The sequence below is a fragment of the Tetrao urogallus genome (genome assembly GCF_951394365.1).
Source record: "Tetrao urogallus genome assembly, chromosome: 1".
In the NCBI taxonomy this organism is placed as follows: Eukaryota; Metazoa; Chordata; class Aves; order Galliformes; family Phasianidae; genus Tetrao; species Tetrao urogallus.
Genome location: NC_136813.1, coordinates 137,466,036 through 137,575,840, shown reverse-complemented (window position 1 = coordinate 137,575,840; position 109,805 = coordinate 137,466,036). Strand labels below are relative to the sequence as shown.

General features: G+C 40.8%; 3 protein-coding genes across 6 annotated transcripts in view; 2 read left to right on the top strand and 1 right to left on the bottom strand.

Moving 5' to 3' along the window:
* The window catches only part of ADCK2 (aarF domain containing kinase 2), a gene marked incomplete at both ends in the record, with an annotated part of 10,162 nt that extends 4,485 nt beyond the window's left edge, over window positions 1–5,677 (top strand). The window contains 4 exons of the mRNA XM_079549220.1: window positions 756–1,007; window positions 4,220–4,348; window positions 4,969–5,022; window positions 5,534–5,677. Of these exons, the coding sequence (XP_079405346.1) occupies window positions 756–1,007; window positions 4,220–4,348; window positions 4,969–5,022; window positions 5,534–5,677 (579 nt within the window). The remainder of the gene's footprint in view (window positions 1–755; window positions 1,008–4,219; window positions 4,349–4,968; window positions 5,023–5,533) is intronic.
* A 17,443-nt stretch (window positions 5,678–23,120) lies between these two features.
* NDUFB2 (NADH:ubiquinone oxidoreductase subunit B2) lies at window positions 23,121–23,840 on the top strand. 2 transcript variants are annotated; one of them, XM_079544987.1, is made up of 4 exons: window positions 23,121–23,197; window positions 23,291–23,435; window positions 23,510–23,607; window positions 23,763–23,840. In XM_079544987.1, exons 1-3 carry the CDS (start codon window positions 23,127–23,129, stop codon window positions 23,582–23,584), a joined length of 291 nt encoding a protein of 96 aa, XP_079401113.1. In that variant the 5' UTR covers window positions 23,121–23,126; the 3' UTR covers window positions 23,585–23,607; window positions 23,763–23,840. The 2 variants fall into 2 exon arrangements, with proteins under 2 accessions (XP_079401113.1, XP_079401114.1); XM_079544988.1 differs by having other exon boundaries at window positions 23,744–23,786.
* Window positions 23,841–37,690: 13,850 nt separating this feature from the next.
* On the bottom strand, window positions 37,691–106,175 carry BRAF (B-Raf proto-oncogene, serine/threonine kinase; the record flags this gene model as incomplete). Of its 3 annotated transcripts, XM_079549520.1 has the most annotated exons (19): window positions 37,691–37,864; window positions 38,693–38,827; window positions 41,190–41,321; window positions 41,839–41,957; window positions 43,001–43,047; window positions 44,047–44,223; window positions 46,348–46,432; window positions 47,542–47,659; window positions 48,382–48,518; window positions 51,165–51,284; window positions 52,683–52,719; window positions 54,295–54,454; window positions 62,488–62,607; window positions 63,679–63,827; window positions 65,009–65,111; window positions 65,774–65,877; window positions 80,649–80,912; window positions 91,280–91,381; window positions 106,038–106,175. In XM_079549520.1, 19 exons carry the CDS (start codon window positions 106,173–106,175, stop codon window positions 37,691–37,693), a joined length of 2,421 nt encoding a protein of 806 aa, XP_079405646.1. The 3 variants fall into 3 exon arrangements, with proteins under 3 accessions (XP_079405646.1, XP_079405647.1, XP_079405648.1); XM_079549521.1 differs by lacking the exon at window positions 51,165–51,284; XM_079549522.1 differs by lacking the exon at window positions 51,165–51,284 and having other exon boundaries at window positions 48,382–48,452; window positions 106,038–106,052.
* Window positions 106,176–109,805: the final 3,630 nt, after the last annotated feature.

Here is a 109,805-nt window from a genome sequence, read left to right as displayed (position 1 = left end):
GAGCATTGTTTAGCAAACCCATTGATCCATTTAATGAATATTCACAGATTGCCCAAGTGCTGTAAAGTACCACATAATTAGTAGATGCCACGTTCTCTGCAGAGGGCTGTGGATGCAAATCACAGGGAAAAGAGAGAAATTATTCAGTTATTCACTCCTATCCCAAAACTGTCTTTTTATAGGGAAGAACTAAATATGAAGTAAAGAAAAAAACCTGTCCAGATATAGCTTTGAATTCAGCTTCTGGCTATTTAGTTCTTTCATGGCCAAGACAATAAAAAAACGAGCTGGAAGTGCATGCCTAAAATTAATTTGCTTGTGAGAAGCCATGAGAAGGAGCAGGGAAGAGCTGCAAATAACCTCAGTGCTGAGCAAGTGAGCAGTGGATGTCAGGTAAAGTTCAGCTGGTTCTTGTAATATTGTGCTAAGGCAATATTGTGTGTAGGGAGGCTTGCAGTTATAACTTCATATAGCGTGGTACCCTCAAATAGCTTTTACCATTCAGAAGAGCGGTGGTAGAACTGCAGTAGATAGTTTTATGCTAATGTTAGATTTAATTAGCTCTGAAAAGCAGAGAAATTACAGCATCTTCTGATAAAGATGTATAGAGTCATGAGTATAGGACTGTAAATATGAACCTATTGTTTGTAGTTCCTTAAAACAATGAAATGGACATAAAATTATCAGAGGTTGTTTTTTAAGGTGTGGGCACGTTTGGCTGGAATCAACTGCTCTAAGCCTTGCTCATCTTCTAGGTCTTTGTTGACAACTTTGTCCATGCTGACCTGCACCCTGGGAACATCCTGGTGCAAGGCAGAGCCTGCGTCAGCAGCAGCTGCAAAGAGCAGACGGCCATCGTGGATGTGTGTGACACCCTCGTGCTGGAAGTGCAGCCGCCCTTCAGACCGCTCTGCCTGGTGCTGCTGGATGCAGGGATCGTGGCGGAGCTGCAGAGCGCTGACATGCAGAACTTCAGAGCAGTTTTCACAGCTGTGGTGCAGGGCCAGGTGAGGCCTCTGTCGTGGCAGTTGTAGTTGATGTGGTAGTTGAGGTTGGGGAATGGAGACAGCTGGAGAGCCTGGTGGCCAAACTGTAGTTCTCTTTCTGTTTTCCTTTACAGTCCTCCCCAGGGGTGCAGAGCTAGCACCCCTTGCTAGCTTGGAAAGCCTACCAGACAAAGATGCACGCCTAAAGCAGCAGGCTACTGAAATGGAGTGAGTTCAGTTGCCCAGGAGACTGAATGTGTTTGATAGAAAGCAGCCACTGCCCCTCCTTGGTTTAGAGTGCTTCTGGTGCCACTTACAGCCGCTTGGGGGTTGCTCATAGAATCATTTGAGTTTTGTGATGCCTCCTGTAGCTGGAAGAAGGCTTCATCAACAGGCTCCACTTGATTGGGCAGCCAGTAGCAGACCCTATCCACAAGGCTCCCTTTGTTATTGTCCTTGTTCTAACTCTCACCCATAACTTTTGATTTGCTCATGGCTATTCTCCAAGGACAGGTCTCCACACTCTACGCCTTTCTTGATAAAGAGGACAATGCTTCCTCCCTTCCTTCATTACCTGTCTCTACTGAACAACTCATAGCCATCAATAGCCACACTCCAGTCATGGGAATCATCCCACCAGGTTCCAGTGACAGTAACTACATCATGATTTTCTAGTAGTTTTCCAGCTCCTCCTGTTTGTTTCCCAAGCTGTGTGCATTGGTTTAGAGGCACTTCAGCTGGGCAGCTGGTCTTGTTGCCTTCTTGGAGGATAATTCCTTAATTCCTTTAAGTATTTCCCTTGAGTTTCCCTGTTGCCTTTTCCTATTGTCTCAGTGGTCCCTGGCTTGTTAAGATTTCAGTTGTTCTGCAGTGGTGCCAGTACATCTCAGGGCAGCAGGTTGAGGGCCCTACTAGCACTGTGTTCCTCTAACCTAGCTATCCTATCCCATGCTTTATTGCAGGTAGGCTCACTATCATCCCCATGCTCCCTTCAAACCTACTTTAACACCCTGCAAATGAGCCCAGCTAGCTTTTCCCCATAAACTGTCTTGCACCTCTGAGAGAGGTGAACCTCAACTGGTTCCTGCAAGCCTGGTGTCATCTGGGCCATCCCACTGTCAAAATACCCCAAGTTTTTGTAGCAGCACCAGCCAGGAAGCCAGGTTTTATGGATTGGATTGCTGCAGTTCTTTTAATGTCCTTACCCAGTACAGGAAGCAGAGGAGATGATCTGTGCCCTCAATTCATTTAGCTGATGTCCCAAGGCCCTGAAGTCCCTTTTGATGGCTTTGAACTGTGTGTAGCTGCTTCATTGCCCCCCACATGGAAAAGCAGTAGTGCATAATGATCTGTTGGCAGTACCAGGCTAGGGAGTTTCCTGGTGATGTCTGTCCTTTACCTGAGCTCCAGGGAGACCCTCTTCTCTAAGAGGGTTTGCCTGAAATATTGGGCATTCAGTTCCCTGCAGGGAGGAGTCACCTACAACTAATACATGTCTCTTTTCTGAGGATGTAGCCTTGATACTGGGGGAAGGCAGGCTTTTCTAGTTTTGGTTTTGTTGGTTCCTTTAGTGTAGGTGGGCTGTTATCGTTCACAGACAGGCATTCCACCCCCACAGCCTCATACCTATTGTATGAAGGCACCTGGGGGAGCAGAGTGGGCATGGACTTGCTTCCATTCTCTCTTCTCATTTAAGTTCTTGTCTTCAGGCTGGCAGTGAGGGGATACATGCTGCCACAAATCTTGTGCTTTCTTCTGCAGTAAAACTTTTTTTTTTTTTTTCCTGCCCTCAAAACACACTTTAACCTATGTATTTCATCTTGCAGCCTTGCTGTGAGGCTGAGCAGATCGTTCACACGCATCTCACACAACCGTTTTCACCTCTGCCACATGGTGCCAGAGAAAGGCTCAGGTACTCTGTGCAGCTGGAAGACTGGAGGGCTGAACGTTTGCCTCGGAGTTCAGCCTGGGTTTTGACATCCTTTTTGATGAGTGCAGATAGTCTGTCTCTCTGTCAGGTGGATACCATGACTGGGCTCTCTATTCTCAGTAGGTGCTAATCCTGCACTTAGACCATGAAACCACCTACAGACCTTACCTCTGCAGCCTACAGAGTGCTTGCCCTCCCTGCTCACCCTGCCTGTGTGAACTGATGTGCAAATTGCTGCATCATGCCGTTTGTCCATCCTGGGCACAATGTTCCTGGTTGCTTGCGCTCCTTAAGGGCTGCCTTTGTACTTGTGGTTGGATTTCACCATCCTTCCTGGCTCTACCTGTGCTGTATCAGAGCTGCCTCTCATTGGGGCACTGCACTTCTGACTGGGATTTTAACTGGGATCTGTCTCACTTATTTGAAATACACTCTCAGATGGGCTAGAGAATCCAGTGCTGATGTGTCCTGTTCATTTTGTAATAAAGCATAATGGCATACTGCTGTTTCTCAGCTCTGGGTTGGATGGCTTACCAGTGGATAGGAGAGACAGGTTTTACCTCAGTTTATTTATCTACAGAGGCATAGCCAGGAGCTGGTGCTAGAACCCAAGCATTCATGCCCATCCTGTGCTGCCAGACTTCTCAGCCACTAAGCCGAAGCTGTGATCATTTAATTACCCATCCCTTGTGCCTCACGTTTGATGTATTAAACAATATGCAGGTGAAAAAACTTGTACACCAAATCTCATTGCCAAACCTGGGGCCTCTGGCTCTGTCCACTGCTATGAGACAACTCATCCAAGAAGAACTGTAATTTCTCTCACAAGTGAAGGCTGGGTACTGCTCTTGCCACGCCTTTCTCACCAAATGTGCTGGCATCATCACTTTCCTCCAAAGTGTGTAAATGGAAGGCTGAACTTGGCCCTTAGGGAAAGGTTAGAGGATGCTCTTCATTACACCGTTATCTCCACCTGTAGTCCTGCTGGCTTTCTTTTTCTCCTTGAAACTTCTGACTGAGAGATGATCTTTGTTATATCTTCCCCTACAAGAAAAATAGAGCAAGGTTCTGCCAGATATTCATTAAAAATTTTGGCCCAATTCTGCTCTTTCTGCACCTGGCTTCTGTTGGTTGCTTGGGTGTCTTGCTGGAATGGGAGAGCGTAGCCCTGGGAGTTCTCCCTGCAAAATGCCTCCTCCAGGAACCTTTGCAGCAGATGTCTTTCAGGTATGATTTCCAGCTCCAGACCTGCTGGTAACAGTGATCTAGTTCCACTGATTCTTCTTTTCCATTTGTTTCACAGGGGGAGAAAGTGGCAGAACTGATTCTTCACCATGCTCGGGCCAACCAGTGCCAGGATATTGAGCGATTCAAAGCTGAAATGGCAGAACTAGTGACCAAAGTTCGAAGGAACACCATTGCCCTAGGAAAGGCAAGTCCACAAACCATATCCCGCCCTCCTGTAGCTGTACTTCAGTGCAGCTTGGCTTTTAAAGTGGTCCAGGTGGAAAGGCCAGCTGTGATCCCATCAGCGCCATGCACTACTTGGAGCTTTTAGTGTCTCAGATGAAGTTAAGTCTCTAAAATCTCTTCCTAATTCCCTCTAACTAAGAATGAAACCATGTGTGTTTAATTCTGTTCTTTAGATCTCTAACATCTGCAGTCCTCTGTGAGGAGTCACTAAACTGTGTGTGATTCTGTGTAAACCTGATGTTACAGCTTGTATCCTTTCAGTAAAGGCCAGCCTGGCACTTCATAGAATGTAGTACAGAGGTATTGAGAAAATTAATGCTAACCGTGTATTGCTGTAAGGTTTTCAGCCTTACTGGGCTGGCAAATAAACACACAGGTCCACAGGTCAGAGCTGAACTCCTTATCCTGGGCAGGGTGGAAAAGATCACATCTTGTTGGCCATCTTCAGCCCAGTAGTCTTGTCCCACCACTAGCAGTAAGGGCTAACAACACTTTGAATCCTACCAGTCATGGATGTGGCTCAGTTGTCTTGAACAGGGGTACTCTGAACAGCCGTTAATTTTTCCTTTTGTATTCCAGCTCCAGGTGGCAAATCTCCTCTCCAGTGTCTTTAAATTACTGATGACACATAAGGTGAGGAGCTGTCACAGTCTGCTTTCAACAGCTGGAAGTTCCCTGGGGAGGGAGAAGTACTGGGATTGCAAAGGACTGATGAGGAGGGGGACTGTGACTATAATTTCTTTCTGCCCTGGTGTACCTTCATGCAGTGGTAGCACCTGGCTGGGAACTGTTTGTATACAGGCAGAGCAGGGGGCTGTTTCCTCTCTAGTATCTAGAGCTCTTTTGTGGCCCTTCAAAAGGTGAGCTGCCCCTTACCTAACTGCTTGTGTTCAAGCAGGTTGGATACTGCCATGGTTTAAAGCCCCATTAGCAGTAGTGAGTAATCCTAACCTTCTGCTGCTCTAGTATGGAAAATTACACGGAAACGAGAAATAAATTTTTGGGTTGTCTGAGAGTGCTTCCCCTGAAACTATGTTCTTGTTTTTGTACCTGCTTAAACTCTGCCCCGCTTCTCTCCCACTTTGCCAGAGCTCGTACCTGTGTGAAATGAGCTCAGAAGGTCTGCTGTCTCTTGTGCTTCTAGGTGAAGCTTGAGAGCAATTTTGCTTCCATCATCTTTGCCATCATGGTTCTGGAAGGTCTTGGTCGTTCACTGGACCCTGAACTGGACATTCTAGAGGCAGCTAAACCACTGCTCATCAGAACTGCAGCTTCTGTCCTGGAATAGACACTCGTGGCTGCTGCCCTCTCATGGTGCAGGGTTACCTGTGGTGCCTGTGAGCTGACAGGAGGAAGCTGAAGGTGAGAGCAGTTCCACGTGTCATGGAGGAATGCCACGTGGTGGTAACCCTCCATACTCTGCCTGGAACCCTGTCAGCTAAGCAGCAGGCATGGGATCTTCGTGAGGTCTGAAAAGGTCTGTTTCAGAAGCCTTTCTTTTCCAGGAAGATTTTGCACAGATGGAGAGTTCTGACTCTTACAATTATGTGGTTCTATGAGCTAATATGCTCTGGTAGTTTTTAACTGACATGTCATGTAGCCTGTGTGTAAAAGATCACTGTGGGCTGATGAGGAAACCAGTCTTAATTGTCTAGAAGTCTTTAATAAGATGTTCAGTGATCAAATTTGTTTTGAAATGAATTGGGTGAAATATTAATTTGCTGGCTGATCTCTCAATATGGTATAAAAAAATGACGTTCTGATGCCACCTAAGCAAGTAATTCAGGCTGAAAAAAGCCAGGAAGCCTTTTTGTCTTTTGTACTTCTACTCTGATTGTAGAATTGCCCTGAGTTCCTGTTCTTGGTCATTTTGGATGATAAAAACAGACCAGTATATTGATTTTTTTTTTTTTAAACTATACTGTACAATCATGTATGTATGGCAGAAAAACTAATTCCGTAATAAAAACAACTTTTGGGAATACTCGTACTGGTCTCAGTTTTCGTTGAAGCTTTAGAAAAGGCTTAGGAAGGCTTTCTCCTTGCTGTGCTGTCCTTCCCTGCCTCCCAGCCCTCACCCTATGCAACTCCCAGCCTTAACTCATCCATAGAGGTGTGGTTTTTCTCCTTGGGCAGCTTGCAAAACAAGGAGTCCAAATATTTTCCTAAAGGATGGAAAACACTGTGAATGTTTAAATCAAATTTAAGCCAACAAATGAGCTACATCATATAGCTTTTACAGTCCGTTATTTTAATAAAACTCTTAATGTTATTTTATGGCCTTATTTTTATGGTAAGATACGTAGCCTATGAATGACTGGAAATATTGTCATGCTAAATGTATTTCCAGATAGGCTTCATGTGCAATTGCAGCCACACACGGCTCTGTGCAGTTGCCCGTTCTCAGCTGGTTAAGCAATGAAGAGAAAGCACATATGCAGATGATCTGTTTAATGGTGATTATAAAACGATGATTAATGATACATAAATGAAGTCTGAAAAATTAATTTAGAGTTCTGCTCAGTGTATTTCATGCGCTTCCATCATGAAATACTCCATTTCCAAATGTTTGAGGATAAAAAGCAGCAGCAGAGTTTAATGGTAGCTTTCAAACTCTCTGCTTGAGTCTAAGCAGGCTCAGACTCAAAACTAAGTATGTTATTGTCCTAAATAGTGCATGATTTTGAGTAAATAACTCTGTCTATATTAAAAAAAAGCAGAGCAAGCAACCTCTGAACTTTACACTGAAGATAATCTCCATGTGCTGCCAGCACCCAGTAGTGTGTGTGCCCTACTGTGTGTCTGTACCCAGTGGGTGCCACGCACAGCACTGCAGCCTGGGCTCAATCCCCATCTGTTATGTAGCTCGTAGGCACAACCACCCACATTTGCACCAACAGCAAATATCAGCCAACTTTATCCTGAGGTGAAATAGAGCTTAAACCAAATGGTTTAACAACTTAATTAAAAAAAAAAAATAACAGAAAGTCAAAACCTTTACCTTATATTTAGGTTTATCTTTGTTTCCTGCTGCATTTTTTAAACATGTAAACCTCATGCTTATTATGGATCCTGAAGTAACAAATACTCCTTTTAGCTATGAAGACCTCAGAATAGTTTGTAACCACCTGGATGCCTTAGCCTTCATTCTGTGGGGGAAAGCAAAGCACATACCCCTCAGTTAGCTCTGCAGGAACACAGTCCAAAACTTAATGCTAAGAAACTGTTGGCCGTGCAACAGATTAAGCAGAATTTCAGAAAAGAACTCGCAAAGGGGACTTCTTAACCTTTTTATTTTTAGAAACTACTATAACTGAAAATGTATTCCTGTAACAGGGATGAATTTTTCTAATACCTGTGCTCTTGGCTGAGTGATATTCCAGAAAGTGCGTTACGTGTTTCCAAGCTGCAGCACCTCAGTTTTGTATCCACTTTGGCTCTGGGTGCTACATAAAACAAGGTATCTCACGTATTTTATTCCCATTACTTTATATCTTAGCACACCTTTATGAAAAATAAGAAGTCCCTTCATTGTAGTTCTGGACGTGGTACAGTTTGCTGGGGCACTCATTCTCATTTCCTAAATACCCGTTTTAATTAAATCATTTCACTGCCCAAAGCTGATGATAATGGCATTCTGTGACACCTGTATTTGACACCTGCATTTTATATGGTGACAACTGTAACTTCCTCATCCCTTTTGTGAATGAAGGCGCTGCTATTGATCAGAGCACAATCATTAAACTCATCTCCTAACAACCTTAACGCTGTGTAACAGCATCTCTTGGTGTGCCTTATTTTTTCTATCCTGGAGAAGGAAAAAGATGGCAGCTTATCCATGGGAGCATCTGACACCACATGCCTCACTATCAGAAGTGAGCAATGCACTTGAACAGGGGCCAACAGGAGCAAGTTACATTTTGGGCTCCAGGTGGTAACTCTGTTTTACCCTGCAGTGGGAATGGGGAAACTTGTGTAATGCTGCTGGCTATCCTGGTTTCTTACACGATTTGTTCACTCATTTTTCAATTTACCATTTTGTAGCATCCTTCTCACTTATTTGTGGTGTAGCCTATTTATTCTGATCGTGTGCCTTACCTGCACAGATATGCCTATCTTTCTGACATAAGATTTCTAGCTTTTGGAGACAAGCAGACCAAAAAATGAGATAATAGCAAAATAGAATCCCTTGCCCACCACTGGGTTTGGTGATTCTCCAAAGACAGGTATTTCAGAAAATTAACATTTTTGTCACTATAATGCATAGAAACTGTGTCTTCTCTCCTATACACACACACACACACACACACACACACACACACACTCTAAGTCACTCTTCCTCTGGGGAAGTGACCTACATTTTCTGAAGAATACTGACAGTGGAAGGATCTACACTCACTTGCAGCCCAAGCTGGATGGTTCCAAGCTGCCTTACCAGGTTTTTGGGAGCAGATCTCACATTACTGGATTCCTGCCCTGCCTCCTACAGCAGTTCTGGACCTACAGCAGTTGCTGGACGTAACCCAACTTCATCATATGTATGGACCTCTTTCCTATGGATCTCTGCAAATCAGATGCAGGGGGACACTTGCAAGTGTCAGCTGCAATAATGGAACTAGCAATGGACAACTGATGCTGTATTTCAGCATGTACATTTACGTTGCTGCACTTTTTTTTTTTTCCCAACCAACCGGTCTCCAAGTTCTCCTTCCCTGCAGGTCACGTAACACTACGATTGCAAGGTAAGTCACATGACAGCATCACATGGCTTTACTTACTATTTGATGTTGTCCTTGACCTTTAAGAAACGTGCTCTCCTGGTCCTGTTCTGGAAGAAACACAGAAGGGCAAAAAGTGTCCAGAAGTCAGCAGTGGAAGCCTCTCCACGCTTGTATTTAATTCCCCTGCAAGCTGCTATAGCAGGACATAACCTGTATCTGTGTTTTCTACCACTTGAGAGACTCATTCCCAGGGAGATCCTTCTGACCTTTGTGTTTTTCACTTAGTAAATTGTGTGGCCTGTGCTCTCACTAGAGAAATTCCTTTCTCTGTCATTTGCATCTTGAAAGCAGTTACAACCCGACATCCCTCTGCCAACTTCCAGCTCTTTCGTAGCTCTACTCTGTATTGTCCCATGACACTGTCATCAGTCCTGGACTACAAAACTAAACAGTACAGATGCTGACTCTGTGGGCTCCTACAAAGCTGGCCCTTTTCAGATGCCTTTAGGGCAGGATGGCAGCACTCTAGCTATTAAATACCACCATGGCTTTTGGTTGCAGAGATAAGACGTCAGTGGTGTTGTTGCCTATGCCTAAAACTGAACAACAGTCTGACCAAGATGAGAGCCTATGCCACAGGCAGCTGGACCAGAGCAGTTACTCCAGGAAGAAAGACTGGTAAGGGACAGAGCAGCAAAAACACATGCTGGCTGCAATGGAAGGGAGATACATGATTTCTCCAAGAGTTGTATTTGTCACAACTGCATTCTTGCACCCAAAGTGCAGCACACTGACACACACACACTTGTGAACTGATCAAGTGCCTGCTTACCCACTGCAGTTTCCTTACTCTAGTAGTGATGCTCGGAACATCAAAAGATTCTGTTCTCTGAGGTATTGCTGGAGGTCACAGTGTCTTTGGTCTTCTTTTTGCATCTTCTCATGTAAACGATCTCTGTTCTGGAACACTTTCCTTTTGGCAGCCTGGTGATGCTTTTGTTGCCTGTCCTGCTCCTCTAAGTCTTGTGTCAGCACTGCCTGCCGTGACTGCATTCTGTTCCTCAAAAAATCCTACATTAAAAAAAATGACACTTGCAATTGCGCAGCCAGCTTTAAGTCTGAATTTCACCCCCAGTTATCACTGGAATAATGGCATAATTGATTCATTTCTATTTATGAATGACATAGGGGGTCAGCAAGTCTGTGGATGAAATCAAGCTGATTGGTCAGCTGATACTTCAGAGGGATCTGGATGGGCTCAGAAGGTAGGCTGATGTGCACCTCATGAAGTTCAAGTCCAAATACAAGGTGCTGCACTTGTGTCAGGGCAGTCCCATAAGTAGAAACTGAAGGCTGAACAGACTGACAGCAGCTCTACAGAGGACTTGGCAACACCGATGGAATAAAAATTGGGCGTGAGCCAGCGCTGCCTGATTGCAGCCTGGAAAGCCAACTGTGTCATGGGCTGCATCAAAAGATGGGTGGCAGCAGGGGGAGGGAGGTGATTGTCCTTATCTACACTGCCCTCGTGAGGCCCAATCTGCAGCACTGCATCCAGGCCTGGGGACAGTGGCACAGGCTGCCCAGAGAAATTGTGGATTCCCCATCTTTAGAATTAATGAAGGTAGGGTTGGATGTTGCTTTGAGCAACCTGATCTAGTAAGAGACGTCTCTGCCATAGCAGGAAGTTGATCTAGATGATTTTTAAAAGTCCTTTCCAACCAAAACCATTCCATGATAATTCTTTGCATGCAGGAAGGCTACTCCCAGCACAGATACAGATTAAATTCCTATCTTTAATCTTTATACACGTTAAAGAAATAATAATTTTCATGTACATATCTCCAAATGGTACAATTATACTGGATATACAGGAGAGAAAGATAAATACTCAGTGCTACTGCTGGAAATACAGTACATGTAAAACTTCCTTGAAATTTCCCTTACCAGCCTTTCTTTTTCTTGTTTAAAGCTCCGCTCATTGAGTTCTGCAAGAAAATTCTCTCTCTGCAGTCGCTGTGCATGTAGGAACTGCAGCCTCTGACTTAACTTTCTGTTATCCTCCTCTGCCAAGAAGGATTCCTTCTTGCTCCTCTCTGATTGAGCAGCTTGCAGCAGCGCCATGTGCTGCAAAGCTCTGTTTTTGTGCTCCAGCTGTTTCTCCAGCCCTTGCAAAGTTCTCTGATACAATCGCTGCCTGTTTACAAAACAAAATTTCTCAGAAAATAAAAGCAACTAAAGAAAAAGTGCATAAGATGTTAAGCAGACATTCTGGCCAGTAGAGAGAAGTAATCGTGTTCTCCCCCCCCCCCTTTCTCTGCCTTGGTAGGCCCAATCTGAAGCACCCAGCACTAGAAGGACATGGAGCCACTGGAGCAGGTCCAGAGGAGGACCATGAAGATGTTCAGAGGGCTGAAGCACTTCTCTTATGGAGAAAGTTGAAGGAATTGGACTTATTCAGACTGGAGAAGAAGAAGGTCTCAGGAGACCTCATTGCAGCCTTCCAGTACGTGAAGGGAGATTGTAAGTAGGAGTGGACCAATTTTTTTTTTATACAGTCTGATATTGATAGGACAAAGGCATTCCTGAAAGAGGGGAGAGTTAGGTTAGATGGTAGGAAGAAATTTTTACTAAGAGGGTGGTGAAGTGTTGGCACAGCTGCCCAGAGAAACTGCGGTGTCCCATCCCTGGAGGTGCTCATGGCCAGTTTGGATAGGGCCCTGGGCAGCCTGAACTGCTGGGTGTAGCCCTGCCCATGGCAGGGAATTGGAACTAGATAAGCTTTAAAGTTTTCTCCAACCTCAACTATTCTATGATTTAAATATGCCAGGACTCTTTGTTAAGTTATGAAGGTTAAACCTGTATCCTAAACAGAGGCAGCAAACTCCCCAAATGGGCTGGTGCCTGATGTTATCAGCTAACTGCAGTCACATTCACATGAATGCATGACCTGGTAGGGATGTGCGGTCTTGGCCCTGAAGATCAGGAGTGAAGGAAACAGGCTGTAGGGACCAAACTGTAGGCAAAAGCCAGGCAGCTAGGTAGCTTTATGTATTGCTGGTGGTGCTGCAGGAGCAACAAAAGAGACGGAAAGAAATAGGCCACGGGGCAAGGACCTGCTAAGCGTAAGGGCAGGGGGTAGAGGAGGCAAAAGGACTCCAGCTCTGAGGATGAGACCAACGGGAATTTGCCCTCAAGGTAATGCTAAAGGCTACAGCTGGTTTGCACCTACTCACTCATGCACCAATTCATTCCCATTAATGAATCTCCCTGAGCACTCTGCAGGGACTAGCATAACATGCCATGTTCGGAGACTGAATGAGAATGCAAGGAGTGGGCACTGTCAACCATTTGATATTTATTTCCAAAAAAAACCAAACCAGTTGGCTGTGGTTTATTACCTCTGGTTGTTCCTGCGCAGCTGACGTCGGACAGCATCTGCCTCTTGCTGCTGCTGCCTCTTCAACTGCCTCTCTTCCTCTTGGTGCCTTTTGTGCTCAATCTTGGCCTTGTTGAGGTCCATCTCTTCCCATCTCTCCTGAGATGCACTGTTACGCACAGATTTCTAAGAAAAAAAAATATATTACAGATTCCTTATCAGATATTGTTAGAAAGAGAAATATCTGCCTCCCTCTGAGCAAACACAAATCCTCCTGCAGCTCTAACTCTCTGTTGCCCAAGATTTCTGCCCATAGTCAAGAAGTCTTACTATTTTCTTTAGTAGTAGCCACATTTCTGGGCAGTGTTCCTAATTTGAATTTTGAAATACACTGTGCTGTGTGAAGGAACACTCACAAGGCTTCTCTTCACAGATACAGTACAATATTTACTTCTGTTATCCTTATAATGCCCTACCTGAGGTAAACAGCAAGGAGACCATCAAAACTCAAACGTGCTCTGATTTCCATTTCTACGTGCAATGCTACAATGTGATGGAAAGTACAGCAGTAATAGCAGAGTGGGCAGGGATCTCCAGCAAGATCCCCTTACCTCCACTGCCAACCCTTACATGAGGTCTGGGAAGTGGTAGATTCTGGCTCCAGCCCTTCTGGTCACTTAGGTACATTACATGCACCTGAGCTCCCCTGGGTTGGCCCTGCCTTCCCACCACTGTCTCAAGCCATGACTTAGCATTTCTGCTACTACACCATGGCTGCTAAAAGCTAAAATAAAGTTTAGACGAAATACTTACTCTCTCAAATGCTTTCTCCCTTCTACTCCCAGCAGCAATTGGCATGTTCCTGCCATTAGCCACTCTTCTGCAAACCAAACGTTCTCCAGAAAGAACTGGAGGGAGATATCTCCAATACCGTGGGCTGGGAAATGCCACAAGACCTTCAAATCATGTCCACTGCCTCCCTATTATTACTGTCCCTGCCAGTCTCATTATTATTATAGGAGAGGCTCGCAGAAATGCTGAGCACAAATAGCAGAAGTGCCCAGTTCCTGTACACCACTGAATGGAAACCTTACCCTTCCACTTATGCATAAACATTATTCTACATGTGCATGTTTTTTGTTGCAGCAAAAATCTTTGGGAAAGAGATCAAATGGGAGTATAATCTCACTTGACATAAACAAATCACCCAGTCCTAATAGCTAAAAGCTACTGGATCAAATACTTACTGAAATGCTTCTGTCTTTTAGAAGACTTAGATTTGTGAATCTCCCAGCTTGTGCACTGGAGGTACTGCGTGGTCTCTGTACATGCAGGGCTGATTCAATGGCCAGGCTGTCTTTCTTTAGTGACTGATGCACTTGGTCAAAGAAGCTCTGTCGCTGGAAAGGACACAAGGCACTGGCTCCTTTGGGAGAAGTGATCCTTTGGGAAGGTTGAATTGGAGCATCTGCCACTCTGAACTCAAAAAGACCTTTTAAATAAATTAAGCAGGGACATAGCAAGTAGGCAGCTTATAAAAAGAAAAAAGATTTTAAAAGTCTTTTCACATGAGATATGTTCAAGCAAGACTTTTATAACAAGTATCAATGTTTTCCTCTGACAAAATGAGATGTTTCTTAGTCTCCACAGAACAGGTCCCAGTGCTCCAAAAAACAAGCTTACCATTGCAGTCAAGCATGTTTTTTACAGGATCACTTTAATACAAGATAATTGACTACACTTACAGCTACTCAGTTTAAGGGTTTATTTACATGTTATTTTGTGGATAGGCACGAGATTCTTCTGCCAGTGCTCTGAAATAGCCAAAAATGATAAATATCTTGATACTGCAAAGCCTGAGCTATGAATCCTACTGAGAGACAGGAGAAATCAGCATGTGCACAACACTGCTAGCACAGTTCCCTAGCTTTTGGGTAACTGAGAACATGGGCAGAGTTTGCTTGAATCTTCCTGATAAAGACAGTGTAGATTGAGAGAGCAGTTACTGCATGGAACAATGCAGGAACATCAGCTGGGAGGAAATACACCCTTATATTTGACTGCATTCTCCTTCCACCAGCACTGCAACTGAGCACTGCAAAAGCTGTAGTACTTGGAAAAAGCTTTAAGCCTTCAGAAACCTTAGTGAAATGCTTGCACTTATCCCAAAAGTAGCTTAAATGAGAACAGTACCAACTCGATTGAAATCACGATCCAAAACCTTTTGAATGATAAGGGAACAACAGAGACATTGCAAAGCAAAAATTTTCAGCACAAATAAGAAAAGGGGTGTTTCCTGTAGAATGACTCTGGTGAAATAATTTTGCTAACACTACAGATGACTTTTTAAAGCAAGAAATTTTTTTGAATTAATAATATTTGTAGTAAGTGTTACAATAAAAGTTAAGAAAACCCCAAAGCTGCTACTGTAATAGCTTTAAAGGCAAAAAAACATGAAAATCAAACCCAAATCACTCCAACTTCCATCTGGAAATAGTTTCACCCTGAGAAAAAAAAAGCACATCTCAAGCCAAACTACCATTATATCTAGGGTGGCACTGACATTTTTGTTTGACACACTGGGAACTACGGCAGTAGAACACTGTGGCCCTCCACAATGATTCTGTGTGGAAAGCCTTATGCCTGGATAAAATAGCTACAATTTCACTACCATGTTTATGTTTAAAATGAGCCTCTGTTCCAGCATCCTGCTGTCTGCTGCCTGCTTCTTCCTTGTGGACTGACTCCATCAAGCAACTGTCTGTGTTGACAGCAGTATCAACCATTGTAGCATGAGCCACCTCCCTCTGAGGACTCTAGAAATACGAAGAAATGCAATCATAATCTGACCTGATGAGGAATAAGTTAGCTTTGTGAACTTAGAGTGACAGATCTTATGTTGCAATCAAAGTTTGGGAAGAATTAAAACAAGTGGGGTAGAGTTCTTCACTAAAGAAACAAAGAACCCTTAAATAGATTAATTTCTCATCATGTTTCTGTTTTCCCCACATCTTCAAACGACCTAGAAAGTGGCCTGGAATTGTCTGGAGGGGCACAAAAAAGATCAGGCCAGAGAAGCTCTGACTGGAAGGCAGCTGCATTCCAGCTCTCACAGAGCAATGGGGCAAAGCTTGGCAGCAGTTGGTGCACATCAGCCTCCTCCTTCCTGATCCCCACCAGTGCTCCGTTCACACACACCAAATCAGCCACTAACATCACAAAATTCACTTTTGATCTCTGATTCACAGAAGTGATACCTGCACCCTGGGCGATGAAATATTTTCATATAATTATGCCAACGACTGCCCTGGTATGGAGGAATCCTTACTATAATCCTTATCTGGTATGAAGTTTTTCATCTGACACTTTTTTGTGCCTCTTTCACGCAGAGGCAGAATGTGGAAGAACTGGGCTAGACACCCACATCCAGTGACAAAGAACAGCAGCTTTTAGCTCCTTCCCAGGTCAAAGGAGTAGGAATACAACTACAAATAAAGTCAGAGTCTCCATTCTTTAGGAGGCATACATAAGGGCCACATCCAAAGCCATCAGTAATTTTCTGATACCAAGAACAGAAAATGTAAGCTAACAAAAAAGAAATCATGCAGATAGCAGACTATGTGTTAAGAGATAGTATGAAATACCTTTTACCTTCTTAGGGCCTAAAACCTCACTGTCCTCTTCCGAGCAAGACTGAGCATCTTTTGGAAGATTTTCTGTCATCAAGCTCTTCTCTTCATTTTCCTCTTCCTGTTTGGAAATGCTTCCTGAAGGGGAAATCCTCACTTCAGACAGTTGCTCTTCTATTTTCTTGCTGAGCTCTTCTTTACTCAAGGATGCTCCTGGGATGACGAAATTTTCTTGCTGCACTTTGTGCTCTGTAGGCTGTGGGCTTTTGCAGGCTGCAAGGCAGCAGTGGGGAACTAAGGTACACCTACAGCTGCACTTAGTGCATGGCTGAACTGAACACAGCCACCCTGGCCAGCAGTCCAGCCCTGAGTGGCCCCGTCTGTAACGGCCTGAAGCTCTGTAACCTGGTGCCACTATGTATGGGTAGTCCAAGCTTGACTCCACCACCATCTCCCTGGCTGCCAATGGCATCTGCAGTTCTAGGATGACGCGCTCACTTAAGGGCAGAGGGATCCACAGAGCTTGGTCAGAAGATACCTCCTTAGTTTGCCCATTCCAGAAATTCACAAGCACTCCTTTTCTATTGTGTGCTGAGCACATTAAAAAAAGAAATAGAAAGAAAAAACAAAGAACATATTAGAAACATATCAACCTGCGTGATGTCTCTCTTAGAAACCAGATGATCAAAATGACTGCTTGTGTTACACACAATTTTGTTACAACTTATATGAGTTTTTTACTTAGAGGTTTAGAATTCAACCTTTTGAATTTCCTATGATACACAACAGCAAAACTCCCACTAGTCACAGTGAGCCAGGAGCTTACTCCATAAAAGCTGGAAACCAGACTAATAGCTTATTAGGTGAAACTCATAAGGGCCAGGAATATTTTTCTCCTTGTGTTGGCAGGACCCCCCTCTCCCAGCAAAAACCCTCAGTTTAGGTTTCCATTCACAGAAGAAAGCAAAGGCTGGTGCTGGGAGCTGAAAAAGTTTGCCACTGAGAAAAAATACCCACAAACCAACCAGGAAGAGAAACCAAGAAGCAGTTGGAGAATTTTTCACAGTCGAGACTGTTCCATCTTTTCAACATAGCGGCCATCAACTGCGGCAAGACTAGAGCTAGAAAGGAAGGCAGTACCCCATACCTAAAGGTGTCTCCTTGTTTTCCATAACCTTGAGCACAGTGCCCGGGCCAAAGCGTTCGGTGTTAGCCTCCCATGGGGCCAAGACTCTGTCTCCTGGAGCGAGGCACCGCTGCGAGGCACCTTCGTAGTGCAGAATGTCGTAGAGAGGTGTTTCCTGCATACGAAGCTGCACCTTGCCTTTCAGTGTGCAACTTTTGTCAAATTCAATTAAAAAACATTCCCTGGAGCCCTACAAGAGTAAAACATGCAGTTTGCAAGACAGACATCTGGGTCCAATTAACGGCCAAACACAAGTGCTAAAAGGAAAATGGCAGAAATCCCAGGAAGCAGAATGTGATCTGTGAATGTAGTTGTCCTCTACCACCAGGTTTTTCACCATACTGTATCCATACTGGATTTTAAAAGTAATTAAAAAGCTGTGGCTTAAGGGGCTTGACAGCCTTTCCCTTCCTTTCTTTTGGGACTTAGATTTTAGTAGGTTAACCTGGCTCAGAAGAACACAGTTGGCACTCTGAGAAAGAAGCTCACCAGGAAAATCATCCATCAGAAGAGCAGCCAAAATGAAGTACTAGGTATGATGCAGCTAGAGACAAGCAAAGCAAAAGGATAAGAGATGAGGGAAGTGTCACAGCTACCATGAATTTGAATGCCTTCACTTAAGCTTCCAGCAATGGGTGTGGGGCAGATTCTACTGCCAAAATCTCAGCCTTCTCTGCAGATCTGGGTGCATTTACATGCTGATGGCCAACAGCTATTCCATCCCTCTACTAGGATCACTATTTATTCAACTAAACTGTGAACTGGAAAAACGAATTGGATTTTTAAAGGAAGACTGCAGGGGACATTTTCTATCTGGTATCCTAAATCATGTCACAGAAACACAGAAGGAAGAGATCGATGAAAGCCCTCAGTTCAGTCAGGAGAAAGCAGCTTCTGGAGGTGGATGTTTTCAATTACTATTACTAGCAGACAGTTGGGAAATGAAGGACTTGTTTGGTTTGACTGTTTCATAACCAAGGAAATTGACTGATTTCCAGACTGCTTCTGCTTGCAGAACTCTTCCCAGTAAATATCCCATCATCATCAGAAGAAAAGGAAAAAAAAAAAGATGAAAATAAGATACGGGGAGAGAACTGTGCTGTATCACAGGAGAGCAACTCTGCACCAGAGCTGTGGGACTGGCAAGCCATGGCAAGGGCAAGATAAAAGACTCACTGAACAATAAATAACTACCTTCACTTGTCGTGCGATGTGGCCCAGGTAGTAATAGCCATCAGCTTTCCTCCTTGCCAGCACACGAGCCCCCCTTATAAAACTGGAAGCCTCTGGGGATGAGTGAATGAAGTTCCATCTTGCTGAGGATATCAAGGACGTACAAATGGAGTCTGGGTTCCATGCACAAACAGGAAGGCTGTAGAAAGCAAATACCAGGAGACCCCAGTAACAGTACTTCTGCAGCTTGCTGTAATGAAAACAAACCAAACCCATATGGGATCTCTCCAGCCCCCATCCCTCATAGCTGCCTTTGTTTCCTAGCTTTTTTCCTTCTCTGCATGTGATTCATCGACAGCTTTTGAACTTACTGTGTTAATGGACATCCTGGCAGCACAGAGCCATAGAGAGCTTTACTGGCTGTGTGACAACACGGGACATGGGAGGTGTGCATGGAGATTATCTGGAGGTGGGAAGAAGATGGAAGCACAATATGAGCAACACGAGGCTTTTGAACACTTAAATCTTTAAGCAGCAATGTTATTTATAAAATGGAAATTGCTTTCCAGTGTGGTACTTCGCTCTGATTTATCACATCATTTCTTTTGCCACACAATGCTGTTTAGCTGTACCCTCATCACAAACAGTCTTGATCTTAAGTAGCTGAGCTTGGGGAGGAGGATGGCACGTGAAATGTTTGAGAATGATGACAAAGGTAACAAAGTGCCAGGGACAACGAGAGGAGTGAAAGACAAAATAGAAGGAAGTAGGGAAGTTGTGAGGACAACCAAACTATGAGCTCCGTATTACAGCATTCAGTTTTTGTGAAAAAGAAATGAAACAAAATGTAACAAACTTACATTGCATTAATCAAGTGTTCAATAAAAACAGCAGTTCAGTAGTTTGCCACTATTCCCTGTGAAGCGTTGCTGAAATTAAATTGTCTGTAACAAAACTGATGAGCAGGGAAGTTAAAATCCCAGTAACTACACATATCTTAAATCTTTGTGAGGATGGACATGTAAACTCATGTTACGTCAGTTGAGGACTGTTAGATGCAGCAGCTTGGGATGTTAGAAACTTAGAGCTCATTTAGAAAAATATTATCCATATATTATCTTTATATTTAATTAAAAGATGGTATTCTGCCACTCTGCCTATAGGTAAAACAATATCAAAGTCTATGAATGAGAGGTAGGCAAAGGAGGCACAGGAGGTAGGCAAAGCTGTCAAGTCACCCAGAAAAGAAAGCATACAATCAAGGCATGGCACCTGTGCTTTCCTCTGGCACCTCCAGCTGCCAGTGACAACTCCTTGCATGTGCTGGTTGGCAGAGTTCCCTGGAGCCACGTGACAGCCCTGCAGAAGCAAGTACTGCTAGGCCAAATGAAACCTGGATTTGACCCCAAGTGTCTGTGACAACGCCTTTTGCTTAGAAGCTATGGGGAATGTTCCCTTTCCTTTCAGACAAAGACTTCAGGTACAAGTAGCGTACAATTAGAAGGGTGGCTATGCCAACATATTGCCTTAGGCCACCACAGAGAAGCCAGATTTACTTAGTTCATAAATTACCAGGCAAAATAAGGCCACCGGAGCTCTCCTCCAGTTCTGAGGGATGAAAAGCCATCCAATAAAGGTTCAGGAGGGATAAGCAGTATGCACTGTACCTTTGCAGGAGCAGCAGGGCAGGCTTTGATCACTTGAGTGGACCCCCCACTTTGTCTGGCAACTTCCTCCATGACTTGTTGCTTGCCTCCTTCACAGGCAGAATCTCCCAGTGAGCACTCTGTGGGTACCTGTTGTCCACAAGAAATTGATTTCCTCCTACTCTGCAAGTACGACGGTGAACAGCTACACAGACTGGTGGGCTGTGACTCCAAACACTGCAGGTAAGCCATATCTGCTCAGGGTAATGCAGGTATACAAGGAATCCATTCTGCAGAAGTTCCTTAGGCAACATTAGGAGTTGGCAACACTGTGGAGCTGGATATGCTGACTCACAGAAACAGCAAGGAAGGTGGATGAGCGATATTTAAGTGGAAAAACAGGGATTTCTCAGAAAATGAGCGATATTTAAGGGGAAAAACAGGGATTTCTCAGAAAATAAGCGATATTTCAGGGGAAAAACAGGGATTTCTATGAAAATAAGCGATATTTAAGGGGAAAAACAGGGATTTCTATGAAAATAAGCGATATTTAAGGGGAAAAACAGGGATTTCTATGAAAATGAGCGATATTTAAGGGGAAAAACAGGGATTTCTATGAAAATAAGCGATATTTAAGGGGAAAAACAGGGATTTCTATGAAAATAAGCGATATTTAAGGGGAAAAACAGGGATTTCTCAGAAAATGAGCGATATTTAAGGGGAAAAACAGGGATTTCTATGAAAATAAGCGATATTTAAGGGGAAAAACAGGGATTTCTAAGAAAATGAGCGATATTTAAGGGGAAAAACAGGGATTTCTAAGAAAATGAGCGATATTTAAGGGGAAAAACAGGGATTTCTCAGAAAATGAGCAATATTTAAGGGGAAAAACAGGGATTTCCATGAATATCTGCGATATTTAAGGGGGGAAACGGATTTCTATGAAAATAAGCGATAATTAAGGGGAAAAACAGGGATTTCTGTGAAAATAAGCGATATTTAAGGGGAAAAACAGGGATTTCTATGAAAATAAGCGATATTTAAGTTGAAAAACATGGATTTCTATGAAAATAAGCGATATTTAAGGGGAAAAACAGAGATTTCTATGAAAATAAGCGAAATTAATGTGGAAAAACAGGGATTTCCATGAATATCAGCGATATTTAAGGGGGGAAACGGATTTCTATGAATATAAGCGATAATTAAGGGGAAAAACAGGGATTTCTGTGAAAATAAGCGATATTTAAGGGGAAAAACAGGGATTTCTATGAAAATAAGCGATATTTAAGGGGAAAAACAGGGATTTCTATGAAAATCAGCGATATTAAAGGGGAAAAACAGGGATTTCTATGAAAATAAGCGATATTTAAGGAGAAAAACGGGGATTTCTATGAAAATAAGCTATATTTAAAAGGAAAAACAGGGATTTCTTTGAAAATAAGCGATATTTAAGGGGAAAAACAGGGATATCTATGAAAATTAGCGATATTTAAGGGGAAAAACAGGGATTTCTGTGAAAATAAGCGATATTTAAGGGGAAAAACAGGGATTACTAAGAAAATGAGCGATATTTAAGGGGAAAAACAGGGATTTCTATGAAAATAAGCGATATTAAATGGGAAAAACAGGGATTTCTATGAAAATAAGCGATATTTCAGGGGAAAAACAGGGATTTCTATGAAAATAAGCGATATTTAAGGGGAAAAACAGGGATTTCTATGAAAATAAGCGAAATTAAAGTGGAAAAACAGGGATTTCTATGAAAATAAGCGATATTAAAGGGGAAAAACATTGTGGAGTGAAGACACTGAGGCCAGGCTCTACGATACCATAATCAGGATGGGAACTTGATGTTAATATGGAACTAATAGGCCTCACTTTTGCCACCCTGAGCCAACAGCGTGCCGTTCTTTGACAAAACACCATCCTCTGGGTGAACTATTGTTCATTGTACCCTCTTTATGAAACCAAACCATGCCTCCACCCTAAAAGCAACCTGCCTCCAAGGTGCAACCACCTCTCACTGAGCTCATGCTCCGAATTTCTCTGTAACTTTAAAAGCGAGGCAAGAGAATTTTACAGCATTCATAAACAAAGGCACGTATAAGTGGAGTCATTTAAACTCCACGTGAAAAATAAAGGAATAGTAGTACAGAGACGGCTTAAGAGAGGGAGGACACGGTTGTATAGGTCTGGGATCAGCTGATGGGCTGAGGGTTCTCTTCCCTCCACAAGGACACGTGATGGCACTTCACCAGGAAACTTAGAAATCTCTGTAGAGTTGCTTTTACAACTTCACGTGAAAGCGCTCACCTGGGCGAGATGTGAACTCCCTGACAGGGCATTTCCGTATTTGGCCAGGTCACAGCAAGGAACTCCCTGCAGCCGAGGCGGGACTCAGCAGCACAGCAGAAGCCCTGCCGCTCACCTCCGCACTGCACAGCGCTGCTGCCTCTGTCCGCACACCTCGCTACGCCGTGCTGGGAGCGCCCCAGGCCGCCTAGCAGGCGGGAAGCCCCGCAAGATGCAGCTGAGGGCCGCCGGGACTGCGGCCGGCACCCGGGCGGACCCGCACCGGAGCGTCCTCTCCCCGTTGCTGCGCGACCAGACGCCGTGGGCTGCACCAACTGCGTCGCCTGGAGGGGGAAAGGAGCGAGCTTTTTCTTCACCTCCCTTCTCAAACCGCCTCCTCCTCGGGTGAAACGCTCGCTGCAGAGCCCGGAAGGTCCCTTCGCTCCTTCCCACGTATCCCCTGTGGGAGATGCCAGCTCTGCACAGCCGACTGCCGCACCCGTGAGCGAGACGCCACCACCCGCCGCTCGGCACGAAGCGGATCGGACGGATCGGGATGGCCGTCGCTTGGTGGGGCGGAACGGACCATTCGGGGAGGCCGCCGCTCGGTAAGGAGAAGCAGGCCAATCGGAGAGGCTGTTGTTGGTAAAGGCGGAGCGGACCGATCAGGGAGGTTGCCGGGCCGTCAGCTTGTGACATTGGGGAGCCGCCATGCTGGCGTCGCTGGGACGTTCGGCGGGACGGCTGCTGCGGGTCGGCGGCGGCGCGGCCGGGAGGCGGCAGTGAGTGGGGCGGAACGGGGAGAACGGGAGCGGCGGGGCCGGGACGAGGACGGCTGAGCCGGGAGTGAGGCGGCGGCTGCGCGTTTGTTGCAGTGCGGGCGGCGACGTGCACATCGAGCCGCGATACCGGCAGTTCCCGGAGCTGACGCGGTCGCAGGTGGTGCGGAGCGAGCTGCTGAGCGGCTTCATGTGGTTCTGGATCCTGTGGCACTTCTGGCACAGCTCGGACAGCGTGCTGGTGAGGCCCGGCGTAACGGCGGGGGGCGGTGGGGCCGTGCCCGGGGCGGGATCTGAGGGCGTGTCGTGGCGCAGGGCCATTTCCCGTACCCCGACTCCTCGGCCTGGACGAACGAGGAGCTCGGCATCCCGCCCGACGACGCCGAGTAGGCACCGCAGTCGCAGAGGTGAAGGTAGGGGCGGGTTTTGCGCTCTCGCCGTCTCTCCCGGGGTGCCGTGTTGAGCGGCTACAGCTGAAGGCGGCAGGGCGATGTTGGGGTCTGCCCTGCCTTCAGCTGTGGGAGGGACTGGCCGGAACTTTCTTGGAAGTCAATTCGGTTGCTTGCAGGTCTGTGGAACTGAGGAGGCCCTGGAATTGATGCTTTGCTCTGCCGTCCCGGTCTCAATAAAGTGAGCTGTTGACAAATGCTGAGCTGTGGTGTTGTTGAGTGCCGTAAATGTCACATTCCTTCTCTTGGAGAGTTCTAGAATGGGGGTGTTTGAGTCCAAATGAGCCTGTTTAATCCTTGCGAAGCGTTTAAAGCGCGCCCCTCTCACTGAGGTGATACATCTTTGTTCAGGCAGTGACTTACAGAGCACATGGGTGGTAGGGAAGGACTTAACTGCTGAGTGGCTGCCAGCCACTAGAAGGGGCAGCAAAATTTGACTCTTTAAATTAGTTTTTCTACAGTTCTAAAAGATTTCTTACTGAAATCTTGTCATAAAAAACGGCCTTGAGGCTTAGAGCAGCAGTTGCTGCAGGAGCAGGTGCAGCTGCCTGAGGGAGAAGGGAAGGTGTGCCCAGATCTCCTTAGGTTGAGAGGGAATCTCCTTCAGGTAGCAGAAATCCATCACTAACGCTGGGAAGTAAGTGTGCTGAACACAGCATTCGAGGAATCGTAGAACCATAGAATGGCCTGGGTTGAAAAGGACCACAATGATCATTTAGTTTCAACCCCCTGCTATGTGCAGGGTCACCAACCAGCAGACCAGGCTGCCCAGAGCCACATCCAGCCTGGCCTTGAATGCCTCCAGGGATGGGGCATCCACAGCCTCCTCGGGCAACCTGTTCCAGTGTGTCACCACTCTCTACATGAAAAACTTCCTTCTAATACCTGACCTAAACCTCGCCTGTCTCAGGTTAAAATCATTCCCCCTTGTCCTATCACTATCAACCCATGTAAACAGCCCCTCCTGTTCATAAGCTCCCTTTGAGTACTGGAAGGCCACAATGAGGTCTCCCTGAAGCCTTCTCTTCTCCAAGCTAAACAAGCCCAGTTCCCTCAACCTTTCCTCATAGGAGAGCTGCTCCAGCCCTCTGATCATCTCAGTGGCCCTCCTGCATGAGGAAGACAAATGGAGGTGGGTTACTCTCTAGGTCCAGTCTTATGTTCCAAACTAACCATACAGAAATAAACTTCTATTAAATTACTTGTGGAACACCGTGAAGAGAGTGACTTGGGAATGATCTGATAAACAATCTCCTTCAGACTTTTCCATGCAGTCAATCTTTATTATAGCAGTATTCTCATATTCACATCAAGTACATAGAACTTTTTGCCTTTTATATAATACAGAGTTCTTTAAATAACTTTACACAGAAATAGTTTTCTTTAATCTGAATTCAGCTATCAAATTTTAATATGTTTTAAGTCTCCATGCTCTCTAACCAAACTGGACAATATTTCCCATTGTACAAATTTACATGAGAAAAAACTCCAAAATACAAATGAAGGGACAACAAAAGTAAAGGGGAAGGGAACAAACAAGAAAAATAAGTTGTATTGGCAATTACAGGGGAGACTCGAGAGGGGAAAAAGGGGGGTTGCCATGACCTTCTACGTAACAGAAAACTGAAAATAAACATTTTGTTATGAATTAGAAAATAAATACAAGTTTCCAAACAATTACTCCATTGTAAGATCTTTGAAAAGCAGCCATGGAAATCTGCTAAAACAATTGCTTTTTTTTAAGTAACTGGACTGGACCTTTTATTTTGTCGTCGTAAGCCCCTCACAAACCTCTGGTGGTCAACAAAACACAGCAGAGAGGAATGTTGTGTTAGCACAGTTCAAATGGGTGGGATGTACGTTTCATTGCACTAAGAAACCAAGAAATCAAATCTGTATATGAATTTCCCTTTCCTCTCCTTACTAGTTTGCCTCCCATAAACAAGCCTCTGTATTATGAGGTAATGCAAACGTCTTGACTGTATATAAAAATAATCAAGTTTAAAGGATATAGATGTCTGTATCTATAAACTTTAAACGTGCCAGTCCTTTCTTACTTCCCCACAGGGTCCAACGACCGAGTGCAGCACCTTCCATCCCCGTTTAACAAAAGTATGCAGTAAGCCTCCTGCAGAACCCCGAGCGAGACTGCTGCCCCTTTCCTAACCTAGGAAGAGCAGCACACGCTCAAGTAAGAAAGAGACAGGGCAACTGGTGCGCAACTGGTTACAAGCAGGTATACCTGCTCCTTCTAAACAAGGCAGAGTCACGGAAGGCAACAGCGGCCAGTCTGCACGTGTGTTTTGACAGAGGGAAATGGATCCAATGAGGCAGCTGCTGACTGATGACTTTTTGCAGGTGCTAAAGAGAAAGTGTCATCTGTCCAGCCCTGGGAGGCCGCCAGGAGAGCTGTGGCAGGGTGGGGAGTCATGGGCAAAGGGCTGGCAGGGGAACCCCAAAGGGAGCTGAGGGGACTGTGGAGCAGACGGGCCGGCTCCCTTACCTGAACACTTGCAGACCCGCTCTAGCAGCAAGGGCTCCCAGAGGAGTCTCAAGGGTGGCAAGCAGCAGGGAGCAGGACGTTTCCCCAGTCCCAGCAGCTGAGATGGGAAGAAACACAGCAGTGTGATTTGGGTTGCCAACACATGCAAGTTGGCTGCTGCTGGGTATCTGTCAGTTGAGAAGGGTGGAGTGGGGAAGGAAGAGGAGACAGGTAGGACACAAGGCTCACAAAGGAATGATGTGCATTTTTGTTTTCTTTTTTTTTTTTTTACCCCTAAAGGTTCACAGCTTTGAATAAAAAAGCACATTTATTGCACTTACATTTTATTTTAGACAGAGTTAATTTAATTTAAATTATGCCCTCACAATCCCCCACCATCCCAAAATAACCCAACACCCCCCAGTTTGGTCCATTTTGCACCCCATACCCAACATTTGCGCCCAGACAGTGGGCTTCGTTTCTTCTGTTCTGTTAAGCTCAAACAGATTTTCTTTTCAACTACGGTGATTACACAAATGCAACACAGAATGACATTCAGCAAAACAAAAATTAACCATTTTCCAAACCCAAACGAAAAAGAACGCGATCCTTTGCTTTTCTGTGATACTGCAAAGCCAATGTCACACAAGGCTTATTCTGAAGTACAGCTGCTGCAAATGCCATAAGCTGGACAAAAGGACTGGACAGGCCTCGGCTGGCTCTTAAAGGGACTGGAGGAGCTGAGCACACTGCTGCTCTATAAAGCAAACACCTAGGCAGTTCAGAAGTTCTTAACACTCCCATCATTTCCCTTCTGGTGGAAAAAATAGGGAAGTAACTTCCTTGTGATTTTGTATTAAAAAGGACAAAACACTGTCTCTGTATGTGTACTTTTAGTGCAGAACTTGGGGTCAGTAAAAGAATTTCAGACAGTTCCTGCAGTGTTAGTAAAACATTTTTTAAAATTATGCTTATTTCTAAAGGGAACAAAGAACAAGTTAAAATCAGCCTGGGATTTGTATGGGCTGTGCATTCAGACATAACTGCCACTTACAGTTAGGCCCAAAGTCTCACTCCAAAAAACAAAAGGAAAAGATCTGCAAAAGAAAAAGCACTAACAGCAAAATCCACTCTTTCATCCTTATGGACAAACAGGTCAAACAGGACACCAGTATGTAGGTACTGCCAGAAGCCTCGGTGAGCAGCAGGCCGCAATCTGAACAGCTCAGACTCAGGCACACCGGCCGTCCCTCAGCAGACAAGGTACCTATCCTCTCCCAGCATCAATGCACAATGACACTTGGCGTTGTGAAACTGCAAGAGGCTTGAGGAAGAGCTAAGGAAGCCTGCTGCTATTCCATAGAACAAAATTAATTGCACTTTCAGGGCAAGGGAATTCACTGTATTTCATTACATGAGTACTAGCCATCAATTACTCCTAATTTAGTTCTCATTTTCACCTATTGTCTCATTCTAAGATACTATGGCCATATAATAACTTCAGCCCTCTCCAAGTCTTTATATTACTTCTCTTTAACAGGATCCTTGTGTCTCTGGAGGGAAAGGAGGGCTGCTTATTTTTTAATTTAAATTAACCTCATTTCAGTTTCAGCAGAGCAGATTTCAAATAGCTGTAACCAAGTTAGTATACTTCAGCTCCTAGCTCCGAAATGATTTGCAGGCGTTTTTGGGAATGTTCCCTGCTCTCCTTGCTCCTTTATAGAAGTTCACCAACTTCAAACCGCCTATCTATATTAACAGCTATATACAAAACTACTGCATCAGAAGTAAACCAAAGCCACTGCCCCACTTACAAAGCACCTGGTTTACATTCTGTTGTACTTTTTTAGGTTGCGAAGGCACATGATCATTTGGCAAACTGCAAAGACTCTTCTGGGGGATCTTTACGTAAACCATTTAACAGAAGGTCTTGGTAGCTCTGTTTTCTGAAGAAAAGGTACATGCCAGTTTCATATAGAATTTGCCCTTGGTATCCTCTATATTCTGCAGTTTTTAACAAGTATCCTCCACAATTTCATAATTACTTAGTGCTGTCTTCGTGCTGACTTAGTAGCTTTTATGTAAGCATCACTGCTCTGCTCTTTCAATGACTTCATTTTCTAGGTAAGAGACGTATCTGCCAAAGCAAATGTAGAGTGCAAGCACACATTAACATGGCTGCAGTAAACAAGAGTTTGTTTCATGAACTTCTACGTAAAATGAAGAACAGAAAACCCAGCACCTTCAAAGTGATGCCACAGCAGCCCATTCATGCAACTGATTTTTCAGTGAACTTGATTGTACCTAGACGCTTTGCCTGCCATATTGTGCTACTGGTGAAACGTTTTTCAACGGACAGAAAGACACGTTGTCTACAGTACTACGGATAGTTTGTGCTACGCATGTTGTACTCACAGTCAAGAAAGGAATTACATTTACAGGCGGTAAAGGTGTGAAATCTACACGCTTCTTCCCTAAATCTAGCCCCTTCAGTTATCAAAACCTTAACATACAGCTGATTGTGGGGTTTCTGAGGATCTGGCTGCTCCAAATACTCTGCAAAACACTGGAGGCGCACACAGAAACAACCCTATTTATGAACAACCTCTGGTGTTTCTCCCCTTTCCCTTGTTTGTGGAATTCCTGGTATTTATCGACAGCCAGCATTTCATTATGTCATAAAGGCCAAATTCTGCCTCCAATGAGCACATACTAATCCAGGCAATTCTAAGAGGCCACAACAAGATGGCTCTGTGAGACCTCAAATGTTCTGCATCACCATCAGCTACTAAAGCATTCCAGTACAAGAAAAAACTATTTTAGGTATGCATGAAAAATAGAATGGGATTCATTTAATGGTATGCATGAATTTAAGGAATAATTAAAAAAAACATACAGGATTAATTCACGCAGAAATTACTTTCAAAATAACGAGGCCTTTGTGCTGATACTTTTTGGCTTACACCTTGCCAGTGTTCCAATTCCAGCCCATACACCACAGAAAACAGTCACTTGCTGAAGAGGGGGATGTAACAAGTCTCTCATAACTGTTTGGAAAGGCAGAGGAAGGTGTGTGTGGTGAATAAAGACCTCGTGAGTAGCTGGGACTGGATACTGGTAGTTTTGAAAACTTATTAGATACTGCAGTGCTGAAAGCAACGTGACTGTCTAGATGTTTGTCCCAACATAGGCACACAAAATACATGCTATCATTTCCCACACTATGGCATGTGTTCGTGTTTGGGATGCCATAAAAAAGCATAAGAAATTTGGTGCAATTGACGTGAATCTGTTTGTCATTTCAATTTATTTCCTGCATTCCACTGCTATACAGGATCCCCAGTTCTTGCCTACTCATCTCTCCATTCACTAAACATCTTCAGGGCAACTTTAAGACTGATTCTGATGGCATGTGAGACATCCATTACAATTCTTGAAAGATTAAAAAAAAAATTACAATTATTTACAAACCAAATTTCTTCCAAAGGTTTCCATGAGTGTTACGCGGGACCTCTTAAAGAGAAAACACAAAATTACAGGGAAACAAACATGAAAACCAGGAGAAACGCATCCTGAAATGACTTCTCTACACAGCAGCCAAACAACTTGCACATTCCTTAGGGAAAAATAAAAACAAACAAAACAGAGAAACAAAACAAAGAAACCCTAAATAAGAAAAACAACCAACAAGACAAAGACCATCTGTTACTTATAAAGTGCTTTGCATGGACAAGGAGAGCAATTTTCCTTGTGCTTTTCCTATGGGCTCAAGAAGCATACTGTAGACTAATGGGTAATGAATCTCCACAAAAATAAGTTCATTTTAAGCAAAGAAATTCCTAACAGTTATATTTTAGCAGTTTTCTGCTCGCATGACCTCGTGGAAGGAAACTAGGGCTTTTAACAAGCTCTATGAAACAAATGACTCTTGAACTACCTGTACACAGTCGCTCAGATAATCGTTTCTTTCAAGAGAATATCAATTTCCAGTATGCCCTACGCTTACAAACCAGGCACTGCCTACACAAGGGCTGACACAACGCACGGGGTGGCTTTGCCCTCCTGGAGCTCACACCTGGGCACGCTCCCGGCCTGCTGAGCACACGGCCCTGCATTGCTTCCACCTGGGCTCCACACCATCGCTCACCTCAGCAGCTCCTCCGCACTGGGAAGTGGCTATTGCTACTATGGAAGTTCCTGCCAATCTCAATAAGGAGAAAAGCCTTACAGCATCTGAAGACCCACAGCAGACAAGAAAAAAATTGTGCTTTTTTTTTTTTTTAAATGCATCCTGTACACAAAGTCAATTCTATTCATGTATCAACATGAATCGCTTCATTCTTGTAGTGACTATTAAGTCATTTACTATTGCTGTCTTGCTAATGTTTGTGGAATTAATATGAATACACAGTATTTCAGCTATAATTCCCACTTCAGATTAGTCGGGTCCCTATAACCCCAGTAAATATTTTCTGACAAAAAGAACAGACAACCAGCAACGCTGCAGAACTCCAAGGCTTTAGAAACACATTCCACTACCGATGTGTGTTTCTCCCATAGCCTGGAAGCAGCGTTGTGCAGACAGGAACAGTCCAACTCCTTGCAAGGGAAGGACAGCGTCCTCACCCTTTACACAGTTTAGTACGGACACCACGTTACACACATTTAACTCCTTCATTTATTTGCCGTGATTTTGACTAACATCCTCCTCACCCCAGGAACCTCCCAGCTAGAGGTGGGTCAGTTCTCCTGCCTCAGGTGGGGTGGTACAGGGCAGACAGGAATCAAGTCCTGAAAACTTCTGAGCTTGAATTTCTTTCTAATGTGGTCTGACTTGCCTTTGTACAAATAATTTACATGTAATACCACATACCAGAGAACTCCGCAAACAGATCACATCACAAGATATTCTACTAGAGGTAAACAATGTGCAGAATTGGATGAGTTATTTTCCCTGACTGGGTAACTTATAAGAAAGCTACCGACTGTTTGAAAACCAGGACTGGAGGACAGGAAAACAGAGCACTCCTAAGTAGATACCGCCACCGTCATCCTAGTTTGCAAAGAGTACAAAAGGGAAAGACAAACAGAAGGGAAGGAGATCACAGGGAAGGAAGCAATGTGAGGAGAAGGAATCGGCGTGGATCCAGCAAGTACCGTTTTGTTTTGATCGCACAACTTGCCATGAGGACAAGATGCTCCACATTTACACACACACTTATCAGAGGACGTTTAGTTAACAGGATAAAAATCCTTTTTTTTTTTTTTTTTAAAAAAAGTAAACAAAAACCAACAACAACAACAACAAAAAAAACAGCTCCTGAAAGTACCAAAACAATTTATGGAATGTCTAATTCTAGGGGGTTCTGTATTTGTATTCAATTCAACCTGAGAACTTTTTTCCTCAATTATGAAAACATTACATATTGGTAAGGTACCTGGCATTAACCTGCACCCTCATTTAAAATAAAACTTTTAAAGTAGGTACATACACCGTTCACAGCCTGTATCAGGAATTTACAGACTTCAGATGCTGCGGTAGCATCTTTGATAAATATACTGTATCATATGATACAAAGAAAAAAAAGGACAATCTCGCTACTTTTTTTTTTTTTTTTTTTTTTTTAAACTTCAGTTTGTTGCTGGACCAACAAAAGAAGGATCTACGTAACCCTTCTAAAAGATGTTATATATGCACACACCAAGAACATACTGGAAAAGGAAAAGGTTAAGGTTGGTGGTTGTCATTTGTTTTTTGAGGAAGTGATAAAGTAAATCTGAAAAAAAGTGCAGCAGCATCCCCTTTTCCTTCAGATGAATCTCTTCGCCTTCAAAGTAACACCATCTCCAGCTCCCGCTACCCCTTACTTTTCAATTTTACTGGAATAGAACCCAAAAATTTAGATAAAATTAGGCGTTTGACATTCTGATACAGTGAAAAGGGGATACTGCATTGTCCACAAACCAGTGAGTACACCAGGAAAAGAGATCAGAACAAAGGATGATTCTTTTAATTAGCATTCATCAGATATTCAGCCTCTGATGATACGTTATTAGAGGGAGAAAGCCGACCGGCAGACCATCCAAAGCAAGTCTCCTAATTTGCAGCAGCAGCTCCATCCCCTCATGCCTGAGCACCAAAGTCAAACCACGAGTGCCCTCTCCTCTCTCCTGGGAATGATGCCAACGGCTCAGGCAGCCACTGCGGGTATCCGAATGCACGTGGTGTTTTGTGTTGAAGGAGGAACACTGGCAGCGGAGTATTCCGGTTCCTAAAAAGGTACTTTTCCCCATTGTGTTGGACTGGCAGTTCCATTCCACTCCACTTTTAAGCTTATGGATATCTTTTCTAAATTACTTTAGGTTTGTCGGAGCAGAATAGAGTTTTGATGTTAAGAAACGGTAGGAACACAAGACTTAAATAACAGAGTGGGTGCTGCCATGGTGCTGTGGCTACTTGAACGCTGCAAATTCTCCTGTAGAGGGAGGACAAGAGCTTGGTTTAAAAAGTGATTTCTGTTATGAGGTGGTCAGAGATTTTCTCCAGACTAGCTGAACATTAGGTTGAATAAAAAAGATGTTAAAAATGCAAACTGTTAAAATTAAAGCATAAAAGAAACATAGTGAAAGAACATTGAATACAGACCCAACATACTTTACTGAAAAAGAATTTTCTGAAAGCAAGCTATACCCATTCTTCCCAGGACAGAGGCAGTAAGATCAAGCAGAGACTACTTCATCATGCATTTAAAAGTAAAATATGTCAATTAAATTTCACTTTCAACTCCCTATTGCACATATCCTCCTGAGAAGCAACAATTGCAATAAATGCATCAGACTGCAAACTACTTTCTATCCTGGTATAAAGCTGGTTTAGTAGCAAAAAACTGTTTGACACACCCATTAACCTTTAAAGACTATGTATAGTAAAGTGCCTTAAAATTAAACTCATACTAAAGGATGCTAAAAGCTGGTATACAGACCAACACAGCAAACTGCTGTGCGAAAATGAAGACTGGTGAGAGTGTCTACTTACTCTGAGAGCAGAAATCAGGCCTCACTAACAAACAGGGAGCACAAGAAATAAAACAATCCTGTGCTCACTTCAGAACTACTGAATAAGCTGTAATTCTACACATTTCTTTCACGTGCAATCATCCCATGGAACTCTGCAGTTTTAGTCTCAGCACGCTACTGAACAGACTGGTAGTCACATTTCAGAGATGAAGGAACACAGCACAGAGTAAAATTGCTGTCCGAGGTTCTTAAGAAGTTACCAGAATCTTGAACAGAAGTTAAAACTAAGACAGTAATCTCCTTAATCCTATGCTTTAGCCAAAAAATTTCCCTGCCACCCACAGAAATTGCATTCTACAGGGTGTGCAAAGATGCTTAACGAAAGGACTCTACAGTGGAATTAAAAGAAATGCACACATCACTTCCTCTTGCTGGGTTCCACATAAATTTTAAGTTAGTTTATGCCCCTTTCTTGACAGAACTCCTCAGAGATCTAACAGTAAAGGAGTGAAACAGACAGAAGAGACCCAACAGAAGTGTGCCAACACTTTCACATCCAAACAACTGCTCTCTATTGGTGTCCTTCCATCATTTTTCAAGAACAATTGTTTTCATTTTTCTCAAGAGTTTCATTTTGAATACTGGAAACAAACTGGAAACATCCCTACAGACACAATCTTAGAGTGGCAGCATTAATTCCAAGGAATGTTTTGTCGTAAAGAAGGGAATCAAGAAAATGATCAGCAGCCTGTACGTGGAAGGGGAAGAAACAGAATCTATGGGCCTGGTAGGAAAAGCTGTTATAGCAGATATAAGCAAGAGAAAGTAAGTATGGAGAGACGAGAGGACCCTATGTCTCACAGGACATGAAAAGGGAGTGCAACCAAGGTCTGAAGTAAGAACGCCGTGGTGAATGTCAAGCTCTGAGAGTCCTAATAGTCTGTGGTGATAATTATAACATAAAAAAAAAAAAAAAAAAGACAAAACACCTTCATGATGAGTCTAATCCACTCCCTCCTCCTGTTTCGCTTTGTTTTAAATTAAAAAAAAAACCACACCGTTCTATCAAAACATAAAACCCTTGCTCTAAAATACTATTTGGTATATTTGCTTCCTTCTCTTTGGCACATTTCACCAATTGCCTAATTTTCTTCACAGTGTCTTCTAGTACTGCCTCAATTTTTGTACTTCCCCTCCCATCCTTCTCTTCTTTTAAGAGAAGGACAAAAAAGTCATCGAGTATCGCCTGTAAGGCTAATACTTAAGAAGGACGTTCATGCTTAGCTACACTTTCAAAACATGCTCTACTTATTTTCTCAGTCTGCTCTCCTAAACTGCTGATGAAAGATCAATTTATAAACAAGAGATTGTTCCCTCATTACTCATCTTGTCCTTCTGCCCATCTCTGGCAATTATTGAGCTTTTGATAGTTGTACAGGGATTTCAGAAGATAAAAGATGAACCATTAATTAGTAAAGGGCAATGGAAAAACAGGAGAAGCGAGGAAGTTTCTGAGACAGGACAGTACCTCTAAAAGTTGATTTTCAGAATTTTCTTCCATTTAAATAAAGACTTAGCAAAAGATTTTGAGACAAGCTAATGCTAAACTAATCTCCCCTTTCAAAACTGAGGTGTTAACCTGCTCTCAAATTGATATGTGACCAAATAGGTAACATATTTATATATAAAATGTGGGTACCAGTAACAGCTTTCTCTAGATCAGGAATGTAGATGGCCATATCTATCTTTACGCGCTGCTTCAGAAGCAATGACTCCAACTTTATGTTGGTGATACAGCAGTAGAGGTTGAACCTTCCCACCAATATTGCATTACACGTTGTTGCCATGTGACAGATGGCAGCAGAGGGGCACTCTGACACAATAGAGTCTGACATGGAAGTGCATATGAAACAAAGGTGCTGCTTAAATACAGCAGCATTTAAGAGGATCTGGTCCATCTAGACGGTACCAAGGCAGATTTTGTTTCAGTACTCCAGTGTGAAGAAGAAAGGGATCCCACATAGAACAAGTTACCCATTCAAGCAAGTCTGGTTTATTACAGACCTTTTTTCAGGACCTGAAATAGGTATCTGTTTCTAAACAACGTAACTGAACTGAGTTGCAACTCTGAGAACAATGACCAAAATCCACAGGTGTATTTAGACATTTCTATGCTATATATGTCTCAGGATTTCATTGAAGCAAGAATCATAAACTACGTAAGTTAAATGCCTGTATTTCAGATAAAGATAATGATCAACAAAACCAGACTTTTTTGGGGCTTCAAAAAATGCTTAGTAAGAAGCTAAGGTTATGTTATCATCATGGATCCCAAAGCATCCTTGATGTCTAACAACAGCAAGTGACACAGGAAGAATTCTGATGCAGTGATGACACGGAAGAAAACTGGACAAAACATGTCCAAAGACGACATAAATTATAGTTCCTATAGCAATGAAGAACTGTTTTTAACAACTAAGTCTACCTCAAGGAATAATTTGCTTGAATTGAGCTGGCATACACAAAAAGATTCAGACTGGGCAGGGTAGCATTGCATCTTCTTATTACTCCCAGAGTGGTGAAATGAGATGCCGCATTTCTAGATTTTGCAGAAGATGCAGCAGCTCTCCTCTTGCTGTTTACTAACATAAGCATTGCAGCCTAAACTAAATAGTACATCCCAAAGGCGGAGAAGCATTCCTCTGGATTGTCTAATACATATATAAAAACAGTGAGAAGACAAAAAATAAAAAAGATCCTGTTTTCATTTTAAGATAGGCCTGTCAAAGTCACCGGAAAGCTGGGAAACAAAACAGCAACAACTTGCATCCTTAAGAACTATTTCCATAAGAGACAGATTTCAACAGATGAATTTTCTTGGCTAACATAAAGAGAAAAGTTAGTTCCAAAACTGTTCCAACTGTAGAAGCCAAGAAGACCATCAGAACATGGTCAGAAAGCGTACAGACTGCTTACATTGCTGTAAGCTCTTTAATTCTCCCATTTTAAAAGGCTCAGTTTCCAGAAAGAAGCAGAAAGGAAAACTTTTGTGGAATTTCTTGATCCATTTCAAAAACATATTGCTAGCAACATGCAAGCTTCCCCTGTAAGTACAAAATTCAGAAGCTATTAAGAACATTTCTGGCCATTTAAGTCCTAACAAGAGCAGCAATAGCTTGTTTCTGATGCAGAAGAATCAGTAAAGATGAACAGCTTAACAGTTTTAAACAAACAAAACCACATAATTAATTTCAAAATATGCAAGAACACAGTCATTAATAACATTACTGCTTGTTTTCGTATCTGACATCAAAACTGATGTAACCTGAGCCAGTACTCTGATTCACCTGTTCCACAGGAATGGTCCAGAGAAAAATAAAATCAAGTGAGCTGACAGGATCTTGATACGGTTTCTAGCTTTTTCAGTTAGATATCTAGTCTAACTGATTCAGTTCTAGTCAAACTAGCAGCTTTCTATGGAAGTGGAAAAAAACAGTCACTGAACTGAAGTATGTGCCGTAGTATTATAAACAGTATTAAAAAATTTCAACCTAGCAGAATTTATGGTATAATACTGATTTCCAGGAGAAAAACTAATTTTCAAGTTTTCTTCTCCTGCTACGGGGGTTCATAGCTTTTTTCTCGTTAAGTATTTGGTTATGCTCCAGACTTGATTTTTTTTTTTCTTTCTAACTTCAAAAGTGAAGTTCTTGCTAATTGAAAGGCAGAGGGGCCATTGCCAGTAATACTCTTGCAGCTCAGCAAATGCAGAGATTCAGAATTTCTTCTGTGTTGCACGTAATAGAACACTTTGGGATGGTCTAAACTAAGACAAGTCAGAGCATTAAGGAAAAAATAAAAACTAAAACAAAAAAAACCCAAAACAAAAAACCCCCTCCAAAAAAAAACAACAACAACAACAACAACAAAAAACCAAGCCACCACTCCTCTACAAGAAGAGATATTCTCTACACAGCTCTATTTTAAAAACTTTCAGAAGAGTTACACATCACCAAGGTCTTTCTTTGGAGGCTGTGCTTCTCCTCAATTCTGCTAACAGCAAGAAGTTTAAACTGCACTCAGCCTTGTAGCTAAGTTCAGTTCTCCAATTGTTTCCCACTTACGAGTAGCTTTATTAACAAAAGATCTAAAGCCTTATGCTCATAAATAATGACCTCAATCGGAAAAAAAATGTGTTTTTTTGAGTAGATTAACAATAAATATACTCTTAAGTAACTAATTCTAATCAATAAACCAGGAAATGACAGCCAATGATCTTTAGAAGAGTTTTGCTTATTTTGAAGTGACTTCCCCCATTTCTCTTCTAAGTGACCTTCTAATTCTTCTCGTGCCAGCTGTTCCCAAGACATTCCTTACCAGCACAGACACGTGCCTTGGACATTCAATGCCCCATGTAAGGAAATGAGTCTTCATTCCCTCAGTAAACCTTAAAGAGTCGCTGGTAGGAACTGAGAACGTACATATGCGTTGCACACGCAGGAACACACCAGCACACGAGCAAACAGGCACATTCTTTCACATTTCTTTTCAGTGTACTGGAAACCCACCGTATCCCCCTGCTTGGATGGGCGTTTTTGGAGAAGCACAAGCATACAGACTAAAATCCTCGGTCTGGAAACCAGCCCGGTTTAGTGACGGCTCAGATGCACTGCGGTGAATTTTTGGCAACGACCGGGCCAGAAGCTCAATGGAGGCAAGAATCTAAAACAAACAGAAAACAAGTAGTTGAATCCATGGTTTTCAAGTTGCTATAATACCTTAAAACCAAAGGCAGTACATCAACTAACGAAACAAAGAAAAAAAAAATTATACACAAATTTAAATAGAAACTTTAAAAAATAGATGAGTGCATTTCACTCTGGTGTTTGTATTCTCGTAAGCTGAAAAGGACATTTTGTGAAGAAACTGCCTCTTTCTCCTCTAAAAGGACATTCTGACTTTCCTCTTTAAGCATTAGGAACACATTACCCTTTATGTGCCTCCTTCTTCACATGCTAGTATCCACACTCATCATCGCTGAAAATTAACAGCTTTGGAAGCTGCCTCCCTAATACCATTCACCAAAAAGCCAGTAGGTGGAGCTCAATTTTCTTTTCAAAGTGCTTTGGCACATTCAAAACAAAATAAAGGCCTTCAGTTCCAAGCTTTTAATTCCTCAGCAGGCACAATAAATAAAGTTTTATCACAAAAATATCAGCCACCTCTCATAAAGCCTAGGAGACATGAAGGAAAGGAGCATACAGATTTCAGAGAACAAGTTCTAATTCATGTGTCTAACTGCAACCATTAATTTCACTATTTCCCAGGAAATTTCCTCCAACAAATAAATGCTAAATGTAAGTCATATTAATATCTGCATTTTGGACTGTAAATGAACATTTCTAATTAAACAGCTCTAACTAACTAGGACTCATGAAATCTTACGTAGCACTAAAAATAAATCCTGCACTAATCGGTGAAATCATAAGCGATCTTCATTTTTCATACTCAGGCTGTAAAGGCTACTGAGAAAAGATAAATATTCCTCACCTGTGGAAAAAGAGGTCTCTCATCTCTTTTCTTTTTCAAGCATTCTGCCATTAGTCTCTTCATAGCTTTTGGACAGTTACTTCTTACTTTACTGAGGTCTGGAGATAGATATCCTCGTCCCACCATAAAAATTATCTTTATTTTCGAGAAGAAAAAAGATGAAGACAGAAGAAGATAAGCTCATAAAGTAAACAGTAAGAACAACAACAACAAAGATGAACGTTTTTTGCTAGACTAATAATTTCCAACAAATTTTTTGCTCTCAGGGAACAGGACCTGAAATTGAAATGGCCAAGTTTGTTCGAGCCAACCTACTCAGCACAGAGAAGAAATTAGACTTCTCCTCCTCCTTCTCTTCTATGGGAGATTGATAAGGAACATGAACGCTATTAAATGGTTACTATTTATAGCAATAACCATCAAAAGAACTGTTCTGTGGTGTCAAAAACTGTTATAAAACAAGAATAAGCAACTGTGGTTGGTATACAGCTCCTAAAAATAAACAGTCTTTTATTCATTGAACACTCCATCCTTGGAGGTGCTCAGGGCCGGGTTGGATGAGGCCCTGGGCAGCCAGAGCTGGTGGGTGGCAGCCCTGCCCATGGCAGGGGGTTGGGGCTGGGCGGCCTGTAAGGTCCCTTCCAACATAAGCCGTTCTATGGTTTTGTGATTCTAGGAAAGTAAACCGCAAGTTCATGCTGAAAGGTATTTTAAGAAACTTAAGATATTAAAAAATAAAAAGCCCCGACCTTCTACACTGCCACTCCTCTGCAAAAACTAAGTATTACTGGCCTATTTGACATTTCAGGTAGACACAGGCTTTACATTTTTTACAGTAACTAACGCAGAAGACTTACATTTCACCTAAGGATAAAATTTAAGCACAGAATGAAGTAAATTAATAGCAAGCAGGAAAACAAATTTGGTTCGTGTTCTTTTGGACACATTAAGAACTCACCAAACATCGTCATGTCAAGCCAAGGTAAAAACTAATGCAGTTTGAGTGTTACAGTCATGCTGACACTAAAAAGCCCTTTCAAACCAGCTTCTCAAAGATCCATTCATGCTGCATGAGATAATCACTACCTTTTCTGAACAGTGAGACAGAGCCAGCAGGTGTATTATGCCTTATTTTTAACAAAGTATAACTATTTCATATCTTGACACTGGCAAAAAAACAAAACACCACCAAAAAACACATCTCAAGCAAGCTATATATGCTGTTGATACCAACACTACTATAGTTCTTTTTCAACTTTCTGATTCAGATGCATCTGTGTTTGCATTAAGAGAGAACAGATCTCCCATATGGTTTCTTCAGGAATTCCCAAGTATCAGAGCAAACTTCAATAGTAGAAGATTTTTCTACCTCATCCCTTACCTTGCTGCACTCAGAATCATTGTCATATAGCAGGTACTTAACTGCAGCTCTTAACTGCAGGTACCCATATCATTGGGTTCATGACTCAAAAGGTAAAATGAAAATTGCTTCTAGAAGGTTACAACCATGTAAGCCAGGAATCTCAATGCTTCCCTTTGTTTAAAAGGGGAAAAAAAAAAGAAAAAGAAAAAAGAAGAAGAGAAAAGAAAAAAGGGAGTCGCTCCAAATCTGATGAATTGGAATGAAGTGTTCTGGCAAACATGGAAGCAGCCTTATAAAATGGCATTCACACATGAATGTTGCTATGGTTGCAATTCTCAAGTACTGACAGTGAAAAAACAAGGGATGTGGACACAGATAAAACAGAAATACATCACTAGGCAGCTAAGGAATAGTTTACACCAAAGGTCTTGATGCATAGATCTTATTTTCAGATTAGACAGAGAAATAATAAATCAGACAAGCCTTCGCAAACACATCTAGCCTACTGAAACATGTAATAGGTGTGGAGTATCATTAAACTTATAGAAGATTTGTTCACAAATAAGTAATCTTCTTACAGGATTCACTCTGGAAAGTCATATGCTTCATCAAGGAGACTTTGAGAAATGCTGATACCCTGAAATTCAATTAGATGGTGCATGCATTTCTCAAGATTGAAATAAATATAAAGCATTCAGTTAAATCCATTTTGTCAGTCCCGTTCCTCAACTATTATTCAGTGCAATTCAGGAGGCAAAAAAAGAAAGGAAAAACTGAACATAGGGAGAATTATTTCTCCTTTGCAGAACTATTCTAAACTAAACTACTATTAAGTAACCTGCTCTCTACCTAATAAGTATCCTGGCAACCAGCTTAGAATCTGAAAATCTATACTTGAAGAAGAAAAAAAAAAAAGAAACCAACACAAGAAAAGTGCGTAAATTGGTGCTGTGTGGCTGAGGCAGATCTAAAAAAAAAAAACAATAATGTAGAAACGTCATCTCAGAACATCAGAGTCAACCAATAAATGAAATACACAAAACAACAGAACAGTCACTTCACAGAGCTACATCAGTCTGGTTCAGGCCACTGCTGACTAAAGGCAGTCCCTTCCCAAGCCCATGCTCTCTTTACCTGGTCCCTGTTGTTGATGTTGGAGTATGGTAACTGTCCCGTCATCAGTTCATAAAGCACAATCCCAAACGCATACACATCTGACTGAAAGCTATATGGGTTTTTGTCTTGCATCCTGATCACTTCTGGTGCCTGTATCATAAAAGGAAACAATTAGGTTTTATTTCACCGTGTCAGACTGTACCTTGCATAGCGGGAACATGATATGGACATTTCCAGAGTATAACAGATTTAAGGCCTCCCTCTCATGGCTGGGTTTCTGTATTAGAGTCCACATCACTGGGTTCTACAAAAGTGTCTGCTGACACGAGTCCATTGGTTCTTTTTAATTTGGTGATCCCCTTATTGAACTATGATAGAACATCTTCCTCAGCCCTGGATTGATTGTGCCCTCTTTCCTTACACAAAACTGTCCTGTCAGTTCAGCCCTCAGAATAATGAAAGTAGACACTGAAGTTTTTTTTGCTGAGTACTGGAAAACATATAGTTTAAGAAAAATTGACAAGAACTTATTTAGTACCACATATTTTTGGTCTTTCCAGCCTCAGATGGCTTGCATGTGTCCTTGCACGGAAAGGATAGTGTTATAAAGCTTGGCCAAAGGCAATGAGATCACTTACAATGAATATACCGCTTCCCCTTTACTTACCATCCACAGAATCGATCCAGATAACTGTTCAAATTGATGAGATCCACTCCATCGTGATTTCACTGTAGCCAGACCAAAGTCACCTATTTTTACTGTGAGGTCTTCATGAAGAAAAATATCTAAGGGATAAATGTTAAGGGAAAGCAAACAAACCACACTGGTCCTTTCCTACAAGAAACAATTAACGGCTACAAATGTGCACTTTCAAATGCAACAGTTTTAACCATTCATCATCATTAAATACAGTTATCATACGGCACAGGCTCTAAGCAGTTGGGATAATGGATTATGGTAGTTCAGGGTTATACACGTAATGACTGGGCTGGTGTTGAACAGACTACGTCCCAGATGACTTTAAATGCCAGGTGCTCGAATACTAGAAGCTGCAAATACTCCACTAGTCAAACTGGTGAAATCTTTCATCACAGGCAGAAATCAACAATGTAAAAAAATCTTTCTGAATCTACAGCAAACCTTGCCACGTTCTTGGAATCACAGCAGCATACAGGGACTTAAGTCAATACAAGTCTGTGACTCACACTCACTGGGAATTACCTGTTCATGAGGAATAATTGCAGCCCCCAATCACCAGCACAAATGGGGTTCAACGGGTTACCTGTGCCTGCTGGCATCAGGCAGGCACAAGCTGAGCCAGCTAGTTGTATAAGCTATGTTGGCAATTAAGAGTAGTATTTGTCAGATGTTCAACAGGCAAAGGCATTGTAAACATGCAATAGCTCCCAACAGAAGTTTGAAATTGCTTTCAGTATCTTGCTTACAATAGTTTATTGGCATGCTGCAGAAGAAAATCAAGAAATTCTGCTATACATTAGTGGTCAAACAAAACAATGTACAGACAACAAAATATGTTTTTACAAAAGAAAAGAATATTTAAAAGTAAAATGAAAAGATTAATCATGTCACATTCCAAAACCCACAGCCCATTATATTAAATGTATTCTTTCTACAGGAATCATGTTCTTTTTAACAGATTAATGTAAGCATTACTTTTCTAATAATCATATTACACCTCCTCAACCAAATTTCAACTCAACAAATAATCACGCATGAAGAGCTGTTCTCTTCAATAAGAACATTTCTGGCAGGAAAAAAAAACAGCCAGGAATGCTAGTTCTACAATCCCATCTCTGAAAAAGGATACTATTACTCTTGAGGTCTCTGTGGATGATCGACTTGGCATGCAAGTAACTGAAAAGGAACATGACAGATTGGGTACGTTAGATGTCATTCCACTAATCAACAGCTCAAAGTTTATTGTGTTACTGAAACAAATTCTGCAGATATTCAAACTGCACACTTTTGGCATGAAAGCTTCAGTACCCACATCAGTTCCTGCAACACTCACAGGAGAAAACAAAAACAAAGTAAAGCTTAGATTTCCAGCTTAACCCTGGTCCTACTGAAGAATGAAACAAATTACACACCAATTTCTGATTTTCAGTTGATGAAGTCAATATTCAGAATCAAACCAAAAGAATTTCACTAGTTTTTGACATGTTGAAGGCTCTGCTTCCTAGCCTTGAAGGTGACTGTCATGATACTTTGTGGGATAGTCTCAACCTCAGGCAAGGTATTTCCAAATTGTGGCACCTATAAGTGCTTCCCAGCCTCTGTCCCCCATGAAAGAAGCTGACTGCTCCTTAGCACAGGACTGGGAAAGAGATTCCCCAAACTGCATGTCAGATAAATACATGAAGAGTTCCAGCATAAGAGCACCTGCCTCACAGCATAGACAAAGTCTAAATTAGGCAGCGAGTCTCCCTTGGCTCTGTTTAATCAATCAGTGGCATACACCTGCTGGAAGAGCCTCATTTTGTGTTTCATTCTACCCTTTCGTTCACTCGGTGTTTCTTTTTTAAACTGGGTCTTATCTCCTATCCTAAGACTGTTTGCACTGTGAAGACCATAAAGACTTGGGCAGAAATCTTTGCTCACAAGGTTAAAGATAATTGCAGTGTGCTTAAACTTTCATTTTGTTTTCAGAGACCATATTACTTGATGCCACATATTTCTCTATGTTCCAGAAAAAAGAGCACAAAAACTCTATTCCACTGATCTAAACACTTCACCAAATACTTTGATTAATGCAAGATTCTGGGCTTGTAGACTGAGCAGACAGCCTAGAATGAAGGAAGTATGTGGACAGGGTCCCAACAATCATCTGCAAACAAATCATACGATACTTACTCCATGCCTTGTGCAGTCTGTCGTGCAATATCAATTAGTTTGATCATTTCAAATTTGGTCTCAATTATGTGCAGATGGTGATATAAACTGGACCCCTCACACCACTGTGTAACAATAGCCAACTGAGGTTTTGTTGAATAACCCATAAAAAGTAGGATATTCACATGCCGTGTTTTCCTGTTGAAAAAAAATAAAATCACATATATGTATGTCATATATATAAAACTCAGGAGGAAATTGATGAAAAGCAAACAAACAACAAGAACCAGACAGAACTAAACACATCTTTCCAAATTGAAGTTCTTGGTCAGTCTTATCTCCTTAGGATAATCTGTTTCTATATTGAGCCCAGTGAATGATTGCAGTCTTTAGTCTTTATTCTATCAACACGGAATAGCTATTTTGGAGCAAGCACTGCTTCTTCTTGATTTTGAAAGCAGCTTAGAACAGAAATGTTCAGAAGGTGCCAACTAAGTCTACAAGGGACAGTGACTGCTTGAAGGCAGGTCTCAGCATATGTAACACTAGTTCAGCTATGAGATGTTGCTGCCCATCAGGAAGACATTCAAAATGAAATTTCAGACTCACGGACACCAACAACACGCCTTTTTGGCAAGACTTCATTTTTAATTAGTACTTTGTTTGATAACAACATTTTACTCTCTGTGTGGAGCCAGCATACAAATAAGGATGGAGATAGATGTGAAAACTGTATCTCACTACAGTCAAGATATTCTCAATGAAGTTGTTTCTAAACAGTGCTAGAATAGACTTAAGTTCACCAGAGATTTGGCCAGATTAAATCAAACCTCTTTCAAAGAAGCAGCAACTCCAGACATTAAAACTTCTTAAAAGAGAGTCCTAAGAAGATGATCTCAGCAGATATCCCAGTAGATTCAAGGCCTGAAACAGTCTAGTGATATATTCTAAAATGCAAAAGTTTATCCTGATCCTGTTCCAGGAAAAGCCAATCACATTCTTAGTGTCACCAAATGGATATCAAGAAGAACTAGATCCCTTCAAACACGTCAAATAGAGATCACAAAAAAAGTGATCTCTGCAGTCTTAGCCAGCTTTTCCAGAGGCTGAGGAAAAAGACAGTCTTCTTCCAACACAGCACAGTACTGCAAGCAGTTTGCTCACTGCCTGATGAAACCTGACAGACCAAGCTTAAAACATGTGGCAGCTTTTTAAGTCTGCATGCTGTGCAGCTGATGACAAAGCGTTCCATATTTTCTTATATTAAAAAACTAACAGAAGAGCCTGCCATGCAAACTTGTTTGTCCCCTACCAATGCAGGCTACGACAGTTCTAACCTATGTGACTGGGCCTTTTTCAGGTGCAAGGATTTGTCAAGTGATGCTGAGACTAACTGCTGAGTGAACAAAAATCAGTGCTTTCTTGCAAATTTTACCTCAAAGCTAAGAAAGTACTGATGAAGCATAATGGAAAATGCACTGACAAATATAAATGGCTTGGCTGGGTCAAAGGATAGCACCATGGACTTCAAAGGCCAGACTTCAGGTATGAGACCAAAAATATGCACACCTCTTCAAGACAGCATACTCCTGCAAGCTTGTTACCACAGCTATAGACTTCAGAGCTTCACCATGCATTTTACTGTGGACCCTTCTCCAGGACAGGCATCCATCCCAACTCGTGAATTTACCAAAGCCAAAAAACTCCTTTCTATTTTGCTTCTTAAAACAAAATTATGCTCAAGATTGTAATTGGATGCTAATGCTCTTCCCCAATAAATATGATATAGCATTGATAGATTCTCTGTTCAGAACTGAATGCAAGACAAATACTTTACCTAAGAAATTACAAGCACTAAACAAGAGAAAATCAAGAAGTGACTATGAAATAGACATTTAAAAAAAAAATAATAAATCAAGGATGAGTCAATGCTGCTACAAAACAATGGAAAACACGGGCAGAGCTATGGCTGGAAAAGAACAATCAGTTATACTCTCCTTCAATCTCAAAACTTGGAAGAGAGCAAAGGTCTGAAAGTTCATGCGTAAGTTTGACTGTCCTGTGGGTACTACAACAGTAAAACACAGACTTGTCTTGAGTGCTTGGATATACCATATACTCAGTAACATCAGTCTACAGACAAACACACATGGATACAAAGCAGTGGATAATAAAGAAATGTTTTAAAATAGTAAGTTGTATTTTCTACCCAAATTATCATAATTAAGAAATAAGACCACTGCGATGTAATGGAAATGTGAAGCTCAATCATTACAGAAACATAAATCTACACAGATTATTTCATACCACAAATATTCTTACCTGAGCACTCCTACTTCATTTTTGAAAGCCTGTAACTGTTGAGGTGTGGGTGCTGTAACATTCAACATTTTCACTGCCACGTCACCTTCAAAATAGCAATCTTTAGTAAGTATCATTGACACAGTTTCCTCAATTGAGAAAATGCTATATAGAAAAATCAGAAATATTTAGACTCTGTTTTGTAGCTTTAGTGAAATAAACCACTGCTATATTAAAATAAGTATATATTCTGTAAACATGTATAAGTATTATTCTTATTTTACTCTGAGAAATTCTAGCCACATCTAAACTTTCTGTATACTCATACATTTGAGATTCTGGCATAGTGAGGTGGCTACTTCAGCCTTTCTAGTAATTATGTTTCATCTTTACCCTAATAATTACTTCTGAAGAACACACAGGAGTCAAGTTTCTGCACTGATTAAGCTCTAATGTAACTTACTTAACCCATGATTCTTAGATTTAAATAGCATTCATAGGTCACAGAATGGTTGAGGTTTGTTGGGACCTCTTGGGGCTATGTGACCCGACCCTGCTGCTCAAGCAGGCACCACCTATAGCTGTACACACAGGGCAATGCCCAGAATGCTTTTGAGCATATCCAAAGAGGGAGTCTCCACAAACTCTCTGGGCAACCTGTGGCAGTGTTTGGTCATCCTCGCTGCAATGAAGCGTTTCCTCATGCTCAGAGCCTCTTTTGTTTGAGTTGGCAGCCACTGCCTCTGACCCAGTCACTGGGCACCACTGAAAAGAGCCTGAGTCCATCCTCCTTCTAGCCTTACTTCAGGCATTTTAATATATATATTAAATGAGTCTTCCCTTCTCCAGGCTTAAGAGTCCCAGCTCTCAGCCTTTCTTCATAGCAGAGGGCCTTTGCTGGAGTCTCTCCAGTATATGTCCACATCTCTCTTGTAGTGGGGAGAACTGGAACTGCCACTCCAGGTGCAGTCTCACCAGTAATGAGGTAGAGGGGAAGGATCACCTCCCTCCACCTTCTGGTAATGCTTTGTCTATAATGCAGCCCAAGACACCATTAACCTTCTTTGTGACAAGGCCACGTTGCTTAATCATGTTCAAGCTGGCATCCACGAGGACTTACAGATCTTTTTCTGTAGAGCTGCTTTTCAGCTGAGTGGCCCCCAGCAGGCAATGCCACTTGCTTAAAAGCAACTGTTTGCACTGGGAGCCACGTACCATGCCACTTTCCTTTGTAGACTGTTCCAAATGATCCAGATCCTATCCTTTGTCCAACTGTGATCTGCCCATCTGGTATTTCCCAATCATCACTTGAATCTCGTCGACCAAGGGTTTTCTTTACATATTTACACAAATAATAAAAAGAAAAAAAGAAGAAAAAGCAACAATTAATGCTTGTTAAAATACGCCCTTTATTAAAGATTCGGTATCAAAACTTCATGCAATTAAAATATTTTTTCTCCAAATACTGCAAGTGACATTTCAAATTAGGTATATTCAAAACCTCAGCATACTTGTATACAAGTAATTTCCTGACAGGAAATACTTGCCACAGATTTCGGGCAGAATTAAAACCAGTAAAAAAAATGGAGAATTTCCTCCCAAAGGGAAGGTCTCATTTATGAATTTTTCAATTCTTACTCAGTCATAAGGTTGAACTCTGAATTAAAAGAACGCAGTCATTTTATCCATTGTTAAATTTGACTCATTCGAGAACTTCACTGTTCGTGAAACATGGTGAGAAAAAGATTAAGATAATCTTTGAAGGGAAACTGGCATTATAATATAAAGTGCACCCAGACACTTGGGTGCAATGGAGGAAAAGTGAACACAGCTGATGATTTATATACTAGTCTCATGATTTCAATATTCCATTATTTACTGGTTTAAAATCCTTGACCATTATATAATCATCTTGAAAATAATTCACGTGGCTATGATGAAAGAAAACTGAGAAAAACACGGATGTGTGGTATTTCTGTACTATGAGGATGCGTGGTATTTCTATGCTATGAGTATACCACACTGTGTACTGCGTGTGAAAATAACTCATCTTACCATTCTATTTCTGTCTTCTGAGGATGAGGATGATTTCCTTTCCCGCTGGGGGCCCGGTGATTTCTGTAATGCTTTCACATTGGTAAGTGACCCAGGCAAAGATGCAGGAGGTGTTGCAGACAAACCTGCAGTTGAACCTAAATTTCAGAACAGATAATTTTTATCTTTAAGAATCGTTCTTTTTTACAAGAACGCAACTGGTGTCAGGTGCAAGAATTTTGTTTAAGATGCAGTATCTCCAAACATCAATGTAAATGTTAAGAAGGAACAAACATACACTCAGGAATATTGTATTAATACTAGATTAGCTCAAGTCTTAGGTAACAGAAAGAGACGAGTCTATAGCAAATGTTCCTGTGTATCATCTAGTCCTCAGCCTTTTGTTCTTGAATTAGAGGGATAATGTTTAACAAGAAAAAAAAATGTTTTGTTGTTTTTAATTCCGCCAGCCTCTTTGACAAGTAGTAGCATTTAGTTAGCTGCAGCTGCCTCTCAGATTTCTTGTAGCTAACGTTTTAGGGACCCAATAAATAACTGAGATACTGTATTTTGGAATCAAAACAGAATACAAAAAAAAAAACAACATGTTTTCTAGCTGAGTCTTCAAGTGCCACCTCAAAACCATTTGGCTGTTTTAAAGCTATCTGTTAGTAAAGAGCTTTTATCTAAAAGTAGATATTAGACTGCAGAAAGGCTTACAAAGGAACAAGTGCTCAATCTACCTATTTGAGGCATATTCTAATAAATCCAAATTAGAACAGTTTATCTCTAACATATATATTGTCTAAACAAAACTTCATAGAAAAATCACAGAGCTGTGTTTCAGGGCCCCAGTGCCTCTTTACAAATAGAGCACTTAAACTGGACATTGCTTTTTAAAGTACACCTTAATTAGCAAGTTTATGCTGATCCTCTCTTAGTCCAAAGGACATAAAATAGGGTCAACTGTTAATTAAATTCACCCTGCTCTGATAAATGATGTATGTCATTGTACAAGGCCTCCAACATTCCAGTACTTTCTCTAACATCAGTGGTGAAGGACAGTACTCCTCCTCCTATTATTTCACAACCCCCTTTCCTACCTGCAAAGACGACTCCTAATGCCAACTTGAATTCAAAATCCATTTTGAAGCTTTTGTGACTGTTGCTTGTGCTCAGCCCCTCTATGTGCTAATTTACCAGATTGTATCTATCCATCACTGCTTTCCTTCATTGAGCTAAAATCCATATGTTTAGAAGTGGAAGCACATTATACTATCAAAAATGGAATGCAGCATTCTTGAACTTTTCCCCATGTTAAAGCAACAATAATGCATACTGGGTACCTAATGAAACTTAGAAGCAGATGGAAGCCAGTGACCTAATGGAGGAACCTTTGTTCCTATTCTCTGTCAATTTCATTTTATGTCACTATATTATTGTGCTTTTACGACATTATTTGTCTGAAAACAAAAAAAAAATCAAAATTAAATGTATGATGTTCCCAGAATAAGAACTTTTTTCCAAAATTCTATTGGCTTACAGATTTTCTCTTAAAATTGTACTTTAAGATATTAAAGGGAACACTTTATGTCTCCTTCGGAAGTAACTGGAATCTCGTACTTAAATTTTTATACTGAGATATAGCAGCACTAGCAGAACATTTACTCTTTAGTGGATCTGGTTATAGCACAGGGTAGGACATTACAGTTAATCTGTCCATAATAACATCAGTGGACCTGTTTTCCAAGTTGTCAGTACCATGCAATACTTTAGATAATACTGGACTTAAGTCATTAGCATGGACTCCTAAGCTGTATTTAATGTATTCCATTCTGTACACAGTTTGCTTGCCTCTTTATACCCCTCTCCATGCAAAAATTTCTGGAACAATTTTAGTGTTCTTGATACGTTCTGCAACAAAAGTCTTTGAAACAGCCAAGGTGGTAGCATTTGAAAACTACGCTACATGCACTTGACTATTCATTTCTACATGTATACATAGATACACAAATATTTTTATTTCATGCTATAACTTAACAGTAGGTTTTTCCAGCATATGAAATCCCAATGGGGATTTTGTGCAATAAAACAGATCCATTGACAGCTTTAGGCCTGAATTACTGAAGAGTCAGTGACGTGTGAAAATGAAAAAGTATTATTTTGCATTGTTCAGGACACAAGCAAGCATTGTTTCACTGGATATGTACTAAATAAAAATGATATACTCTAAACCATCCAGGGCCCCAGTGTAGTATAAAAAAAAAAAAATCCTCAAAATACATTTCTTGTGGAAAGTTGACATGGCACATTGTGTGAAAAGCTTAAGACCTGACAAGATATCAATGGAAATGTTTGTAATTCACATTTGATTTCCTAGATTACTTTTCAAAATAAAGATTATTAAATACATAAAAGTGTTAAAGCACTGAACTGACTTAAATTGAGCAGTCAAGGAAATTCTAAGTTAAGGACATGTCTTTAAAATCACTGCAATGCAATGCAATCCAAGGACCTCTGTTTAGAAGAAATTACGTCTTGGTCCATATAAATACCTCAACTATGAAATTCCTTGCTTTAGAAGATTTAAGTCAGACTTTACAGTCATCTTCAAGCATATAAACGTGAAAGTGAATATGTGTGGAAAGCACATTCAAAGCATTCCAGCCAGGCCAAGCAAAAAACAGAGGTGTTTTGATAAACTCACACACTTACATACACACGGTGTGAGGGTGAGGCACAAACAGCATCTGTGGTTTTACTTATTTTGTTTGGGTGAAAACAAGAAAGAAGAGCCCAACTACCTCTGAACACTGGGCCAGGCTCAAAATCAAACACTATTTCACTGGGGACAGAATGAAGGAGGGGACTGGGAGTCCGGGATTGGTATTTCCGAAGACAGCGCATCAGCTGGTTCAAAGGGGCTGTTAGAGAGAAAGAGACGGGCAGGCAGAGACAGAAAGACAGACACATAGAAGAAATGAAAGAAGTCATGGGAAATAACTAGGATGCTTTGACTCCTATTCAAAGTTTGCTTCTGTACTTCGAAGGACAAAAACGTCAATTACTAAAAACACCGTTTCAAGAATGGGAATTGCCAATTGTTTTCAGATGCCAAGCAGACAGTTTATGATCCAAAGTTAAAACCAACATGATACCACAACACTTAAATGCTGGACAAAATGGGCAAAACTGTGGAGAGCCACACCTATTGAGACATACAAAAATAGCTAAAACTGAAAACTTGAAATTAATTTTCTGGCAGGATGCTAAAGGAAATTTCTTTTTAAAGAAGGGTACTATCAGTGGCATAAGAAAAAACAGCTCCCTCAACCACAAAGTGGTAGGTAGGCCCCATCCTACCCATGTCATGGATGGGAGAAACAGTTAAGAGATAGCCCATGGTACAAAACATTGGAGATCGGGGTGGACTGCAGTGAGGTAACTCAATTTTCTCATGGCTGAAACAAGTTACAAGAAGTAGTAGATGGCTGAGTCAATAATCTGGAGTTGGAAAAACTTCCACAGGTCTACAAAACTTACTGCTCCTTTATTAGTAGTATATTCATAGGAATACATACAGCATATAAGAAGCCCTCTCAGGACTTGACAACCGGGCTTGTGCATAACACGAGAAGAAAAATTAATCTATCTTCTGCCACTAGTTCTGGCTTAATTGTCAATTAGGGTTGTGTTTTACCAAAGAAAACATAAAGGGAGCTGGCTTTAACTTAAGGTCCTAACAACTCGGGTCCAAGATTAGCACAGGCATGCAGTATAGCAAAGCAGCATCTTCAGCAGGGGTAGAGGGGGAGAAGAACCGGAGAACATCATGCCGCTTTAGGATGCAGCAGTTCATATGGAAGGTCCATATACTGTGTTGATAATCTTCAAAGGAAACTACTGTAGTTTCCACAGGTGGGAAGGTAACAATAGGCATAAAAATTTTTGAGAGAGATGGAAAGCTGTAGCATAACTGCACGCAGCCATGTGAGTGAGTGACTGTGTACGTGTGCGTGTGTATGTGTGAGTGAAAGAGGGGAAAAAAAAGAGTGCAGGATGATTTTAATACTAAAAGACCAGATAACACTTCAAAACTTTTTCTCCTTCTGTCTCCCCCACTCCCAGAATGACTGGCAAATGACTCAAATCTTTGTCAGACAAATACTAATTTAATGGACAAGCAAACGCAAATTCATTCTTTAATTCTAGTCATATTTTCCTTTGTGCCCGTGTTTTATAGAAGGAAGTAGAACAAAGGGAAAGGACAGAGGAATTGTATATTTAAATATAGCACAGTAGCTAGTTTAAACACTACTTACCTCCCTCTCCTCGTACACCCTGGTCTCTAATCAAGTCCTATTAAAAAAAAATTGCATATAGGTATTAACATTTACATTCCAGAATCAGTGAGAGCGATCCAATTGATAATCCATGACCTTATATGCTGGTCACAAAACAGAAGTTGTTTCCTATTCTGGCTTACTAACACCAGCGACTCTAAACTATAACAATCATTACACTTTTCCAAATCATTTGCTTTAGAACGGTATCTCCCAGTAGTAAACCGAAACTCATAGCCCACCAAATCAATACTGATATAAAAATATTGATTTAAACATGCAGTTGGCCAAAACGTACAAAGCTGTATCAAATCAAACGTTCTGGTTGCAGTGTTCGTGATACAAATTATTTGAACTGTCTTATCAGAAGCTAGGACACCAATTTCCTGTACTGAGGTAAGTCAGTCAAACGAGTTCTGCTTCATGCTTGTACCAACGCACCGCATTTGCATACCCAGATGCACTCTGCTCTTTTCAGAAATGACTAACTGCAAAAGACTTCCTTCACCTTCAATCCACTGTTAACTGAGAGTATCTTTTACCATATATCCAGACTGCAAGTAACCAACACTAATGATGTTCTTCGCACAAGAAAATTCTAGTGGCTGAGGTGCATTTTCACCATTAAGGTTTTTTTTTTTTTTAATGGGTGTATGATTACTTTATATATTTGCACTGCTGCTGAAAAGCACCAGTCCTGCCTCTCAGCTACACCACCGCCATATGCAAATGTCCAGTAAGCTGCTTTCTTAATACACAGCTAACATTTCACCTTTCACTCAGCTCGTATGTAGATTTTTGTGCCTCAGTGTCCAGACAGACTTCAAGACCATTCACCTGACAAATGACAGATTTCTAAAGAGTGGATTCAAAGGAAAAATATAAGCTGTACAAATTAACAAAATTAGAAAGAGGCCCTCGTGATTCAAATTTTGAATGATGCAAGCTGCTCTTATGTTTATTATCAACTATTATTGTTAAGCATTACAATTCAGCATTCAGAAATCCCAAAAATGTGGATAACAAGTTAAGCATAAGAGCTTCTGAACACTCACATTAATATATACTGGGTTCATGGAATGCTAACCAACACTCACTAAATCTGAGCTCAGATAACTCCAATAATGTCCTTCAATGCCAGAAATATTGCTTGTAAAGCAAACTTTAAAAAAAAAAAACCAGCAAAAACCAAAACTACCTTGCATGCCAAGAAACTTACTTAATGCATACAATGGTCTGTAAGGATGGTTGCTGGCCTTTACATTCTTAATGCTGTACAGGTAGCAGTATGAGCCTTAAGACTGATCATAAAATAGAGAACAGCAGTAGTTTGTGGTAGAATGCTTTTTTGAAAGCTAAAGGCTGAACTACAGCCTACACCTATATAAAGGTAGCTTCTGCTTGTTGAGATATTTGTATTCCTACAGCTCTCATCAGAAAAAATTCTTTCTTGGAATCTACAAAGGTTCTGACAGACCAAGGATTAGCTTCGAAATACAGTACTTGTGTGTGCACATGATATACTTAACACCTTGATATTCATAAGAGAAACACCACATCTGCTGTTCATGATCCAAATGTTAATACTTACATCAATATTGACTGGCTCGATTGTATTGATGTGAACATTGGGAGCTGAAGAGGATCGGTCGCGTTGCCCAAACTGATTCCGATGGTCTTCATCTGCTGGTCGGAAGGGCTGTGGGATTGGAATGGATTTTGAAGGAGAAGGACTAGGGAGAATTGGTGGTCTGAGAAACAAAGTCAAGGAAAAAGAGGATTTAGGTCTACAAATGGCTTCAAATGCTGCATAGTGGGTGTGGTAAATCCTTTTCAACTATAATAACACATACATAAGAAACAGCTGGTCTAATGGCCTGCATAAAAACAATTTATAATGAACAGTCTCTGCTCCCCTAGGGTCAATCGCAACAACTCTCTGCTGCACAAAATACTTGATTACATGGCTGCACAGTGTTCCGAGTTTACAAAACAAATCCTAACACACCGTATCTAACTAGTAATATTAAATCCTGACCTGAAACAATTAATATAGCTCAACATGCACTGCAGATATTGAGACTCTCTAAGTTTCTTCACTTCAAAGTTAATGCAATACAATCTTTATAATGGCATCTTTTTGAGAAAGAAAAATGTTTAACATCTCACGCCAATATCAAAGTCAAATTATGTCATAAAAATCATATGGATGGGATTACTATGCAACAAAGAAAGCTGATTAAATAGCTAATAAATAAATGATATTATGGCCAACGTACTAGGAATAATTGATATTAAAAATAAATATATCACCTGTTTACCTCAGCTTGTAGGAAATAAGTTTGAATAGTGAAACATTCCCAACATTATTTACAGTGCTACAGTTAGGCAACAGAAGAGATTTCACTTCAAAGATAAGTGTTCAGACTACACAGACAAGTTTTCTGAAGTAACACAACTGCTATCAGTCATGAATGTGGATACAAGTCTATATACATTAACAGACAAAACATCTACACACTCTCTTTGTTGTGTTGTTATTCATATGAAGGCAGAACATCACTTATTTGGTTACCTTGCTGATTTGGTAAAGTAGAATAAATAGGCATTTCTCTCTTACTCAAGTCAAAGTTAATCACTGTTAAGTCCCATCATTCAATTCAATGGATACAAGTTGAACAAGAAATCTGTCACCTTCTTCAGAAAAAAAAACATACTTAAAATATATTGCATAGTTGATAACGAGGTTTTAGAATTCATACAAAAATGCAACTCCTAACAGAGTAGTCCCCCAGCTATTAAACTACTCATGGGTTACCATGCCCACAAAGGCAATGCCCACAGGGAGAAGTTTCAGAAATAAACCATAGAGCAGCCTGCTGCAGCAAGAGGCCATGATGCTGTCTTCTGTATGTAAATAGCCCCTGCCTCTCCAAAGATTTTCAAGGGCAGCTAACATTTTCAACAGCATCTCTAATGTTTATTCCAAAATAGACATGCTATTACCTATCTGCTATTACAGATCTTATATAGTTTGGCACTGATCTCAGAACTCAGTGCTATCAGTACTCTTAGTACCTGTCATTTTTTCCTTCCCAGCCTACAGTCTCACTATCAAGAATGGTCTCGCTCTCAAGATCACAATTGATCACCACTTGCCAATGAATTCAGGTGACAGCGTAGTTAGCCTTGCAATAAAATACATAGATCATGTTTGTGAAATGAGATAGAGGGAAGAACTGGTAAGGCATACAGTCTTGCTCTAAAAAAAAAAAAAAAAAAAAAAAACTATATAAAAAAAATGGAGAGTAATTACCTAACAGCACATAAGAATATATTTATTGCAAAGATGATGGGAAGCAACTGAAACTGCCAACAGACAGATTTCTGAGGAAGCATTTTCAACAGCCCAGTATTTCTGAACGATGATCAGAAGTCAACAGAGTAAAACTTTTCTGATGAAGAGGAAGTTTTCGAAATCCCCAAACATGTTTTTAAGGAAATTATGCAACCAGAACTCACATCAGGAGATAGGACACTGCAGATGCATGCACAGGATGTGGCTGATATTCCAAGATATCGTATTTTCACGTCAAGGCAAGTATGTCAGATGGAACACACAAAGATTTCAGAAAAGTATAAAAATCATCTCAGCCAGCCCAGAACTGCCATTGACAGGACAGCAGCTTCCTGTCCAAACCTCCTGAGGAGTTTGAAACAGTGAAACCAAGGAAAACACGTAACAACAAACACCAGATCACTGCATTACAGTTGACTATAAGAGAACATTTAAGCTCTGCCACGCAACTACAACAGAAATAATTGAAGTTACTGTGATTGTGAGTTAGCCAAGGGAAAAAAAAAAAAAGAAACACCACACGATTTCAGAAATGTTGGTTCAATTAAATCTTCCTCTGAGTCATAAATGGTCATCTACTAAAAGAATCCACAAATATGCCTGTGTTTCTGGACACAGGTCACCAAGCCTACCATGCTGCTAACACAGTTAGCACGCTACATCAGGTCATGTTTTAAAAACAAATTGAATATCTTTTTCTACTCATGGAATCCTGGAGGCAGGTCAGATCTTTAGGAAAAAACCTACAGACTGACAAAGAGCTCTCTTTTTTGGCTCTACTGTTACCAAGAGGAAAGACACAAAAGAATCAAAACATAGTTACGTACGCTATCTATACAACCAGGATTTTTGGTTGTATAGTATTTTTGGGACATTCACTAAAATGCAGAATATTTTTTGCTAAACGTGGACATGGCTTTAAAAAGGTAACTAGTGAAGAGAAAGACAGAAGAGGTTGCTAGCAAGGGTGGCCTACTGAGACCACAAGCTCAGGAGTGATTACCAGCAGCCTCCTCCTGTGTGCTTGATCTGCCTCAATGCCACAGGAGAGGCATCATCACAAGGTATACAGTGATCCTCCTAGATATCATAAGCCCATGCTTACGTGGGCTAACTTAACTGCTGCAGGAGAATGGAAGGGACAACAAAGCAAAAAGGAATGGCTATTTTAATTTATAAGAGGATGGCACTGCCCGCTCCAGACAAGTTACAACACTAAATCTGCAGGCTATGCTGAAGGACTAAGTGCCAGCAAACAAACTGGGGAAAAAAAAAAAAACAACAAAAAAGACAACTAGAGCACAGCTCTGCAAAGTACTGTTCACTGTAAGCAGACCACAGCTTAGAGAAGCAGAGAAGTTTAAATACAAGGATCTAAGTTTCTGTTGCTCCTGCAGCCTTTGAAGCAGCTGGCAGTCAACTCCCTTGCTAGAAGAGACCTACAAGTAAGAAGGTCAATATTCTGACTTATTAGAAAGGCTGTACCATACTTTCTTCCAGCTATTTAAGTGTGGGCATTCCTGCAACAAATGAGTCTCAGCTTCCCAGGCAACAAGCTAATGGAGCTGTCAAATCTCAACTTTTTTTAAAATAAATTATAACCTTTCTTGGCAGTACGACAGAACGTACCTTTTCCTTAGAACATGGATTTGGGATAAGCACATTGTTCCCTTCCTTTTTATCAAGAGAGAACAAAGAGGTTTTGTCAGCAGACGAAAGTAAGGCTAAATTACCTAACTGGGGCTACTAATTACAGATAGGTGCAGCTTTTCAGCCTTTGTCAATGATAGCAAATGTCAATATGTCCACAGATTTGCTATCCCACAAAACTGTGTCCACTGGTAAAAACAAGGGTAACTCAGAATTGCCCACATATACTACTTTACATATAACAAACTCATACAGTATTATTATACACAGCATCTCTCTTATATCTTAGAACTTACAAACTAGCGCTCTTCAAAAACATGAAAGATAATTTTAATACAAATTACCCTTGATTTTCTTTAACTTGCTTTCCAGGTATTTAAGAGCTGGTCTACTCAGGAAAGATTTTTCCTCAAAAGAGATTTTTGTTTGAAGTTTTGTTTTGCTGTAGTTAGATGAAGACACTACTTGAAAATTCACGTTAACACTGTTTCAGTCATAGTGCACGTGCTACTTCCCTTGTGGAATAACAGCACTGCTATTAAAACAGGACACCCAGTAGATGCATCCTTACCAAGCTATTACGAGCCAAAGTGCACGTGGGACTACCATTGCATTTACATCACAGTACAGGCTTTGCTTTTTGTTAATGAGAAGCACTGTGCACTTCCATTTTCAAACAGTTCCCGTGGACGTAATGATCTGGAATAAAATGATATTTCTGCTACACTAGCAACAGTGATGGGACAGATCTTCAACAGGCAAAGCTTCATTTGGATTAGTGCACTTCTTAACATCATGGTAACTTGTTCTCAAGCATGTCACTTTGTAGGTGTAAAATATGATTATCTCAGTGGTATGCATTCATACTTGTCTTTGAGTCCAGATCAGAGCTTTGCAATGTTTTTGTAAAACTTCTGACTGCTTCATATACAAGAGGCTATTGAGAGGACCCACAGAGCTGTCGCTAGTCCTCCAAGCCAGGTCTCAGGTCTCCATGCTCTTGCAAATAAAATTTTGAAGATCAACACGTTTCCCCTACTTGCTGTGCACAACAAAGATGAATTGTTTAAGGATTCTAACGCCAAGCCTTTCCAGCTCATCAAGGCAGCATACCACATCTCACAACATAGGAAGTTTGCTAACAGTTTTACGGAGTGGCTTAGAAAAGGTCTGGTGGCAAAAACCATTGTTTTGCACAATAAAACAGATCAAAACGGTAATACTGAAGTGCAACCTCTTAAGAACGTGTCTTTGTTTTGTTGGCTTTTCAGAAGCTTTTCTAGACATTTAAGTATCTTCAGCTGAGGCAGAATAATCAGCGAACATTTGGAAGACAGAAAGGAAAGCAGAGGTGTTTAATCATAGGTTAGAGCCTGCTTTAAGGCAGGAGCTGGCAAGCCTCCAAGAACAGTGCACCAGGCAGTCCCCTCTTCCTTCTTCAAATGTAGAACATTAATGATGAAATGTTGTTTATCAGGGAGCAAAGACTCTGCCAACTGCTTACCAGCAGCATCCTACCTCAAGCAAAGCAGAAGCTTTTATCAAGTCCAGCCTGCCTCTGTGCTACTCAAGTCTGATCATACAGCCCCCCACCCCCTCATTCTACATGTTACTTTCCCTGCCATAATATCTGCCTCATGGGTTTGCTGAGTTTTGCCCAACTTCAAAACATCTGAGAGAACGGATAGAAGTAGAAAAAGACAACTTTGGAATATTTTGAATAGCTAATCTCTCTCCTTTTCATATATATCCTTTTATATATCTATATTCATATATATATGAAAAGATCCAGTGAACTGGATTCAGTCAAATTCAGTGCTCATGTTTTACGAGCATAGATGCAGTAGAAACTTTATGATAGTGCAATGAATAAAATGAATACAATGTATTATATAGTTTATGTACTTCAGTTTTATTACAAATGGCTATCATTAGGGACACCTACACTTCAATAGCTCTTTCCAGTTAAGTCCAGATTATCAGTGTCTGCTTGGGCACAACACAATAGTGCAAACTGAAAGAACAAAAATGGAACAGAAGACCTGATCTTGAGGCTGGACACATTTTTGTAAAGGGTTCAGAAATGTGCAGGCAAGATTATATATGCTCTCTTATCTTCAGGTGAACATATGGAGGAACTGCCTATTGCTTGCAGTTGGAGGAATGGAAGACTACAGGACTGGACTGATTTAAGATGTTACATGTGAGTAAAGTGCAGCACAGTTCTCCAGCACATTTATCAGCTTTTGCACCATGTCCATCGTTCTTTTCCTGTATGTCCCTTCCTCTTTGCAACTTCTCCATTTGACCCCTTGACCACTTCTCAGCATGTCAAACACTCTTTGCTCTTGAGCTTGTCTTGCAACACGAATTCTTCCTTTCTTTGGACACCTTCCTGCTGCTGGAATCCCTTCACAAGGCTAAAGATGAAGGATGTTTGACTCCTTTTTACCAAAGAATTAGTAACATCCCTTCCTCTGTGGGCTGTGCCATGCAAAATGCTACGAGGAGAACAGAGAAATTGAAGGAGCAGTTATTAAACTAGTAACAGTGTTAATAAAGCACTAGTTTTTCATATTTTCAGTCCCATTGCCCAACTCTACATAATTTTATTAATTTACTCTCTTCTCAGTAAAGACAACCTTAAATGTCAGACTTTTTGATTCCATTTCGGCTGCTGCCCCATATTGTACTCTTTAACAAGAACCATGTCTGTGATTTTGTAGAGAAGGCCAGCATTTTTTATTTACTCTCAAAAATAATCATTGAAATTAGTTTTTCCACAATTACATCCCAAAAAAGCAGACAAGTATTATTAAAGAAGGGGAAAAAAAAAAAAAAAAAAAAAAGATAACTGGAGAAATACACAGACAGTGCTATATGCTCATACAACAGTGTCTGAGCTGCTTCTGGAAAGAAAACAGTGCCAATACAAATGATTGGGGAAAAATGCATGCCTTTGTAACACGCACACTACTTTTTGAACAACTCATAATCATAAACCATATTCAAAAGAATTTGAAGGCATGCTGCATGCCTTTTTATGTTTTAACGACAAAGTGTAGAGCAGAGGAAAGAAACCAAAAACGTGGCGAGCTGGAAACCTTTAACAGCTCCTGCAACCACAACTATTTACTGATACATTAATCTTAAAGAAAACAACAAAATACCTTAAAGCAAACACAACAAAACACCTCTATAATCTAAATCAGCAAGTTTATTTAACTTCACAAATCAAAAACTAAAAAACTTTCAAAACCTTAGGGTATTAACCATCATTTGTTTCAGTTTTTCCTTTCAGTTTTCATTTCACAAAACTAAGCCTGCTCCACGTACTGCATGTATAAACTAAAATAATTCATCCTGTTGTGTCCTCATGAACCAGTAAGAATCATAATTGTGAGGGCAGTGGCAACTGTAAAGCAGGAAAACTTACTATATACAACAATACTAGGACTGGTGCTGTATAGTCCCTTTTGGTCTTCACATGCGTTTAACACATTTGGTGCAAGCTGCATCACAGATTAATAATTCTGGCTTGGTTTTAATTTCAGATGTATCATGACAGTGCCAAAGCATGCTTAGCTTACAAGACTGTCTCAGCAGGCTTGCCCACAATCTGCTGTACTAACCTACAGTATATAAGAACAATATTCACTATACAGAAGAGGCAACTCCAAAATTTTTCTGAAACTTCACAACTTATTACAAACAAGAATATTGTCTTTCTTTCTACTTACCAAACGAAGTTCCTTCTGCAGTGCTGTCAATCTATTTCCTGGGATGTATCACATTTGAGCTTTCATAAAATAGTCTCAGCTGTTCAGGGAATTTTTCTTCCAATCGGAGTCCTCAGGCGCTTGTGCAGCTTCCAACTGTGTTTCTGCTTTAGTCAGGCACAATGCACAGCATTCCAAGATAGCTTCTCTGCCAAATTCAGTTCATCTCCACAGAGTACCACATGTCCTAGGAGCATTTTCCTGAAGGCTTTTATCTTTGGTGCTTTAATAAATTTGCATCACGATTCTTGACCTGATACACATCCTTGAATTCATCTTTCCTGGAGATCTGTTCCACTCTCTAATGTTAGTTGTCAATGATCTCTTAATTACTAGGATCACAATCTAAACATGATCCATTATCTTTCCACAAAGAAAACTGCCAGAATCTTTATTGGGAATACAGGGGATGGATGCTGTAATCAATTCGAGAAGTCTGATTTTACAAAATCTGGATCTGCAAGCAGATACTCTTGGTACATCCCAGCATCTAAATAGGAGGACATCTGGTCTGGACAATACTAAAGCTATGCGTATGTCAAAAAGCACCTTGACTTGGCGTCTATGCATATCAACGTTGTAGTGCTGTGGCTTATTCTGAAACAGAGGTTTGTCACTCCAAGGCAAATAAATTTTCATTTCATTACACAAACTAAACAAATTTGTAAAGACAGCATTTTAGTTTGCACTGATTTGAAGAATAAAATCTTTCCAGTTTAGACCAGGTCTGTGCTACCATAGAAAAGAATTCCCTTTAACAGGTAAGGCCCCAATTCTACACTTAAACACGCACTTAATTTCAGTCTATATATTAATATATGTCATTCAAGTGAATGAAAACATTCACTTCTTTGAAGTTAAGCACAAGTTGACGTATTTGCACGACAAGCCAGATCACAGAAGAAATGTAGAGATGGTTGCAGAGCAGCATTTTGAAAGTTTCTAAGCATACAATACTGAAATGTTATGGTATTAAAGAGCAGGAATAAGGTCATACCCAACAGAATCTGATGGGGGCACTGAGGGGTACGATCCTGATGCCGGGGTGGTCTCTCCTAAGGTGGTCTCCTCCTGCGATATGGGGTGATGTTCAAAGAACTTGGAGACAAACAGCAAACTGTGAGGCAAAAACAAAACAAAAACAACCGAACTTGTGCAAAACCCAGAAGATTTCACAACACTCAAGAGACTGGAAAATTTTTTTTAAATCCAGCACTGATTAAATCCTAATTTTTAAAAATGAAGTCTATGCTTACACCTTACGTTGAAAGTTATTTAATAAGTATTATTTACTAGAGAAAGGATCAAAGGATGTATTTTCAGAAAGTAATTTTTTAATCTCTTTCTTGAAATATCTGGTTCCTTGAGAACATGCAACTTATACACTGAGTAAAGGTCCCAGTTTGAATGTTTGCACTGATGCATTGCCAAAATCAAATGCCAAAAACAAACAAACAAACCCCCAAAACAACCAACCAAACCTTAAGTATGGATAAACTAGGTTATCCGTAAGTCTTGATCACACCTTATGAAGGTGCCCAAGGAAACAGCTGTAAATATCAACATAAGCAAAAAATTAAATACACATTTGAGGGAAAAACTAGCATTTTAAGTGATTCTTTAACTGAAAAGATTTATTGGCCTCTGCTCAGACTTTGTCAAAGGCTTATACAAATCAATAATTCAATTCAAGAACACATGAAAGTTCGGGGCATGTTCTTTTATGCTTCTTATTTAGGCAAACTTGCATATGGATTTATATTCAATTGTGATGTGACCAAGTTAAATTCACATCTCTCAACATTTTTTTTCAGATTGAAGAAAATAAAACCGTATCTAAATATTTAAACAAGGCCCTTGCCATCCCATAATAAAGAACCAGTTTTGATTAAGAATTACATCTGTGAACAATGAGAAGTCTGTCTCAAACGGTCAAATGCTCAGCCACTCTATTCATGCTTCAAAGAAAGCATTTCATAGTCCAGCAAAAAAATTTACATATATGACCTGGCTGTCTGAACCAGCACTGACAGAATACGAATTAAGCAGTCTCCCAAGAACAGCTGAGCTCCTATAGATTTTCAGGCACCTCTTCTGACTTCCTGAATTACAGATTTAACATAAGAAATCACGGACAGCTATCAGCTGAATCGACGGCTCAACACAAAAGCAAAATACGATGACTTACTCGAGTTGGTCATAGTTAACACACATCAGTGGCACTTCTGTACTACAGCGCTGGTGAAATTTGTAGCCACACGTCTGGCATCGGAATCCCTGGAAAAGCAGCTTTCGACAGAAGTCGCAGAACGCTAACGTGAAGAATGTTTTTCGTACCTATGTTGTCAAAAATAACAGTAATTAAACAAAATCCTTCTGTAAGCCTAATACAAACCTCTTTTTTTTTTTTTTTTTTTGGATGATGATGAAATTAAAACTTTATCCGTTAAAACAAAAAAGTTGTCTTTTTTGAAATTATCTTCATGCATTTAAAAGGTTCTTGGAATTAAAACGTCAGTAGCCCCAGGAAAAACAGCAACAAATCTGAAGAAAAACAATGTATTATCATGCTAGAGACAAACATTCAGAATTGAATTGGAAACAATCTGTAGCAACAAAAACTGCTGAAAGATTATCCTCTAACTTTTCCAGGAGCCAAATAACATTTCTGTCTAACATCTACAGCACTGGAAAGACACAGATGGCTTGTAGCTACTGTTTCTTGTTGAAAACATTTAAAATTGCAAGAAGGAGAAAATACAGGGGAAAAAAAAAACACTTTAGTTTCATTTTCAAATTTAGCAGTATTTAACATATAACATACATATTCAATATACAACATATATACATACACTAGAATAATGGTACATACAAATATTAAAACATGTAATAATCTAGATTTTAGAAGGATATTCAGAGATATTACATGTTCTAGAGTTTAATCTAGCTAGCCAAAGCCAAGTTAACTTGAGCAAAATAGTTTAAGGTACTTGCACAAATAGAGTTTTGATTACTCACTTCTTTATTTAAATAAAAGGCCAGTCTTATCAATGTGAAAAACATTATTTTCAATATTTTGTATGGAGCCAGAATGGTGTAGATGGATTCTGTCTAGCACCTTCTATTTACTTGGTGCCTTATCAGGTCAAAACATATTTGAGCACTAGCATCACTGGTGATGTCAGCAGTGCTCTGGGAATAGTTAGTTCATTAGTTAATTGCTGCTGCAGAGTCAGCAGGGAAGCCCAGAATACATTTTATAGATACAGCAGTACGAAAATAGTAGATTATTATTACAGCTCTGCAATGCAGTGCTGATTTAAAATCACTACATTTATACATTTTAGAGGGTATATTCCATCCCAATTTGAAAGTTTTAAGGGATATCAAGTACCCTTTATCAGCATTTATTTCAATTACAATTATAATTACATAACCCAAGCTATTGTGATTAAAAACTTTAAAGTTTTTGAGTTGACTTAATTCAAGTCAACATTTCATTGAAAAATGGTACATACAAAATTGTGCGTTGTGAGTGGCACATTCTCCAAGACCTCCACATGTAACTCCTCTCCGGTTAGCCAGGAAATGTCAGTGTCCCAGCCAATTGGCTTCTTCTCTCTGAAGCATAAATAAGGCTGTCATTAGCACACAAATCCCTGCAGGTCTTTGGAAGTTTACTACCCATTCTCTAACTGCAGGAAATTTTAAAGACAAGACACTAAGTTCAGCATGTACCAAGCAAAACATATCTTCCCTGGACAAAGATCATAAAAGAAATTCACTTCTTTTTCCAGCTACGTTCAGTAGTGGCTGACCTAATTCCAGGGTGACATACCTTTCTTATCAAATGAAGTGTGTGTGAAACGACCTGTTCTGAAGTGATTGCTAATTTTGCCCAGTAAAACAATCCACTAACTTTTTAGGTTTGGGAACTCAATATGTATTTTTTCGTGGAAACTCTCCATTCATTTAAGGTTACACGTGACCAGGTCATAGAAAACAAAAAACTTTACAAAACCTATTTTATACTTGTTCAGCTAGCACAAATTGGAGTTTAGCACATTACACTGTATTACACCCAGCCTTTAAGGAATTAAATCATTTTCTAGGAGTTTGTTATTCTTTTCGGACATGTTCATAAGGTACAAATTATTTTAGTGCAAAGTATCATATAATTCTCAACTCTGAAAACAGTTTCAATGAAGTTGGAGAGAAGCGGCCATGCTGGATAACTCCACCAAGGAATTTTAAGAGCAAGAACCACCACACACAAACCATACCCATCCTGTATTCTGTAAACAGCGCAGCATTCTGGAATAAGACCTCTCATCATCAGAGCTTTCTTCAGGCTGTCTCGGACTGTCACCCCACATCTTGCCGGAACCTACATGACAAATAAATAAGAAAGGAATTAAAACAAATTCCAACTTTTCTCCTTCAACTGATGCAAACATTTTGATGCTCAAGTGCTAGAATCAACTTTCATTATGTTTTACAGAACGTTAGGTAAGAATTTCTCAACCTTTTTCATACTGTTTTACTGGTGACGAGTATATAAACAATCTAGCTCAGCCAGAAGAGAAAACAAGCCCTGTATTTCTACTACTGCTTTGAATGAAACCTTGACCCAGCTCTAAAAGGTGGCCTTCCAACTCTCTTTACCTTGAAGAAAGTGGAAGACAGCACACAGACAGCTAATAACTAACTATGTATATGTATGAAAAAATTCAGGCCAAGCTGCAAGATTAAGTAGGGCAACATGCCAAAGGGGAGTTAAAGTGAAAGAACTAACAGCTTGGACTGCTCTCCAAAAAAACATTATGAGATGCAAACATTCTATTTTTAAAAAAGAAGATAACCATGCAAATAAGATAAAGCTATCACCCGAGATAGGCAGACCAATACCTCTGTATTTGCAACTCTACAGATATTTCCTGTTTTTTTCCCTTCATTATTCCCAGCGTTGCCACCAGGAGCAAGGAAGTGACCCTCCCTCCACACTCAGCACTGGTGTGGTTGCACCTTGAGTGCTGTGTTCAGTTTTGGGTGCCTCACTGCAAGAAAGACATCGAAGCCCTGAAGCATGTTCAAAGATGGCCAACAGAGCTGTGAGGGGTCTGGAACACAAGTCTGATGGGGAGTGGCTGAGGGAACTGGGTTTATTTAGTCTGGAGAAGAGGAGGCTCAGGGGAGACCTTATAGCTCTCTACAATGATCTGAAGGGAGGTTGTGCTGAGGGGGTCGGCCTCTTCTGCTGTGTGTAACTACTGGTGATGATGAGGATGAGAGCAAAAGGGAGGTTCAGGTTGGACATCAGGAAAAACCTGTTCTCCATAAGAGCAGTCAGGTGCTGGAATGGGCTGCCCAGGAAAGTGGTGGAGTCAGCATTGCTGGAGGTGTACAAGAAATGCTTAAATGTTGTACCGAGGAACATGATTTAGTGGGAAATGTTGGTGATAGGTGGATAGTTGGACTGGATGATCATGGAGGACCTTTCCAACCTTGGTGATTCTATGATTCTACTTGAAGAAAAGCATTCCTCTCTTCCGTTTCACTATTTGAAAATAGTGGGTGGATGAGACGTGCACTAGCGCTGGCCAAACAAAGAAGTGGAAACTATGCAAAGCAAAGATATTTTTTCTTGTCTCTATTCTTAGTTGTAAGAATCTTTTATAGGAATTGTGTACGTTATTTCTAAGCACTTGTCTGATTAACATAATATATCATCAAGCCATAAAAACAGAGCAATACATAATCAGGTGATTAACTAGTTAAGTTGTCACGTATTACCCAGTTACCACCTCTAAAACCATAAACTGAAAGTAACACTTCAGTTCATACACGCCCTATAGCCTTTCCTAAACTCATGCACAGTGTGACATACCTGAAGCACAGAAAAGCCCAAAGATCCAACAAATCAAAGTCTGCCTGAACACCTGAGACTCAATAATAGCTTAGAGAAGTCTTAGCCAGAGCCTTGGTAGCCAAAAGAAGGCTCTTAATCAGATTCAGCTGGCTTTGGATCAGAGCCGAGTTTCTGCTCCTTGCACTTCAATTTCCATGAGTATTTAGGTACCATATGTCCTACTTAAGGATGACAGTGAAGAGCAGCAGTCTATTTCCAGTAGCTTTGTGAATACCATTTGAGTTACGCGATATATTGCATCCTTAGAACTCAAACAAACGCTTTCTCAGAACAGACAACTTAAAGGAATATTTTGCTTCACATTCTTCCTCCCATTAATGACAGTCATTCTTACATGGTATTTGGGCCTTCCGTATGATCAACATGTAAATATTTAAAGCAAAATTTCTACCAAGTCATTGGAAAAACCATCCTACAACACACTGCTTCATCATTTTGATATTCAACCTCAACTGACTTTGCTTTATGTAGACCATTAATAAAACCACGCATTAAGACATAATCTAGACAACTCCTTCCCATCCTATAAATTAACATTATGGCTTTCAACCACTTGCAGAAGTGGGTCACTTCTCCAGCATAAAGTACCCGTGGATGTTACTAAGCACATACAGAGCCTGGGAGCAGCTATTACTGTCAGTATTGTCAACAATTTTTCATTTTAAGCAACAGAGGACTAGGACTGACATCTCCACCAACTTAACTGTTCACACTGAAACTAACTGCTTGTAACGTATTTCTCCCTGCTTCCAACATACATATTTACAAATAGAGAGTAAACATTCTTCACAAAAATCTCAGAGGATTTCAGATGCATGCTCCAGCCATCCACACAACAGCACCAACCAAGAACCATCTCCACTGAACAAAGGAGTGTTCTTCAGCTCAGGGATACTTTCCCTGCAAATATGGGTCTTTCTGGATTGAGGTAGAAGTTCCACAGAAACTTCAAGTTTATCTTTCCAGCACCCGCACTTATTTCACCACAAATATCCACAGCGGTCAAAGAAGAAAAACAAATACAGAGAAGGGTGACAGATCGACTGAGAGAAAAGGGGGAATCTGTTTACAAGGGTGGATAGTGATAGGACAGGGGCAATGGGGAGACAGAAGAGGCTTATGTCAGATATCAGATACTAGGAGGAAGTTTTTCCACACAGAGGGTGGTGACGCACTGGAACAGGTTGCCCAAGGAGGCTGTGGATGCCCCATCCCTAGAGGCACTCAAGGCCAGGCTGGATGTGGCTCTGAGCAGCCTGGTCTGGTGGTTGGTGACCCTGCACACAGCAGAGGGTTGAAACCCCCTGGGGTAGATGATCTTTCAACCCAGGCCATTCTATGATTCTATGAATGCATACAGGCAGGAAAGTAACTGATCATGACGGAAAAATGGAAGAAGGGAGGCAGGACAACCGGCCGGAAAAAGCACGTATAAAGTGGGAGATGGGATTGGCATCAGTAGATTGGTAGGAAAGAACTAAGTAGGATGGAAGGAAAATAGACTGAATGACTTAATGAAGCAGAAGGACAGCAACAAAAATAAGATTAACAGCTATGTAGGGAAAAGCTGGTTGAAACAACTGGGGAAACACTGGGAGCACATACAGAAGCAGCAGCTTTCATGATGTGATTAAGAAAAAAAAAAGTTCAGTGGCAAACAAAAAAAAGGCTGCCTACAAGAAGCATTAGAAACAACCAAGAGGAGGGGGGGAGGGGGAGGGAGGGAGAGGGGGAGAACTCTAGATTAGGCAGAGAACCTCAAAGATTTTAATAAGTGTAAGAAGAAACCAGGGTAGGAAAATGCAGACCTGGGTAAGGAACTGGAGCAGGACAAGGAGGAAAAGCCAAGCAGCAGAAGGACAACTAACATTAAAGAAACAAAGAAGAGAAACAGGGAAGGAATCTTCTGCTCATTAGAAGACATTTTCCTCCTCCAGCACTGAAGGAAATAAAAACCATCCCATATTGAGAACAGCATGCTACAGCACCTGAGGAAACAAAGGGCTGCATCAGGAACTTGAAGAGCTCCAACTCTATCAATAAATTACACTGGTGTAAATAATACCACCTCAAGCAGCTTTTTATTCATTTGAGTTGAAAATAAGATTATGACATTACAGACTCCTTTTAAGAGATCATTAAGATCAGAAAGGTAAGCTACCAAAATTCAGAAAGCATAAAAGTTGCCCACAACCAAGCAAGTGCAATAGGATGATGATGAAAACGTGCATTAACTATTTCCCTTGCTTATCGTTCACCGCTCCTCAGTATCACTGTCCCAAGTTCCTTTCATTAAATTCTGAACCATATTTAGGCATCTTGCAGTCAGAATCATAGCCAGAACATTTGTTCTCTTCACTGCCATTTACAAGAAGATCTAGCTAGAAAACAGTGTTTTAATTACTCTTAAAACCATCAGGATCCTGAGTCAGCATAACATTTAGAACATTCTCTTATAGCGCTCATGAGCAAAGAAACAGAAGGCTAAAGAACTAGGTACTTGAATAGATCTCTCTAGTACTGATTAATCATTTTCCCAGGCTGGAACAGCGCGGTCCATCACCATCTGTGCATGTAGCCCTTCAGCCCCCTCCTTCAGTCCACACCACAGACTGCAGCAAAGCAGAAATCTCACCCAGCAAAGAACGCATATCTAAGCCTTTCTTCCCCCCCCATTCTCTTCTCACACTCCAATGGGAAAAGTCTTGTACCATGAAAGTGATACGACTCCACTTTAAGAAACCAGCAGAACTCTTTCCTTAACCTGATGGACAGACAGGCAACTCGGAGTGATTTTTTGGGAGCAGCGGCCATCTGCATGCCAGCGGCCCCAGTGGGCTTCCAGTTCTGTCAAGGGATTTGATGGGCTTCCCATAGACTGCTTTGGCCAAAGCACAGTGGCACTTTTTTTTTTTTTTTAATTAAAAATGCTCCCCATGAGAAAGCTTTTGATCTGTTCCAATACATACTTCCTTCTTACTGTAATCCAGTAAATTGGACAAAGTTTGTGTTTTGTTGCATCAAATAAAGAATGCTTAATACGTCAAATCCTTTTTTGTCCACATCCATTCATTATCTTTTTATCCCTTTATTTTGTAACTAAGAGAACCAAGATGTTTCACAACATTTACCTCTTACGAAATCACACCAGTCCTACTTAGGGGACATGAGTCCAAATTTTAACTGTTTCTATCATGCTCAATTTTGCAAATATGAAGTCCCCAGGAAATGAACAAAAACAACTCTGGTGCCTCCAAAAATTCTAAAGCCAATTTTACCACATAAGGAGATGAAACTGAACCATAACACTTAATTTCCTTTATTCTCCTCATGCAAACTACTTCTGTGGACAGTAAGTGTTCATAAAAAATATTGCTGATATGTATTTAATGTTGCATCGACAAGCATTTAAGCAACGCATAATACATTTCTAAATCAGGTCATTCCTGACTCAGTAAGAAATTCGGGGCTACATCCTTAAATAACTCTTACATCATTCACCCAACATCAGAGCAGAAACTCAAGGCATAATCTCAGTAGCTTAAAAATGCTTCCTTACTCTAGTGCAGCTTCCAATATTTCATAACAACAGAGACCGACAAGCACTTCAAAATCAAAATAAAGGTATTCTCTGAAAGTGGGCAGGCTGGGCAGCTCTGAATCTCTAGCGTTACAATTCTCAAAACTAGTTTGCCAGATCAGTTTTTTTCCCTCAGCTTAGCACTGTAGTTCAGTTCACTCCTGTCAAGTGTTATGTATTATGGTACCTTAGAGTTCCACAAATATTCTCAACAGCTGGAGCAGTAGCTATAACAACTACAATATTTCACGTGTGGTTTTGAAATATCACTTCAGAGTACTTACCTCACCTTCCAAGATCACATTTTGTTTTCCTCGTTACCTATCTTGATGATTACACGTCAGCCACATGCTCACAGTATTCAATTGTGTTAGGTGAGAAATGAACTAAGCTATTGTTCTGTCAAATAATGATAGTTTTCCCCTTGTACAGGGAAGGGTCTCAAAAAGCCAAGCCTGAATTTCACAGTTACTTTCTTTTCTTACGTATGAAGGACAAATGCTTAGCCAAATCAGCCAGTCCTCTTTTAGAGCACTAACAGATAAGATTAACTCCCTTCTGCAGCAAAGTGGACTTCAGGTGATGCTGAACAGAATATTCTCAAATACAGTGAAAAACATGGCTTTCAAACACTGCTGTTCTTGACCTCAAGGCATGATGCTCTGACTAACTTCCAGAGGAAAAAAAACATTTAGGAATACTTATCTTGAATGTATTAAGCATATAAAACACATGGGAGACAACTGCATTGCACTACATGTTGCTTCCAAGTGAAGTTGAACAGAATTTACCCGTTTACAAAGCTGTTACCATTCCATCAAACACATCCTGCTTAACTTGTGTAGACATCTGCTGCCAGCATCCGCACCTCTAATGCCATTAGAATGTACTCATTTATAGAACACAACTGATTTATGTCAACACAAATGTTTGATCAAGAGTACACCATGCCTAAATCACACTGAGTCAGATCTAGCGTGCCTTCTCAACAGCAGCCTTCAACTATAATGTTTTCAAGCTTTTTCTGAACGCGGTATGGGATTTACCCTTCAAAACACTCACTAAGAAGATCAGAGCAGACATCTGGATCACCACCTTAAAAGCTTTGTTAGGCTGAATGCCAGCGCCTGAAGATGTGAAGCTGAGTGACTCACTAATAAAAAGAAGTTCTTATTTAGGAAAATATCCATAGCCACTGTATGAGATTCAAAGCCCCTGAGTTCTCTGCTCTTTCAGTGATGAAAAAGCCCACCCAAACCCAAAACCTAGGTGCATCAGAAGTTTAAAGCTACAAAACAGATTATTTAAATGTTTCTAATAGGCCAGGCCCTGAGCCCACTTGTCATAACTTTCTGTCTTGAACAATCCAACTCGAAATACTTCAAAGATAACAGAAAGATATCGTACCATGGAAAGCTTAGAAATCACATCCTTCTCTAAATTGGTTGTGACAGATCCTAAAAATGAGTACACCCATATCAAAGTAGTATATATACTACCATATACTGTTAAAGCTTTGGTTGATTGGTTTACTTAAATGACACTTGAAGCCACACATCTGAGTATGATGAAATGAAACGGAAACATTTCTGGTTATTTTCAGACATGTGATTTTCATTGCATTTCACCAAACACTTGCCTACTACATCGTGGGCTGAAAGAAATACTCCAAACAGTGGTTTTTGTACCATTGATTTACTTTATACAGACAGACTTCCCATCTCTTAAAGTACAAAATCTTAATTCCATAACTGACCTTTCGCTCAGCTGCCACCACACACCAAACAATCCATACTTGAGGAATACCCTTAAAAAAAGCAACGACTGATGTAGCACAAGGCATTTCAGACGATGTCAAGCCATCGATTTTATAATGAGAAGTTTTCCTTATTTTGCCTTTGCAATATAAGACTGTGTCAATAAAATTGAAGTGGATTAAGTTATTCTCTTTGAATTCAACTACTTTGAGTTTATCCAACACAGCTCAATTTGCATGGCAGGTTAGCCCCAGCAGGCAGCCAAGCGCTACCTAGCTGCCTGCTTGCTCATTCCAGGTAAGGGGGAAGAGAACTAGAATAGAAGTGAGAAAACTCGCAGGTCAATATGAAGACAGTTGTTTTTTCTTTCAGTGAGGAGAAAAAAGAAGAAAAATTAAAAACCACACCAAAACATTCCTCTCAAGCAATGCAGAAGCAGCTCCATTGCAACTAAAGCCAGTGCAATCTGCTATTGTACCTCTGCTCATGCTGCTTCACCAACCAGCTTCAAAGAGGCATTCTTCTGTCTTCCTGAGATACAAAGGACTGACTTACTCCTGGGCAGTGGTAAAGTCTTGTTTTATAATAACATCTTGGTTGCATTTTTGCATTTATGTCCAAAAGAAGTCTTTCATGGCTTAATTACTTCCCAATAAGAACAAGTAATTTAATGTCTCATTTGATTCTGCCTTTCAGTAATAGGAGAGGCAGGCCAAATGCACTCCCTGATGATCCAGATATTTTTAAAAATATTATCAGTAATTTTCAGTTGAAAGTCAATGATTCATTCTACCAGTTTGTTCATATGACGCATAAAATCCCAAAGCATTTACATGCATTCAGAAAGCATTCACCAGCATAGGCTGCATAAACTGCTTTTGGAGCATTTGATAAGACATGGGAATTTGTAATTGTTTTTGATTAGAAGAACCTAATCATGTTAAACCAGGTGTGTAATTAAAAGCCAAAAACTAGTTTATTCAGCTGCCTAAATATCCGCTCTATGAATTATCCTTATACTTGACAGGTGAAACTGGTAGGACAGCTTGAATGCCTACAGAAATCCAACACTTATTTGTCTGCAAGCTTGAGGCACAAACACACATCATTACCTGCAGAAAGTAAGGTGCAAATCTTTACTCAAAATAAACGTTATATTTGTAAATCTGGTATTCAATGCATTCAAATGAATCCAGTTGTGAATGCATGGTAAATTATTTTTACCTTACCAAAATTGTTAGCATAAATTATCTGATTCTCCTAGTCTTCATGACTGTAGAGAAGACTATATATGATTGCTCGTCTAATTAAAAGGCAGATGTTCTAATTAATGAAGGAATGACAAGAGCGAGAAACCTGAATTAAGAGTTGTCATCTTGTACAGCATCCACAGTCCTGCTTAATTTCTTAAGACTTAGAAGTACAAATCTCGTGAACTTTCTGATATGTATATACTTGTGACCCTTTTATGATACGTACCAAGACAATAGTGAAATGATCTTTTCTGGTCCAAATTTATACTGACTTTTTACACTAATAATCTCTAATTGCTGTTACGCAAGTCCACACAATCTTCTACAACACAGAAGAAAAGCAAACTCTTTTGAACAAATTAATATGGTTTAGAAGCTGCCATTGGCAGTTTTCAGATCTCAGTTTGGTAAGATGTACATGCTGACCTGATTCTACTGACAATGTGCAGACAGCTGCATTACTTGATGGCCACTTTCTGAAAGCAGGAGGAGCGTCTGCAACCCCATTTTGCCCCCTAGTTTCACTGTCTCTACTCAGACCATTACAGGCAGAAATGAAATTCCAAAGAACTGAACACAACTTGCTCATGCTCCCAGAAGAAGAGCGGACACTGAATGAAAGACCATCTCTAAACTCAGAGCCCAGCAGCAGAGACTCCTTACGGTCCTTGTAACCTCCACCAAGGAGGTCAGATAGCATGAGGCAAACACTTCTTCTGGAAGCCAGCAGTGTGCAGACAGCAGCAGGCAACAAACAGATTAAGAGCAAGAACCATCATCACCCGATACATTTCAACAATTCATCATTTCTCACACCTACACACCAATTCTGCTAACTTTCCACACTCCAGCACACCATCATTCAGGACTGCACAACTGATTTCAGACTGCCCTCTTACACTACTAGTATTTAGCTGGAAGAGATTTCCTTCGGTAATCAAGATCAGTCAAAAGTGTTAATCTAAAAGCAACTTAAATCTTCTCCATAAAGCACCTCAGTTACAGATAGCCCTAACCATGTTCCCTTCTCTCCTACTAGAATTCAGAACGCTGACAGAAATCTAATACCATCCTCACTGCAATTATGATGAGTTTGAGCCATTTGTTGTTGTACAAGGTCTTGTATTAAACAGCTTCTCTGAGCAAATTTTACCTCCTCCAGTATGAAGTGCAAAAGCTAGAGATCCTGCGTGCAGCAACCAAGTCCAACACTAACTACAATTATTCACACAACGTACAAGCATGCCAGTGGAATTCTTTGCCACAAGACAAATTTCCAGTACCTGCAGCACAGGTTTAATGGAGACTGGTTTAGCAAACAGAGAACACTTCAACTAAAGATTTCTGCATGACAAACAGTTTGTACTCAAAAGAACACTCCATGAGAATTACACATGCCTGCTCTGTTCTTGTACTCTTCCATAGGTATCCATTTGTGACCACTGATGGAAGAAACAGGGCTCACCTTAAGTCTGACGCATTACAGATGTTCTTATGGCTCTTACATATTGCATAAAGATATTCAAAAAAGACACGTTTTGCTAGACTGAAAGAACTACTAGGAAATGACCAGCAGCAACTTGAGCAAAATGAAGTGTACAACTACGTCGTAGTTCAATCCCAATTTTTTGCTTCAATAACCCCTTCTGCCCTAGACAGAGGTTTGAGATACTTGCCAAATGTATGCCTGCACAGCTCTTAACACTGACTACATGCCACAAGTCTGACCCCACAAGCTACAATAAACTCAAGAACGACGGTTCCTTTCTCCAGTTTTGCTACTGTCCTCAATATTGCAGTAGATCCTTTGTGACCCTTCACAGAAACACATTCCAATCATCCCATCAAGGCTGACAGCTCTTCTAGACAACTGGGAGACTCCAGAGGCTCCAGTGCACAGTGTTTATCCCATTCAAGGTCGCGGAGCACATTCCTGCAAATCACAACTGATGTGTCACTGGAATCCTGTCTGAAGTCTTAGTAATATCTTAAGTTCTACAGTAACCACGCAATCTCTTCAGTGAAATTCCTAAGCAGTTGCAACTGTGGGTTGTCAGCTTTTACAGAGAAAGGCAAGCGACACAACAGCTCTAACAGACGGGAACTGGGATTTTTTCTTATCCGAAGCCTATCAGCTTAAAACCTAAAACAAGCTTAATTTCATTTTCCTTAAATTCTCTCATACAAAGTTGGGATAAGTCCCATCATTTTTTTTCCCCGCAAAACAACTGATGATGTCAGGCAGACTCTTACCATCTTATGTTCTTATTACTTCAGAATTCTCTCTCTCTGGCCTAGAAAGCAAACAAACAAAAAAAACTCCACACAAACTTATCTTGGTCACACTTCCGCAGAACACTTCTCCAAAAGATATTTAAGATGCAAGTTCAACCATGCCACTGAAAGCAGAGGAAGCACGTGTATTTCTTTGAAGGACTTCCACTCGGACATTTATCTCCCTGCATCACAGGGGATGAGCGCTTCCTTTCTCTAGAGAATCACAAACAATCCGGTGACTTTTCTGGGAGGTTGTTCAGAAAAGGAAACTTTGTCTCCTCCCAAGCTGATTATGCAGGAAAACAATCTTATTTCTGACACTTGCATACACGTTGCTCCCCCTCCAGTAAACCAACCCAGCTACTTGTTTTTGCTTTCATAAATGTTCTCTTCTAATTCTGCTGTGCTGTCAGCCGAAACAAGATGCTGACTTCAACTGCCAATTAATCAGCATAAGTAGGCTCCACCACTTACTGGTTAAGTTTTCAGTGAAGCAACTCCAAGCCTCTTCCTGCATTAGGATAACAGTTCTGTCAAACGCTCTGCTTTACCATGACACATACAAAGAAACTTTACTTCAGCTACACAAACTGCTTACACTGGTCACCATGGTCTTGTTTCTTTGTACTCCATCAATTTCCTCATTGTATTTCTAGTTGGAGCCAAGCAAAACAGATGTATTTGCTTGATCCTACACACAAACAGTACTACTAATAAACACAAATGTAGAAACATCTTCAGTATCGAGGCAGTTGCTAGTCAGAAATGTAAGCAGCTCCCCTCCACCATTTCCTGCATTTCTCGCAGCTCTAAACAAATAACAGAAGCCTGCTGTTGTTTTAAAATATAAGCAAAGATAAATATGAAGGTTGGCTCTTCATTATAGACTTAATCACAGTCAGTTTTTATAAAGTCTGTTTAAGAAGTGTCATTGTGTTCCTCGCTATAAGAAAACAAAGCCTCTCTTGTATCTGACAAGCTCTCTCAAGAGTGGCTTCCCAGTTCTACAGTTAGATATGTGATTGGTAGTAGAGATTGTAGGATCAATAAATATTGAAAACAGAGCAACTACATTAAGAGTTGTCATACAACAAATTCCTAACATCCTCAATAATATAAGTTTGTTTCAAATTTCACAGACATAAAGTTCAACTTCAGGACCAATAACCTCAACACTCAGAATCCCTATAAGCACCTATTTCCAGTTCTAAAACAGAGAATTCACTATGTCTACTAAATACACCTTCAATTTAGTAATTTATGTAGATGCAAGCAGAGTGCAAAACTGAATTAAGAAGCCACTCTTTCTCTGGTTAGCAGATACTGCAAATTAATGATTCAGACCTGTGCATATATTTCTAATTGCTTATTTTTCAACCAAAAATGAGTCGCTCCAAGCAGCCCAGGAGCTGACTTCCATCTTGCTATACAGCATATGAAGCAGGGTGAAACCTCTGCACCAGACACCTGGCAGGAAACAATCTGGCCTGAAGTCTGTCCACCACCAAAGAGAACCTCCCCAGACTGCTCCCAAGAGACAAAGCCTGGTTACATTTCTCAGGTCTAGCCTCCTTTTGTTGACAGTGCCCTACAAGTACCTGCTGAATCTTGTCAAGCTGAGCTTCCAGTCAATGAATCCTCACGTGCATCTCATTCCTCTCTGCATCTGCATGCACCTGTCTGTTGCTTTACATAAGCACAGCTGCTGACACACACCAGATATGAGACTACGAAGACGTGCACCTTCCCTTTACCGCTTGCTTGCCTCCTGTTCTTTTGTTGGTACTGGTGTGTGGTGGTGCGTGCAGGGGGGAAGTTGTTTGTTTGCTTTTAAATTCTGCAACAACATGAGACTACAAATTTTCATGAAACTCTATGCTCAGTGCCCCACATCTGGCAAGCTGGAAACAACTCTGGGAATGCAAATGGTGCTTAGATTCGAGTAGAGAGCAGGAGACAGGAACGAGGGCCTCTCCCTGATTAAATACCCAACTTAAACCTCATTTGCCTCCCATAACCAAAAAAAGCACTTAGATTCAGTGCTGGAAAAAGTCTTCTTCCAAGCATTACTGCTAAGTTCTGGTCACAATTCCCTCAAACAACAGCACATCTTCAAGCTAGAAAGTTAATTCATAGCTAAGACATTGTCATAGACAAGCTGGTATTCTTGAATTTGATCACTTAATTAGAGCAATTAAGTCTGCAAGCTCCAAATGAGCATGGCCAATACTGCCAAATCACTACATTCATCAAAAACCTCAAAGCTTAGGGATTAAAGTGAGAGGAGTCTGGGGAAGAAGAGTCTCACATGCTTCAGAGCATACCATGCTAATCTGTTACTGTTACTTAAAACTTTAAAGATGCATTGGTTTAAGACAGCTCATTGTACTTTGATTAGAGTGGGCTAGCAACACACATAAAGCATTCTCAGATGAGGCAAGATACTTCTGTACTGGCCTAAATAACTGCTTGTAACTGAATTTCAGTATGAGCTATCTGATACCTCTTATTGCTCAACTGTAATCAGATTCACATATTCAGACAGTGACTGAACTTGTTTGTGCAAACAGGACACCTAAAAGAAAGGCCAACGATATTCTCTGGCCATCCTACTTGTAGTCTAACTCAAACTTGGTGAAATGCACATTTATAAAAAAACAGAAAAAATAACAGATGCCAACAAGATTGCTGCAGTGTATTACATAACTACAGATTCTTCTTCATACAAAATGATTGCTTTAAAAGCAAAATAGCTCAGACTTGCTAAAAGCCTTAAAATACTCCTCCAATAAAAGGATTGAGGAGGAAGTTAAAAAAGAGGAGGAGGAAAGGAGCAGAAGAATACTGCATGCGAGGAGAAAAAATGAGTAGAAACATTCTATACGGCTTAGAGAAGAGAACATGCAGAAAGAAGAAATGCACAGAACAATGCAGGAAATGATATACTTATGGACAACTTGATCACAGGGTTTGAGGCTTTAACAGCCAGACAGACTGGGACACAACACAGAAAGAAGAAACCAGGGTCCCTTCTAAGTCCACTATCTTCTCTCCAAATTTCAAATATCGGTAGCACTAGGTGCCTAGCCAAAGCTCACACACAACAAAATAATCTTGTTTAACACTATACATCTTCACTGTGCAAAAAAGTGGCTGTAGTTTATATTAAACCCCCCTCTCTCCAGGTTAAAAAAACCTAAAAACTACTTTCACACTTCAGCAATATCCTGCATTATTAAGCTATCATTTAAAAAAAAAAAAAAAAAAAAAAGTAAGTCTTCTGGTTTCTGTTGCTTTGTGGGAGGGAAGAAGGGAAAGTAGCAGGGGAGGGACAGGACATGCCTCCCAGTGTCATTTGTGTTTTCACCTCTTTGCTGGCAATGAATTTCCATGTGCCGTCACAGGTCAGTGATAGCCAATTTCTGGCTGCTATGAAAAGCACTGGTTTCACATAGACTCTGGCTGTGCAATCATCTCAATTTCCACTTTTACTGGGACCACAGCTTCCCTTGTAAGTGGAAGGACTTGCAAAAAAGGGCTTAGAAACTGCTGACAGTCACGTATCACTGTTTGCTGGTCAGCGTATTGTTCAAAAGCACATACTGAGACTGTTCTGTAGGTATCGTGCTTGTGAAACCATCATGCCTATAAAAGCACAGTTAGATAGTCTGCAAAAAGTCAACTCTTTTCCTGCAACCGCAGGAATCACTGCAACACTGCCAAAAGTGATAAGCAGCAATTCTGGAGCAGTTTGCGGGTAACACTAACACAGCAATGCTTGCAGGCTCCTATTAACTGCAGCAGTGTCCACCCCAATGTCAGTTCTCTACACGGCACCTGATAGACTCAGGCTCCCGTCATAAAGCACTCATCACAGTGAGCTGGGAGGGAAAAGACAACAAAAGCCAACAAGCATTTTGCACAGCCCTTCTTAACTGCAAGAGGTTGCTTCTAGCTATCAAGCATTCACAGTTGCTAGCAACTTTGACTATATGGAAAACATTAACTTCCCCAAACTTGTCCTTTTAAACCAATAAGTAATTTTGCATATTACAAGAAACAGAGCTTCCTGGCCTCCCCTATCTGTTGAAAAATGGTAGAATACTATTTATTTAAGAGAGCTGTTTTTAGACAAATATTTGAGTTGCTTCAACTCTTATAGATCTCCTGAAAGTGTTGTCCACTACTGCAACACAGCACACATCTTCATATTAACAGTGTAGAAAATATCCAACACATCGAAACAACCAAGTTCTGCAAAGCACAAATACAGCTGTCTTTTCAGGTCCTAAATTAAGTTTTGCATGAAGAAGAACACAGGAAATACTGAGGTTCTAAGAACGCTGAAAGAAACTGACTTACCACAGTCCTTTGCTTGTTGGGCAGGAAGACTCTAACAATAGGCTTCTGTGGAGACTTAGGGTTATTCCGCGACATATCAGTAGGATTTTGATAAACTGAAAGGGATAAAGGTGCTACAGAGAGGCTAGAGGAGGAAGATGATGCAACTGTGTCCGTTGAAGCTGAACTGGAGACAGAGAAATCAGTTCCATTTCCCATGGATTCCAATAACTGCTGTTCTCTCTGCTGTAGAGCATCTAGTTTGCTGGTGTACTCTTCATAGGCCTGTGAAGGAAGAAGGGCTATTTTAATGATGCAGTAGCCTCAGATAAAAACAGAAGTGTAAACTGAGAACAAGCAAAACAAAAAACATTCTGAACTAACTCATATTTCCTATAAATATGAACAAAATTGTCTGGTCAAGAACAGGAAGCAAACAATTAATGGCTTTCAATTTTCATGTTAAAACCTTCTGAACTAATTTTAATCCATGAAACAGGTAAGTGGATAAAAGAAATCACAGATCATAGTTTTAAAGCACCTGCACTGTACAGTCTAATTTAGAACTGCTTTAAAGAACAGCAATCTTTAACAAGTGCTGTCAGCTAAAGCTAAATGCACCGTTCTGTTGGAATGTAATACATTTAACACAATAATTAAGAGAAGCAAAAGCCTGCTTTTTGCCATCAGTATCTGACAACTTACCTCACTCACTGCTCACCATTCACCACTGGCACTACATTATTTTTCCTTTTTTTTTTTTTTTTTTTTTTTTTGACCAGAGTATAAAAACATGTCTCAATTAGAAAACAACTAAACTTGCCCCACAACAAAGTTGCACAAAAACATGCCAAAGTGATCCTTGCTTTTTCTTAACTATATGCGATTAGTTTGTCTTTTCACAAGTAAAGGCTATGCAAGTCCATATCAACTGAAAAAGTTCAGCACCATTCGTCCATGAAGTTTTAAACAAATATGCCATGAACACAGATCTGTAAGAGTAGATATTTTCATTTAAAGATGGCTTCCATCAACTTTCTTTGTAACAAGACCATTTCCATCTGTATCCAGAAGCATTAGCAGGGCAGCTCCAAAGGTAACGCCTCCGAGTTTATGACCTTTGCCAACAGCGTCAGAAGCAGAGGTTGGTGGGATGGCAGGAGAGGCTGAACCTTCCCATCAACTGCCATTACACGTTGTTGCTGTGTGACAGATGGCAGATGAAGGGCAAGCCATCACAACAGCATTTGACATAAAAGCATCCATGAAGCAAAGGTGCGCCAATGAATTTCTCTGTGCAGAAAAAATGGCGCCCACTGACATTCATCAACACTTGCTGAACATTTCTGGAGACCAAACAGGGGATACGAGCACAGTGAGGCAGTGCAAGTGTGTTTCAGTACTGACAGTGACAGCGGGTCACCTCCACTGGTGCAGAATTATTTTTATAAGCATGCAGCTCTTGCTCATCATTGACAAAAATGCATTGCTAAAGGTGGTGATCACGCTGAAAAATAGCGTTTTGTAGCTGCAAATCTGCTCTATCAAACAGCGTTATTGTGCTCTTTGTATCTGTTGTAGTTTCCATGAAAACATACAGGAGGAACTACCATCAGTGACCTACATATCTTCAATATTCTGAATCTGAAAACATGCATCGGTTAGGAAACTTTTGTTTCATGCTGTATAAACATTTTGGTGCTAACCAAGGATGTTACATAGACAATAAGAAACAAAGATGCCACAAATGTAATATCTGAAGAGTAATGAAAGGAACTTCCTACTTAGACCTCCAGCAAGACTGAGATTTGTCAGGCCACACATATCTAATGTGAAAAGCAGTATTTACATTAGGGAAAGGTACATTTCTACTTAGTTGCTTTCCTCCAGTTCTCTGTGCAGAACTTGTTTCTAATTAAAGTTATAGAATTAAACTGACCAAAACATCTGCAGGAAAAAATATATTATTTTTAAGAGGAAAAAATAACTATGCTTTTAGTTTCAGCGATGCTGCCACAAATACTGCATTTACTATGGATTTATTTCTCCAGGGGTGTACGTGCAGCTTTAACCAAACTCAGGTAGTTTATAGTAAACAAACAGTGATTGGCCTCTCTCTTTTGAAGGTTTAATATCCCTCAGGATAGACTCACTCACAAAATTTGCATTATCATACCAATTGCATTAACAAAGAGAACAGTAATTTGACAGTGGGGACTAAGAAAGAAAAAGCTGCTTAAAGGGTAATGGTGAAGACCACAATTCTGAACCCTAAATGTTGCAGGAAAACTGAGAATTGCTTGCAATTCCTTTTAAGAACTGAAAGTGTCTAGGGTTTCGTGAACAGACCACAAACTCTGTGACGTAAGGCCAAAACATTTTCATCCTACCGTGAAAAGTAAATTTGAAAGTTACACGATTATAAATAATGGCATTTTTTGGCAGTATAGTAACATAAGCACCTCACTCTTACTTCCAGGAACAGCTTTTCGTGTAAATTCCAGTAAGAGTTCCATGTGTCAAGAACTGTTTTCAGTAAACAAAAATTAAGAGTCACAAACTACTGTCATTTCACCGATACTTTTCTAAATACTTACTTCCTTTTCTCATGAACATTGCAAAAGATTGTTTGAACTAACACATGCAACGTTACCCCACTTCCGGATACTTGTGGCCTCCGTTCCTTCACAGAGTTCCACGCATCTTTCAAAAAGCCCAATCCTACAATGTTGGTACCAGCAGCTCCATCTGTCACTAATGCAATTCAAAAGTCAAATGATTTTTCTTAAATGCATAAGCAATGAGCATAGAAGACTGGGAACTGTTGCTGGGTTTGGATTCTATACCACTGGACTTTACATGAAAAGCTTTTTTTTTTTTTTTTTTCTTCTTTTCTTTAAATGGGGGTGAATTCCCCAAAATATTGTGTTGTAACCCAATGTCACAGCAGATCTAGCAACAGAACACCAAGAAAGCAGAAATCTACTATTAGCCTTCAAATATGTTTTTCTTTTCTTTAAAAAACAACTATTTTTACATAGAAGCTGCAATGGTTCATGTAGCAGAAACAGAATAGCTCCAATGAATCTCATTTTTAAAAATTAAGCACTTTGGTGAGACATCAGTACCAGCTGATGACAGAGTGAGCAGCACCAAGTCAAAACAGAATTGTCTGACTGACTTAAATTTAAGGAGTGTAAAAAAAGCAAAAATGATCTATGGCAAAGTATTTGAAAGCAGTTTGTGCCACACAGTTGGCCTACTGACATTACAGGCCATATTAGCTGACATACATCAAGTCTTCAAGTCAGGTAAGGTCCTATGGATCAACCCTGATGCTGATTTCTAACATCACTAGTTTCTGAAACACAAATCTATTTAGTTAGTTTGTACTTTATCTACTATAGAAAAAAAGATTATGCAGAACATTCTCATAACTAATGGAATGAAGTATTTTACTGGCACTTCAGAAGTAAAGGTGCTATTTAGGCATTCCATTCAAGGCACAAAATTCTGAGTTCATCTTTGCTGTTGTGCTTGTTGCTGCCATTGGGATTCTGTTGGTTCACTCCAAAAAACAAAGTGTCTTTAATCATGTATATTATCCACAACAAACACGTTTGTGCACTGTATCAATAGAAGGCTCCCAATTTTGTGTCAATTTGCAGTATTTCTGTAAGTCATAGAAAAGATATATTCTAAAAGCTGAATACTAGATTTAAATTGGTGCATCATTTAAATTTACAAGCAACTCTATAGTTATCTAAGCTAGAAGGAAAAGCTGATTTTAATTACACTGCGTGTCAGTATGTATGCAAGTCATGAGAGAATATTCCTGAAACTTCAAGTAAAACGTACACAGGCCTGGTAATCTGCCAAGTTCATCTGAAGCATAAGAAATTCCTACATGCAATCTACATACGTGCCACAGGATGACAACTGCTTGCTGCAGAGCTGAAAAAAAATAAAGTTACTACTTAAATGTTGCAACATATTGATAGAATTAGTACTGACTTCAGAAGTCAACAGAACTCATGTTACGATACGGGATTTCCTCAAAAACATGAGTATTTTTACATTACTTACTATTCACGTTACATTTGAAATTTGCTTCCACAGGCTGCAACCAGGCTATACATTCCATTTAAAACATTTAAGTAAAAATAACAAGTCAGATATTTAAAAAAAAAATACCTAGGACAAAGCCAGGTAGCAAAACATGGTTTCTCCTTCTCACATCATTAGAAATTTAGTCTAAGCTCCAGCACACCAAGTGGTTTTATCATTTTCTCTCCCTTCCCCAATCATTTTTTTAGGTAGTGTCCATACATTCTAAGGATTTTAGAAGCCTAAATGACAGCTTCCAGGCTGCCAGATTGTATTTCTATTGAAAAGATGTCCAACCTTTTAGATTGTTGATCAAATGCAAATCTCACTGAAGTTAAATAATAGCTGAAAATAGACAGCAACGTAGATCAGGATTTCTGCACTTAGTAAGATGCCTAAATCTGTTCTTAGACTAACTTTAGACACTCCAGTTTGAGTCCAACGTATTTGATCAACTTGTGCTAGGAGCCTGGTGAAAGTTCATGTGAATCTCTCCATGGAGCCACTAAGTTTCCTAGTGTAAATATTTTCTTTGAATACCACCAGCAGTTTGAAACAACCAGAGTCATCATTACGATCCATTTCAGACTGTATCTGCCTGCTGATGCATAAAACGCACTCTAGATCAGCAATCTTCTTTAATAAATTTATAGTAATACAGCAACAAGGAATGAAATACCCTCTCAAAATTCAACAGCCAAACTCTCAAAAATGGCAGCAGCAAGGCCTCTGGATCAAAATTACTTCCCCTGGAGAATTAGACATAAACTAGAAAAACCACACCAGTTAGGGATAGGCACCTCTCTAGTACCATCATTCTCATTTTCAATTGCTTCCAATAGCTAGGCTAAGAAAGAAGAAAATTTCTGTAACACTAAAAAGCTGACTGAGCTTCGAAACCTATTTGATACCAATATCATTCCACCTATGTATTTGTACATTGCTTTATTTTGCGCAGCACCTGAATGCCAAAAGGTCAGGCAGCTTGCTCTTGCACTGACAGCTGAAGGAAAGTACAGGCACAATATGCAACCTCATTTTGTGAGCAGCTGTTTCCATTTTAATGGGTCAGTACAGCTAAATTAAGTTCTCAGAGAAATTTGTCACAGGTAATGTTAAAATATAATAAGATAAGAAAGATATGACATTTTGGAATTTTAAATAAGGGCCCTGAACCGTAACAGAGAGTCTGGAACAATCCTGTTTGTTAACCTTTCCTTCCCTCTGTGTGGGAACTGTTGAGTCACGGCCTGAACCACTCATTGATCACCTGGGGAAAGGACCAGGTCAGCCCAGGGAGCACCGGTGAAGGTAATTCACCTGCGAGACAGGAAGGGGGGGAGCCTGGCTGAACCTCTCTTACACCTCATGTAAGAGCTGACTGCCACTGGGGAAGAATCTCTTTCTGGAGATCCCTCCCTGGTGAGGCTCTCCCCTGTGAACCTACAACATTCTGATATGGGGGAACAGTTTTCTTTCCTTCCATTATAGCACCTTTCTATTGCACTGGTCCTTCTGTCATCACACCCTTGTTACAATGCCTTTCTCGTTGCATTGGTCTGTCCAACTGCTATACCTGCCTTTATAAATTAAAGCCAATTGCTTTTGGCCACTTTGGATCTATGTGTGTTGTTTCAGTTTACAAACAATGTTTACTTTCACATAGCATTAGGAATGTCCAGATCTTTATTCTTTTTCCCCTAACTCGTGTTGCCCTTTTCATCAGTATTTTGTTGGTAGAGATGAAAAAGGCTTATTTGATCACAGAAGACTGTACAACCCCACATTTTCAAAATGTTTGCCACTGCAACCCAGGACTTCCCAGTATCATAGTATTCAAGTTGTCTGCAGTAAAGATTTCCACTATTTACACTGCTTAGATAAATCTTTAGGAAAAGGGTTTTTCCACAGTGAATCACAAACTGTATTTTGGGAAACATCATCTCAAGGACAGATATAACACAGTGAGAAAGTATGTGGGAAGATAGAAATCATTGATGTTTTCAGCTGCTGCAATACAGAGTACTTACAAAAATGTGGTAGAATCTGTCAAAGAGCCCCTACAGCCTCTTTTCTAGAAGAAAAGTGTTATTAATGCTATTTCTACCCATACTGAGTCAAGCAGTTACTTCAAACGTTTGACAGTTATTTCCAGGGGTCTGTTAGATCTGAGAAGCATCTCACACAGGGGAAGGCATTAAGAGCTATGATTACCTAAGAAAGGATTTTATCTACATTCCAGAAGCCATACTTAGCTTTTAATACAGCCAATGCTTAATCCATTAATTATTTCTTCCATCCAGAACAAGCAGAAATGTTTTTCTTGTACTCAGATTAGAAAGCCTTGATAAGATGCCCAAAGCTATTACTAATTACAGCCATTAGAAGAAAATTGTATGGTTAATGAGGAGTGTTCTTTTCTATCATCTGTCCACTTAGTTCCCTATCCCTGTATCACAATGGTTTCACTCTCCTTCCCCAGCTCCTTCTTTCCAGTGCTGAGAGAAGGGAGACAAGTAGGTGCTACCCTACAGCTTCATGCTATTTCTTCCACTCCTAGGAGCTGGACACAGTAACACACACAGGTTTGAAGGCCCTACTCCAGGTGCTCAAAGAGTCCTTTTTTAAGACCATCAGTAAGGAGTGACAGATCAAAGCAGGGTGACTCTGAGTATACCTCTTGCAGGAGTAATTAGATATATGCTGAACTCAACATAGTGTCAATTACTTTCAGTATTTCAGGTAATCCATTCTTCTTTCATAGTCAATTGACAAATCCTGAAGTGATGGCTGCAACAATAGCTGTCAGTTTTAAAATTCTTCTTATGTAAAACTCATCAAACTCCATCCTCCAAATTAAAAAACCTGTCACACTTTTTGTGCGTCTCCTCACTTGCTCAGACAAGCACAGAATTAAAATCTCATTAGCACCTATCTTCTTGAGCAACTCTGAAACACAAATTCATTTTTATTTTTAAACAAGGTGCAGATCTTACATTCAATGCAAAAATAATTTACTTAAATTCTTTGTATGTTTTCAGAATTTTTTTTATTCAGTTCTTCAGATCTCCTATGGGCACTTTCTACACCTTTTATTTCTTTTAATTGAAATGCTCTTTGGTAACCAGACTCAATTACAGCTTTACTTGACAGGTCTATAGAGGCAGTACCACTACAGGCCAGGAGCCATTATATCAGGTGCTTTAAGTCTTGTAAAGTTCAGCAGGTGCTAAGAGGCATAAGAAACAAAAGATATAAGCCATAGGAGCACTCAAAAGAACTGAACGAATACTATGGAACTCATCAGAAAATATCAGCTGTCAGACCTTCAGTAGCTATCAAAAAGCCATGGTTTTGAAGAAAGCAATACAATAACAAACATCTAGTTCACAACAGCAAAAGGCAACATAGGTGAAAGAAATATGTTCAGTTGCAGGTTCTTATCCAGCAATTAGTTTTGGATAATTCCATCTTTGTATAAGAAAAACAGACATTATTACTGATAGCCCCATCGGAGATGATCAACAGACACAGTCCACAGAAGTCCTTAAGTGCTGCTCACATTTCATGAAGAATTGAGATGATCCCAGCCCAGGAAACAGGTAAGTGACATCATCAATATGACAGAAATTATACAAATACATTTTGGTGAAAGCAAGGTAATATTGCACTGTACAGAAAAAAAAATGAGACTTTGGCAAAACAGTACGTAACAAATCAGAAAAGGCTGTATAGAGTTTAAGTTACAGTGCTTTCCTGTTCAAGAGTATACTTGTATGTGCTTGAACAGTGACAAGTCCAAGGTGTGAAGCTCTGGGGGAAGGTGGAAATCATGTACAGAAGTCAGCGGTGATGCCCAGGTACAGAAACTGAGCAAAAAGCCCAACAGCACCCAGCAGCTCTGTGCACAGGTACTTTGCTATTTCTAACAGATGTCAGAAGGATGAGTTATCAATTGAACTGCTTAAGCTACCCACGTGTGTTCTGCATAATTTCCTGTTCTTTTTATGCATATAAAAACTACTGTATTTTCTTAGTCCTGTGATTTCTGGAAGGAAACGTTCTTCACTGCTTTATCAAACTACATTCACAGCTTTTTACATACAACTTCATCCTCCCATCCTGCAGCCAGGATTGGTCTGGTCCTTCTTCTGATAAGGAGATGAGTGCAGAAAGTTGAACTATTAGCTCTAGCAGTGGCAGACTACACTTGGATAAATGGCTGCAAAGTAAGTTCTGAAAAAAGCAGCAGTCTTTGTTCTTGGTCAAGCCAAAAAGACTAGAAGGGCACAGAAAGGACACACCAGATAGATAACTGTTGCTCAGCTGAAATGAATTGTCAAAAGAAAACAATAATCTTGTTTCTGTCTGCATCAGGTTACCTGGTAATGTATTTCTTTTCCTTCCCTCACACTTAAGTTCTACTGCAGGAAATCTACACAGTACACAAATGACTGGTTTGCACATTCAATGCTATTCACTTTCATCAATCTGAGGCTAATTTAATCCAAACTGATGATCATCCATACCTCTATGTTCCCCTCTCTCTCACCTCTATCTCTAGGCTCTTGGCTCACAGCTGTAAACTATTTCCCTTCCCTAACTCTAATCACGTATCTGGGACTCATGGGACTTCACCATAATCACATTCAATATACAACTGGTTGGCAAATTCAGCAAAACCAGAACATTTTCCTCTTAGATTGTCTCAAAATATCTTAGGTACTGCAAATATCTGAGCAAAGGAAGCAGAGGATCCATAGAACAAAGAGTTGGGAAAAAACCAAGTCTTTTCATTTCAATGATGGTAGGCTCTTTTTCATAGAATAAAATAACTGAAGTAGCAGCAGCATTACTTGTCATGAGACTCACTTCATGTGAGTCTCCAGCACAACTCACTGTGGTAACAGCCTGTTCTGCAAGGTCTGTATATTCCACTGATGAACTTGAGTTGCTGCTTTGTCTCAGCTACACAAGCAACCATCAAACTCAAAAACCTACTTTAAGCTTGATGATTCGCTATCGTGAAACATTTCAGACTTACCAGGCTCTTTACATTTTCTGGGTAAAGACTTACTACTGCAAATGTCCTCTATCATATCAATGAGCTATGGAACAATCTAAAGGCTTCCAGCAGAGGGATCTCAGTTTTTATTTCTTTACAAGAAAAAGAAATAATGACTGCAAAGAAACTAATCTTTTTGTTACCTGAAATCCAGACTTAGTAGACATTGGACTTATTATTATTCCAGTTTGATCTATTACCAAATAAAACCAACATATACACAGCAATATCAAATCCAAAGATATGGAATGAATAGGTGTGTGTGAAAACAGGCGTAATTACGTCCCACTGAGTGGTTAAAGTAGCTATGAATGCTCACTCAATACTTCCATTTCACATCAAATAAAGGGAATACAGAGGGTCTAATTTGACCTTAACTTTTAAGGACATTTTGTCAACATTTGTACAATCATGTTACTGTCCTGCTCTCACATATTACAATAAAAGCTAGAAATATGTCAAATAATGGGATCTTTAATTACTCAGTGCCTTTGGGCAGCAATTACAATTGAAGAGACTGCAAAATAAGTCTGCTTGACTTCCAGTTATTTCAATACTTGAAAGAAACAAGAAGAGGGCAGGTTTTGGAGCAAGTGATACTCATTCAGATCCTAACAGATGATGTAACTTGTGAATATGGTCTTTTATAGGCTTTCTATGGTGCTTAATGGACTGTTTCATGCGTGTCATGAAATTCAACACAATTTAATGAATTTTGAATAATGAAAAAAAGATTTACTCTGTAATTAGTTTATAAATCAAGTACAGTAGAAAACTATTTCTTCCTCCCTACAATTCTATAAGAAAGGTTCCTTCTACCAATAACAACTTTTGGATTCTACATAACTGTACTTGAAATGGAAAAAAAAAGCAAGGCAACTGCTTTAAAGGCAAAGATAGTCCTATGCCTTCACGTGTGTACAGAATCATAGAATTACCAATGTTGGGAAAGACATGTAAGATCATTCAGTCGAACTGTCCTCCTGTCACCAATATTTCCCACTAACCCTGTCCCTCATTACAACATCTAAATGTTTCCTGAGTACCTCCTGGGACAGCAACTCCAGCATCTGACCACTCTCTTGGAGAAGCATTTCCTAACATCCAACCTAAATGTCCCCCCCAGTGCAATTTGAGGCCATTCCCTCTAGTCCTGTTGCTAGTTACACATGACTTGTAATAACAGAACATGCATTTCTGTACTACACAAGCACCCATAATTTTTCCCCTTGCACCAAAAAGGATGTCTTACATTTCAGTTGCACAAGCACAACTGCTAGAACACGCTACTGATCTTCTCTTACTGATAAATATCAGAAATCCCATGCAGTTCCCCTCTATCTCCACAGAAAAAGAGTTAGGTTTCTAGAAGATGAGGAGAACGTACTCTTACTACAGTTATATTTAACATAGGATGCTTTACATAAAGATGTAGATATCACACAATAATCTAACCTCATTCATTTGTGCACAAACTTACCTCTAAATATATTGATGGTGGGTTGTGTTCTCCTCCAAACTTGTCTAACAGCGCTTCTATATGTTCTTGTGTTAATTTAATCATCTGTTTGATATTCCACACCTAAAATAGAAAATTAAATATTTTAACTTAATTAAATCCTAGACAGTCTACAGAATCAGCCCTAAACCAAAACAATCTATATTTCCTAGATATTTAATAACAGAAGCCCATAAAAAAATATTAGGATATCAGGTAGAACGTACAATGCTATTCGGATCATCCACTGTCAGTAGCATACAGCTTGCTTCCCTGATACAATAAATTTGGCTTTAAAATTCACAAACCATTGAACAATAAACTTCTGACGTTCTATTTTTTATGTTTATCAAAACTATACTAAGTACTTTTCTTGCAAGGCTCTGTAGTACGATAGAAGTTGGGTTACAAAGTTTAGTGGAGCTTTTTTAAGTCATAAGCAATCCGCATCAACAGCATTCACATAATCCAGACCTAGTGTTTTATTTCTTGATCATAAGCACTTTCTATAACGTGAATTGTACATTCCTCCACCTTGCAAGTTGTTTTTTCTTTTTAAATGAACTTGGATGTGATTTGAAAGAGACAGTTACCTGCTCAGAGAGACATGGAATTGCAGTATGAAATAACTCAGGTCATTACATAGTTTTCAGTGTCTTTAGGACTTGGAGACTAGTATAGGGAAATAACACTATGAATTCTAATCCTAACACCTATAAGGGCACCAATGCACTATTCAGATTAGGTTAAAAAAAAAAAATTACACATATTTAAGCAGCTATTTTAGCCCAAACAAATTCAGAAATTTACTGGGGGGAAGAAGGAGAAAAAGAGAAGAATTACTTCCTCACAGCTACTGCTGGTCAGAAAATTCATTAAAAAGAAAAAACAAAAAATAAAATATTGTAAAACATTAATTATTATAGACCAAAATAAAAAATATAAATAAAAATACAGTGCTTCTTCCAAAGGAATTTTAAGGATTCCTATATATCTTTTAGTTTAACTCATACCTATTTCATGCATTATAATACATACGTACTCAAGACTGGGTCTGGACATACAAATTATGACAACTTACCTCTTCAAAAAGAAGATGCAAGTACGTACCATTAACAGGGACCAACTCAAGTTGGATCAATACAAGTTTTACTAGGTAAAACTTGAGATGTTCACTCAAAATGCAGAGCTCATATGCTACCTGGGTAATCAAGGTGATGCTCAACAACACCAACTGCCTGCCAACAACGCGAGGTCTGACTACCTTGCTGGCTGATGCCCAGCAAGCCTTTAGCAGCAGCCACTCCCCATGGCTTTACAGCCTACCGCATGCAGTATGGAATAACTCCTGGCCTAATTTAGGAACAGCTGAACATCAAACAAAGAGTGCGATACTCAAATACTCTGTAAGTAGATTCTCTTAAAGCAACGGTTGAAGTCAGCTTCCTTCTCAACTTAGAATCAATGTATATGTTGAAGCTAGGATAGCTAAGCAGCAGCAAACAGCAGAATTTCTGCAGTTTGCTAATGTTTTTTTCAAAGATGGCAAGAGGTGGGCACATGCTTGGTGAAGAGAACGAGCTAGCATTAGTTCCCCATGTCAATTAATGTGTTCAGTATAAAAGTTTTTGATGTTTGGTTACTGCATAAACGTTAACATGCCATTAACCTCATGGTGTATACAGAAAATTTATGTCAAACTAAGAAAGAATATCTCAGGATTACTTTCAGAAAAAAAGTTTCATTGCTGTTTTATGCAACTTTTCTTATTCACTCTGGCAACTCTACCCACAGAAGTCACCCTCAACATTTATTATATCTTAATATCAGTAACTTACTACACTTAATGTCTGGTAACAACAGGGAGAGAAAATGCTTCACCTGCCAGATGAGTTTTCAAATACTTTTTTTGAAGACTGAAAATCAACTTCTTGGCTCATAGGTTATTTTCTACTTCGTGTGAAATGATCAGAATGTTCCCTCACACAGAGAAGCTACTGAATACAAAAATAATTGTTAACAAAGCCACAATAAAATGCACATAGGAAGTGTGCTACTGAAGAGAACTCAGCAAGAAAGTCCAACAGCCTCAAACACAGGGCAGAAATTTTCCTGTTAAATTATTACCAGGACAAGAGCAAAAAATTAATGACTAACAATTTTTTTTTTTTTTTTTTTTTTTTTTAATTTTCTGCCAGCTACTGGACTGCACCATCTGAAGAAGCTGAAGTTTAAGTCATATATTGCTCAGAGTGGCTGGAAATGGTGCCCTGAATTACCTACTGTATTACCTTCTGAGCACTGAAGTAAGAGCCTTTCACAAATGAATCTTGCAGGGAAACAGCATGGATTTCTATTATCTTAGAAAGGCAACTCATAGTTAGGAGTACACTGAAATTTATCAAAGTCAGCCATGGCACTGAATCATTACTCGTTGCTCACAGAAATGGAAAACCTATCTTAAGTGCCTTATACATCAACAGCCTTTTGACAAGCTGAAAAGCTCTCACAAGTCTTGTACCGACCAGCATGCGCTAGCCGTAACCAGGCATGCATAAGAGCATGGGACACAGCAAATTTCCAAGCTTCACAATTTCCCTGCACATGATAACTAGTACTACTAGCATAAAGCTACCTTCTGGCATTCTGTATCAGTGAATATATTTATATACTGTTGTTTGTGTCCAGAGCATCCCTCATCTGGGTAGCTAATTCTCCTTGAGACTCAACACCCATGCATGCATACTGCATTCTGTTGTGCAGGACCTACAACAACTCCAATTTAATTGAATGAACTTAAACCTTTCTCTGACAGGAGTTCAGACCTGCTGCCCAGTGCAAGTTACCTGCTGTGACACCAAGATGGCTGCTTCTGCACACAGCACCCCTAACTTCCTGCTCTCAGGAATTAAGCCATTAAGGGCTGCACTTGCACAGCCAGCACTCTCCTTTCCTCCTTGTAAACTTGCTTGCTCAGATATCCTGCCCCAACTCAGTCTGCATCATGCACAGAGACAAGAGACTTTCACATACCATGTCCCCAGCATACGTATTACACAGATGTGAGTTTTACCATGAGCAAGAGAAAAATAACATCTACTCTTTCTCAATGGCCAGCAGATTTGTGCAGTTTTCTTCTAGTTCTAGAGAAGGCATGCATAAAATGCAGATAAAGGGATTACTGTAAAAAAATTACTGCCAAGTATCTTGCAGAAATACAAAACCTGTTGCCAGCCTAAGAGAGGTGATAGAAACACTGATGTATCCTGAAGTTGATCTGCAATGCACACAATATTGTCCATGTACAAATCCAGCCACAATCCACTGGAAGCAGCATGGTTGTTTTTTTTTTTTTTTTTTTTTTTGAGACACACTGTTTCATTACAGTTCCACAAAAAAGTAATGAATCTTTTTTTTTTTTTTTTTTTTTTTTTTTTTTTTTAAGTCTCTGTCTTCTTTGGTAGCATTAGGTTAAGGTTATTCTCTATCACGAGATGAGATTTGATTCTCCTTTTAGTGCTGCTGACAGAAAGAAGCTGACAGAGGCTGACAGGGATACAGACAGATAGAAGACTGGAGATATTCCAGACACTCTGGAATACATCAGCTTGTATCTGCCCATTGTGGATAACCGTGCATTAATTTCACAAATAAGCACTCTCTTGCAATGTAATGAAAAGATGACAACCTATTTCAAGCCAGAGGCAAGTCAGATACATAGGAGCCCAAATCCATTCTATTCAGCAAACGCAACAGCTCTGCAACTGAAAGACTATAAGCCATAAAGTTATTTTTGCATTCTTTGCTGCTTGTCAAAATATGCACTGCCCGAGAAAGCACAAAGTGAAATGTCTTCTCTACCTTTTGCATCTGATATCAGAACTCAAATCTTGCAGCACATCCCAACTCTAACCTCCACATTCACATTTGGTAGAAGACGCCTGGAAGTTTGAATATATTCCATAAACAACAACAAAAAAGTCATTCTTTGCACAGAAACGGTATGTCCTGCATTTGGATTATCACAATTGGCAATGATGGATGGTACTTTAATGGGACAAAGCAGCTATTGAAGAATTTGATTTCAAAATGGCTTTACAATGAGGACAGAATTCATTAACACCTCTCCAGTACTGTTCTAATCAGTCCCTCCAGGCTTCTTTCTCACAGAATCCATGCAATTGTTTAGCCTTCTGGGCTAGTGCCCACTTGTCAGAAACTGCTTTTAGAAAGCTGTCATGTCTGAAGTCATTCTTTGATGGACTTCACTAGCTTGAAAATGAAGGATTGGAGTTAAGGCAGGCGAGGGGACACAGCAATGGGACTAACTCAGAACCCCACCTTAGGGTGCGCACAACAAGAGAACTTGCATTTCCCCAGATAATGAAAAACCACTGCTGCCCCTTTCTCACATTTTGGTATCTTCCCCTGAGATCTGTTCTCCACTCAACAACCCAGAGCAGTGCAAATACTCTCCCTTCCTCTTACAAAGCCCACTTTCCCTGTTCTGCACTCATACACCGGAATGTAACGTGCACATAGAGTGAGCAAGACAGTCTTCCCTCCGGTTCTAGCTTTTCTCCATCTCTCAAGAGAAGCTTCTCTTAACTCACACACTCTGCTCAGTTTTGCATTTTTCTTGCTCTGACAGCTCCTTATGCTTATCATATTTTCTGTGGTGTAGCAAAAAAAAAAAAAAAAAAAAAAAAAAAAAAAAAAAAACACTAAAACAAGCATGATGAAAAACATGAGCAGAGGAAAAATTTCACTGAATCAAAAACCAGGTTGCAATGAGATTCACACAGGATTTTATAGAAGCGACAAATGCTAACACAGAGACTGCCTTTTCTAGTTTATCTTGCCGAATTCAGTACTCACATTTGCAAATCATTTCACTGCAACTCCTATAAAATGTCTGAGAAACCAACTTTGACAGTGTATTTTTATTGTCAGTTAGCTAGATAGTTCAGAATGAGTCTGTGGAAATTTACACTCACAGGAGAGTAAACAAGTTACAGACATTAGTATCTACAGACATTACTGTAGCCAAGAGAAAAGGTCTCTTTTTCCACAAAAGTGGAAAAATATCCAACTGTGTTTATGGCAGCATTATGCCTGTAAACAAAATCCCCAACAACTCCCTCCCTGCTCCAAAAAAAAAAAAAAAAAAAAAAAAAAAAAAAAAAACAGAAAACATTTGACCATGTTAATGCTCATGTATCAGTCTCACCATTAACGAGGAGTTAACAGAAGAAACAATCAACATTAGAATTGCTGAGTAACTGTTCCACCTTGTAACACTGTAACGCAACGGTAAGCACAGCAACGTAGTAGTAAAGTCCTAGGCTGTAGCAGGTGAGGATATGCTCAAACAGGGCAGCAGTGGACACAGAAGTTAAGGAAAGAATCTGCTTACCCTTAGAACACCTGAGGTACACAGAGATCTCCAGCAAGATCCCCTTGCCTCCACTGCCAACCCTCACCTGAGTTCTGTGAAGGGATGGATCCTGGCTCCAGCCCTTCAGGTCACTCAGGTGCACTGCATGTAGCTGAGCTCCAAGGGTTGGCCCTGACTTGCCACCAGGTGCTCAATCACTGCTTCAGGCCGTGACTCAGCATTTCCACTACACCCCTGTAAGACAAGCACACTCACTAAAGACTTTCTTTCCTTACCAGGAGACTTTTATCACATCAAATCCTGGTATAATAAACGTTTAGTTTTTACTTAATATTCTGACATCTCTCATTTATTCGCAATCCAGGCAATCCATGTCTTTTCCTTAGTTTAATTCTAAAGGCAAATGGCATTGCTCACCACTGAGCTCTTCTTTCGAAGCAGAATAAGCAGCCTTTCAATCTGTCAGGCCCCTCCCTTTCAGGTTGCCTCCTCTTAAAACAAAAGAAATTCATACTTCAAACGTTCCTAGTTGCCTGAACCATCTCAGTACTCTAAATGAGGAAAGAAACTCTCTTCTGCATGAAGGTAGGTTTTCTGCCACTCTAGTGTGCTGAAATAGCTTTGCAGAGGACCTTGTGGCTGCTACAGCTGCTGCAGTCACCTTTTCTCTCTCTGCACCCACAGGTCAGTGGATGGAGGCTAGCAGGAAGCAGCAGCCTTCCTGTTCAGCTCCAGCTCGCAGTCAGTCCCCCGCTTCTGCATCACCGTCTTTGCTGCTCGCTGCTAAGTAGTGTTTGCCTCCACGCACCGCAAAAAGAAAGTCAACATGTTTTCTACCACAGCAGAACACAAGAGTGTGAAAAATAAGAGGTGTTCGTAGCCGACATTTAAATTGTTAACCGTCAATTTTGGGTGTCTTTCATCAAACTTAATCTCTTATTCCACATTCCTCCAGACCTCGGTGCTGCAATTACTATTAGTTGTATTCATTCCCCTTGGTATTACTGTGGTAGTCATGAGGATCACACAGATGGAATTCTAACACAATTCACTGTATTTACATTTATGAATTTTAAAACTTCTCCCAAGACTGTCAAAGGTTAAAAATTAAAAAGGGGGCATGGGGAACTTTTTATACATATCTACTAATTATACATATCTACTAATGGCTCTGGGCAGCCTGGTCTGCTGGTTGGCAACCCTGCACGTAGCAGGGGGGGGGTTGAAACTAAATGATCATTGTGGTCCTTTTCAACCCAGGCCATTCTACAATTCTAATTTGAATTTTTATGATTCTAATTTAAGAATGCAATTTTGTTCTAGAAAGGTAACTACCACAAACTCGCAACAAATGAGAATCCCATACAGAGGTGAACTTAAACTACTGTGCATCCACCAGACTATTGCTCCACATATGTTAGCACTGAAGACAAGTCATATTTGTGATGGAAAGCCAGCAGCTAACAACTAGCTAATTACAATAATTGGATCTAAGAAGCAAATGCTAGCCAAGCAGGCCTCTTACACAGGCTGGGTCACATTAATTAAACTGACAAAACATAGTCTTTCCTGGACTACAGAACCCAGTCTGCTCTCTCCTTGCCAGAGCACACAATTCATTAGACTGCCTAGAAAAGATAAACAGCACCTATTCAAAAGCTCATGTTATCAATCCACAAAAATCATCTGCTGTACTCTTTACAATATTCAACCATTAAACTGTTATGACATGGTGCACATGCTTTCTACTAGCTGGCTAGAGAATGTAAGACAGTTGAAATTGTCAGTTGAAACTAGAGTATAAAGTGTGGCTATGATCCAATAAAGGAGCTGAGGCATTGTGTTCTTATCTTAAACAGATATCAAAATTACAAAACAAAACAAAAACAACACAAAACAGGTATAAGTAATTTGCCCGTAGTTTTGGAAAACAGTCACAAATAGAAACTGCCATAGAAACCACGTTTTCCTGGATGGCATTTAATGTTCAGCTCAGCAGCTCAGATTGCCTACTAACTCCAACAGCACCATGAAAAATGAAATAACTTCCAAGGTAGGACTGGCTCCGTGCCATGCATTGTACAAAGAGTTTGGAAGGTTTTAAAAACAAATAAATAAGCAAGATAGAAGACATGTGGTGATGGAATAGTGGTAAAGAAAGGTCTGCTTCAGAAAATTGGAGAAAATGCAGAAAGATTTTCATTTCATTCAGTCAGACTTTAGCTGATTAAACCAAAGAACTACTGATCACATAAAACCTGCTGCAAGATCTATAACCTGTGACTGTTCAATCTAGAGACTGAGACGAGTTACATCAATTTCTAACTAGCGGCAAAAGCTTAAGCTCAGTCACAATCATTTATTATCACTAACAAATAGTATTCTAGTCAAATTATGAGAATACTGAGAGAAATCATTTCTGAAAACTACTTCAGATGATGCTAAAGACCCCAACTGAAATCCACACTACATAAAATTGTAGAGAAGGTTTGGCCTAATAAGACTTAATGAGTAAATTTACAATACCGGTTCAAAGGCTGAGGCCACAAGCACACAGATCTTCCAGATACCTACCTACATACTACCAACTTCTTCAAGTCATAGTCATGTTTTATTTCACGTTGATTTTACAGTGCTTTTCAAGCATTATTAGTAAGTAACTTGCGCCAGAGAGGGAAAGAAACTAGGCCTTCTACATCTACCCTCAAAAACCATCCTGTTATCCAAAATAAAGTGGATATGAAATGCCGATTGGACACAACGTAACTGCATTTGAGAAGTATTTCCAACTTTGCAGCAGGTTTACCAACAACTTTACTACTGGCTATGCTGTCTGAGAGGCCTCACTACACAACAGTGAGGATATTACTGCTGATGTCCCCCTTCTTTCAGTAAGAAAAAGCCATCTTAGCAACCTCATTATGCAGCAGAGTTTTAATCAGTAAGTACATACTGTTCACTAACAAACTTGCCTCCGAGGTGCAAGATTTTAAAGAAAGCTGGTAAATCTCACGTAGAAATTCCATCTCCCTTTCATTGTAGATGTTGTGCAAGTATAGTGGGACAGTATCTCTCTTGATATGAAACTTAGGAGAACAAACACTTCCTTCAGTGCCCAAGGACACTCGTATGATCTCAACTACAGTCCCAATAGTGTGGATAATTCACTGTCACCAAGCACCACACCTGCATGGTACAAGACCCATGTTGAAGAGAGCTGGTTCTGTATTCTGAGCCTTCCTGTTGATAGGGGTTGGAATTCCTAAGGCAGGCTGACAGCTGGCAGTGCTGCTCCTTGACAACTCCTGCCTGCACAGACAGCACCTCTGGACAATGGAGGTGAGTTAAAATCTGACCAGACCATCATCTTTTTCCCTTTTGCCAGGGGCCGCAATTACATAACGTTATCAGAAAGAACTGAGAAAGTCACTGCTGCCTATATATAAATATAAATACACACACACTAAAAGAGGTGGAGTAACAAGCCCAACACTTGCAGCAAGGAGTTTAAACAGGAAAAAAAGGCATGCAATTCTGCATCAAGCAGCCTCATATAACTTCAGAACTGGCCACAGGAGAGGAAATCAGTTGCACAAATACAGATTTCATCATTTTGGAAAGATGCTGTGTGCAGGAGGATAGATGAGGATTGCACTGTAAGCCCCAAAAGCTCAAGAGCAACTGGAAGAAAAAGACACGTCGATTGTACACATACTGCTATGTTCTGTACTGGCTGTGATAAAGGAGCTGTGTACACATATAGAGATGTGTGAACAGATAAAAATTATGAAAATCATCTAAGACATCAGAAAACAAAATCCTGTAGCCAGGACTCTCACGTGGCCAAAGCTGCAGGGAAAGTATACCTACTATACAAGAAGCCCATGGAGGACCTTCACATCATTGGCACACTGGGAAAACTATGGCACGTCAACACATTTCTATGAACTGTACACCCAGAAGCAACCCAGAGAAATCAAGTAAGATTGTTACAAGTGAGCAACAGGAAAATTAAGGCCTCAAAGATTTAAGGTGTCAGATAGAGAGATCTCATTCAAATACAGAACAAAAACCAAACCAAACCTGAAGGGCACTTTGTGGTAATTTCATGGGACAAAGATGGCCTTAAAAAAACAAGTTTGGGAGGAGCAAGAATCAAGCCCACCACACTAGCACTATTCTACCAAACCACATTCTTTTTGTCACCTACTTTGTAAGGGGCTTGGAGCTCACCAGATGCCTTGCCGAGCTCATTAATCCTGAGGAAAACAAACCCAGCAAAAGTGATGCTAATTTTCTTCAGCGTTAGTGGATCGATTTCAGAAGGCTGTACGTGGTGCTCACGTGGCACAGCACGGATCTGGCTGAGCGCACGGCAGGAGGCACACAAAATGGCCACGCGTGCCCCTCTCGGTGGCAGGGCACTGCCTGATGTACCACAGCCACAGGGAGCAGCGTTAGTCATCCAGAAGTACTGTTCTGACAGGGCATTTCTACTGTACCGCTGCTCTTCAAACAGGTTGTTCAGATTGAAACGTGCTACATAACAATTCAAAAAGTGTCTCTGAGAAAAACCTGTAGGTTCTACGTAAGGCTGGACTCGAACTATCCATTTCTTACTGTGAAACCCTCTTTTATCTCTTTTGCAAGTACATACAAAATCCTATTCCCTCCTAAGCAAAATTCACCCTCAAATCTTTCATGCAACTTTTCTATCGGTGCGACAATTAATAAAACTGAGCTATAAACTTGTTAAAAAATAACAAAGCAAAGCAGAATAGGGGAGCTCTCATCTGGCCAACTGGATGCAACAAAAGAACTGCCTTTCCTGGGTACAACAAGCATCAAGAAAGACATTATTAGAACAGCATTAAAAGAGACACTTCGCAGTTCAACAACTACTACAAGTAGAAAAAGCCTAAGAGCTCAAGTACTAACACACATTCACAAAAATATAGCCACACACTTTGTATCCAACCAATTTGTGGATATCCACACAGATAGAAAGCAATCCCTGAGACACCAAAGCTTTTCTAAATATACTGATCTAATAAGCAAGTTCTGTGTAATCAAACAAACTACTGCAGGACAGAGCTGTTAATCCCACTGCCTTCTGGGGGGAAAAAAAATATCATCAGCAGGAATCTTTTTAACATCCCCACTAAACTCAATTATTTCAAGGTTACATTCTAGCATTCAATCTGCCCTGCCAAGAGTGAACCACAGAAGTGTATGGAAGAAGATGAGGTTGTCTGAATCACTGCTTTCCTGAATCAACTATCCTCCACCACTCCTGAAATATATTTGCCTGTGCAACTGACAGAATCTACTAATGGGCACTTGTATAAGTTAGCTAAGAAAGTCTATTTTCATGCTTCTGTCCCCAGCCATAAAGAAAACTGCTTAACTCAAAATGACCTCCTCTGTCACCATTGAAACACACTACTTCTGGCAGTAATAACCATGAGTCTGGAGAACAAACTATTTGCAGTCTTTTTTTGCACCAAATTTGACAATTCCCACTCCTTTAAAGAAACAAAAACAACCCTCTGTTTTTCAGTCTTTCCCCAAAGATCTGATCTGCTAGACCTCACATCTCCCTTGCTACCCTCCTCTAGGTTCTCCCCAGCTACAGCATCTACTCGAAGCTGCAGCCCAAAGTCAGACAGCACGATGAGGTAAGTACTTTGCTTCTGCTGTGCAACAAAACACCGCACTTATCTTCTGAGATACACACCTGCAGAACACTGGCTGGACACGAAGCATCTCGTACCCGAAGTTCAACCTGTTCTCACAATTAAATAGAACGCCATTCACCAACCATAAAGTTAAATCTGTCACTAAACACAAAAGCAACAAAACATAACTGAGACCAAACCAAAAACATATTCTCTAAACTACGAAAGCAATGAGAGAAAAAGAAGATTGACTTTTCTTAGCGTACCAACAGGATTGCTTCATGAGAGCCCACCAGTTATTTCATTTCAGGTTAGAGGTACCTTCTCATGCTAAATTTTCTTTTCCCTCTTAAATCTGTTTTGTCAGATTAAGGTTTCTGAATACACAATTAATATTTACGCCAGATCAACTCCAGCACTGCCACCTAGAAAGCCATCGGCTGCCCAAGAGCTCAGAGCCTCACTTCACAACTTTCCCTCATTTTTGTCTTCAAAAAGCACTTTAGGGCACAAAGCTCCGAGTACAGAAAATCCCATTTGAATTATTTAATAATGGTGTAAATAATCTCCAGCAACAAGAACAGAGCCTTTTCTCCCAGCTGTCACGCACACTACTGTATCAACAGCCCTACACCACTCTAAAAGCCTTCCATCCAAACAATCTTTGTCCTGAGAATCACAGGGTAAGAGCCAGGCTGCATGCCCTGGGTGCCAGTGCTTCCCCCAGGCAGAGAATGGTGAGCAGAAGAGGACACTTTCCCCCAGGTCACTTGCCCTTGCTCTTATCAAATCCTTATGCCTCTGCAAAGGACTTATTTCCTAAACATACTGCTCTTACATCTGTGTGTGAAACTACTCTTCCTAAACTTGGATTCAATATAGAAAAAATGCCTTTGCAGTTACTACACTCTTACGTAACAGCTTCATTATCTGAAGAATTTTAGTATCAGCAGTTATGCTGCAAGGGCAGCTCCTGAAGCACTGGATTCATTATTCGATTCAAAACTGGCCATGAGTTGAATGATATGCCATAAACTGGTTTGTCAGAACTCCAAGCCTTGAACTCGTTAGCAATACTGATGTAGTCTTAACCAACATTCGTTTATGATCTTGACACAGAACACCTCCTTTACCATAGGATTTCAGTGACACGTTTGCATTTGCCTGCTGTAAGGTCTAGCAAAGATTCTCCTTGTCTGCCCTCCTCTTACACCTACAAACAGCACAGAATGGAAGGTTTTCCTCCTGGAAATCAAGACTGCATTTCCTTAAAGATTGCAGAGGGAACTATGGAACCAAAGCCCTTCTAGGTGCCTCCTCTAAATACGTGAAGTTGTGCTCCTTGACGCGCTTTCACAGCAAGGTTACTTTTAAAGCCTAGATTTACATTCTCTTGAGGGGAAACAGAACACCAAAACACACACTTACATGAGTCAGATATAAGCACTTCAGAATTTTCTGACTTATGTCACCTTGCATCTGTATTATGGTTACGCTGACTTGTTTTTGTATTAAGAATAGTTTTCACTTCAACTTGATCAGCAATTATTTGCTCTTAAGCTTTATTAAAACTGGTTTTAGATGGCGTAATACATATACTGCAAACAAAGGGTAATTACCTAAGACTTGAGGAAGAGCTAGCTAACTGACGAACAAAACCACATCAAAAAATAAAAGCTCTAGCGCCAGCTCTGCCTCAGACCTGCGTGCTTCATTATTTCCAATGTACAGAAAGCAAAAACTTGAACAAAATACATTAACAGCACCACACACTCCTTAATTGTGCATTTATGCACCCATACTTGAGAGGTACTGAGCCCTCCAGCTGGCACACGTGCCAGGCAGCAGGCTGCTTCACTTTCTTTCTCATACAGAGATGTAACATACAAAAGGGAAAAACAAAAAGCACACATAAAAAAAAAAAAAAAAAAAAAAAAAAAAAAAAAAAAAAAACACCAACAAAAAACCTCGCTGCGTAATTTTGCATTTGAAGTGAAATCTAATGTCCCACACAAGCAATTTTGAAGTTCAAGTGACATCTCTTCTGGTATGAAAAAGAGATTTGAATAATTCCTTTATCATGTCACTGTTTTGCTCTCTTCTCTCCCATGCACCGCAGTTTATTTACCCCACTCAGCTGTATTACAATAACTGCTTCCAGGGCCACAAAATAAACCAGTTACTCTAACGATTCCGCAGATATTTACATTATTTTTTATGGTGGAAACAACACAGCAATTTACTTCCACGTAGAGCTGCACCAGCATGATCAGGGCAATAAAAGCCAGTGAGATGCTTTCTAAACTCGTTTTGCTGCTGAAAGAAAGCATCTGTTAAAGTTCAGTCTTTAGGTATTTAGGTTTCCCAATCAGCAAAGAGTTTCTCCTTACTCAGGAAAGTTAAGAGTGCACTCACATTACACAAAGCATTTAATCATCTTGCTGTTGAGGTGCAAAATACGAGCACAGTGCTGAGCTTTGCCTTCCTTCAGCAAGGTGAGCAGGTAGCTTCTAAAGATGGGCAAGTCTTAGTTCTCAACAGCATCAACAGCGGAAGCCTCCTTCCCTTTTCTCCTCCCTAGCCACCTACTCAGCATGAGCCCTAGTGCTTGCCAAACTTCTCAGCACACGAATTCCATGCCATACCACAATGCTATTAATACAGAAAAGGCATTATTATCCAATGAGCTAGAGCCAAATGGGACCTCTAGGTGAGTCGAGGCCCAAGGCCTGCTCACCTCTCCAAGCGGAGGTAGGGGCAGAAAACAGGCTGTCCCAGGGCAGCAGTGCTGCTCAGGGCTCAGAGAGCTGTACAGATCACACAGACCCAGCTCAGGAAGGCTGAGCTGAAGCGGCCTTCAGCGACCAAAGCCCTGAACGAAGAAGCATAGTCTCCAGCAGCTGTATTTACCTCTAAAACAGACTTGACATACAATATGTGGCAAATAGGTGAGACTTCAGTGCCTACAGCGTTCAGAACTGCAGAACAGCCGGTGTTGCTACTGCACATCGTAACCCACCTCCCGAGAACGCTTCAGAAGCGCCAGCGTCTCAAGCTTTAACCTCCGCGGAACAGGCAGCGCTGCTCCGTGCGGGGTTGGGAAGTGAAGCGAGGTGCCCCGCAGCACAGGAAGCCCGTCACAGGGCCGCAGATGGGGGCCCGCCGCCCCCAGCGCCCACACGGCCGCTGTCCGTTGGCGTTTCTTAACGCTCCTCGTGCACAAATCGCGACGCAGGCCAACAACAAACCCCACCGAACCCTATTTTTTCAAGTGCTTCAAAACCGCCCGGGCCAAGCGACTACAGAACAGCTCCACGAACGCCGTGCCCTCGGTAACTCGCGGTGTGACAGCACGGGGAGCGGTGCCCCCGCCGCCCTTCTCCGAGCCGGCCGGCCGGGCGATGCCCCCACCGAGGGCCAGGGAAAGCCCCATCCCGCTACCCCCGCTCCGGCAGCCAGCCCCAGCCGGAGCGCTCGGTGCGGGACGGCGGCGCCGAGCCTCTCCGCCCCTCGACCGCCGCGCTCTGCACACCAGCGGAGAGGAGGGGGAGGGCCGGGGCCTCCCCCGAACGGGGATCCCCTCCGCCGCCGTACGGGCCGCGGCCGCCGGCTCCGGCGAGGCGGGAGGGGGCGGGGACCCGCGGCAGCCGCCGCTCGGCCTTACCTCCTCCGGGATGGCCGGGTCGCCGCCACCGCTCCCGGCATAGCAGGCGCCCAGCACGGGCGGCGGCGGCTCGGGCTCCGCGTCCCCGTTGAAGAGCGAGGCCCCCTCGGCGCTGCCGCCGCTGCTCAGCGCCGCCATCTTGGATCGAAGCGCAGGGGCGAGGGAGGGGGAGGGGGGATCCGCGTCCCCGCCGCCGGGACGCCCCCAGCCGCGACCCGTAGTGGGAGGGGGAGGGGGACGAGCGCAGATCCCGGCCGGCTCCCGGCGGCCCGCGCCACCGCACGTCACGCCCGGCCCGTGACGTCACCCAGAATCGCCGCCGCGCTCGCCGCGCCTGCGCCGCGGCGTCACCGGGAAACACCCTGACGTCACGGCGCGACCGCCCGTCGCCCTGGGAACTCGGACGTGGGCTCGCGGCCCGCCTCCCGCCCCAACGCCGCCGCAGCGCCCCCTAGCGGCGGGTGCTGCACAGCGCCCAACGACCGCCGTGCGGAGATGCCGCACGTCGGCAGCCCCGGCGCTTCCTTCTCCGTGAGCAAAGCAACAGTTGCGCCGGTACACCCGCTGCTGGATGGAAAGTCACATTTTCGCCCGATAAAGCTGTGCCTGCCGTTGTTAAAGTGAAAATAATTGGTTTTGAAATTGATTAAAAATATCTTCAGCGCCATATTTGGGTCTTGACCTGCCACCTCCTCACGCTTTATCTACCGCGCGTTAAGTGAGGGAGGCTCTGGCTGCGAGGCCACGGCCTGCGAGTGCCCTGAGCCGCTCCTGTCCTCTGCTGCCAACGATGGAGGAGCAGGGATGGCAGGTGGTGTGCGGGGAGACGCCTCTGCCTGCAGCCCAGCATCCAGCTGAGGAGCTGGGGCCGGCAGGCAGTGCTGTGCCCAGCAGCTGCTCCCGAAGTGGCGGTGGGAGTGCAAGGACCCTTCCCCAAAAATGGCAGTGCTCTGAAGCAGAAAATGGAGCCCACATCTTATTACAGCGTGCCACAGCCATCACATGCTGCTTCTGAAAGCTCCACCAGGTGTTTCAAGTTGCTCTCTTGGTGAAAATGTCTTTATGATAATACCGGACCGACGGTTCCAAGACAGAAGGACAGTCTCAGAGCTTGTAAAGAGCTTGTTGTATCACAAGCCGATACAGTTTATGGTAGTCAATTACTGCTCAAACTCGGAACACACAAATGCAAACACCCTTATCTTTGTTTTGCTTCAGCTGTGAACATTTAAGCATACAACCACTGAGGGTAATAATCTTGATGAGAGATGTGAGGTTTATATTTCACCTTTTGCACTGTGGCCACCAGTGTGTTAAAGCATTTACAATTGAATTTAATAGTGGCAGTAGTGCAGACTGGTCAATAAATGCAGCATTCATGTAATGTGTGGACACAGCAAAAACACCACGGAGTCTACAATACTCAGTGTCTTGAAGAGGAGGCATGAATTTAATGGTGGGTCTTTCCTACACAGAGCTACCCAATACTGAACCTCCTGAACACAAATGAGAAATAAAATAATCCAGGTAACACTTAATAAAGGAGCTTAGGATTTCTTACTACACACGGCCAGCCACACAGTCACCAAAAAGACTGCACAAATCTGTAAGAACCAAATGTATGACCTAAGCAGCTTACCAAGTTGAGAAGTTTCTCTCAGGTACATGCATTACTGAGCAGGGTAATCATCAGCACTTCTTGCTACCAGATGAGAGTTAGCAGTGGCAGTGAAAAGCATGCACAGACTCGGGAAAATAACACATGCTGAGATCACATTTCCTCAGGACAAGTGCCTCTTTTTTATGGAAAAAAGGCAAAGGTAATATGAAGTGGCTCTCACAGTACACGTCTTGCTAACATTATTGGAAAAGCTAACAGACTAATCTGGGTTAACCAACAAATGAAGTGCTGTTGTTTCAGTGAAATTTATACTGAGGAATAATTTAGGCTTGATGTGTATGACACTCGTATCCCTTGGTTTTCTCCTCAAAAACAGTTCATGTCCAGGGGAGCATAACTAGCAGTACAATTCATAGGCTACTATCAACCTGTATCTTTACCTGTGCTTTTAGGAATCTTGCATCCTTTCATTCTTGAGCTTCTGATTTAATTTTTTTTCCCCCAGAAGATTTGCTTTCATATAAAACACATTTGCTAAACTTTGTTGTAGCATTTGATGTTCTAAACCCTGGTATCGAAAGTTGATTTCCAAAACTAGGACCAGGGCAAAGAGTTACTACCAAAATTTCTACTTTTTCTATGCTTTCCTTTGTTTGGTGGAACCCATTCCTGATGGTAAATAGAATTTCTTACACTTTTACATGATGGAACCTTTCATCTCTATGCTTAATCCACCATGAAGAAGGAAAAATCATTTTGAACTGTGACTATCTCTTGTTGATAGGAAGTCCTATCTGATGAGAACTGATACCATCTAAATCTTTTACCTGGACTAGTTTTTGTTGTCTACATAGATCCAAATCAAACTCATTATGGATCTAAAAAACTATTTGCTATCAAATTCACTGAGGGCTCTGTCTAGTTGATTTCTACAATGCAGTGTAGCCTGTTTATCTAGTGTTGCAACAAGTAATTCTTACTTGCAAATGCAAAACCTGCCACCTCCCATCAATTCTGTAGTTATGCATCGACGTTTAATCATCTTCAGAATTATTTGGTTCGGATCAGGAAAAAAAAAAAAAAAAAAAAAAAAAAAAGGGCTGTTCAAAGACTGTTCAGCTGCCTTGCCCTCCAGAACATCTTTCTGATCTAATCAACACCTGAACCTCCAGAAAAGAATGTTTCAGCGAGTCAGGGAAAAATCAGTTGGTTATCTGGCAGCAGCCATCTCCTTGGGAGCATTTGAACACATCGTTATCCTTTCCCTTGGGAACACATTACTTTTAGTGAGGTGCCCCAAAAGAAGAATAACCAAAAGGGCTATTAGATGAAACCTCGTCCTGATCTTATTTGTCATTTGCTTTTCATGGAGGACAGTATGTCAGAAACAGACAAAACAACAGCAACAGCAAAGAAAAAAAAGAAAAAAAATACAGATGTTGATGGAAGACAAATACTAATGATAACAGTTACGTTCCCTGTAACCTGGGCCAGGAAATTTGAAACAGAACATTCACTGCCCACAGTTCCGCTGTTACCTCATTACTGTTGAGAGCAACATATGCTTAATGAATGAGAATGTTGAAAAGATTTACTGAGGAAAAAACCTCAATTTTTGTTCAATTACCTTTAGCACCCTTTTAAACATACTTTGCTATTGCTATATTTTAAGATATTTCATGCATCTTTTGGTATTTCAAGAGAATTCTGTCTGATTGCTCCAAGATTAGGCAACTGAGAATGCACAGCTGATGTTTTTACTATTTCTGTACAGACAGTATGTATTTTTCCCTTTGGTAGCCTCTTGCAAGCTTTTGGGACATTTCCCATTCCACAGCCCAGCTGAACCTCAAACTTTCGTATCTTCAGTGAAAAATCAGATTATATTCAGATGGTGATTTAAATTTGGCAGCTGAACAATCTCACTGGTGTCTTTTTTTGGTTCTTTGCCTTTGAATGAAATACATGAGCAGAAATGATGAGTGGAAATGGAGGAAAAAAAGGTAGGGAGAAGCAGAGGAAAATATCAATCCACAAGGTTCTTAACTCAGTCTGCATCCAACTATTAAAAGCAATGTTGATATAACAAATTTTCTTTCATGTAATAATATTGGACATATTTACACAGTTTTCATTTGACTCTAGCG

Excerpts from the sequence above, each read along its gene's own strand:
- NDUFB2 (XM_079544987.1), top strand. The coding sequence starts at position 23,127 with ATGCTGGCGTCGCTGGGACGTTCGGCGGGACGGCTGCTGCGGGTCGGC. Across the intron at positions 23,198-23,290 it reads GGCGCGGCCGGGAGGCGGCA|TGCGGGCGGCGACGTGCACA; the intron begins GTGAGTGGGGCG and ends CGTTTGTTGCAG. Across the intron at positions 23,436-23,509 it reads ACAGCTCGGACAGCGTGCTG|GGCCATTTCCCGTACCCCGA; the intron begins GTGAGGCCCGGC and ends GTCGTGGCGCAG.